This window comes from Harpia harpyja, chromosome 3, assembly GCF_026419915.1.
Source record: "Harpia harpyja isolate bHarHar1 chromosome 3, bHarHar1 primary haplotype, whole genome shotgun sequence".
Taxonomy (NCBI): domain Eukaryota; kingdom Metazoa; phylum Chordata; class Aves; order Accipitriformes; family Accipitridae; genus Harpia; species Harpia harpyja.
In genome coordinates this window covers 70182669-70326847 of record NC_068942.1, presented here as the reverse complement: position 1 = coordinate 70326847, position 144179 = coordinate 70182669, and the positions used below count along the sequence as shown (strand labels likewise).

At 39.4% G+C, this 144179-nt stretch overlaps 2 long non-coding RNA genes across 2 annotated transcripts; both read left to right on the top strand.

Annotated features, from left to right (window-relative positions):
• The first annotated feature begins 35579 nt into the window (after positions 1-35579).
• On the top strand, positions 35580-44770 carry LOC128140243 (uncharacterized). Its single transcript, XR_008234663.1, has 3 exons — positions 35580-35682; positions 35930-35956; positions 44657-44770. It is a non-coding gene; the product is annotated as an uncharacterized LOC128140243 (long non-coding RNA).
• A 9072-nt stretch (positions 44771-53842) lies between these two features.
• LOC128139968 (uncharacterized) lies at positions 53843-133159 on the top strand. The gene is made up of 13 exons (XR_008234565.1): positions 53843-53946; positions 77317-77978; positions 79021-79139; positions 83750-83847; positions 85717-85765; positions 115396-115516; positions 121239-121444; positions 121637-121961; positions 122125-122293; positions 123935-124088; positions 127410-127469; positions 131562-131752; positions 132308-133159. It is a non-coding gene; the product is annotated as an uncharacterized LOC128139968 (long non-coding RNA).
• The last annotated feature ends 11020 nt before the right edge of the window (positions 133160-144179 follow it).

Sequence of the window (144179 nt, the reverse complement as noted above, 5' to 3'; positions counted from 1 at the left end):
GCATCCCCTGTAGTGGTGTTACTGAAAGGGCTAAAAATGATGCTTGGATAAATGTAAAGGGGTTTATCAAGTGAAGTAAGAAGATTATATTACCTTTGGATGTTGCATCAGGGAGACCACTAATGAAACACTGTGTCCAATCCTATAATCATTATTTTCACAGTGAAGTTGGAAAGGGTTGAACTAACATACACAAAGCGATCTTAGAGTTTCTAAAACATAGGTCTCTGACAACTGAGCTTTGTGGATTTACCTGTGTTTATTAAAGGTGTTATTTCCTCTGTTCAGTAGACAAACAGCCTAGAGTGCTAATGTCAATGGTAATTAATAGTGAAGGAGCAATTTACCTAGATTTGTGGTGCATTTTCCATCTTTAAATCAAGAGTGGGTTGCTTTCTAAAAGAAATCGATAGCACAGATGGCAGCAGTGTCCAGGTATGGCAATAACACAGGTATTATGAAATGAACTGCTATAGCTAATGAAATGTAGAAGATCTGATACAACCAGCTCATCATAATTTTGCTCTTACAGACCTATGATGCTGGATAACATGTGTAGTCCAGAGAGGACAAGAATTTGGTACTGGTACAACTGAATACAGTTACTGCTTTATTTCAAATTGCGGAGACTTGTGCTTTTGTTGTTGGAAGATCTGTTTCAGCCTTAATGAAAAGGAAAAAGGGATAGAGGGAGACTTTTGCGGGAAGAAAACAGTGAATTCTTAATGTTTGTACCTTCCCATTGGCAAGACTCAGTTCATGATGTGCAAATAAACTAAAATTCACTAATCAGGTTACTTAAAATATCCAGAGAAGTGCTGTTCTTATGCACTACCAGTGGAAAGATGCTTAAAAATGGTGCATGGAACTAGGAATCAGTAGCAAAAGTATTTAAAAAACTGCACTGAGATTTCAGTTTTGTCTTTGAATTCTGAATGCTGTTATTTTAAATTTTACCTATCCACTTGGGGAACAAAAGTGCCTTGGTAGGGATCCATTCAAACATACAGTTTTATTCTACCCTGTAGTTTCCACAAAATTCTAATTGTTATGGAATATTTATGTTCACATCTTTAGTGCCCCAGACAAGGGCACTTTTGTTTATTGTAGCTGGATTTATAGTAAAAAAATCTAAATTAATCTATATGGTGGCTGGTAGCAAAAATGTAATGAGAAGATTTGGTGACAAAGTCATTGTTCTTTAGCTGATGAGCTATTTACTTCTTCTGCTGTAATGTGGATGGTTTGGAGCGTACCTGAGCAAGCTGGAAAATCCTACAAGGTTTCTGAGTGGAAATGGGCATAATATTAATTGGAGACTGATTAACTTAAAATAATTTTTTGAAACCCATAAGATGAGCAAGTGGCAGGACTAGAGGATTTATAAGGAACCTGACAGAAATCAGACTTGTCTGATTTCATTTGTTCTATGTACTTTTAACAGACTATCAGGTGTTACTTTCAGTACATGACATAATACAAGTGGTTTATTGCCTTCTCTGAACAGCTTTATACATTTCAAAAGAGAAAGGGATTGTATTTTCATCACCCAAATGTCTGAAGACCAGATTAAATCTTCTGTTTCTTCCAGGGAGGCCAAGGTTTTCTAGGGTTTTCACTGCTTACACTGATTTATAGCATGGGCCAAAGGCCACTTGCTGGACAGGAGCAATCCCTGCTCAGAATGTTAGGTATTACACAATTTCTCTCACTGACTTGTTGATTGCATCTCGTTGACATGTGAGAAAGTGGTTAATTCTTTTACTTGAATATCTTCTAGGAATCATTTAACCCATGTGGATGAAGTTAAGCTATGAACTGTAAAGACAGCACTGCTAGATGAAAATGTTAGTGTGACTCTCTGCTCAGGGTAACCTCCATCACACTTTTGCTCCTTCAATAGTAGACCTTGGGCAGCAGAGTCCAGTGGAACTGAGCAACCGATGTAGGTGACAGCCCAGTCAGGTATAGAAAAGGACTTCAGTGTACAGCCTAACAGCATTTGAACAATGGGTCCCAGGGATTTTCTTGTAGGAAATTATTCCAGAGTGGCTTCTCCTGATAGACTGTCCTGGATTAATTTCCTGCACAGATTCTTAGGTAAGACTGTGCAAGACAAATGATACCAGAAGTTGCTATCTCATCAGGGTTTAATCAGGGAGATTTACATTTAAAGTCATACTCTACCTTAATCCAAATTAGCTTCTCTGTATAGGTGAGCCTTCATATCTTTCAAGACCCTTGAATTTCCTTTTCTAGTTTGTCTTCCCTTTAAAAAAAAAAAGGGCATTAGTAAGCATAGTTATTCCCTTGCCCCCATCCAAGGCAATTGGAAATAGTCACTACAGAGGGCAAGTTCTGCTTTTAATACAGATTACATGGTACCCAGGATTTTGATTAAATTACACTGAATGTTAAATTAACTGGCACTAGAAGTTAGTGGCAACATTGTAATAAACTATTACTAGATCATTTACAGTCAAGCAGCAACCATATGGCATTTACATGCATATGCTGGTCCTGCACTGACATGGAAATTGGTCTGACCCATGTGACCTATGTTAGCTGGGGAAATTCTATACTGAAGCCAATCGCCACACTTTCCAGATGCCGAAGGCAAACCTGCTCTAATCCTATAATCCCATTTCATAATATAGACTTCCATGTAGTTTGGAGCACAAAACCAGAATGTATCTTGCTGAGTTAAAATATTTAGCTTGGTCTTCATTCTGGTGGCTTCACTGCATTCCAGCTGCAGGAGACAGGAATTTGAAGATAGTTTACTTGAGCCAAATTTTGCGGTCTTTAATTGAGCAAAATACTCAGAGAGCAATATAGTTCAGTATCTTCTCTCCTTGCTAGTGAATTTGAAGTGCAGTGATAGAGCTCTTCCTCTATGTCATTTTAACCTGGGAAATATAACAAAGCTCTTGCTGTGTAGCTGTATTTTCATAAATGCCCTTCCCAGGTCTCCAAAACATGTATTCTTACACAGGAGTTAGATGCGAGATCCTCTATATGCAAGAGAAGGTTTAAGATTTGGCTCACTGATCTTGTTCTGGAACACTACTGGGAGTCTGTGGATTTCAAGGAAACACTTGAGGACAGCAGCACATACTCATAGATTTCTCCCACCTGCCCTCCCACTCCTTGACAGATACCTAAATCTGTCATAGTAAGTTTTACTCCTCATCTGTAAATGCTTTTAGGCAGCAAAACATGGATGACTTTTACCAAACCCTGAAGATTGGGGTTGGGTTTTTGGGCTCATTTAATGTTCCTTTAAAAAAATTTGCAGAGAAAAGAAAACATTTATTAAACTATCTGCATTAATCACTGTTGATAGTTCAGGAAGGAACTGAGACTAACAGAGGCTAAAATGTTTCATAGAAAATTCTTTATTTACAAAAGTAAGCAGAGGAAACATTGTGATGATACTTCTTACAAGCCGTTGTTCTGAGGATACAATTCCTGGGAATTTCAATGAATTTAAAATCTAGTTTACAGTTATTTTGGGCATGTTTAAATCCCCCCACGCCCCACCCCCCTTTATTCTATTTTCTTCTGACAGCTTAAGAAGCAAGGTGACTATATGGTGGAGTCATTGTTTTATTGATATAAACATAATATCCTCTTACATTACTCTAGCTTGTCCCTTACCACTGAGGATCTTGAAGCATTTTACAAACCATATTGTATTTATAGCAAGTGCTTTGCTTCCTAGTGACAAATATCCACTTCTGAGGCAAATGCAGCAACACATGGCAATGAATTTTAGGGGTCTGTTCTGAGGCCCAAGGGGAGTTTCTTTTGGTAGGAAGGGCAGAATTTCTTATGCCACTGAATCTGAGCATGAACTAAAGAATACAGGAGAGGCAGGGGTCTCATATCCAGCCTCTTTCTGTCGCACGCAATGTAGAATCTCATCAATACTATGACATTTGATCTGTAGATGTAGTTAGCTATGCTGAGTATTCAATGCAGAAGTTGGAAAGTGTCAGGTGTTGTGGTTTTGCTCATGTAAGCCTTCTTAAGAACTAAAACATGAACTCTTCCTTTACTTTGGCTAAAGGTGTAGGCACAGGGTAGAACAGGGTTAAACATTGTATTTCAGCCAGTTTCTGCTCATCAGCTGGACCATGGGAACAGCACATGCACACTGTCTATCTCAGTTGCTGGTTAAAATGTTTTAGATTAAGTCACCTACTTCAGGACATGCAAACCAGTACTGAATGACCTATTCAGTGTGTACAGCACATCAAAGTGATAAGGAGAGAGCATTCTTTAGGATGCAGGTACCATGGTGTTGACACAACACTGCATTGGAATCACTAGTCCACCTGAAAGGTTTGGATGTTAAACCAATCACATATAATGAGATGAGATGTGGTGTGACGAGATTTACAGAAAACTCAAGTTCCTCTGCGGAATGGGCAGGGAGGCTCTGTGCTGGAATAGCCTCATTGGTGTAGAACAGAGAGTTCCATGACTAATTGCAAGGCCTTAGATTCTGTGAATGGGAGGGCTGAAAATTCCCAGGAAGCGATTTGTTTGTATTCAGAAAGAGAACACACGCTAAGCATGGTTTCTGGTTCAATTTGTATTGATTATGTAACAGCAGGTTGTACCATCTGTTCGGCAGTGGTATATCATCCTGCTTGCTTCTATGATATATTTCTCTCGCTAAACTTACTCTTGGGTTTCAGTTTAGATTTGGGGTAATGGGTGCTCCAAGAGAAAAAGGAGCCACGATCTTCTCCTGGACTTGCTTATATTTTCCTTAAGTGTCTCCTTTCTATGTGATGGGTAGACAGCAGCATTTTAACAGATGTTTTTCACAGGCCATTGCATAATTATTTTTCAAGTGGTTTCTAAAAGCAGATGTTTCCATGTCTTTGTTCTTTCCCCTCCTGACACTTTAACACAAACAACAGATTCCGCTGCTGCTGTCCTTTAGATCTAGTGAAGAAAATACCATAGCAGTGATGTTGGGTTTTTTCAGCCTATTTGGCAATAATAAATATGTACAGGCACAATTCTCCTCCCTTTCCCCCTTGTCACTAGCATTGCTTACAGATATTATCTCAGGCTTTCTCTTTCAGAAATGCTGTCTTTCTCCATGACCTTTGTCCACAGTTTAGTGTTTGATCTTTACTTTTTTCGAAGACTTTGTTTCTAGTAGCATCCTGAGTGAGTAACTGTGAATCTTTTACTCCCTGGGACTTCAACATATAATTTTTTACCTCATGCCAGGGTAGATCACAACTGTCACTTGTTGGCATATCCATCACTGTGAAGACCCTTTGGTATGATTTTGGATATTTTTTTGTCAAATAGCCCCATTTTCTTTTCCTCTTTCATGAATAATTCAACAACTGGACTTTCCCATTGTTTACAGAAATAGACCTGCTTTCTTGCAAACCATTTTGTAAAAGGACTTCCTAATTTGACTACTTGTTCCTCAAAGACCAAGGGAATGCAACTAAGAATGAAATAAAGGGCAGGCCCAGACAACTTTCATCCAGCCATAATTTATCATTACAAAAGATGAACTTCAGCTGTTAGTCTAAAATGATGATAAATGCTTGGATCAAGAAAACAAAAGCTTTCTAATAAATCTACTCTGTGTCTTAATTTAAACCTCATAGATTTTACCTCCAGCATGTGGAACATCATCTGATGATGTAGCACTACAGCTACATGACAGACTTTGTCCTGTTCTGATTCTGGGTTATTTACTAATTGGTGTGGGTGTAGTAACAAGAGTTCTGTTTTCTTCATCTTCCTTTTTACTGGATTTTGAGGAAAGCAAAATTTTTTTGAAAGATGTAAGATATTTTAAATTTCATGAGAGCTTTACCTGGAGCACAGAATCACAGAATGGTTGAGGTTAAAAGGGAACTCTGGATATCATGTAGTCCAAGCTCCTTGCTCACAGCAAGTTCAAGTACAGCAGGTTGTTTGGGGCAGTATCCAGTTGCATTGTGAATATCTGCAAAGGTGGAGACTCCTAATCCTCTCTAGACAACCTGTTCCTGTGGTCTACCTCTATCACAGTTAGAAGCTTTTTTCTTATATTTAAATGGATTTTCATGTATTTCAGTTTGTGCCTGTTGCTGCTTGTGCTTTCACTGGACACCAAGAAGAAGAGTCTGGCTCTTCTTTGGGTAAGATTCCCTGAGCTTTCTGCTACGTGGACTAAAGAGTCCCAGCTCATCCCTTAGTCATCTTTGTGGTACTTTACTGGACTCGCTCCAGTATGTCTGTGTCCTTCTTGTCCTGGGGAGCCCAGAACTCCAGATGTGTCTCACCAGTGCTGAGTAGAGGGGAAATATCACCTACTTTGACCTGCTGGTAACACTCTTCCTAATGTAGGCCAGCAGGCTGTTGGTTTTGCCACAAGGACACATTGCTGGATCACGTTCAATTCCTTTTCCCTGAGGACCCCCAGGCCCTTCTCTGCAAAGTTGCTTTCCAGCCAGTCAGCCCCCAATCTCTACTGAGGCATGGGCTTATTCCTCCCCAGGTGCAGGACTTTGCATTCCCTTTTGTTGAACTTCATGTGATTGCTGTCGTTCTCTCAGTTGAGGTCCCTTCAAAGGCAGCACAACCAGCTCCTCCCAATTCTGTATGCTGAGGGTGCACTCTGTCATATCATTCAGGTCATGAATGAAGATGTTAAACAGTGTTGGACCCTGGGGGTGTACTCCTGGTGATTGGCCTCCTCCATCTGGACTTCCTGCCACTGATTGCAACCCTTTGAGCCATTCAGCCAGTTTTCAGTCCACCTCCCTGTCCGTTTATTTAGTCCATATTCATCAGTTCTATGAGAATGTTATGGGAGACAGTGTCAAAAGCCCTTCTAAAGTCAAGATAAATAATATCCACTGCATGTCCACCAGACTAATCCTATCATAGAATGCTGTCAGGTTGGTTGGGCATGATTTCCTCTTCCTAAATCCATACTGACTACTGCCTGTCAATTCCTTGTCCTTAATATGTTTGGAAATGGCTTCCAGGATTATTTGCTTCATCAGCTTCCCAGGGACCAAGGTGAGGCTGACTGGCCTGTAGTTCTCCAAACCCTCATTCTTGCCCTTCTTGAAGACGGGATTTGGAATTTTTCCCACTCAGGAACCTCTCCTGACCACCATAACCTTTCAGAGATAATTGAGAGTAGTCATTGGCCAGCACACATGTGTGCATCTTATTAGGCCCCGTGGACTCATGGGTGTCCAGTTTGTTTAAATGTGCCTTAACGTTTCTCCTCCACCAAGGGTAACTATTCCTTGGTCCAGATTTTCCCATTGGTGTCTGGGGCCTGGGATTCCTGAAGGCAAATATCTTTCCTAGTACAGACTGAGGTAAAGAAGGCATTGAGTATAAAATCATAGAATCACAGAATCATAGAATCATAGAACAGCCCACGTTGGAAGGCACCTTGAAAGAACTTATGGTCCAACATTTTGTGGAAAAGGGAGCCTAGAGGAGATTATCTAGCACCCTGTTCAGTCATGTCTTGAAAACCCCCAGTGATGGGGACTCCACCATGTCCCTTAGGAGGTTGTTCCAGTGATTGATTGTTCTCACTGGGAAAAATTTTTTTCTTATATTAAGATGAGTATGTTGGCCTTTTCCATGAACCTTATCCTGTTCAGCAGCCGGCCCACATTTTCCCTAGTCTTCCTTTTGCTGCTGATGTACTTGCAGGAGTTGTTCTTGTTGCCCTTCCTATCCCTCGCCAGATTCAACTGCTGGTGGGCTTTGGCTATACTAACCCCATCTCTGCATGCTTAGACAGTGTCTGTATTCTTCCTGGGTCCACCTATCCCTCCTTCCACCTCTTGTATACTTTCTTTTTGTGTTTGAGTTTTGTCAGGAGCTTCAAGGCTTCCCCCAACCTTCAGGTTTCTGACCAGTTCTTCCTTGTTTACAAGTGTGAGATCCAGTTGAGTACTGACCCTCATTGACTCCTCAAACACCTAGGTGAGGAATTTACCATCAATGCACTTCAGAAACCACCTGGATTGCTTGTGCCCTGCTCTGTTTTTCCTCCAGCAGATATTGGGGTGGTTAAAGTTCCCAATGAGGACAAAGGCCAAGTTATCTGAAGAAGGCCTCATCTACTTCCTGATCAGGTGGTCAGTAGCAGTTACTGACATTGCCCATGTTGAGCAGCCCTGTTACTTTACCTGTTAGCTCATAGCTATATAATTTCTAGTTGTTCCTAAGTCACAAAAGCATCTTTGAAGGGAGACAGTAGAAACTTGATCCTTTGAGAACTTTAAAAATATACTGGACAGACTATTAAGAGATGTGCCACAGGACACAAGCATACATTGGAAAGGAAAGGGACTGGATGATATCTTTTTTTTCCACTCATTTTCTTTTTGTCTTTCCTGTTGCAACAGCAATGTTCATCATTGCTGCTACTTCTGGTTGTGGCACCAGGCACCAGGATGACAGCTTGGGTGAATGAAGGGACTTTACTGATACCAGCAATATTTGAGCCTTCTTATTTTTGCCAATGAAATATTTGAAGCTTCATGAAACCTCATTTTTTTTTTTCTTTTGCTTCTTTCCTGTGTTCAGTCTTGGTGATTATCTTGGTGTTTTAGTTTCTGGCAAACTGTAGCAATCACTTTTCCTCCAATGAAAACAATTTTTTATCATTTTATTATGACACAAAAGTCTGGTGAAAAATGGATTTGCATTTGACTTTTCATGTTGTTTTCCTTTTCCCTGAACTATTTCTCCTGTATCTGATTGTTTTTCCTGCTGTGTAATAAGTCCTGATGACCACAAAAGGCTTGGACATAACAGAAACATGTAACAGGTGAAGATGCTTTTCATTTCAATTTTCTGTTCTCCAGGTATCTATTGAATTATCTAGTCATCTGTGTACTCGTTAAGATGTCTTATTTTATCTTGTCTTCCTCATCTGTTTTTTGAGGCTTAAATTTCTTTTTAAAGTGCTGCTAGGCATTCTTAAGCCAAAAAAAGAGACATGTTTACTTCAGCAAGTAAAGATATAAATGTAGTCTTGCAAAGGGAACCCAGTGGGCAGTCTGATATAACCATGGAAAACTTTCTTGCAGATTACAGAAAATGAAAGAAGAAAGTCTGCTAATTGTAGTATATTTGTTAACTATGTGAAACAGTCTAACTGTAATTCCAACTCCAAAAAAAAAGAAAGAGAAAAAAAAAGTTAGTGGCTGCTGCACCGTAGTATTTCCTTCTTTTCCAAAGCATAATCCAACTTTTTCTTGAATTAATGTACACAAGTCACTTTAACTGCTGGCTCACAACTTTTGGCAGTTTGTTTGATATTCCAACCAATCTTTGTATAAAGAACTGTCTGATTTGTTTATAGGTTTGTCCTCCTGCCCAGAGTTTATTCCATAATCTCTTATTTTGAAAACAACTGTACTTACAAGGATGCTATTAAGTAGTTTGGGCATTGCATTGAAAGGTTATGGTTAGTGGGCAGAAGATTCATAGAACTTAGAATCATTAGACATGTGTTTATCAACAGTCAAAAAAGAATAAAGCAAATGAGGCAATTCTACCTAAATATTCCCATTCAGTATTCTTACTATGCAGTATGACAATAATTTACATTTTCACAACAAACTCTGTTTTTGTTTCTTAAAATTCTTGGAAATGTAAAGTCAGTAAGAAATAAGAAGTGACCTGTCAAATCACTCTCTCCACATTGAATGTAGGGTGATAAAGGAACTGAGTGCAAGATGAGGATCAGGATGACTATGACTATTTCTGCCGATTCTTTTTCCAGTTTCAATGTATGGGTTGTGTTAACAAGGTAGGTAGCAATTTTGGGACTCCTATAATTGCACAGTTATGGAATTTAGTATTAATCTGGTGTCAAGGCTGTATACAAGTGTCTAAGCAATATTTTAATGTCTTCAAGAATATACTTAGATAAACCTTAGCTTTGTATTATCTTATCTTGGTGGGGAAAGGCAGTAGATGGAAGGAATTGCCATTTTTGAATCTGATCTGGCTCTGGCTAAAAATCAATGATGCAGCACTGTGCAGAAAAAACCCTGAGCTGTCTTTGAAGAACTTTAGTCCCCACCTGCAAGCATTGATGCTTACGACATTGTTTTGTGTCTGGGATAACTAGCTCTGCAGAATAATAGGTTTAATTAGTTTAGATCCAGCATTTCACTGATGCATCTACACTGCTTCCAGAATTCAACAGCTATTTGTGCATAATGCTATACTGTTTGGAAAGTGAAGATACGAACTCATCCCTTTTTAGTCATCAGAGAATACAAACAGGACATTTATTCCTTGTAGCCATAAGACCAAATTTGTGTGTGAATGATCCAGCTTTGTTCCTAGGCAATAACACAAGTTGCTAAAAACAACCAGTCAATTCCCCGAGTTGTTTAAAAAAGGGGAAAAGGTTTTACTGAAGGGGCAATTAACATTGCAAAGTAAAACACTGAAAGAACTCAGGAAATTGCAAATTGAGCCTTCATGCTTCCCTGTGTACTTTCATTAAGGTACAGATTTTAACATGGTATTTAACTAAGTTAATTGTTTCAGATTGTCTGGAATTTATGTACCACCTTTAGAGATATTTAAAAAAAAGTCTCGGAATAATTAGTAATTGATAACTCATTGAAGGTGGGTGAGGAAACAGAAAAAGGTAGTGACTACCTTTAGAAAGGAGGAAAAAGAACAGTTAGAAAGAAAAGACTGATGAATGTAAATACAATTGCCCCCCAAAATTCTGGAAGAAATTACAAACAACCTGATTTTAAACACATTGAAGATAAAGAGTTGAATAACACTCAACATATGAATAACAGTCAGAAACAAATTGTGTCAGTTGTCAGACTGTGTCAAGCCAATCTACAACAGAGCAGGAGGCTCTGGATACAGAAAAATTAGCAAGTCTATCCCGATTTTAGTAAGATCTTTGATACTGCTTTATATGACATTCTAATAAGAAATCAAGGCAAACATTCTCAATTAAACTACCATAGAGTGGGTGCAAAATGGGCTTACTAACTGTATCTAAATAGTACTTTTCAGTAGTTCTTTGATGTATTGAATGAGTATCTGTGGAGGCCTCCCAGTATTCAAGATTTTCAGTAGTCCCCTTCATGATGGTATTGAACAGGCTTATAAAATTTGCAGTTGACACTAACTCTATATACACTAAAGAAAATAATTAGAATTCAAAATTATATTTAGAAATAAAGTTCAAGGGCTGTTTGACAGACAAGTGCAAGTTATTGCACTTACTTAGACAGGAATAATCAACTGCATAAGCACAGGATGGACAACCCAAGCAAGAATACTGTAGAAAAAGCACTAAGGTTACAGTGGATCTCAAGCTGAATGTTAGTCAACAGGATGATTTAAAAGGAGAGATTTGAATGTGTTTGGGTTGATTAGGCTAAAGAAGAGAATACTGAGGAGAGGACATGGTAGGAGAACTAATAGCATAAGCTGCAGCAAGAAAGGTTCTGATTAGAAGAAAGGAAAACAGTTCTAATGGCAAGGGAGGTGAAGTGCTGGAAGAGATTGCCTAATGATAGCTTGGAGCATCCATCAACAGATGAGACAAACATCTGTTAGGAATGACACGGTTATAACTGAGCCTGCTGTAGTGTGGGAGGAGGGGAAATGGGTAACCTCTGGAGTGATTCTCTGTTTCTGTTTATGACATTTTCCTGCAGAACTCTTATTAAAAACAAGAGTTGCAAGTGGAGCCTTCTGCACACAAAGTAGTTTTACTGCAGTGCACGTATTCTGCATGAGGTAGAAACACTGTGACAGCTGTTCATTGTATTTAGCAGGTAGGGTTTTTACTTCATTTGCTCAATTATCATTCATATTGTGCAGTGTGGGTTTGACCCGAAGTCCATCAGCAGGCAGAATAGGTTTAATAGATAGGGCACTGTGTACAGTCAGGCAACCAAAGTCTTTCTTGCTTTGCCACTGACTGTTTTTGTAACACAGCTTAAATCCCTTGGGCTCCCTTTGGATTCCTTCCCATGTTTTGTTTGCCATATTTTTTTTTTTTGACCTGCATGATTCAAGGTCTTGCTTGATGCAAGCTCTGGGAAGAAGGTATTATGACACTGTGAGTGTTTGTATAGGACCTGGTATTACAGTGCTTGAGCTTAATTGAATCTTCAGTGTGCAACTGTAACACAAGTAATGAGCCACAGTAACAGGCACTGAAGACCACAAGTCTTCCTGTTGACTCCAGTGGAAGTAATTGAATCAGGCCTTGAATGAATGAAGAAGGCATCTTAAAAGGATATTCTTGGTCCATAGTCTCTCCGAATGTCTTCATGTCCTTGTGCCATCTTATTCTCCCATTCTCATTTGCTTGTGTGAGCTGTCATCTTACTCTGTTTTGATGTGTCCCTGTTGTAGCATTTTGAAATACAGAATGCATGAAATATGCCTTTCATATGAGCATGCATTCTAGTTTTGCTCAGGCATGTCTGTGGTCATAGAGTTCAGAGGCCACTCTTTTAACTTATCTAGGAAAGCATATTTTCCTAGAGAACTAGCTTGTACATGAAGTATATAGAGAATGGAACATTTTAAAAATTATGTGTAACTCATACATAAATGCTTGGCTAAGAGCAGAAGTCATAGCATGTTACATATAAGAATTTTTGTTTACTTTTACTGTCATTTAAAAACAGTATTTCTTTAAGTTTTACATAATATATTTTTTCATTGGGAAAAAAAAAATCAGTCTAGCTAATGGTGAGACAGCTTAAAAATAATTGTAACTAGGAACTGGGCCATGATTAAAATTGTTCAGCTGTTCATTTTATTGTTTGTTCCCAAAACCTTAAATGCACTCTCTGAGAACAATAACAACAGCTAGCATGTAACTCCGTATGGGCCAATTCATCCAGTCCTCTCTCAGTCCTTTCTTACTGCAGAAAAACTCCTGTTTAGGGGGCTTTGTAAGGAATTCAGGCTTGGAACTGTATGTTCTAACTATTTTGTAATAATAACATGGAAGCTACCATGGAGAGAGAAGGAAAAAGCAGAAAGAAAGAAGAAACAAAATGAAGTCTACCCTACCAGCATATTTGGATTCAAGGAAGTGTATAGAACAGAACAGGCTGTGATGTCCCCTTCGGATAATACCTGTATCTCGGTTAGCCTCAGTGAAATAGGTGGGATATTTGCTATTGGGTTTGCAACGAGAGGGGTGAAACTTCCCAATGATGGTTATAGTGATAGGAACTACAAAGAAAAACAAAACATACAGAAAAAGATGATGGCCACTTGCTACAGTACAGTAAAACATAAACTGGTTTTGTAAGTAAGAAATCATATTTGCTGTTGGTTGACCTTAGCTGATCCATGGAAGGTGTCAGCTTCTTGAGGCTGTGGCTGGTTGACCTTCACGGTTGCTCAGACCTCCAGATTGGTTTAGCCTCTTTGGACCTACAGAAGCTAGGCACTTCTACTATTAAAAATGAACTTTTTTCCTACACATCTTCTGAAATCTTGGTCTGTGTTTCCACCTGCAGAATAAGCTTCTAAGACTGGTGGTGAAATGCAGGGAATTGTAACCTGTTGTGGCTCAGTTCAGAAGTGATAAGCTACAATTAAGGTGGGATTTTCGAAACTCCATTGCTTTACAACAACTACTGGAAGATAAAGTCTTGCAGGCACTTGTGAAAGTCGCACCCAAAGAACCTATTTATAGCTAGCTACAGTGCTTACAAAGACTATGTAGTTCACAATGCCTTTCCACTATAAAACCTCTTATCACATCCTTAATATTTTGATTTCACTGAATTTCAGTTGGTTTACCAAGTGTGCATGGAATGCACAGTTGGGCCCTTTTATTACTTAATTTAGGAAGAGCTACTGTAAGCATAATTTGAACCTTTTCTCTTGGGAGAAGTATTGAAACCTCATACATGTTTTAGGATGAGTAAGGATGTGGTGTCGCTCACAGTAGGAGCCTCATTTAGAGCCTATTGATGTCAATGGAAACACTTCCCTTTGCCTCAGTGGGCTGTGGACCAGGAGTATGCAAGAGTAACTGAACTAAGGATTCTGCTGACTGTATCATATAGTATATGCTGTACAGTTTTACAAAAATAAACACATTTACTTAGCCAAAATACTTAATGTTTAATTTAAAAAACATAATATGAAAAGAATGGATTTTGCTTTACTGATGTTTTAAGCTTTAATTTAATGTAGCATAGTGAAAAGGACACCAAATATTCTAGTTTTGTATCATTAGAACCAGATGGTCCATGAAAGACTTTGGCTAAACTGGAGTTGGGAAAGCTTGTAAAGTCTGGCTAGTCTGAAAATGTGCTCAAAATTGCTATATCAGATGATATGCCCAGTTTTATAATGTGAAATTCTTTGGCTGTTTTCCTGACATCCTGGTAAGGTGTTATACAATTTAGGCAATTATAAAAAACTTTTTTGGATGCTACTGTCATTATTGTTCTGCTTTGGAATTGGAAAAACAACAAAATTGCCCTAATGCAGTGAAGTGGAGTGTCCCGGAAAACATCACAGCGAAGAACTAATGAGGAAAAGAATTGTTATTACTTATTATTGACTTATTGTGTTTATATGATGGGTCAAATTTGTTTGTCTCAAAAAATTAAAAAAAACAAACCAAACCCCCAACCCAAAACCTCATGACCTTCATCCTGGAAGAATGATAAATCTTTTCTCTTTACCATAACAGCAGTGCTGTTAATCGAACATCCCTAGCCCGACAGTGGCGAGACAGAATATTAACTGATTAAATCCAGAATGCAATATTAAAGTAATAATGACCATTAAGAATGATACATGCAACTTAACTGTTAAAATTTACTTCAATAGTAAGTCTGCCACTGCAGTCCTGTGGCAGTCCTTCTGCATCCTGGATGATACCTTGCCTGTAGCCAGCCACTACTTATGCTATTTACTTGTGTAGTCTGAAGAGTGGAAGGAGGAGGCGGTTTCAATGAGGTAGACAGGTAGGAGTTGACAGAAATTGCTCAAGAGAAATAGAGGTAACCTGAAATGTATTTCCTATTGCTAAAAGGGAGAAAAACAACTGTCCATAATACTTCAATAGATTTCAGCTATATTTAAGATCAGAGATAACTTATGGCCTTCTTTCCTGACTTACATAACAGACTGCCAATTGCAACCAGTAATTGCAATTGAATTAGAGCATATCAAGTGTCTTTGATTGCTACTCTTAGTGGTCTTGATGACATTATACAGTAGTCTCATACCTTGGGCATTAGGAATGGATTTTCTAAACTTTTTTTTCCTGTGATTTCCTACTAATCCTTCTCAGGTGAGAACTTCTTTCCTCTGCTGTATTAGTGGTTCATTGTTCCTAACTAAGCTGTTTGCATGCAGGAGGCAAGCAGGATCAGATTCTCTGTGCAGGTATTTCTTAATTTCAACATTGAAACATGGTCTTGCTCTAAGTTTTGCAAATATATGTCAAGCTGATTTCAGTGGGGCTACTCACTGAATAAAGGCAGGAATGGAAAGTCCTTCTAGGAAGTTAAACTACCTTTTAAAGAAAACCACATTTAAAAACATGGTAATAAGAGGGCTACAGTAGGCAGCACAAGTGCTTGATTCAGCAGCATTGTGCCTGTGAACAAGCCAAGGTTCAGTTATAACTCGTATATGATGTTTAGTTTCTTTCTAACTGCATATCCAAATCCCTGGTAGCTCTGCTGATTTTTTTTTTTACCCCCCCCCAAGCAGATGTATGTATAGGTATCTGTGTAAACACTTATTTTCATGCATGTGTCTGCTAGGGGTTGTGAATTTATATCGGTGATTTGCACAACAAAGTCAGGTGGGTACACATAGCCCTGCAAATATTGACAAGGTGATATGTCCTTTGGTCTTCTGTAGGTTCACAGGAGGGTGCTGGTTTAGGATTTTCTTTGCTTTTAATCTTTCTGGGCTCAGGACCTTCCTTTCCTTTGAACATTAAGGTCTAGTGAATCGGGCTCCCAAGACTTCGTCCATGACAATTGACAATTTTCATATGTTAAGGAGTTTAAATGAAAAGTTTTACTGCCCCTACATGCTCAACCAGACCCTTCCAGAGTTAAAGATAATGAAAACCATAAAAAAAGATCATTGTAAAGTCATGACTTCCACAGTTCTCTGTACAAAATCATATATTGTTTTGGCTTTGCCGTATTAGGCATTAGAGTTTATTTGGAAGATCCTTGTATATTTTGAAAAAAGAAGCATTTGAAAAACTTAGTCTGTGTTTCAAGTTTGTAAGGGAACTCGAAGCAAGAAAAACTTCATGTGACTTCGGGTTAACATTTCTCAACAGTGTCCATGTCATAAAACCCAAGACATTCATTTGTATAATTTGGCCTTAGGGTACAGGGGGAAGTGGGGGATAGGCAGTGGAAAATATACTGGAGAAGTAGTAGAGATTTGGATCAGAGAGACTATGGCAGAAGCTTGTGAATTTGCTAAAAGCTGTGTGTCTTTTTAAAAAAAAAAAAAGTGGAAAGAATCTTGCCTCGGATAGCTATAAACCATTTCTTAATCTGTGACCTACAAACTGTCCTTTAAGAAAATACCAACTCTTCAAGCCTCAAGTTGTAAAATAACTCTGGAAATCAGAACTCAGACAAAGAGTTAACTTTGGAACTAGCAGTGAGTTTATATTAAAAGACACCTTATCATTGGTCCACGAGCTGAATGCTGTATCCAGAGAAGACCTGCAAAAAGTAAAATGCTTCCTGTTAGAGCTAGCATGTGTCTTCGCATTGTGCCACAAGTACTTGGTGCCATTGGTGTCAGAATAGGGATCTAGTGGTGATCCTGAGAGTTGTACTTTCCTCCTTGGCTTCTGCTCTTGCTGTAGAGAGGAATGAGGTAAATCCCAGTCAAATGATCTCTTCTCCCAGTGTATCAGCTCAGTGCTGCAGGTCTTCATCGTTCCAACGTAAACCCAGCCTTTGGTCAACCCACTCCAAGCTACCTCTGTGAGCCTAAAGTGTGCTCCCCCTGTGCATGCCCTGTGAAGTAGTAGCCCATGCATGCAGAGCGGCTGTTGGAAGTGTCAGTCATTACCTGCTCTGAGGTAGTGCCTTGTACAAGGTAACTCAGATGCTGCAGAATGCCGAACACCCCGAAGTCTTCTTGATAACAACCTCGGGCAAACACAAATGTCCATATACACTATGCTGAGCAGTGTAATTACTTGTATTTCTTTTAATGGAGGTGCCAGAACATGCAGCATGTGGCTGCATAGTCAGAGTACTTCTGCTGTAAATGTAGAAGACATTTCTGAAAATATCTTAAAAGACATCTTGTAAAGTAGGTAGAGATCATTTTCCTTATTCCCCATTCACTTTATAGCTTCCCTATGAAATGTGAAAAGAATTAGAAATGTTGGTCTTGCAAATTTGTCAATTTTAAGAAGAAACAGTTCTTGCAAGAGAAGAGCAAATAACATAATGATTTACTTGTGGCCCCTGTTCTGCAAATTTACATTTTGCCCTTAGGTCAGGAAATACTTAAAAGCTGGTGCTGCACAAACCTGTGCTTTCGTTCTAGAACTAGCAAATAAGACAGATGGTAAATACTGAAACACCACATGAAAGAAGCTGTTCTGAGTGTATAGGTTGGAGCCTAGAAGTAAGGAAAGGGGAGAAGGAAGGACAGACTTTCTTCATAATGTTTGCTTTAAAGTTACCTTGCACATTAACTCACAGTGAGATTCTGTAGCTCTGCATATGAAGAAACAGTTTATCATAATTTCAAATCAAATCAGAGAAATATCGATTAGTCCCCCAAGCTGTTTGAATCCATTCAATACCAAGAGGTAAAAAAGACACCCAAACCCATGGTAGTGTTTTAGATGATTGGCTGACCTAGTTAAAGGCTGGCTGATAGTGCTTGAGACCCCACATGAAGTAGTAAATGCAACATTCCTGTGAATGGGCAGCCATGCGCACACTTACAGCCAAAAGACAAGTGCAATTTATTTGAAAGTTAGAACGCAGCACGGCCATACTAGCCAGGAATTGCCAGGATAATGTGCTGCAGAAATTCTTTCTCTACTTTGTATTGGGTAACAAGGTGATACCATGCGGTGAGTGCTAACTCAGGTGTTGACTCTGCGCCTTGGGGAAGCTGTTGGAGAAAAGCACAAACAGGAGTTTTTGCACTAGTGCATTCATTTGGCATTGGGCGGCTCAGTTCATGTATTCAAGTCATAACTTCTAAGGGCAGAAGGGACCACAGTGAGTGCTCCCTGGCCCTGGTTTAGCACAAAATTTTGAAGAATCATTACTGCTCCTGACATCTGTTATGTGATCTTGTAATAGCTACTATTCCAATGCATATCCACAGACAGGATGGTTTTAACATGCATCAAGTCAGCCAGCCAGCCAGATGTTTTGAGGGATATAATATAATTATTGATAGAAAATCAAAACAAGGCACTGTATAAGGGCAACCACTGTCAGATCATTATGGATGAGACCATCAGTCTTGTTGCTGTAACAAACCCTGTATTCATTATCGTAGCTCAGGGCATTTTTTTCTTTGCCAGAATTGGCTGTTCTCTTAATGAATATTGCAAATCATAACCCAAATTATATGCCTTAAGCTGTCTTAATTTTTGATTTGCAATGGAGAGTTCAGGAGCTTGATTTGTGTCATGGCAAAGCATTCCCTGATGGAGGAAAGGAAGAGAGACATGCCATGAAGGCATTGCAGTATTCTGTGTGAACAAGCAGTAATTCAGACCTCTGGTACAGAGTAATGTCCATGCTGTATTTGGACTTCACCCTGGACTCTCTCTCCTGTGAGCTCCCTCACAGGAGGTAGTGCTGACTTTGACAGTGTTTTGATAAAGACCCAAAGTCTTTCACCAAAGGGCTTTAAGCTTTACTGCTAGTGCTGTATGTCAGCTCTCTTAGAGTCGTAAATGGAAGGTTTGGGGGGAAGAAGTGAAAACGTATTGAAATTTGGCTCCCAAGCTGATAAAAAATTGGACTTTTTTTACTTCCCATCTCATCTCCAGATAATAATGTCTTTTCCCTTTTGAAAGATTGTGGACTAACTTTTGATTAAAAATCAAAGCAAACCAGAAGAAAAATCACAAGAGAACTGTCAAAAACAGATGTCTGTTAAAAGCTACTGAGAAACGTTGGGTTTTTTCAGTGGAGAGATTTCTATTTTTCAATTAAATTATATGTTTTATGCATATTTGACCTTTTTACAAAAAAGCCATGAAGTTTTATTGACTGCCACCAGTTGCAGTGAAAGTAGAGTTCTAACAGAACAATTCCAAAGAGGAACTATTAAAAACAAATTAATTAGCGCAGAGTCCAATTTTTTCTGCACCGTAACGTGCAGTAAACATGTAAGTCCAGTGGCAACTGGGAGTAGTATGCGGACACCTGTTAACATCTGTTTTCTATGTATCATTTACTGTCCAAGCATGACAACCTCATTGTCATATTGACCGTAAACTAAAGTCACTCATGAAATAAGAACAATGAGTCACAGTAATTGCTTGGATCAAGCAAAGGACCAAGAACTCTTGGAGCTGTTCATCTTCAGGGCATGCTTTATAGCCCAGCTTCTTGAAGAGATATCTAGGGAGAATTGGGAAGGGTTGGCCTCTATGAGATGGGGAGATGTTGTGCAATGGGATGTTCTTGCTGGCTGGTTCTTTCATGTGGGTGGGGTTTTGTTCTTATTTTTATTGTTATGGATTGTGAGATGGGGAATTGTTTTTCCATTAGGAAAGGAAAAACAACTGCTTTCAGTGTAGAATGACCTTTTAGATTATGTGCATGAACCACAAACAAAAAGAACACAATTAAATACTCCATGGGCAAGCATAGTGAGCTTGACTCACCACTGTATTACTCCAGTTCTGCACCAGATTGGTTCAGCTGAACAAAGATGGAGCTTTACCACCCATACTATCTGAAGGGAAGAGGTCTCATTCTGCCCCTCACCAAAATCCTCGTTTGCAGAGAATGAGCACTGCTGATTCACTGTGGAGAGAGAATTACTGTCCATGGGAATCCTTTTTATGGCTGTATTGGCTGAATGTCATGAAGAATCAAGATTATGAAGAAAATCTTGCCCCAGAGTACTGAGACGGAGGATGTATGTCACATGGTATGTGTATCATATACAGGACATGATGTGTCCTGATGTGGCATGACATGTTTCATGAAAAATCAGACTAAACAAAAAGATCTGTGGAAGTTGCATTTCCTAGTTCACAATGACCTCCGTAATATCATAGAAGGTGTCAGCACTTTGACTGTTCTACAGAAAATACTTGCATCTATGTCAGTTCTAGGAAATAGGCCTTCTAATGGGTAGTGGCTGACATAACACATATGTCACACTTATCCTTGTTAGGATGTTTTGAGGCTTTCCTTTGAGTAGCTCCCTACCACAGAAATAAATCATCTCCTCATAGAGAGGAGATGAACAACAACATGTGAAAAGAGGATTTATGGCTGTGGCTGATTTTCGAAATGCCTTAGATGCCCTGGACTGTAGTTCGATAGTGCCTCCTAGAGGCACAGACTATAGGTACGAAGGCAGGAAGCTGCAGTATAGCTGATACGTTGAGGCAGTATGCAATGCCAATTGCATATTTACCAGTGTGTTGGCTGATTTCCTCCGCAGCTGTTGTGACTTGTGAATATTTGATTCATTTAATGCAATGGAAATGCTCAGTACTTGGCCTCTGAACCAGTGTGGACCGTCTGTTAATATGAGATAGTGCTTTATGGTTTCTGGCTTGCCTTTATTCTCCCATTGTGGATGCTACAAGAGCTACGCCTTTCAGGTGAAAAAGGAATCCTTGCTTTCCAGGAGGTGGTGAATCTAGGTGAGAATTATGCAATTCTGTGAAGGTGAATCATAGAGGAGAATATTGATTGGCAGACTTGACTACATTGTAAACACTTTTAATCTTCAGTCAAGATAACGGCTTGCAAAACCCAGACTAATTTGTTTCTGATGACTGATTCCAGTAGGCTGTGCTCCTGAAAGCAAAGCAAATTATACACTGACTATGCAAGCCATAGCTATTCTTGCAATCTCTAGATAGATGGTCGTTCCAAACCTTTTCACCTATAATGACAGTGAGTTGACTTTCTGTTGGCTAGTGGGTAGTATAGAAAAGAATGTTGAATACGGATTTAATATAGGATAGAAAAGGATGAATTTGGACATTCACCCTGTCACTTGTTTTAGCACTTGGCATCCAGAGGGTACCTTTCTGGCATTTGCATCATCCAGGCTTTTTTCTGTAACTTGCCTCATTCAAAATGGATGGGACCGATGACCTGCTATAGCCCCAGGAAGTCTACTGTTTTGTACAGACCATTAGACATTTCTGAGATGGGTTAAATCATTTCAGTGTGCTGCAAGGTTTTCAGATACTTTCTGAGAATGACCCCTTTTGGAACAGAAAAGCTTACTTTTGGACACATCCCTTCTGTTTACAGCTGCTTCCATCATTGCTTCCCATCTGTGGACCCGTTGTCCATTTGCAGTAACATAATTTCCCTGTCCCTGTTCAATGGTGAAGGCAGGATAGACTACTAGGGAAGCAAATATTTAATGTGTCTTCCATCAGTCTTTACTGTGACAAGTGGTTTGTTCTTTCTGAACAGAAGCTAGTAATTCTGAATAATGCTAGAGTTAATTTGGCCGCCTTCTAAGTTCATCATGCTCTTCCTGCTCATGCTTCTCTGGTCCTTGCTTCCTGTATGTCTTGGTTCCTTGCTCCTGCTGATGACTCCAGTTCCTGTGGCAGCTCCTGGTTCTTTTCCAGTTGTGTATTAGGGGAAGGTGGTGTTTTCTTGTCTGTCCAGAATCAGAAGAGGCATCTGGACCTTTATCAGGCAATGAAGGAGAAGTGCATAGCAGAAGCAAAGTCAAGGTAACTGGGTAGCTGAGTGTGTAATGGGAATTCTGTCAGTACAGGACCGTCAGAACCTGATCTGTGATGGGTGGTAGCTGTAGTAATAATAAGGATATACTACTAGGTAGAAGATCAGAAAATATGCATTGAAGGGATTTAGCTTGTTGTTGCCTTGCTTGCCATCCTCTTGGATTGGGGTGAGAAGTGCAGTGTGTTTAACACTGCAAGTTGCTATTAAATGATCTTGAGGCATTATAGCTTGGATTGGATAGGCTTTTTTTAAAAAACATTTTAATATAAATAGAGGTTTGACAGGAGTAGAAGCAGACAGACTAGTTAGAAAAAAGTACATGAGCTCATGAACACATTTCTGTGCCAAGATGGTATCTGATGGCAAAGCTTTGATCCTGATGGAGACTTTGTATTTGTCAGGGAACCAGTTCAGTCTAGGTTCATGTGAACGTACAGGGTTGGTTTTTTTTCAGTGAAGTAATCAGTTATCACTGGGGCTGAAGGGAAGACTAGACTGACCTCTGCATTGGCTCAGAAAAAAACATTTCTATTGACCATATCTGCTTAACATCCAGTTCTTTGTGCAGGCAGACGGGGCTGTCTAGAAGATGGGAAACAAAATGGCAAGCAAGGCTGTATATTGGGAAAAAATAGAGCCCAAATACAGATTCTATTTCATATATATGAGCAAAACCCAACCGATATCGGGAATGTGTAGTGCATGAAAGCTGGCTGTGTGTGAAACCACATGGGTTTGTAGCAGAAACAGTTCTACTTCTGAGGATGTCTAAAATCTGGCCTGACTGGGTACAGCCTACCCCCAAGGGGTGTTCCTCAAGCACTTCTAGGTCTTGGGGCAATCTCAGGATTCCCCTGGAGCAGCTTGTTGTCCAATTTCATTTGGGAAAAAACCCCCACAACCAACTAAACAATGAAATGAACTTATTTTTTTAAAACTGAATGTATTGAAGTTTCCTTCTTGCAAGAAACTTTGAGGTGCCATGTTTTGACTCCTGTTTAGAATGAAGACTTCTTTGGAAATGTGGGAATTTCCTCCCCACAGAACAGAACGTCCAAGTTTTTACCAGCTGTTGCAGAACTGTGGCGTGCTCTGGCAATGGAGACTTTAAGCCAGATCAGTACCTCAAAGGCAAGAGAAAGACATCATCAAGTTACTCAAGCAGACCAGCTCACAGCTTCTGTTGTAGGCTTGGTCTTCTTTGACAAATAATTGCATTTTTAAAATTTTGGTTTTTTTTCCTTTCCTAAGGCAAGTTAATGAGAGTACAATCATTATCTTGCCGTGGTATCTCAAGCAGAAACAAGGTGGCTGAAATATCTGCAAGCAGTCAGGTGAAGTCAGAATTATGCCCTAGTATTGTGTTGACCTCCTCTAATTTACTTCTAAGTGTTCAGCAATAGATTAACTAATGCAAGTCATTTATTCTATAGTAGAAGTGTTCTTCTTATTGTCAGTTAAGACAATCTTAAGAACTATGACTTGTGTCACTCCCCTTAAGCTCAGAGAAGGCTTGAGGTAGTGATCTGAATGCTTTTGGCATTCCAAAATCTTATTTTTTTAATCTCTGAAACTGGATTGAGGATGGCATTTGAATGTGATTTTTTTGTATGCTGAAGTGTGTCTGCAGTTGGTACTGGCAGGTATAAGCTAACACCAATAAGACACCTGTAGCAGCAGCTAAAGGACAGGTGGGATATATTCCTTTAGTGAGTCTGTGCTGAAGCACTTTTGCTGTGAGACTGCAGGTGACATACTTACCCTTTTTAGTTCTCCAGTCATAGAATTTGCCATGGTTTCTCCAAACTTCACAGTGCTGATTTTGAAGAACTGTCCATTAAACCATCTGCAGCCAACTGACTGACTCATCTTGTTTTTATTTCAACAATCCTTATGAACAAATTCCATTGTAAATTTTCCATTTATGAAGTGTTGTCATATATAATTTCAGATATTTCCCTCAAAGATAGTGTAATCACTTTCTTCTTTATATGTCTAATTGCAAATTTATTTGTAAAACAATGATGTTACCAGCATCCAGTATCAGTATCAGGCATGCCTCACATTCCACCATTGAGGCTGTTGGCATTTTTAAAAAGCTGCAGAGTTAAGAAAGAATAAAATAGTCTCAAATAAGATACTGCACGTTTAGTTTATTTATGGTTGCTGTCATGCACCTTTAGAAAGAATTATGGCATCTATTCATCTGTCTGTGTGATTAAGTGATGAAGCATGTCTGTGATCTGCTGGTACAGACTTGTTTTTGTTATCAGAATTTATGCAGGTAAAGCTCTGTGTTTCAAAGGTAAAGCTTTGTGTTTATAAGTAATTTTTCTGTGAACTGGTACTTTCCCATAATGAAACAGCTGGCTGAGAGTGCAGTTTTCCCCGAGTTAAACGAGATCATCGGTATCCAGGATGATTTTCCCTGGAAGTTTTTCAGCACTGCAGGGATGGAGAGGTCCCTTGGAAGCACTTCCTGCTGATACATAAGTGAGGCTGCTGAGAGCTCTTTGCCATATGTTTTTGTAACTCCCATAATCTGTAAACCACACTTGTGTGGTCAAAGTATAGCTGACATGGAAAGGAGTGTTTGTGAGCTTGTGACTGGACTAGTTGCAGTTTCACAGAAGAAAACCAGCTTTATCTCTCTAATCCTTCTACTGGCAGGCAGGACATGAAAAATGAAGGTAGGACACTGTACCTATTTATTGCTTAATTTTTTCCAATAAATTCTAACCTTGTGGTTAAAAAACCTAACAAAATCCAGTAATTCTCAAATGTAAACAAGTAGAAAAATAATACTCCAGAGTGCAAGAGCTTATAAGTATCCAAACCCTAAATATGTTAACACAGCTGCATGTCATGTGACCCACCACAGTTCTGACACAAAAATACGTGAAATGTTTGAAAATGTCCAGAATACTGCAAATTTCTGATGATCCCCTAATTGAACAAGAGCAATGCAACTGTTAAAAATCCAAATGGAATGAATGAAGAGTTGTGCTGAAATGATATAAACAGCCCTTTTCCTCAGCTAATATTGAAAAGCTCCAACTAAAGCCCTCCCACAGTAATGCTGTGCAAGCTCGAGATCTTGCAATGTTTGCTGAATGTATTGCTCTGCCTGTGAGTGATCCAGATGCTTTTTAAGGCATTGTCATGATCTGTTTGGGTTTTTGGGGAGGTCAGTGTGCCAGAGTTCAGTGAGAGGCAATGTCTTCAGATGGCACTGAACAAGGTAGCACAGAACAAGAAATATTATGGCTGTGCCAGTGTGGTATTGTAACTAGCATTATTGCTATTGCTGGTTGCCCTAATAGCTTGTCTGTCTTTATCCAGTATATTCTGAATGTAGCTCAATGAGTGAAGCTGTTTGTGACTCCTGGGCAATGGCTGAAGTTCTGCACACTCCTGGTCTTGTACCGGCTGCTGTAACCTACGCCCTCAGCCATAGCTGGGTTCCTGTGGTAGGTAAAGCAGTGCTGAGAATACCAGCTGCACGTGCAACGTTTGGAAATTAAAATTCATCATCAGTCAGGAAGCTAACCAGTAAATCTTGAATGCCTAAAGTGAAGTGAAAAGCACATTAAAAGTCACAAAAACATGGCAGAAAACAACAACAATTCCTTAGAGAAGTATGAGTGGAATTTACTCAGTCATAAATGTTATCTGCATGCCAGGTCTTCTTTCAAAGCCGTAGGTTTTTTCATTTAGTTACTGTTTAGTAATAAACCTAATAAGCTTCTGCAAAAAGCTACTTGCCCCAGAGCAATAGATGCAGGCTTCAACTATAATGATAACTGCAGGAGATTATCAGTTAAGCTTGCACAAAAAAGAGAACAAAGGAAATTAAAGTGTCTTCAGTAACATTTAAAAAATAATTTTAATTCCATGCAATTTGAAAAGCAATGTTTCCATGTATTAGTAATTTCAAACAGAAAATAACACTACTTTCACTTTTTCCCCCTTATTTTTCTTTTTCATCTTCACTACTTGAGTAAAAATGTCATTTCTTGGTTTACTCCAGTTCCCCATTTTTTAAAAGGTATTTTGTGAAGAAAACTTTTCTACTTTGTAAAATTTCAATCTGCTGTACTTCCAACCTGTGATGCTGAAAGTAGGCTGTCACCTCCTAGTCATTTGTTACATTCAAAGAAAGTGATGCCAAAATAAATGGCTGTTAGTGCTGGCTTTTAACTGGTTCTTCTTTTGCTAAAATTTGCAAATATATTAGAATTGTGACCAGAATCTCAATCAACTAAATATTTTTCAATTTTATTTGCCTCAGTCAGGAAGAAGAAAGATAGGAAAAGGCAGACTCAAGTGTTTTGCAGATGATCAATTTTCCTCTATCTCTTCCAGGACTCAGAATATGTAAAGCATATTTGGAATTGAAATTTCAATGAGCTCAGGTATATATCTACATTGTGCATTTTTTCTTAAGTTAGGATCTGTGTCTTTTGGGGCAGGGACTGCTCTGATTCATCCAGTTATTCAGTAAGTGTGAGTGACTAGTATTACCTGAAAATGTTCAATATTGTTTCTATGTCATATTAGAAATCATTGCTTCTGATAAATATATTTACAATATGTTTTCCTACTGCTTTCACTGCCATTATGGCATCTCTATAGATGTATGATGCTTGCCAAACAGAAGGGCCATTCCTTCACAAATCTTCATGAATCCAGTCCTTTGAAACTACATTTTGGCTTGTCCAGCAGCTCCCTTGTGCAAATAGTGTCAAGATGCAGAAAAGGGCATAAATTGTAGAAATGAATGGGAATGGCATGAAGGCTGCTGTATGCCAGGATTTTCTCCAGGACTTTTCTGTAAATTGGGCAGCTGATCTTCTGAGCTGCAGTGCCTTGAAGCTTCAGGTATATAAGCATTTTCAAATATGTATACTACCATGAGTATATGTTTGATCGACTCTGCTCATAGTATCTAATAATTTTTATCTAGAAGAGCTTGGTATTACATTTACCAGACTTTTTGCTTTGCTAGACAGGGTATTCCTGTTTGAAGAACTGTTCTGTCTCAAAAGTATGTGTACATCTTCTAGGACAATAAGAGAAAAATTTTTAGTGTCAAAGAAAGGTCACTTCTGGCATTAGGCAAATTATTTGGGGTGATTTGATCCTTATCTACCAGAAAATGTAACTTGAGAAGAATACTGGTGGTGATGGGAAGAAGGCAGACCTCACCAGGGGTGTGTTTCTCTTCTGCCTCCTCTCTTGGTGGTTAAGCTGTTCATCTGCAATGGTGGATGCCGCAATTTAATTCTGTCCTCTGCTCTGGTGGTTTAGATCCTGCTCTACTGTCTCTTAGGACAGGACGTGACCAATTAGCAGCAGTGAGGTCTACCGCAATGTGTTCTCAGTTGTTCCTCTTTACACTTTTTTGCTTCAGAGGAGCAGTCTGTGGGGCTGATGCCCTCTCTGCTAGGGCAGTGTGCTAATCACCTGGCTTTAAAGATGTTCTCAGTCTTGATGGTGGCCACTTAAGCACTGCATGAAAAGTGAACCACTTCCAACGCAAGGGGTGAGAACCTAATGCACAATCCTCCAATACCTAGTCACACAAGCAAAGTCAGATCGGATTTCAAACCCATGCTCTGTCTGATCAAGATAGGAGTTTGAATTTGGGTCCCTAACTCCTCATATGAGTATCCTAGCACTTACTCTTTAGATCATTCCAAAATGGAACCGTTCCAATAAGCCACTTCATACAAACTACTTCAATAATAGTTGAGAGTCAATGAGCAGTAGAGTGAGAATGACTCTCCAACCTGATATTAATGGTACTCACTTTGGAAACTGGGGCAAACCCTGTTATAGTCAACACAATGGGAAAGAAACTTTCGCAGTATAGCAAAGGAGTGAATTGTATATAAAAATTCAGAGAGAACAATCCTTCTGCAACAATTTTGTAAATGTCTTGCATTTCCTTGCCTTTTATGTTTGCATTTGCCAAATGTTTGCATTTTCCAAAAATGTTTCCTCTTGAGACATATGGAACATTTCATGTTAAATGAAGTACAGTGGGCTGGGTGGGGATGGTAGTGGTTTTGGTGTGGAAACCTGGAAAAATTGTGAATTCGGTTCAGTTTGAACAAACATTCTTTTTCAACTGTTTGGTTTGGCAGCTGAACTGAAAACCAGTTATTTGCACAGCCTTAAGCCCTCCTTTGCAGTTGGACCCCTGTGTTTTACTAGGAAAATTGTAGCTTAGTCCCTGGAGCTCTTCATCCATGGCACAGAGTCGTGAAATGGAAATCCCACTAAAATTTAGGGTTGTCTGAAGTTTTTGGAAATGGGGGAGCTCTAAGATGGGATTAAATGATGGCATCCACAGTATGTGTACTACTGGACTCTCCAAAGACACATTGTTGTTTTCACAGATTCCCTCTGTCATTTGCTTGTCAAAAAGATACCTCTGATGCACATCCTTATGGGAAATATTAGAAAGAGGAGAGCTCTTGACTTGTGTGCATTATTAGCTGGGAACAGACATGCCTTTTTCTAACTTTTTCATTCCATGATGTAATGAGAACATTTTAAACCAGGACAAGCAAATTGCAAGTGCCAAGCTTTTTCCTAGATGCTGCTTATGATCAAACACACCCATCCATGCTTTTAAATACCTCATAATTAAACATGCAAAAATGGAGACTTAATTTGAACATGTAAATTAATCACATGTTGTAACAATTGAAATTCATAACTGAACATCCATTAGCAGACAACGCTGTTCCTCATTCTTTTGTTTGCATGTTTATAGTAATCACGCAATAGGATTTATGGTGCATGTCACCCTTTGAAAATTAATTCTGCATCAACTTAGAAGATGTGTTCCCATTTCTATTGTATAGCTTTGCTCTATAAATGCAAATAATTGCAAATTATGCCCCAGATGTCTAAAGAGCAGCAGGAGTGACCATTATTTGATGTATGATGCACATCATGTCATTTCTGTGTCACTCCTCTAGGGGTTAAATGAGTTTCATGTTTTGGACATCTTAGGAAAATAATAAACAATGTAGTTCATCCAAAAAACATCTGCTCTTTTTTTTTTGTTAAATAGAAGACAAAGGTATTTAAAATGTGTTTTCAATCGCCTGCTAAGAAAATAAGTTTACATAAAAGAAACCTTTTTTTCATCTTGAAAAATTGTGAATTTACCTTCTGCAGCAATTTAGAAAAAGCCAAAATTTATCCACATTGTGTATTTAGCAAGTAAGAACTCAATTGCTGTGGTGGGCTACATTAAATATAGATGGATGAGAATGAGGTCAGTGGAGTGAACTGCAAGCTCTACCCCTCAGCGCTAATGTGCATGCACATTACCTTAAAGATGTTTACCCAATGGATGTCTGTATTTGCCTGTGTATTTCAATGCATGTGCATGATAGGCCATGAAACTTTCCCTAACAAGCATTTGTGAAAGAAACATCCCTTTCAGATTTGCATTTCCATTGAATGCCAGCAGCACTTCTATTGATAGTAGAGTTTACTTGACTCTGCTGGGGTCAGAATTCACTGTAGGGCTTGGGCTTTTCATCATGTAATGCAGAGCCTGGTCAGTAAAGCCTCTTCATTAACTTGGATCAGGCCTTGGAATTCCTCTTCATCAGCTAGTGCTTACTCAGTTGAAAATATTGCCTTGAGCTTTCTCACCCATGCCAGAGAAGTTCTTCACAACTGAACCTCTTCCCCGGTTTTATTATATAAATCCAGCTTGATCCTCAGCGTCCTGCTTCTTAATGTGCTACACAGCTGTCTCGTGCTCTTGGCTTCATGCCATCTTCATGTTACACCTCCCAGTAGGTCAGCCGCTTTCGCTCTGTCATTTTGTTAATCCCTTTTAAATAACCACTTTTTTATAGTGCTACTTACAGGAAATACCTCTCCAGTAATGCCTCTGAATCACTTACAGCTTAAAATGTTGCCATATGCATCGTAAACTTAAAGAATCCTATCTTGCCCTATGCTGTATAGTAGCATCATGTCTTTAGACACTGCAGTGAATTGTGATGAAAGTAAGGAGGAATTTTTTAAAGAAAAGCCTCTCACCTTCTTGCACACAAAGTACTTAACTCTGATGGGAAGGACTTGGACATACATCAGAACTTGGACTGATTGGTTACCAACCTGGAGCCTAGATAATGAGGGGGAGCTACACTGGGACAAAGTGTACTAAGTGTGAAGATAGGAAAGTATTTATAAAAATGCAGCAAAATAGCTTTGTGATAATTAGTGGAAAGGAGGTCACAGCCTGTCTTTCTGTCCTACACAAGCCTCTTATTTATTATTGTGGCATGACAGCATATGGCTCTGAGTTTTTAGTGGACTAGTACCATTTCTCAGTTGTTTTTGCTTTCTCTTTTCTCACAGTAAGATGCGACTTAAATTCCTAAACTCAAAACCCCCAAAAATTCAACCCACAAGCCCCAGTGGTATTTGAAGTTTATGTATTCTTTAACCAAAGGCCTTTACATAACCAGATACTGGTACATTCTTTAGTGAAATTCTTGAAGCTTTGGGCTTAACCGCTACTTCTTGCAGTGATGTGCTTGAAAAAATGTCAACTATGTAGCTGTATTGGAAGGCTGTGCAGTTGAGGTATGTCCTTTCTCTCGAAGTGACAGACTGGTGTCAAGGTCTAGATTGAGGCAGGGTCCTGGCTCCAGCTTGAACAGTCCCATGGTGACATCAGAATTTTGGCATCTATATCTAAACATTTTTTGTTATTGTCATTATTGCAGAGAAAAGCTGAAGATTTGGCATGAGTGAATCCACTACAGAGATATCTGCTGCAGTAACAGAGAACTATAAAGCTTTGTGAGTTGGGAATTGCCTCATTCATTTTTCATAGGTTATTAATTCTGAAACCTTTGTGCTGCCTGCAGCAGTGGACTTGGGTGTGTACGGGAGAAGTTCTCCAAATTGTAGGCAAAGACACTTGATTTCTGAGAGGACAAAAAGGAACAATACAGCAAAATCCTTGTTGGAAGGAGAGATATAAAAGTGCTTAAAGAGGCTTGGGAGAGAAAGAAACACACAAAGGGTTTACAAGGCTGGAGTTAAACAAAACTAAGTAGGATTTAGAAATGTACTTAGAAAAAATAATCCTGAAAAGGAAGAGAACAACCTCCCTTTCCACCCAAAATCAAAAAGGAACACTATTAAAATGTTCTTAAAGTATTTAGTTTCTTTTAATAACACTCATGATACATTGGGCAGTCCAACATGATTCTGTGTGTATTGGCAACGCATAGTAGCCTTTTGGATACTTAATCTTCATCTAAGTGTGTTTCAGATCTATGTGTGATAAACCTCATTTGCTCAATAGGGGAGGCTGATCTACTCTATAACACAGCGGTTGTATTTCAGGTAATAAACCAAAATGATATAAAGGTGTCAGGCTTCTTTGCTGTTAGTTGACTTGTTGCATTTTTCTCTGAAGTGTGATGTTAATGAGAAATCTCATTGTCAGGACCCTTTTACTGAAATATTTCTAAAACTTTGTGATTTCTTTTCTTCTAAATCCTCTATATAATCTGCATTGCAATTCAGTTTACTGTAGAAAACTACTGGGAGCACCGAGAAATAAAATCCAAGATAGGTCCTTTCTTTCCCATATCTTTGACAATGTTCTTGTTCAGGTATCCTGAATGGGAACATCATCAAGAAGCACAGGGCTCAATAGCCGGAGTCTAGAGCAAACTAATCTGGCACTGTTATTCTGGGCAGGGGATCCTTTGTGGCCTTAGGCAGACAGAGCACATGATCTTTCAATCTCAGTTTCCCTTTTTGTAATATAGAGTGATGAGAATAATTTCATTCCTATCTGACTCAATATTTTTATTTGCTATAGACAGGTGAAATGGTATGGAAATAGCCTTAATGAGGATTGTTCAAAATCAGAGCATATCCATCATTCATAATTTAATTGTTTCAATTTTATTTTTTTTTTAATGAAGGAACTCAGTTTATAATTGAAGAGACCAAAACATTTAAAGGTTGGATTCGTATTCTGGAGAGTATTCTGAATTTCAAGAAAACTACCCCCCCACTGTTTCATTATGAGAAATATTCTAAAGGCTTTCCAAAAGTTTTGTCTTTATGCAGAACCACAGTCTGTTTATTTCTTCATGCCAGAGATGAGGTTTGGCACACGATTGTCCCATACCCTTGCCAAAAGCTCTCCTAAGAGCACACTCAGTTAGTTTATATTACTACTTTTGAAAAAGGAAACATTAAAGAAACCATATTTTTAATACAGTATAAAGGTCCTCTGAAGGCTGAAAATGCCTCCCTCTGGCCCCACCTCACTGCAAAGGGCTAGGGGAAGTGAGGGGGAAAGGAGTCCTACAGTCAAAAGAGCTGCCTCTGTGTGAGGCCTGGGAGCTAGGACAGCTTCGCTCTAACCCTCATTTCCCTGCAGGCTCTGTTTTCAAAAATTTTCAAAAAAAGTCTGGTTGCCCAAGTCGAGACAACCATGGCTTCATTTTCAGCAAGTCTGGGCACTCTTAACACCTGTTGATTTTGCTGTGACTGTTCAAGGGAAGAAGGACCTAGGATGCCTCCTGCCAGTCTCCCAAACTACTGCAAGTGCACAGAGTACGCAGTGCTCTGGTCTGTCCCTCTCCCTCTGTGACCCTATGAGAACTAGTGCATTGCCTCTGCAGCTGCTATGAAAGGCCAGAAGGCCAGAGAAAGGCCATGGTTCTTGTATGTCCATCTTGCATTTTGTTTGCTCTTAAAGTATTATAACCTCTAGCTGGTGTCTGGAACCCCGGGCCCTTCCCTGATACCTAGAATGACACACCAGGCCTATTCTCTAACTTTTGACTTAATATGGCATTGCCTTACATATCGGGGAAAGAGAGACTTGAGGGATCTGCCTAACTATGCTGCAGAGAGACTGCTGTTGACTAAACTGTTTCATTTAAATGCAGAGGCTTAATTATTTTACACTTCTATGAAGTCTTCAAGTCTGAGATAATACATAATTAAAACATAGGAGGCTATTGTCATAGAAATGCCTGATTATGCACAGAGAGAGCATTTCAGGTGATTGTAAAAAGATTTGTGTATTGTAAAAGAAAAATGTGTGTATGTGTGTCTATGTATCCATCCACCCACCCATCAGAATTCAGATTGTACTTTTAGAAACTGAACCCAGATATTAAAGCTGTCATCCAGCTGAATATCTCCCTCCTCCTTGGGACTTGTCCATTCAGCCCATTCATTGTCTACAGGCTGCATGGGCCAGACATAGTCAGCTATCAGAGAGAACTCAGCTAAAGCATGGAAGACACTTTTTTCCATTTGAATTCCCCACACTAAAATGGCAGCCAAAATTTCTGCATTTAATTTTCAAATATGCTTTTCCTTTTCTTTTTTTTTTTTTTATTTTTTTAAAATGAAACTGCCACATCCAGAATTTCTTGTTCAACCACAACGCCTTTTCCTCCTAGGGATCAGTCCAAAGAATTTTCATTAGGTGGCTGAATACCTAAACGTTAGGGATGCATATGCAAAATCTGCAAATTAAATTTGAGTCCCCAGTCTTGCATGGGTGGTGTTGTGGTTTAACCCCAGCCATCAAGTAATGGAGAGGAGAATCGGAAAAAAAAGTAAAACTTGTGGGTTGAGATAAGAACTGGCCATATGGGCCTGTTAAAAGGTGAGCAAGTCCTGCTGATCACTCCTTAGCCGATCACCCAAAACCAGGACAGATGAGATCCTTTTTTCTGTAAGCATATCTGTCTTTGAGATCTGTCAGAGTTGCAGCAATATGGATCAAGCTCCAGGGTCAGGGACTTTAAGACTTTTCAGTGAAAGTTATAACTTGAGTTACAAAGCATTTCTACTGTGATACAAAAATGAAACCATGCTGAAAATTCTCAAAGTACTCAAAGAGGGAGTTATTTTATAATCTGCAATGATTCTCAATACTGGTGGAGAGAATAAATGTGGAAAGCTTCAGCGGGTAGATCCCTCTGTCATAGCTTCACACTGATACTCAGATGGCAGTCCTTGAATAAATTCATCATTTTTTCTGCTGTAAATAGATATTTTGTTTAGTTAACCTGCTGGAGGATTTAAAAGGAAATCAACATGTTCTGTAGACTCGAAGAGTGAGTACTGTTTATTTGTACATTCTGACCTCCTGCATGTTACAGGCCAACAAATACTGCTCCGTCACATCTGCATTGAGCCCAATTCCTTCAATATTTGATTAAAGCGTTACCTGTAAATGTAAACTTGCAAGCACAATTTCTTTTCTACTGTTGTTCATTTTGGAAAACTGTGATTCCCTGAGCTTGGAATTAATAAAGTCTCATTTCCTATGGCACTGGATTCCCTGGTTTTCTAACAAGGCACAAGCTCCAATTGGGGCTTTTCCAGTGGCTAGGAAATTCCTGACAGCTCAATAGTAGTGGACTCTCTGAATCCTGGTAGGTTATGTTCACAGTGAAGCCTTTCATTTACTGGGAGCGCTATTAAGGCCATCCTGTTCACCCATCCAACTATTTTCCTGCATTGTGTTAGGAATTTAATTGTTTTTGAGGTGTCTGCTTTTATCAGCATTGTGTTAGGAATTTAGCTATGTTTGAGGTATCTGCTTTTATCAGATATGGCTGGAATTGGTGACTGTGTCCAAAATATTATTGAAGGGGTAATATGCATGTGACCACTTACGCAGGCGAAGCTTGACTATGTAAGATTTGTTTCCCTAGGAAATCTGGCACCTATACTGCCAGAGATATATGAACCCCTGTGGATTTTTACTGTTCATTAGAGAGGAGAGATAAAAGAGTTTCATCAGATGTAAAACAGCATTCCCAGAGGATATCAGCAATGACCAATGGACTAATTTCTTTCTGACATTCTGCCTGTTTCTGGGGTTGCTTTACATCATGGTGGGTCTTTAAAAAATATGTTTAAAATACACTGCCCTGCTAGACTGGAAATGAGAGTCAGTAAATAGTTTAATTTTTGTCATATTTTCAAAGTACTTTGTCATGTCAACAGCCAATAGGCAGGATGCAAGTGAAATGCTGAGGATCTGTTTGCCTTCACTTCTGTTTGTATTTACTATATCTGAAGATGCTCCTACATTTTCTTACAATAATACTTTTCATTTAGAAATTTGGACCTCCTCTGATGTGAGCTCCGAACATTTCCATTTCTAAGTGCAAAAAGTTGATCCCTATGTAATTATAAAGTGGTGCCAGGTTCTAACCACACTACCTTACCTACCCTAGTCCTTTGGAAATGTATTACTTGCAACTACTTTATATACCAGACATGTTTGTTTAATAAAAATGTTGTTATGATAACTATAAACAACATATTTTTTATATGACTAATGTTTTCATGAAGTTGCTTTCATTTTCACAGGTCACTGCTTCCTTTTCCAGCCTCACAAACAGTTTTCTCAATCATCTTGGGCACTGAGTTGGTGCCTCAGCACTTGGATCTGTGTCCTATGATTTGATCTTCTTTTCAGAGTGTTCTCTCATTTGTCCCTGTCCATGTGCTGTTTTTCTGACAGTTTTTTTAATTCTTGTGCCACTTTATGACAGTTTTTCTCCATGATATGCTGTTAAAAGAGCCGAGATATCCGGAAAAAAATTAGACTTACCATGAAGAAAAAGAAGCAGCTGACCAATAAGCTACCTAGAAAGTAAGCAATTTTTCTTTTTCTAAGTTCTTATGTGTGTGTGTGTGTTGCTATCTTAAAATCTACAGTCATGACTTTATCTACAACATAAGGCATATTTTGTAAATGAGCTTAAACACTCTATCAAATTGTAATTATTCATGAATAGTCTCTCCTTATTGTTAATGATATGCATCACACTAACAGAGTTTGATATACTGATTATAAGAATAAAGTTCATCTGAGGTAGCAGAGTTTATTCCTTTCTCAGGCATCCAGCCTGGATCTCAGCTGCAAAGTAAGTACCTCTCCACATCTCATTACCAAAATAGCAACCTTCTTAATCCTTTGCTGTAAAGAACAAAGGTTTGATTCAGTCTCTGGAGCAGAAGTAGGATCTTACTAATGCACTGGCAACTACAGTGTTGTTATTTTTGTTAGAAAAGGGAGAAACAGGAATTTGCTGATATATGTTAGATTAAGGGCTGTTATTGTTTTGAGATTAATCGGATTGTTAGTTGGGCCTTTCCAATGGCAGTTGAAAATCGACAAAATATCTTGTAATTTAATATTTTGGATGAGTTCAGGAGCTACTTCCTGGAAATTCACTTCTATTCTTTGGCTCTGTTCTGAAAGAATCACTCAGGGTATCAGTTAAATGGTGTATTGCTTACTGTGCAAGTGGTAGAACTAGAAGGAAAGTTCTGTCGCTCTTGCCTGGAGTGCTGGTCTTCCTGGGCTCAATCTACTTGCCATCCAGTGGATCAGAGCTGAGACCCAAGGCACCAGTGAGGTACCAGCTCAGAAGAGGTCTGTGCATTAGCCAAGTGTCCAGGCTTGAACATGTTACAACTGACGTATGAATTCACATTTTGAAGTGTTAGAGCTCTGATGATGTTTTATGGAGTCTTTTCTTTCTTTTGAAAGATTTGCTGTCATGTAGTGTTGGGCTGCAGTGGACTGTGGAATTTGGGATCCCTGTGGAGTAGGCTCTCTAAGCCTCTGGCAGCTCGTCAGGATAAAGTTGAAATTAGGATTGCAGAGAAGAGCCAGAGGAATTCCACTTGGTGAATTAAATGTTATTGAGCTTGAGGACCTGGAAAAGGGCGAGGGAAGGATCTGGGTGAGCTCCCAAATTGGTATGAATGACTGGCATAGAAGGTACTGCTTAGAGCAAAAATAAATGCAGTGTAACTGATCCGTTGAGACCAGCAAACTGTTTCTGGAAATGACTGGTGCTTGATAATTCTTAGCGATAGGCAAATGCCATACTCCAAAATACGTGTGGTCCATTGTGCAATTCTGTGTGGGTGTGGATCTTTGCAGGTTATTGGCCTATGCCCTCTGGCACAAAATGTGTTTGCATAAGTCTTAGCATGTAGAACTTTGGGTGTTTATCTTCATGTGTATGTGAAAGGTTCAGGGTTAAGTGAGGGAGAACTATCCCAGAAACTGAGGTCAGCAGAAGCATTCTGGATAACTGTTCCCAGGCCTGAGTACTGTCACAGAAAATGAAGACCAGTAAGATGGCATTTGCAGTGAACCTCAATTCTCTGCTTCTGTTCCTCATGGTTAGGACAAACCCTGTATTTGGCCTCCAGGAGATATGACAAAGATATGTCTATTGATGGAGTACGTAGACTGAGACTTGTGGCTTGAGTGTGTGGACTTTTATTTGTGAGTTGGAAGAGATTTCTGAGCATAGTCTAAGGCAATTATGTTGTATTAATTGCTATTTTATCCTGATTGTGTGTGTCCCCAGCAGGCTTTAAGTATGAAGTTTTGATAAAACAGGAATGTTTCAAGTGCCAGTAGAATATTTGGGCCCAAGCCTGTTCTCTCTTATACCACTGTAAAACTGGGATAATTGTATAGACTTCAGAGTGACAGTGGTAGAGCTAGAGTAGGACTGGACCTGAGAGAGGAAGCCGTAAGTGTGCGTGTGTGTGCTTTGGGCAGTGAAACAGCTGACTGAAGAAACAGCTCATGTACTGCTCCCATTTCCCCTTGATGGTTTCCAGCTGTCTTATCCCTGGCATATGAAACAACATTAATTAGTTTCAGCTTGTGAAAATAAGTGAGAGGCAGCGTGTGTTACCCACCTTATAGTGCTGTACATAAACAATGTGCTACATACAACAAACTGTGATCACAGATGCTGAGTGACATTGTAGTTATTAAGCCAGGAGCTCAGTAAAGAGAAAGTTCCTTTGGCAAAGTAGTCATAGGCTAGATGGTTTCTCAGACTGTGCAATACAGGAAGACATGCTCACACGCAGATGCAGGAGATCAGTGTGTGTTGCACCTGGACCAGAAATGAGAGTGTCACAGACTTCATGCTTTGATCGTCACAGGTCTTTTAGTATTGACTGAGGCAGGAGAAAGGAAAGACCTAAATAGGACAGTAAAGGAAGAAGGCAGCATTGCTATTTTCCCCAACCAGTAAGCACATATTTGCAGGATATTAACGGTTTTGGGTGTTTTGTTTTTACATTTCTTGAACATTTTTTGGTTAGGGATCCTAGATGGCTTCCTCAGAGAATAGGAAGAATAAGTAGACATAAAACGTATTTGAAGAGTTTGCACACCTAGATTTTCCCACGTCTTAGTATATTGTCACCAAGTGAGACTGAATGAGTGATATTTTTCTGCTGCTGAAGCAAGACCTGATACTACCTTGCTGCCCAGGTTGGTAGAAAAGTATTATGAGAAACTGACTGAAATCAAGAGATGCAGAAGAAAACACATTAAAGAAGGCATGGAAATCACCATGCCTTAACACCATTGCTGGTCCCAAAGGCTAGAAAGATTTTACTGAATTGGATGGGCTGCTACAGGCTCTGTCTAAAGCAAATTGGAAATTACAAACTCAAATTTAAGTGAATATTAAAGACTTAGTGGACAAGGTTACACAGAAGTTGGAATATGTGTGGAGGCTGCAGTCATGATGGAAGAGTTTCTGTGCAAAAGAGAAGAAGGTGTTGACAGGTTGGTGTTGCCCAACTAGAAGTGTTGTATAAGCCTGGAGACATTATCCCTATGATCTAAAAATATGAATAATAAATGAACTACAGACACTAGTGTGGACAATAATGAATCTGGACAAATATACTACTGAAAAACCAATGTTTGATTACTAAGATTATTTGGAAAATGAATGCCTATTGGTGTCATCAAACAACAAAATGAAATGAATTGTGGTTTAAATGTCAAATAGGTTGTTTTCGGTTTAGATCATAGAATGTAACTGTGATGAAGTTCTGTTACAACAGGGGGAACTTTATTCCTGGATGTGTGTGGACAGTGGAGGAGAAAACAGAGAAGAAAGCAGAAAACCTGTTGGAAGGGTAGGGGGAACTCTTGGCTTGTATGAATTTTCTCTGTCTTACACTTAACTCCTGATGCAAGCTGAGATCAGAAGTGCTGCAGATCTTCAAGCGGGTAGTTTCCACTTAATTTAGTGCATTAACCTAGCTATCCACTAGTGGAGATGGCAGACAAACTTCCTATTAGGTGTTTTGCTATAAAAATCATGGGGTGGAAAGTAGACCAAGATCTAGAAAAGTAACTAAGAGACATGGTGGACCTCTACAGGAGGCTGGGGCTGGAGGTGAAAGTGATCAAGATTCTGCAGCAAACCAGTTTTTTGTTCTCTTGTGCTTTTTACGCTAGAAAGATAGACCAATAGGATTTGTGTGCTGTGGTGGGTTGACCCTGGCTGGAGGCCAGGTACTCACCAAAGCTGCTCTATCACTCCCCCCCTCAGCTGGACAGGGGAGAGAAAATAAATATAACAAAGGGCTCGTGGGTTGAGATAAGGACAGGGAGAGATCACTCAACCAATTATCATCACTGGCAAACCAGACTCAACTTAGGGAAAATTAATTTAATTTATTGCCAATCAAACCAGAGTAGGACAATGAGAAATAACACCAAATCTTAAAACACCTTCCCCCACCTCTCCCTTCTTCCTGGGCACAGCTTCACTCCCAGATTCTCTACCTATCCCCTCCAGCAGTGCAGGGAGACGGGAATGGGGGTTGGGGTCAGTTCACCACATGTTATCTCTGCCGCTTCTTCCTCCTCAAGGGCAGGACTCCTCACACTCTTCCCCTGCTCCAGCGTGGGGTCCCTCCCACAGGAGACAGTCCTTCACGAACTTCTCCAGCACGGGTCCCTTCCATGGGCTGCAGTCCTTCAGGCACAGACTGCTCCAACATGGGTCCCCCGTGGGGTCACAAGTCCTGCCAGAAAACCTGCTCCAGCGTGGGCTCCTCTCTCCACGCGGCCACAGGTCCTGCCAGGAGCCTGCTCCAGCACGGGCTTCCCACGGGGTCACAGCCTCCTTCGGGCATCCACCTGCTCTGGCGTGGGGTTCTCCCTGGGCTGCAGGTGGATATCTGCTCCACTGTGGACCTCCACGGGCTGCAGGGGGACAGCCTGCCTCACCATGGTCTTCCCCACGGGCTGCAGGGGAATCTCTGCTCCAGCGCCTGGAGCACCTCCTCCCCCTCCTTCTTCACTGACCTGGGGGTCCACAGGGTTGTTTCTCTCACATGTTCTCACTCCTCTCTCCACCTGCAGTTTCTGTGCCTGCCACAACTTTTTTTCCCTTCTTAAATCTGTTATCCCAGAGGTGCTACCACTGTCACTGATGGGCTCGGCTTTGGCCAGTGGTGGGTCTGTCTTGGAACCGGCTGGCATTGGCTCTGTCGGACATCGGGGAAGCTTCTAGCAGCTTCTGACAGAAGCCATCCCTGTAGCCCCCCTGCTACTAAAACCTTGCCACACAAACCCAATACATGTGCACTGTAGAAAGTTTAATTCTATCAAAGCATTTGATGTTTCTCTCATGTCTAAGACTGATGCAGCTGTAGGAAATCTCATCTGTTGGCTGATTGGCATGACCTTAACCAGAGGGCTTTCAGACTGCAACGCTGAATTTAAATCTATCTGTCTCATCCGCTCAGTAATACTTTGTGAGGTGCTGGTTTTCCCTAGGGACCTGTCACCTCACAGAATCTGGGAAATTAAATTAGTGAAAGGAGTTTGGTAGAGCATATGTTGGTTTCTTATTTTCATGAGGAGGTGAATCCTGAAGGAACACGTGCCTCTAAGCAGGAGAGTGCTCAGCCTTCTTAGTGGAGCAGGAGTCAGTGTGAAGTTGGGAAAGTGTCAGTGAGGAAGAGTTTTGGTACACAAAGTAAGGAATAATCCTATCACAAAGGAAACCACCATCTGCGACAGGCTCTTCAAACTAGTGAGGAAGGCCAGCCTTTACTGGACTGTGGAATATTACACAAGATTCATCATGCATTTCTACTCCTAACTGCTTGAGTCACTGAAGGTATGTCTACTCAGGGTTTGGCAGGCAGATATGAACTCACTCTGTCCATGCTCCAGGCTGGCTGGGTGAAAGCTGGCTCTGAATGGGAAGCTATGTAGCCATCATTAGCATGTGGCTGAGCCTGAACTAATAAGTCCTGCTGGGAAGCAGAATATATTAGCTTGGGATCAGCATAACAGGGCTGCAGTTACATGACTTTAGGATTAGAGGTAGCTTCTATCTGGGCATCTTGGAGCACTTGCAGAGGGAATTGCATCTGTTTGCAAATCTGCCATGGAAGCATACCCTGAATATGTTAGAAGGGTTAGCCAGACATGGTGATCTGGAAAAATGGTGCCCTAAAGGCTGTCCATTCTTTTTAAAAAAACCTTGAGTAAAAATGCAGTGCCAAACTCCAGCTTTAACCAACAATTTGCTTTCAGATGCTTTCCATCAGGTCTGAGGCTTGATGTATGCCAATGTTAGAGGGAAAGACCTAAAACTGTATGTTTGAAGGGAAACCCAACTGGTCAGTGGGAAGGACTGTGCAGCCATGACAAATGAGCACCTTGCAGTAATATCTGCCTGAATTAAATGTCACTCCCTATACAGTCCATTACACAAACCACTTGCTCCCTTGTTTACAATGAATGGAAAGTGCTAATGATAGCTTATTTATCTGGAGTCCCAGACTCCTAGGTCACTTAGGTACTTTTGAAGATGTTCTCTTTCAAATTACTTTCTGTAATTCATTTCCATGCTTCTGATTTTCAGAAGAAAACCTGTTTCTAAATAAAATTCATGGACATTTAAACAATTATTTTGTCCTTAGCCTCAGGAGTCCATTAGTTGCTATGTTCTTGAAGCAAATTAAAACAGTGCATTCTGTAGGATATAAAACTATTCCTAATTGTGGCAGTGGATCACTGCAGTCATTAGATTAATACCAACTATTATCATCCAGGATGCTCATCTGGTTTTACTGAACTTTGTTAATGAAATGGAAATGTATGATTAAAGTCATCCTGTCTGTCCCTCTAAAGCTGTGCCTGTGAATGACTCACTGTTTTACAAATGGGTGTTGCCAGACACTGATATTGAATACGGCTCCAGCCGTCAGAGCTCTGGGTCCAGCACTGCATTTTTGGAGTCCAGGCTGGAACACTGAAATTCCCATTGAAATCTGTGGGAATTCTGCATGGCCAAAGCCCAGCTACCTTCATGGCTGGCTGTGGCAGCTCGGAGAGCGATGTAGCTCTATGCAGTAGGCACATAATAGCTTGGGGACTCAATATGAATTTCATGCATCTCTTTACTTAGTCACTTGAAACCCAAGATGGAATTGAGGATACCACATTCCACTTAAGCTGTGTTTGTTTGAGGTCAGTTGAGTGCCCTCTGCTGTCTCTGGACGTGACACTTTCTGCACCACTGGCAAAGTTGCAGCTGTGGTTTCTGTGCTCACTGGGCACAAGAACTATTTGCACAGAGCAAGCCCCAGTGTGTTGGTCGGCTTGCCTGCCCTGCCTGCTGCAGTGGCCCTGGCTGGCCGCACGAAGGGCGGAATGTGCTTTAACCTTTTGGCAGATATATAGTTGTTTGCATGCCCCAAAGTAAATAGCTCCCAAAGATCTTTGGGTGGAGCTGCTCACAGAAAGCCGTGTCTTATGGGCAAGGTTGACCCAATAGTTAATTTAGCTTGTTTGCTTCACATACGAGATAGAGTTTGAATAGTCCTGGCCTTCGGGAATTTCACATCTGGATTCAAACTCTTTATGGCTACTGTCCCCTAATCTGTGCCATGGGCTGTTCCCAAGTCCTAGTTCTGTACTTTTCCAAGCTTTGTGTTTCATGTTGTCCCCTCAGGGGCTTTTGTAAAAGTGGGAGGGCCAGATTGGTAGTTGTAAGAAAGAGAAGTATCATCACTGACGTCAATGCAGCTCTGCCACTTCACATTTGCAAGGGATCAGGCCCGTCTACCAGTGTCACAGTCTGCTGGGGAGGAGGGGAGGCAGCCTGAGAAGTGTTGGGTTTGCACTTCGCCAAGTGACAGAGAGTCTGAGCGCAGTAGCCAGACACGTTATAAAACAGGCTGTTGGAGAGACAGCTCTGTGTGGAGGCTTGAGCCTTGATTTACTCCTGGTCATTGTCCTGATATTCCATGGCTTTAAGACAATTTAAAAAAAACTTAATATATGGACTGTGAGGGTAATGGGCTGAGACCCCTTGTGTGGTTTCTGGGTGGTCTCATGCGGCATTGGAGGCCAGTTGTGGGCATAGTTGCTTTTGTGCAGTAGGGTAAGGCTGTAGTGGAAAATCCAAGGCTGGTTGCTCTGGGTTACCAAATGTATGGCTACACATAGGTTTGAAGTCATTTAAAGCTTCCAAATCCTTTACCCATCTTAGGATATTTTAGATATTTTTGAAAGCATGAGTTCAACGGAATAATCCTGAACTGAAAGGAAGGGAGACTGAAAGCTCCGAGTAAAGCAGAAGAGAGCCAGGGTTTTCTCGGGTGCAAAGGGTAGTAGAGGAGGGCGAAAAGGCCACTTGGTAATAACATACCCTTTCAGAGATCCACTAGGGCTGTTCCCAGAACTCTGCCTGTTTTGTGCATTTCTTCTTCTGTGCTTTTGCTCATCTGAACAGTCTCTCCAGAAATCAGCAATTGGGAGCACATAAGAAGTAATTCTCTTTGCCAGGTAAACGGGAACAATAGTAGAGTGGGAAAGAATGAATCACTACCATTAACAAGAAAACTAGGGTTGCTCTCATCATCGACACAATGCAGTGTCTATTCTCAAATGTCAGGGCTAATAACTCACCATTTACAAATTAGATTTAACCCCCTCCCACACAAACCCACATAGTCCTTGCTAGCCTTCAAGCTTAGGTCATAGCTGCCTTTCTCTGAGGGCCACCAATAAAACCTTCAAAATATATCTCCTCCAGACAGTCTGGCTGCTTTCAAGATTGAATAGTCCTCCCCTTTTCCCTTTGGATTTTGTTTTAGTTACAGCTACATCACTGAAAAAATGTGGAAATGTCTTTGAAAGCCCCTCTAAGGCCCTAATTATCTTTAATGTAAGAGGACCATTATCGTCTACAGATGAAATGAATAATACAACAAGTAAGAAAGATTCCAAAGTTTTGGTTACCTTAATAAATTCCTAAATGTGAAGGAATTCACAGATCTTTATCCAATGCAACCAGAAATTATTAAGGCAGGTGGGAGTATCAAAAGCTTGAGTGTTTCAGCTGGCATCTTACAACATCTTCTGTTGAGACTGTTTTTCATCCAGTGTACTGATGGATTGTAACTATAGCTGCCCAGAAAAGATGTAAAAAGGATGCCAGTTTCCTAGATAACCATCATGTAGGTGTAGAACATGAGATGCTGCTAATTTCAGATGCTCATCAGGATATTAATAGCCTCCTTACTTTGAAAGTAATGGGCTTGTTTGAATTCCTGGTCCTGAAATATAGGAAACATTCAGGATATGTTTTTCAACCAGGATGGCTTTTAAAGTGAAGTTGAAACAGGTAACTGGAAAAAGGACGCAGAAACAAATTTGGGACTGATTAGTAAAGTCCATTTAACAGATTCTGCTTGCCCAGTCTGACACAAGCAGTTTTTTATTAATTAATAAATCATTCTCTCTTTGTCTGCAGATTGAGAATTCTTCAAAGTGGTTTACATGCAGTTCTTAACACAGCTGCTTGCTGGGGGTGTGTGCTCTGTGTGGGGGATCTATCAGCAGCCTGGCTACCTCTGTGTGATCTTGGTTAAGGCCTGGATACAAATCAAAGGCCAGATTGTTCTGTTTTACCAAATGTGTTGCCTGGGGCCTGCTAATTAATAGAATGTCTAGGAATGTCATCCATCTATTGAAAAAAAAAGCGTCACTTGAAAATTGCTATTGTTTTAATTGAATGTTGTCATTTTCACATAGTGACCGATATCTCAGCCTACCAGTCTTTTTGAAAGAGCAAACTAGAACATGGGAAAACAGGCCACTCATAGGGAAACACTGTCTGTTTTTAAGTTATTTTTTAACTTAGGTCTCACAGAGCCATAAATGCTCCCACATGTTGACTGGGGGCCTTATCCTGAAATCCAAACTTGTGTTTCATTCTTATGAGTTATTCCATCATAAGTCAGTGCCTGAGGCCGACTGTAAACAGGGGTTGCAGAACTGGCCTGATTTTGACCTAGCAATAGAGCATAACTCTGGGAACATTTGCTGGAGATATGGCATTTACTAACATGGGCAGACCAGCTGAAACTCCGAGGTTGTGCATGGCAGTAGGCATGCAGGATTGTCTACCAGTAAGTGTTTGCAGGATTGGGTGGTAGGTGGTCCTACTTTATTTGCTGTTTTAACAGAAGTCTGGTACTTGTTATGGAGTGAGTTAGTTCCTCTGGGAAAGGTGGGTGTAACTTGTCAGGACATGAAGGATAACTAACCTCAGACATTTGGGAAGTTGTGTGTGTGTGTGTGTGTTTTGATGCATATGATTTTGTTATGTAAAATAGTGAGGCTCACCCCCCTCTCTGCCTGATTGTGCCCTCTTGTGGGTTTCTGCACAGTTCTTTTGAAGGAGAAGGGTAGCTCATATGATGAGGTGAGAAAGAAGATGAATGGAAATAGAAACCATGAGGAATCAGATCTTCAGCTGAATAGTTATAAGGGCTTCTAGCATATTTTGTCCTGTGTCACTGTGCCTATAGGGGAAAATGAACATTATCTAAAGGTTACGTCTTGATTTTTACAGAATGATTTGGCCACAATTTAGTTGTGCATGATGAGAGACATTTTGTATGATATCCCACTGTAAGTATTCCTCAAATGCATCCCTGTGTTGTCAGAAGAAGAAGCTAAAATCCTTCTTTTTCTTCTCTGTGTAGCTCTTGGATTGGCAGCTGGTTTTCATATGATTTGTTTCTATCAGTGCATTACAGCAAAGGTGTGTGCTTTGGGCCATGGGTATAATTTTGAAGGTTTCTTATGTTGAAAACTCCCTCAGTTGGCAAATGGATCATTCAGTGCTAGATTTTCTGGGAACCCAGCAAAGATGATGGCATTTTGGAGGTGGAAAGAAGCAATGGGGAATGAGGGGGAGTATCTTTTTATCTGTCAAATACAGTTGTAGTATCTCTGCAACGCTGTGCTTTAAGTACAGTATGCTGGTCTTGGCTTTTATGAGAGTTCTGGAAGAGTTTTGTGCACTGCACAGTCTGATTGACAAAGAGGTTTTCCGTCCTCGCATGACCTTCTTTTAATTTAAAAAAAAATTCAATAAAAGTTCAGCCGCACAGCAAGAGATGAATTTAAAGACTGCACACCATGTGACAATGGTAAAACTTTCATAATAGGCGTCATATTTGTTGGTTTAAAAATCAACTTCATTGTCATAGTTAATAGTTTGCAGCTGCTGTAGAACAGAGGCAAATTGCTATGTATGTGTCAGTCTTAAACGCAAGTAAGATCCACTGACTAGGACGACTTGGTTAGTTTTTCCTATCTATTGGTAGTATTGCTGATCATCATCTCTACGCGATGAGAGGAATTTATTGCCACATTTCAGCACTGCTGAGCTGGCTATGTGATCTTGCAAGTAAAATAAACTTGTTTTCAGTGGCCTGCCAAAGTATACTCCATGACATCCCATTAAAAAGGCTTCCAGGGTCGTGTATAAGTAGGTGCAGTCCCCCTGCAAATCTATGGGATATCATCAGCATTGATTTAACTAATGAAGGTAAGTTAAATGAAAAGTGTTAAAGAATCAGAATTTATCACCTAATATGAAGCTCAGGAGTAAAAGAAGCTGTGTTGGAAGATCACCAGGTAAGTTCTCTGACAACTTATAACTTACGAAAAGTATTTGTAATTTGCACCAAGTTCATATCAGATAGAAATGGAAGGTAGATGGAACAATCCTTCTCCATCATGCTGGTTTGTGCAGAAGGTGTGTAAGGTCAGAATGGTCCAGTGGCCAAAGTGTAGCAGCGGGCTGAGGGCAAGCAGAGGAGTATGTGAAGTGCCTGCTGATTATCCTGGACTGGGGGCCATACAAGAAAGCCTCCCTAAGGTATTGGGAGCCGTGGCAACCACAGGGAATTATGTCTAAAGGGGTTTGTCATGACTTTAGGCTGAGCAAATAGTGTTATTTAGATTTAGGGAGATTCTACTTTACTTTTACTCCTCCTCACTGTATCTGCTGTTAGAACAGAACTGAGCTTAAACTGTGAACCTAAAGCTGCAGACTAAAATGTGAGGGGTATCCCTTTTGAGCTATCTCAGAAGGACTGTGGTTATTTAAAGCAGAGCATCCCTTGGTGTTTTAGGCACCTGTCCCTGTGTGAAGAAGTCAGGGAGTTCAAAGAGTGCAGGTCAGGCTGTCCAGGATGCTGTGTTCTCATGGCCGAATCTCAGTTTTTCCTTCAAGAAAGCAAACAGTAGAGGAGTGAGAAGGTTTAGTGACTGAGCTTGCAAGAAGACAGTGCTTTTAATGCTGAAGTCAAAGACTCGGAGCCCAAAGGGTGGGAAAAATTCTCCAGGGAAGAGACAGCTCACACAGTCCTGCACTGGATTACTGTCAGCACTACTTCACTTATTTGGGTGAAGTTTCTGATGTGTTTCCTGGGACAGAACCTGACCCTCAGGTCTCATTTACAATTCAGAGAACTTCAGTTTGGCATTCCTGTTCACATTGTGTAATTGCAATAATTTCAGCTCTTGTTATCCCTTCAAGCTTGGCTAATTTGTCAATGTGCTAGTTTGTTTTATTCACATAGAGACCATGACTAGCACTGAAGTCTAAAGTAAATACATGGGATCTCTAGTTAATCTGTGCTTTCTTTTTCCCCTGGCCTTTTGTCTTTCCTGGTTTGTGGAAGTTGCTTTGTTTTACAAATGAATGGAAGTGTATACCAGAAGATGAGTGGAACCTTCAAAACACCCTGTTCAGCTTGTAGAGGGCTCTAGAAGAGTGGCTTCATGGGGTCTGAAAATGCTTAAAGAATAGGTACCTCCCCCCATTCCTCAACTGTAGTTGCCATCCTCTTGATGGAGTTTCCTAGCCCTGAGGAGGGAGGGACATCTGGACTGAGCCCAGGTAATTTGTCAGCCAATTCACGATTAGATCAAATGTCCTTTCCTCAGCAAGAGTGAAGAGGGAAGGGAGATATAGTCCTCCTGTTAGAAAAGGCGGGACAGGTGTCTGGAAGATAACAGCTGTAGATACGTTGGAACTACTTTTATATTAGAGCTGCCTGTATTTTTCTGTCTCTTGGGATAGATCATCTTGCAGGTTTTTGACCAATAGTTCTCTGTCTCTGACATCCCTGACTGTTTCCTGAAGATTCTTGACAACCAGCCACGTTGTTTTCCCTTGCTGAAAGTCATTCTTCTATGAAGGAGACTTCTTCATCTGAGCCTACAAGAGCAGTAGGCCTCTGTGATTAGAGAAACAGGCTGGACTTTATCTAACTAAAGGTAAATGCATCTGAAATGTAAAAGTCTGCTGCTATGGTAGTCCCCGAGCATCCTTTTATGATCTGTGGATAGGCAGCCAATATAGTCAATGGACTGTAGGTACAGCTCTACTTATCCTAAAGCAGATGTGTAAAATGTCAGATGGACTCTGTCCATAACAGTGCCTGTATCTATTGACTAGATTGAAGACTGAGGAGAGATGAACGCCCCCAGATTCTTTGTCTTCTCACAGTGGTGAAGCAGTTTACAGAGGTGGTGGTCTATATTTCATCTTCCTTCTAAGGTTGCCTTCCTTCTCTCTAAATATTGACAAGACTTTTCAGGGCAGGCAAGAAGTCTGCTGAATATAAATTTTGATTTTTCTCACTGTAGCTTTGCCTGGGACACCACATAGCCTACTGACATTTTGGAACTCCAGGAGAAAACCAGATGTTTCCACCAGCAAAGGTCTCTTGGAATTGTTGAAAGAAGACTGGAACAGTCCTGGTTCTTGCACTTTCTTTTCTTAAGGTATTTTTCCTCCTATCTGATTTCCAAAGAGGAGTCTGATTTTCATTTCACATTGTCCCACCCTTGTGGCATTTTCAACATTGGCCAGAAATGAAAAGCCTTGAGTTGGAAAGGTGTAATCTAAACAATGACTAGATATACTTGGAAGAAAGGTTTATTATTTGGCTTGCTGCCACTGAGAGCTGCTAATTACCAGACAATTATGACCAGACATAATTTTTCACTGTCTAAAGCTGCCTCTTGGGTTTAATATCTGACTGAAAACAAAAGGCAGAAAATTTTTGAGGAGTTCAAAAAAGGCCAAGAGATGTATAAATATTTCCTGAGGGCATCCATTGCTACCTTGGACTTCAAGGCCAGGAGTTTGGCTGTCATTGCCTCCTTAGAAAGCATTCTTGGCTCCAGTAGTTTGATCCATCTTTTCTCTCCTGGCTTCCCAAATAATCAAATCATAAAAGTAGTTTGGGAAATACATTTTGCATCTGTAACTCCTGTGATCTTTGGATGCTTCAGGAGTCAAAACTCCACATGGATTTGCCACAGCTGAGGGCTGTGTGTTTGACTCAAAAATCCTTTTGCACACAAATTAGAGGGCAACCAGTGCAAAACAATGTGGTTATAATGCATTAACTAAGCAGGAAGCATGGAGATCGGTCTCTGCTGTGTCAGGAAACAATTTGTCTGTGGAAATGGCATGGCACAGTGCTTGGGAAGACAATGCTGCGAGCGATGTTCAGTAGGCTGGCTGCTCAAGAAGGTCCTACAGGGGCACTGTCAGTGAATCAATAGGCCTGATTTATCACTGTATTATATTAATTCTACTCCAGGGTGACTCCATTCAAGTCAGTGAATTTATCCTAGGGTAAAACTGGGGAAGAACAGTGCCTCATCCCTCTTGCTTTCTGCTTGAATTGCTTCCACAGAGCCGCATCAATACTTTCAGTTCTGTCCTCTTCAGGGCCCAGCTGTGACAAGGTGCGAGCTGGAAGCCTCTCAGCATTCCTTAGAGGAGTTGGGGTATAATCCTGGTACTGCCAGAACTTTCTGAACCCCAGGTTTGCCAGCTAATCCTTAAAAATGGTTTCTGATGAAGATACATGAATCGTACACTGTGGTTCTTGAGAAGTAAGGCACTTTGAAAATAGGATTTACTGTTGGGATGGAACACCAGAGGCTGTCACACCGCTAAACTGAGAATAAACAGAGAAGAAAACCTGCATGAGAATGCCGTGGAAGTGGGTATAAATGAGGGACAGAGTAAGCTCTTGCCTCCAAACAAAGAGTTTGGCATTTGCCTGTAACAACATGCAGGTGCTTTGCCAGCATGAAGAATAGGACTGAGAACTGGAAATCTACGTCTCCATGTTTGTCTTTCAGCAGGCTTCCAAGCATACACATTTTCATTCAAAATCACTACCAAGCTGTTTATGATAGATCTGTGCCAACTGCACTGTTTTATGTAGCCATCTAAGCCAAGTCATTGTGACCTGATGTGACTCAGTTTTTTAAAAGGGTGCGCCTTCAGAATTCTCATTTTCTTCAGTTCAAAGTGAAACACTGGGAAGAGTATTGGAATGGATCTGAAAACAGTGCAGCATTCTTATGCAGAGGCAAGAGTGCCATTCAGGCAAACACTAGAAGAAAATCTGTCTCGGGTGTGTTTTTCAAAATGAGTCTGAAATGTTCGTTGGAAAAAGATCAGGAATCTTAGACTTAAGTGAACTAATTCACATGCTCTGATTTTGCCTATATCTGTGGTATTGGAAAGTGAAATAATAGATTCTAAGTGCTCTGTTCCTGAAATTTTAGTTCACTTTTTGTTATCTGCATGTATATTTATTTAAGAGTGTATGTGAAGTCTGTTTTTCCTCTCTGTGGTTTTTTTTTATTCTCTCTTTCTCTTTCTCGTCCATATTTCTCTGAATAGAAGTCTTATACCTCTGTGTGAATTTAAAACCTGTTAGAGATAGGGAGAACAATTACATGAAAAAGATCCTTTTTTTGGTCAAATATGCTACTGTTTTTCTTGGATTATAGAACATCCCTTATTTATATATTCAGCTGTTTAGATATGTTCTCGCATATAGATCATAGGTGATTATGCATTTATTCTTGTTTCCTCAAATACTAGTGAACAAATCAACAGTAAAATTTTCTAAAGTTCTTCAAATTGAGGTCGTATGCTTTCAGGCTCATAAATACTGTTGGTCAGTGTAAGATGTTTTGATACTTAGTTGAAATTTGTCACGGTCTTTCTTTTCAGTGCCTTTACCTGGTTTTAACTTCATCTGAGATTGACTTGAACATTCCAGCATTGTTGGAATTTATAATCAGCAGTTGGTTTTATGTGCAATACCACTTACCAGTCAGTGGTGCTTGGCTGATTTGTTTTTCAGAGGTTCCCACTACAACAGATACAAATAAAAATGGCTTGGTTTTTTCCCATGTTTTTTTTTAAAATACAGTAGTTGATGAGAGACTTCCTTCTGATGAAATTAGATTCAATAGCATAATTGATGAAATGAGGAGGAGGAGATTACCCGAAATAACCTTTCAGCCTGAATCTTTATTTGAATGGGAAAAAATTTTTTTTGAATGTACTTCCAGATAGTATCTACATTTCTTAGAAACTTGCAGGGCTTTTTGTGGGAAACCCCCAAACTATTTTTGTGTGGCTTTGGCCAAAAATATTTGGTTTTCTCTTACCAAATTTCAAAAAGGTTGAATAGTTGGCTTTTCTGAAGGAAAGGCAATACTTTCCATAAAGAAAAATCCCCATTTTCTTTCTAGCACTACTTTTTTTCACATTTCTGACAAGCAAAAGAGTACAAAAGTACCTGGAAGTACAGCTGTTGTGTCATGAAATTTCAAAGTAAAAATAAGATTTACAGTCGAGTTTTTGCCTGCTGCAGCACCAGTCAGTGCCAATATATTGAGCTCACACTTTCACTTAAATGCAAGCGCAGATTAGTGTTTCTGCCACTGCATCACTGCAAATACCATTATGGCTTATTGCCATTGATACCAGTCACTGAGGAATAGAGGCAGTGGTTGCCTAAACAATCTGTACTATTGCCAAAAGGGGTCAGCTGTCCTGTTCATACCGCTCCCTTGTGATTGCTTGAGTGTTCATGTCGGTGCAAAGGATGTCAGATGAGGAAACTTTGCCAACTGAAAACTAGTCATGAGAAAAAAGGGAAGTTAATGTGGGCATGAGGGAGTGGCACGAACAGGTAATAGAGACCACACATTTTGGTTGAAGTATAAATTTATATTGCTTTGAAATTGCAGTGCAGTGGTGTTATGTGCTTGAGATTATGCAGTCTTGGTGCCACAGTGAATTACAGATGTTCAGTTGTATGGGGTGGTTCTGTTTGAAAACATGGTTTGGACTATACCTGCTGGATAGTGTATTTTATAGGATGTTTCAGCAGGTCAGCATACAATGACAACCTTGATCATGAATCTTACTCCTGTGTGAGTGAAGGAGGTTGTGAAGTTGAGGGTACAGATGTGTATCTTCCACCTAGATTTTTGCCTTCTAATATCCTTCAGTTCCTATAGAAGCTGGCTGGACTTTATTTTGCTAGTCTATGTTGCCCTTCCTAGACAGACAGACGGGGTGCTCAGGTGCTTTTTTTCCTATTTTTGTCTCAATAGATTGTGAGAATGCTTTGACAGAGCATGAAACTGTTTTGTAGAAGGTTAGAGTACAATATTGCTGCTATTCTGCCTACTCCTTATTTTAAACCAAGGGATTGAATCCCCTGACTTCCCTACATCAGGGTTGGAGCCTTCAGTTATGACTGAAATGAAGATGAAGGCTTAAATGCAGGGATTAGATAGTTAAGCTGTGGGTTTAGAAAATACCCATTTTTGCCATCAGATAATTTCGTGATATTTCTGTAAAGAAAGCTCTTCAACAAAAACTGGAAGGAATTCAGTTGTGAGGAATTCCAGCAGTGAGAATTTGAGATGTTTGGGAAATCAGGAGCAAACTGAAAGTGAGGTCTTAGAAATGGTGGTATTTTTTTTTCTGGTGCCAAAAAGCAAGCCAAATTATTTTGTCCTGAATAATCTGTAGATTTAATCTCTCTTGAAGTGCCCAAGGGGTTCTCTGACAGAGTTTTGGAATCTGTGGTTCTACTTGGTGCTGTGTTTTACAGCTTCATAACAAAACTCTGAAGCTGATTTCTGCAATGGATAAAGTGGAGTTCAGTATATATTTGATCTCTTTTAAGAAGTAGAAACGTTAACCATTCTGTAAACAAAGACTCAGCGCAGTGTGACTATACCTAAAAAAAAATAATTATTGGATTGTGGAAGTAGTGTATCTTGTATCTTCTTCACTTATTAAAACATAAGGCATTAATTTCAGAGCTAAGAATAAGAAAGATGACAAAGAATAAGACTGGATTGGAAACTATGCAGCCTGTGCCTAACTCCAGTGAACATAGTTATGGTTGAGTCATTTTGATGAAAGCATGTACAGCAAATGATCTAGAATTCAATAAATATGTGTATTTAAACATATGGAGGCAATGATTACCTGAGGAATACTTGAGAACAATATTTTAAGCTGTTATAACTTTATTTCATTTGCCATGAAAATGTATACTATTGTATAGATTTCCTTGCTCTTTCCCACAGTCTAAGAAATGTTGAGGCCAGAAACAGTTTATTCTCTAACTTCCCATTGGAAACTGAACATGGCCTGTCTTTCTTAAAAATCCAGCCATTCTCCAGCACGTCTGCCAGTAGTGGACGTTGACCTTCTCTTTCCTGCTGTGGGCAGACGTCATTCAATTGAGGAAATATCAGGGAGATGACACAGAGCTGGCTTAGCTGAGCAACAGTGACCCTACAAGACATGGCCTTGAAAATCTTCCTGTGCTGTAAAGTCAGGATCTCTGAACATTTCCATTGCATACAGTCTTTGGTGTGGTTAGCAAGGTTAGTGACAATTTAATCTTTCCTTCTCTTTTATCTATACGTGGCACTAACAGTAGGAAAAGCTAATGAGCAGATATATAGCAGATATTTTGAACTTTTGATGTCTCTGAGGTATTTAAGTAAATAAAGGTAGGGCAAAATTTTGTATAGAGAGGTAATGCCTTTTTCTAGGAGAAATGATAGAACTGGAAAGAAACAGAAACTCTCACATGATGAAAGCTTGTCACTTTTTTTCCAACATCTATGTCAGTTGCTCTGGTGATGTCTGCAGCAATGTAAATTCACTATTTTTTTGGTTACTATTAATGATTCATTAAGTTTAAAGACAGAGCACAAAGTAATTTAACTATCTGCATTGCGTCGATGTTGCAATATGAGGCTATCCTGAGGGATATGCTCTTCTGGAATCTGATACTGTGTTTTACTTTAGTGTATGTATCATAAAAAGTATTTGGAATAAACAGCAAGAATTTTGGGACTGTGGTATTTTACTAGGAAGGTATATACTTGAATGTGTATTCAGGTGAGGATGAAACATATGAACAGTGTGACATATGTATTAGGTACCCTTATTTTGGGAACTACCTGAAGTTACGTGTCTGACCCCACCGCTACCATGTGCCATCACAGAAATCCTGGTTCACTGAAGTGTTAAATTCACTGCTATTCAGGAAACTGTTTCTTTGAATTCCATTATCTCTGTTTTTAATAAATCTTGGTTTTGGCTAGGATCACTTTTGCCTAGGTAATTTTACAAAAATGTCTGTAGAATGCTGAGAAGCTCATCAGCTTTATGAAGAAGACCTTAAGAGTTTCCAGTACTTAAAAGTTCCTCTCAGTGCCAATCATTAGACAGGAAAGAGATTATTCTGTTATGTTTTAGTAAAATTTGCCTGCCGTCAGGCTACAGTGAACAAATAAAAAAATGCAGAAGCCCACAGACTTAAGAGAAGGCTGAAAGTTGGTGTTGGTGGGTGGCAGTATAATATAAAACAAGATGAAAAATGTCTAATTTGTGCTTGGCTGAGCACCAATAAATTCTTGCAGCACATGAGGAATGCCATCCCTTAGCCATCATGTCAGATGGAGCATTAGTCACAAAAGGAGCTATGTGACTTGCTGGTAGTATCTGCATAGGGGAAATCCTCAGAGGATTTGTTAGGATGCATCCCTGGCTGGCATGGACATCCAGAGCTGTGTGGACCAACCAGAGCATCTTGGAAGGGCAGCCCTTCATCTGCAGTAAGATAACTCTGGCCTGTGAAAAAGCTATCAGAAATGCTGGACTCCTCCATTGCAGGTGGCATTTCAAATGCTGCAATAGCTGGGTGCCAAAGTGCTTAGAAATGTTTCTATAAGTTTAACTGAGAAATCTGGGTTTGCCAGTTACTGTCACAGATAAGGTCTTCCAGCAGTTGTTCTAAGTACCCTCTTGACAGTGGCTAAGACAGAAACTAATGGCTTCAGAAAATGAATATAAAAGCATTCTTAACTCCTGTTATATAAAAGACAGTATGTCTTATTTCCTATCTGTTAAAAAAAAAATCTCTGAATAAACACAGCTGTTGAATATCTTGAAGTAGAAAACAAATGTCTGCTTCATGTTTTGTGATCTATAGTTTTATTATTTCAGCCTCATTGCATAGTAGCTGATATGCATTTGCCACTAAGCCAGGTTGCATGGTGTGCTTGAAGATGAAGTTTAATGCATAGGAAGTATCTGTTTTAGTGGCTACTTCTAGCCTTTTTGACAGATATTTGTATGGGGTAGAATGCACAGCATAATTTCTGGCAGGTCTTTCAGCAGTAAAACTTAACATAAAATTCATAACTTTATTAACACTTTCATTCCTGTGTGACCTGATCCTGAATAGGACCAGAGAGGGTTCAGGTAGGGTTGTAAGGTGATGTGTAGGTTATAGGACATATAGGCAACCTGATATGCACGTGCAATATGATATGTGATGTATGTGAGCTGGAATATATGTGTGAATGTCACTTATAGGGAGAATCACACTTCCTAAAACATAGAAAGTCAGAAGTTAGTCTCAGTTCTTTTCTTCTATGTATCTACTTGAACTTAGTCACTTACTGAATTTTCATGTGAATTTAAATAAACAAATAAGACTTTATTTGTACTTGGTAGAGAGTTCCAGCCTCTTCTTTCCAGTGAAAACTTTGCCATTAGGTCTTTATGAATAATTAATTGTTCAGTTTACTTGCTGAACTAAAAAATTAAAAAAATATTTCAGATTGACTGAAAGTGAAAATTTTTTGTTTATCCTCTGTAAGGAAAAATTCAAATGTAATGCAAATAAAATTCCTTTAACTGTCCTGGTCATATTCTGATGGCTGCTTATCGTGGTGTCATATGTTTTGCAAAGTTTTCAGAAAATTGTGATGCATACATTTTATGTGCCTGAAAATAAATACATTTGAAGGCCCTTCCTTACTTATCCATGGCTGGTGTAGGCTGTTGGTTAGGGTTGTTTTAATCTTGAAAATCTTTAGTTTCCACAGGGTAAATGAACCTTTAGTCTTGTTCTTCAGCGCTTGGAAGGGTATCAGACCAACACTGTGTTATCTTGTCCTCCATCTCTGCTACATTTCAGGTCTCCATTTACATTAGTTGACTTTGGGAAGCATGAAGTGCTTGAGAGGATTAGAGAAGGCAGAAGAAGGGGAATTTGCATGTATTGAATAAGAGAGGTTGGCTGAGGAGAGAGATTTTGGAGCTGCTTGTGTTTATGGACAACTGCATCGCAGATTTCATTTGAATGGGCTAGGGTTCATAAACCTCTGTAGCCTGGAATGCAGGGCCCACTTGAATGGGTCTGAATTTCCGTGCAAATGTTTTACCCAGCTGTTAAGATAACACTTCAAGAGTTAGTGGTAAAATATTTTTTTATTTTTACTTGTAAAGGTCTAATTTAAATTGACAAGCACACTTAAAAGTGCAGATGGGCTCAAGCTGAAAAGTAGAGTGTGTGAAGCCTTTCCAAGTTCAGGCAGGTTGGGATCCAAAGCTTCTCCTACTGTTCTGGCTTTTGGTTGCTTTTAAATTCCTCTTTGGTTCTTTAGTATGTCTTGTGTAAATCTAAGATGGTGGGAACAGCTGGTCCCAAAGGATTTCCAATTGTTTGGGTGTGCATCTCATGAGAACTCACTCTTTTCTGAACTTGAGCCCTGACTCCTAAGCCAAACCCAGTGTCTATAGATGCCTAAAGGCTTTCTTCTTAGCCCACACCTCCAGCTAGGACAAATTCGATTCTACTAAATTTTCCAGTATCCAACCAAAATATATCTCTTTTCAAACACTTTGCTTGAATCATTTCACAGTGAGCCTGGTCCAATGTGATGACTACCAGTGAAGAGGCCTCAACAGTTGCTCTTTCTATTTTTGGATAAGGTAGAAAGATTATTATTGTTATACACATATAATGCCATTCAAAATGCAACTCTTCATGCTATAGGACTGGCAATCTTCAGAGTGCTGCCTTTCTTATCAAACAGTATTGGAGCAGTAACTAAAATCTGGTCCAGTAGCCAGAAAGACTGTAACTTGTGGAGTGACACACACAAAAGCTTGTTTTGATTTCAGTATTCCTCATTTGACAAGTGTTTACCTAGACAGTATGTAGTCAAAATGCACGTTGTCATTTTCTGCAACCCCAAGTATTTGATGTGTCAAAATTCCTGTGAAAATAGATAAACAAAATCTGAAATTTCCAGATGGACAGCTGTACTGCAAGCAGTCTACCCATGATTCCAGTTTGAAAATGCTTTAAATCACTTGTTACAATACAAGCACGTCTCAAAATATTAGGACTTGTGTCACAGCAGACTTGCTGTAATCATGAAAACAAGCTTAGTGTCTAGTCAGATAGGTTATGTATTTTGATTTTGGTGGGTCTGATTTTATAAAGTCCTCCACATTATCTTAGAAGCCCTGCCAGATGAAAACAGTACAAAATGTTTCCTGATGAGCCCAACACAGGCAGATAGACCAAAACTGTCCTTGGCAGCAGGGGTCTGATATATTCATCTTCTGGCGAAATGGGGAAGAATGCTGTTGAGTACATTTCCTGTGACTTATCTTCTAAACTTCTTATACTTTTCCATGAGCACATTGAGAAGCAGCCTGAATGCCCAAAGCTTGATTTTTCAGGGAAAGTTGTAAGTGCCCTCTAGTTGTTGTCTTTGTGATTTTATGTACTGCAAAGTGCAGTCTGAAGTTAAGTATGATAGTTGTAGCTCTGTATGTGGTTTGAGAGGTGTGGTTTACAGATACTTAAAGTCTCAGGAGTGGACCTTAAAAGTGTAGATACCTGGAAGTGGAAAGTGTAATCAATTTATGCATCTTTTTTCCTTCCTCCTTCATTCCTATCCAACCGTGTATCTCACATGCACCTACTTAGTATAAATGCAGAAATACACATGTAATGTGCAAGTTCCATATTAACTCTTTCTGAATGAGTTACACAAGCTTTGTAACTCCCCTCATTACCTAGAATGCTCAATCTATTTTTTGTGTAGGCTGGAGAGGAAGTTCGTATCAAGATAACAATGTTGAGTTTAACTGAGGTGAGAAGGGCATAGAGGCCAGCATTGAAATTCTGACACTAGTTGTGAAATTTCATTAGCTTATATAATTTTGTATATTACTGATGAAAATATTATACAAATAGCTACTTGAATTTTAGAGAATATCTTTCCTATTTCTCTATGAACTCGAGCCTCAGTTTTCTTATGGTTATGTCAGTTTCACATCATTTTCTTTGCTGATTTTACTCCTCATATATGGAGTATAAAGGAAGACTTATATTCCATGTGGAAGGGAAGAGAACTATATTGCACTGGAGCCTCAATCCATATCTCATCTCTTGTCCTGGTACAGTAACAGCTACTACCCCTAAAGTCAGGGAAAGCTGAAATATCCCCAAGCTCATCTGCCAAAATGAATAGCTGAAATGGAGAATAAATTCCTTTCTGACCCCATGCTCACAAACAGATAACTTATTTCCTGGAAAATGCAATTTTGATGCTGAATTCATTGTTCTATCTTGCATAGCTACAGAAATTATTAGTGGTCATAAAATGATTCATTCATTTTAAAAGTCCACTGACTCAGTGACCACTAGCAGCGGTACATTCCACAGGTCCACAGTAGATAACACAAAGAAGTCTTTAGCGTTTTTAATCTTTGTAACATTTTGTCACAATATGATCTAAAAGAAAACTTTACCCACACACAGAGTTGCATACAGTATTGGACTTGGCTTTGAGACAGAGGAGAAAGAAGCACATATGTAGCTTTCTATTACCTTTTGAACATAGCCTAAACTATATAAGTTAAAGCAAACACCTATTTTCATCTCTACTTTCTAAATGTGACCCTTTTGTTTTATTTAATGTTCATGTTTTAAACAGAGGATGGGAAGAAGAAAGAAAGAATGGACTGAAAAAATGTAATTTGCATTGTGAAAAGCCTGTGCTATTCGATCCTATTTGGTGCTACATAGATTTGGTTCATATTCCCACATTTTCTGTAGTGTAGGTCTTGTGAATCTTATGAAATACAGGGCAAATAATTAAAAGCCCCAACATATTAAACAATGTCTTACACTGATACAAATCAGTAAAGCTTTGTAGAGTGTGCAGAGAACTAAGCATTAGGTATATGCTAAATTTCACTTATATTAATTGTCCTGTGTGAGTAGTTTGGTATCTCTTGATGAAAAGCTGCATCCCAGACATGTTTAATGATTATATGTGGACATTGAAGAAGGGAAGGGTTTTACTGGATCATTATCTCTTGTTGTCTGCACTGAGGATGAACTTCACCATGTAATCCCATTCCTAACTTCACTATCCTTCATCATTAGCCAATGAATTAACTTTTGCTCCTGCACTTCTTTCAGGAAGCTGTTTCAAGACTTTACACAGCTAATTGTAAGGAATCTTGTTCTTTTTTCTTTCCTAAATTAATTCAGGCCACTTTATTCCTCTCCTAACGTGATCCTCTATTTAGTCCTCCAGTTCTTACCTCGTGCTCACACAATTCACAGAGAGCAACCACATTTTGTCGGTGCTCCCACTTTTGTCTCTCCACCCAAAGTAGACTCTTAGTTCCCTACAAGGATGACTAGTCCTTCTTTCTACCTGTTTTGGTCTGAGTTCATCTTTGCGCACAACATAACACAGAGCACTGTCTGCAGTTTATTGTTACCTTATATATTGATATTAATATGTCCCTATTTCTATTGGAAATATTTTGCCTTAGCTGCAGGCTATTATCACATTGCACTTTATCATTGTACTGGTGACTCAGTAATCTTGTGATTAAGTTCTATGCCCAGGTATTTTGCTTGATCTGTCATTTCCAGCTGACCAGAACCTTTTTTATAATGGTACTTATTAGTCACAGTACATTTGGTGAAGAAATATGTTGGCTATCACATTCAGGAATAAATGGGTCCTACCATATTTGGTAGCATGTTTTTTCCAATCTGTGTCTGGGAAATTTATGTGTCCACACAATGATACAATTTCTGATAGCCATTTTCTCTCCAACAAAATATTAATGACATCCTCATCCACATTCAAATTTGACCCATGTGAGGCAATGGCAAACTTCTGACCCTAGTTCATTTTGCAGCCCTTCATTCAAATTGATTTTGACCTTAAAAGCTTCAGTTTTATCCATGTTATTGCAAATTTTTACTTGCAGAAGTCGTCTTTATTAAACTATGGCAGTATTGTACTCCTGATTTTATTTCTAGCTTTTAGAAGAGTATCATGTATTTCAATATCCACGTTCCAATCATGACTGATACTCCACCATGTCTTGTTATGGCTGTACTATCTGATTTCATGCCCCGCTCTATTGGTTCCACTTCCTCTGGTTTGTAACCTTGCCACCTTTCATTGGTTTCCAAACAGCTAAATCGCCTTTCTGTTACCCCACCCGCTTCAACTCGATCATGTGTAATCCCTTCAGTAACTGAACTGTCTCCATGACTACTCCTATATTCTCTGCTTATACTTTTCTCTTTGCTGTTTCTGCTGATTTTTTTTCTTTTTACTGAACCCTTCAAACTGCTTTTCTTTTGCCTGTGTAATAAAATCAGGTTTTGAGAGTTGAACATGGCTCTTTTCCAGTCTTCTTTCCTAGGCCTCTTAGTTTAAAGCTATTCTGAATGGTTATGCCAGTTTGAATCTTACAAAATCAGTCCCTCAGGTACTCAGATAAGGCCATTTTAAGTGGCCATTTTCTCTGAATGCTTTCTTGTATATTTATTTTATTATATTATTTTATTTAGAGTATTTGGCAGGCCTGGATCATAACAATGATTTTTTTTTTCTGTGGCAAGAGGTTAAATTATTTGTAGAAATATTATCATTTACCATAAAAGGATGTAAACAACTGATTCCCTCCAGTTCAAGAAACAGCCCCTGTAGAGAGTGTACAAAGTCAAGAATCTTGATTTGGCAGCAGAGTTATTCAATGTAAATCTCATGCAAGCCACAAAGCCATTTTTGCTGCCACTTCTCAGAAAACTGCTTGTGGATGTAGAGTTTATGCTGACAAATCTTCTCCTTCCCATCATCCTGATTCAAAGAAATACCCCTACGGAAATACTTTTAGAGAGACATACAATCTTCAGCTGGCAATCCTTTTTCTTTGGGTGCCTGGCGTTTTGCCAGGAAAGGCCATTTTCAATTCACCTGAGGGCAATATGTCTTTGTTCTATTTCTGATTTCTTCAGACACCTCTGCCTGCTCATTCCAGATGATTGAACAGCTGGCTTATTCTGAACAGACCTAGGTAATGCTTCTCTGCGGAGCAGATGTCATTGAACACCATCAGTGCATTCCGTTAAGTCTGCCAGATGTCTTCTGACTTAGTCAACAATTTTCCATTTCATTTAAGGGCCTTGGGAAGGTATAGGGAGTCCACCAAACCAGGAATAAATTTGAAATAAAATATTAAAGTCACATTTAGTTTCATCCCCTAAATCCAGGCAAGTCTCCAGAGACTTCTACCATCCCAACTATCTGGAATATTTGGATGGCAGCCCTCCAGTTAAGTAGTTGCAAGAAGGCTTGCTGGCTTCAATAGAAGTTACTTCTCTCCCAATGTTAGCAGTGGGTTATCAACTTTTAGAAGAATTTGGCAACAGAAGATTCTGGCACGTTATGATCACTTTTGACCCTCTGTCTTTAATGATTGGTTTGTTCATACAAAAACTTGTGCTCACATTTGCAACTGCAACTATTACCACTGAACACAGAGATTAGATTTCCTTATGTGCAAATTGCCAGTACAGATCCAAGCTGAGTTCATATCATGGCTGACATTTGCACAGATTTTTACTTCATGTATATTTGGAAGTTTTGACCTCCAGAGCACTGGAGGACATAAAATTCCTTTGTACTTCTTTCCGTGAAAAAAGTGGGGACTGGACATATTCCACTGGTTTGTTTTTTGTTTTTCTTCCCATCCACTTGCCCTCAGACATTTGCAGGTGGCATTTTGGCAAATACAGGTGTATAATTGATGCTGATTCTTTATCTATTAATGGGCACTTTCGACAACTCTACATATTTTTTTGTTGTTGTTCCAATAGCCACTTTGTTGGCCAAAGTGACACTGTGTTGACACTACATTGGCCAAAAGAACTTCTGCAGTTTCAGTTGGCAGGGTTATTTTCCAATTCCTTCCCTTGATTATTGGGACATGTAGCTAACTTTATACAGCTTCTTTGTTTCAGCCAAAAGATGGGAACATTTTGTTGAGAGAGCAAAGTGTGTCCTCTTTACGTACTGTTTATTTTACATTTGAGGAGTTCTTGAGGCAGGATGTCCTACATCACTTCATAGTTTTAATAAGGAAGCTGTCAGATTTTATTTAACTGAACATTATTAAGAGAAAGATACAATACTTCAGTCCAAATGTCTTTATATGTATTTTCCAACAACTTACTTCACCACATCAGTTGTTCAGAATCTGCAAATGTAACACACTTTAATTACACATAATGTGATATAATGAAAAGCTTGTTAGTCTTCAGCACAAGTCAATAAAACAAAGCAACTCAAAAACCCTGAATATAATTTGTGTGTTTTTCACTTGTGTGTTTTTCTTTTCTGTGCATATCTTAACATCTATTACGTGTTCTCCCTCTCTTGCCTCCTCTTATTTTTTTCTGTGCTGCTTTTGCTGATGTGTGCCGAGAGCTTGAAAACAAATAGGTAGAGAGGAGGGGAGGTAAACAGGGAAAAAAGAGTTCCTGTCTTGTATTGTTTTCCATAAAAAGTGGAGACTGGCCCCTTTCAGATACAATCTTTTCATTTATTTTTTAATCTCTTACTAGTCATTTTTCTTAATAGCTAGTTCCCTCCAGCTGTAACACTGAAGGCAACAAATTCCATGCCTAGACAAATTGCTTGGCACTGAGAAATGAGCAATCACTTGTTAAAACAAGGACAGGTAAACCCTACTGGGGCAGATCTGTTGCCATAACAATGATTTTTGGCTGATTACACTTTTGGTTTTTTTCTTGTATATTTATTTTTGCAATGATACCTTACATCTATATTTCATGCAAGGCTCAACTCCCCTGTCCTTGCCTTGTTTGTCTTACCTTATAAAAGCTCTGCTTTCTTCACATTCTGGTCTCTTAATCTTGTAAAAATTGTCTCAGCGTGACACAAATCTCACACATGTAAACTGTTCCTGTTAATGTTCAAAAAATGAAATGCAGCTAAACAAGTCAAAGGTGATTATCTAACTACCTGCAGAGTAATAAATAAACAAACTACAGTACTTTGATATAAGTTTATTTTACCTACAAGAAGGTGAATGTGAATGTTAGCTAAATTCTAGGATTGGAGAAGACCACTCATTCTCATTCATAGAAGAAAATACCTAATTCATTCAATATCAAGCAGCTGGCATTATTGACAGTAGATTCCTTTTAAGGTCAAAATTATGTATCTTTCTCCTCTCCTACTTTTTAATGATGTCTGGGATTTCAAAAGAACCTATGGGATTTAGCAACAATTTCCCTTTAAAGGGCAGTTGGATTTGGGAGTCTAACTCTTCTAGGTTCTTTCAAAAATACAAGCTGTTATTAATAAACTATCATCCGATGCCTGTAACATTACATCAGACTTCAGCTTTTTTAAGTCCAGGAGACCATATGGGTAGTGTATTCTCAACCACTTCTACTAACTTCTAGCTATCTCACCAAATATTTAAGTAAATTTGTTTAGGAGTGAGAGCTCACTGGAAATTTGGCATTCATTCTAGGAATTCAGGCAAAGACGGAGCACTCATTATTTATTGAACTAGTAAGCACTGTAGCGATAATATGATTTAGCGGTAAAGGTGTTCTTAAAGAGAGATTTCATTGATTTTAATGTAGCTAGCTCTTCATATCTAAAGGATTAGGAAGAAAAAACTACATTGTAAGTAAATAGGAGTCATATTATAAAATGTTTTCCATAAGTAATTAGGAAATCATGATAGTTTTGGAGACATTAAAAAATATCTTCATAATTAAAGCTGTGCTAATATGAAAAACTTATGAAACCCTGTTTTAAGCCCCTCATATCACTTTTCTATGTGAAATTGCTTTCACCAGGATGTGGCTAGATTTATTGTGGAGAAAAAGCAGAAAACGTTTCAAGAAAATCTGTTAAATAATTTTGTAGTTAAAACATGCTCAACAGTTTTGGGACTAATACTTCATGTGTATGCTTTAGAGGGATGATTCTTGAAATAATAACCCTTCAATTAAAGAGAAAAAAAAATCCTGACGTTACTAGATTTCTTAGGTTAGATCTCATGGACAACAGTTGTGAATTCAGCGTCTTCTTCTGTATGATATTACTGTGATTGAGGTAATTATTTTGTTGAGATAGGTCCTGCAAATGTTTCCTCACTGTGATTGCTACCAAATCCTAGATGCCTGCTGCCTCCTAGAATAAACATATGGTAGGAAAGCTGCTGGTGGAAATTTTGTTTTATATTCAGTGTAACAGGGTAACAATGGTAACAGTTGCCACTGTTCGAAGGGAAGTGACTGATTCAAAACAAAATCTTAACCTGGCAACCTGTCAGAGCGAGACAAGCAGTGATGCCAGTCAAAACAGCAAAGGCTGTACTGTTCCTCCTCCCTCAGTCTTTCTCCTACTATGAAAGGCTGTATTATGTTTACAGTGTTTATTTTATCTCTGAACCTTTTGCTGATGCAGTGCTTCAGTGCTTTTTTATAGTCATTTCCTGCTCTTAGGTGGAATGCTTTAAGAAATTGTCAGTCTGTTTTGTCTGTTGCTGTTGTGCCTGTGTTGCACTTCGATGCCCAAAGTTTTACTGTCTGTTACTCAAAGCTTCTGCTTCGGCTGGAATTGGAGAAGCTGCTCCAAGAGAGGGCTGGGATGTAGCTGCACCATGTCAGGAACAGGTTACAGAAGGAGCTGTGACAGCCCAGCAGCTGCAGGGTAAACTCTGGCAAGGCATCTGACAACATCTGGCAGCATCTGGTGAGGCATCTGACAAAAACCCTCTCATCCTCTCAAACGTACTAGGTCAAATGGGGACAGATAGAGGTTTTGTGTTGGGGCAGGGTGGGACTGCACACTAGGCAGCTGAGTTTTTGAGTAAGGCTTTTCTAGTCCAGCAGCTTGGGCACTCAGATCCTGTCATGTGTCAGAAGGAGAATGAGCCAGGTGCCACTCTGGAGCACCTCAGGTTTGAGGCTGAGGAGCAGCTGACCAATATCGTACTCTGCAGTCTGAGAGTGGGGCAGCAACATGAAAAGCAATCTCATCAATAGCTCTTGTGTAGAAGGTGAATCACCTCATGATGATACTACTTGCTGTACGTAGACTGGGTAATGCCTTTACTTCCGAGGAGATCCTGGACCAGACCAGTCAGCTGCTGTCACCCAAAGAGCAGCCTGCACTGCAGTGTGCTTGTTATAACACACTTCAGCTGTGACTGTAGCCCAGAGCAGGAGATTAAAGAGAGATGAGCACCGGTCAGATTGTCAGCCATTATCCCTTTAAAAAAATGGTTTTCCTCATTGGTAAGAGCACTAAGCAAACTGATTACCCAAAGAGAATCATAGATAATATCTGCGTTCATTGAAGCCAATAGTTCCCAAATAACCTTCTCAAGCCAGGAAGAAACTTAGCCAAAATGCACGTAAATCCAAAGGCCTGACCTTCCCCCACCACCTCCCATACCTTGGTGAGTGACTTTGGCCGAGAACGAAGCAGAGAAACATTGGCATTTCCTCTGTCAAAATATTATTCTGCCCCCATGGATGTAGACGATCTTTTCAAAATATATTTGATTTTTATCTGCAAAACAACAAGAAAATTTCCTTACAAAAGGAAACTTTAAAATCAGCTACTAAGAAAAACAGCTCATTTTAACCAGACTATTTACAAATCCAAACAGATCTGCTTGGCCAGATTACCAAGATGGAGGCAAATAAATATTTCTCATGCAGCTGCAGGGTTACAGATTTAACATCCTTATCCCTCATTTGGTGAGTTTTGGCATGTCTTTTGCTGCTACTGTTATCTTCCTGTCAGATGCATTTGCTTGCTACAGACTGACCATAAACGTGGATGGTCTGTGTAATGGAAGGACAGGAGGAAGATTGCTAGATGTAACCACTGCTGTAGCAGAGACAGTTAAAAACCTAGTAGGGTACCTCCCTGATGTAGAAGCACAGCCTCTTGTGGAACTTCCTCTGTTAAGAGGGAAGGGAATTGGCCATCGGTGCAAGGCTATCATCCAATGTTGTCCACAGCTGTCTCTTGTTAAAAGCATTTCCCACTTTCCATTTCATAGACAAAGGACAAGGTCTGATGCCACCTGATGGTACAGACCAAGAAAAACTTTAAGCCATTGCAGCTATACCGATTTTAACCAGCGAAAGAATTGGCTACGAGCATTTGACATGGCAGACTGAAGCTGTGAGTGAAAGAGACTATTTGCTGGAGAGCCAGCATCTCCCTCCTCCTATCCCCGTTGCATTCATTTTACTTATTTCATTTTCAGCTGAAAATTTTTGCTTTGTAACACAGTAATGCTGTGGTTACTTCCCCTACCAGCCTTCTTGCACCCACCTTAAAGGGGCCTGTCTCCCTATGCAAGCTTTATTTTAACAGCTAGAAAGGCTTTTGTTAACATCTAATCTAAGTCTTCTGTCACACATGAAGCTGATTACTTCTTGCCATCCTTTGATGGAAACAGGATAAGTGATGACTTTAAAATTTTTAAAGTCAACATTGGCTGATGTTTATCATTCTGTCTTCAGTCTTCTGTTTTTTCCAGATAAGTCACATTTTATAAATTTCCCCTTGTTCTTTGTTCTCCTCAGGACTCTTTCCAGTTTACCACATCTTTCTTAAAAATGAAAGACACAAATAGATATAGCTGAGGCTTTCCCAGTCATTAGTAGAGTGGGATAATTTCCTTCCATGTTTTATATAGAGCTTTCTTTTTAATAAACACAGAATTATATTATTCTGTTTTGAAACCTTCATCTGCAGTTGACTCATATTCAGTCTGTGATCCAATTTACCCAGTCTTTTCTTTTCCAGCCTTCCCTTTTTGATACTGTATACTTGAGTTCCTCCTCTAATGCAGAACTTTGCACTTTATAAAATTTCATCTAAATGATTTCATTCCTCCCTCCCCCCCGCTAATTTATCACACTTACTTTGAATCTTCTCTTTCAAATTGCTTGCAGTCTCTTTCACTTCTGTGCTTTGCCCAGGTTTTAGGACTATTTCCTGTTCCACCGAGTTATTAATAACTTCAACTGTGCTGAGACCTTCTCGAGCATATCCTTCTAGTTTGAAAATGAGGCATTGGCAGTCACTTTTTTCTACACAGTTGTATACCTATCTTATAGCAATAATATCTAGATAATGTTCCACTTTCTTAGTGAAGAAATTGTTTTTGAGAGAATATCAGTAATTTTTATGTTTATTTCCTTACCTTTACCCTTGTTTATTATTTTTTCTTTGAGTATAATTATTCCAAAATATTTAAAAATTGTTCTTCTCATTTGACTCATCTGGTTTCCAAGCATCTTCAGCTTCCTGGATCAAATTCTTCAGTTAGCGGTTAATCCAGTTCAACTATAACACAGTTCCTTATCTGGTGAATAAGACTTCTGGTTGGTGTTTGTTCTTTACACACTGACAAGCCAAGGGAACACTTTGTACAAAATGAAGTGAGTTGCTTCTAATAGTACATGCGTATCTGTCACAATATCTTTCCTGTGATCATTCAATTAGGACTATATAATTTTGGCAGGTTTACAATATTTTTTTAATTGCATTTTCTTCATCTGATGTTTTGTGTTGCCTGTTTTCTGTTCCTTCAAGCCTAGCACTTGAACTACTTATTTTTAAAATGGCCACTGTAGATTGAAATGCTTAGACTTAACATATTTGTCAGAATAGCCTCTGGGCTTTCCTCGGTATGAGCTGGCTTGAAATATTTCAGCATTAATTAATTTATTTATTTATTTATTTATTTGTCTATCTACTTATTTATTTAATTTAGTCACATCAGATAAGTGGAGGCGATACTGTATTTCTTCCGTAGCAACAGCAAAGTTTCAGATTTTAGTAAAGTTCCACAAGAAAAGTGTGATATTAAAATATGTTTAATACAGAGGGATCTATCAATTGCTAAATTTTTGTAAATCTTACTTTCCCTGGTTCCATTTAGGCTTCTGGATCAACAGCCATTGACTTCAATAGTGCAAGAGTATTTTCCAGTTTTGTAGAAATATCTAGTAATTTTTGTGGTAATTTTGTAGAGTAAGGCATTGCTGTGCAAGGGTTTGAATAACAGGATAGGGCTGTTAATATAAATACAATTATGCACCGATGCTGTAATATGTAGTATTTTTTTAAGCTCATTTTAATGAAGCTTTTCTGATGCATCGAAAAATACTTCCACAGTAGTTGCATTAATAACACAGTGCAAATGCACTTGGACTTTAGACAGTTCTCTCTGCTGGGTAATTTTGTTCTATATCATGTCTTCCTCAAATAAAATTTAATGAGAAGAATATTTGTACTATAGTGAAAATAAAGCCACTGTCTAGTATGTGTTCTACTTTCTGTTAAACATTGGCTTTCAAGAAATACTATATTATATTAATGATATAGTATATGAAATGGAAGTTGCTTAGTCACTTGGAAACAACCTGTGTAGCAGACATAAAAAATCATGAATCAAGTTAGTCTCAATATAAATATGAGGGTGTTTCTCCTAACAATATATTATTTTTTAATTTTACTTGCATTCTGGTTTCTAATTCTTTAAAACACATTCTTTTCATGTTGGGAGGTTTGTTTCACAGTTGTGAAAGCTAGAGATTTAGTTATTTTATTTTAAATGAAATTTCCTATTCTTTAGTAACCACAGGACTCTTAAGAGCTGGAGATTGTAGGAAAACATGAAAAGTTTGTGAATCATTCCATGGCCATAATAGTTTCTCCAATTATTATCTCACTGTCAAATCTTCTGGTAGGAAATACTTGCATTTTCTGAAATTAATACCTGTTTGGTCTTTGTGTTTTACTTTTGTGCCTGCAACTCAGTCTTTATATCCCTTGACTATAAAAAGGTCTAGGCAAAATTAAATGAACCACATTTGTGAGTTATATCAGACACCAAATAAGTAAGGGCTCACTCTGGTTTAAAATATCATAAATCTTTAATGTCTTACGGTTTGAAAAAGAATGCTTGTTTCCGTATTCACTGAGTTGGTTGAAATTGCTGTTTTCCAGCAAAAGAGTGTTATATCAGCTCTGTTGCAGGTCATTTGTACTGATGAATCTGATTCACTAGCTGGATTTGGATAGGACAAAGGAATTCAAAGAGTTAATATTACAAGATTCTTTGTCATAGTTTTTAAAGTAACTCAGTCTCAGACTGCAATCCAAATTAGAGACTCCTACTTTCTTGCAACATTTCATATCAGTTTTCAAAAATGTTGTGCCTACAATATTTATACTCTATAATAAATATCTCCTTCTTCAAAAATTTATAATATACTTTTCTGTCCAGAACAGCCTATTATTTCAATGGTGTCATATCACTTGGTTTTTTAAGCTGCCTTAATTGTTTTTATTTTAAGGTGTATTGTTAGGTTAAGTGGTTTCTTCAGACTACATTTATTTTCTTTGATATGTGACATTATCCTAATGATAGTCTCTATGTTGAGGTCCTATGTTTGACTAAGTGATTTTGCTGAAACTGGAAGTTAAGATCAGGCAAGGTTTCTTCTCAAGCCATAATTCTAGTAATTGAGTCTGTTTGTGTGATGTGTATTGGCAGAACAGAATGAGTAATTTTGCAATGAATAATTTATCTGATAAATGTAGATTCTCACTTTACTTCAGTATGTTATAAGAACAAAGCAGTTACTTTGAATTATTCATTATTCAGATTTAACCAATTTTTATAATCAGAAAATTACTCTAAAATTGATTGATATTGATGATTTCCCTGGGAATATTGTCTCAGATAAATTTGAAACTGGAGTTTAACTCTAATTGGTTAATTTCTGGTGCACAGTAAACACAGTTTCTGCTACCAAATTGGATAAACTTTTGAGTGCCTGGCACTGTTATTCATCATGTAGTTTTAAAATATGGTTCCTATGAATATTTGTGCATCAGTTCAGAAGCTCAATTATATATAGTATCTGTACCGTATGATTGCTTGAATGTTCATGGAAAGCACATATAAACAATATTAGAGCATATTCAAGGTGAATTTGTTTAAAAATATGTGTGAAGGGAGAGAGGCTATCAAGTTTACATTATTTGGCTGAGCTTATAAATCATGTAATTTATAGCTTCATCCTGTTCCAATTCAGATCTGCTCACTTCAGTGGAGGAAGGCTTTGTACCAAGTGCAGAACTGGTTGGGAATGTGGAAAGGTCTGACACAGCTTTCTGCTCTCCGAGCAGATGCGATACTGGCTGAACCTCTTGGCTCTGGTTCTTCCCCTCAGTCCCACTGCTTTGTGCTGCATCAGTGGAAAACTGACTGTCTGAGAGTTAGCCCGGGTGAGGGATCCCTGTAGCAGGTCTGTGCTTCTCCTTGCATGGTCTGCAGCTTAAGGAGGTTAATCAAAAATCTGTCTCCCCATAATTGGGCAGCAATTTACTGGAACTGCTACGATTTGTCTCCCATGATGACAAATAAAAATGACATCTGTGCTTCCATCTTTTGCCTGTAGTTTACCAGAAGAAGGTGCAAAGGTTTAAGGTCATGAGAACATCTGCCTGTCCTGCCAGGAAGACAATAGCGGTGTGAATTCTTGGCCTCAGGAATTTGTTTGCTGTAATTAGATTGCTGAGAGGGATTTTTGCTCCTGTTTGCTTTCCAAAGTGAAAGCTGTATATAGCAGATAAAAACAAATGGTCTTAAAATAGGAATTGCTATCTGGAAAAGTTATAAGTGCAATTCAGTCTTCGGCTATTCAGACGCAGGTCAAATGAGAAGCTCTTCAGAACTTAGTAAATAGAAAAGAGTAAGTGCAGGATCTCTAAAATGTTATGCTAGAAATAATATTCCTGAGGAAAAGAAGAATAGATTTCCATTTAAACACATAATGTGATGCTGCATCTTTTCTTAGTATTAATGGGAACATTGGGAGTGCTTCAAACAAACAAACAAAAAGGTAATTTGGGGGGTCATTGTAGGTTTATTTAGGGTGAGACAGACGTACTGAAGTGCAGTGAAAGCTTCAATGTTAATAAGGGAAAATAGTCAAACACATTTTTTGGTGGCTATTTTAAGAATTTCACCTGAGTTCTTCAAACCTCACCACCCCTCTCATTATTGTTAGTATCCTGATGAAAATGTGTTTTCAATCTCCGGCATTCCATGATTGTAAGTAAATAATTCTGTCCTTGAACCATAGTACAGATTAATTACTAGCTGGAAATTGTTCCTCTTGAACAGAGAATATGAAAGTTTTTAACAAAGAGAATATTCATTAATCTTGTGAGATGTTTTTTTTGGAAGACAGACATGTATTTCTGAGGGGAAAAACACTAATAAGCTTTAGATAGAGGGCCAAATTTTCTGTATACTTGTATATCGCATGTGTCCCAAACAAGATGTTATAATAGCTGTGTGTCCTTGTAATGTCAAGTGCAATGTCTGGCTACTATGAAGCAGAATATTTGTTCTGAGATGTTAAAGCATTAAATGTCCATTTTCAGACCGACCTGAACAGTCTTGTTTTAACAAGACACTTGAAAAAATCAATTGCTAACAGTCTGAAGAAAATGATTTAAAAAACCCAATGGAAATATGCAATAAAGTGGACAGACATACATCACTTTAAGGGCTATATAATTAAAATCTGTGTGTTCCCTATCAGGAAGTTTAAACCATATAGGAGGTGGAGGGATAAAAATAGATTTATATATGGGTATCTTTATTATAGTTTCTTACATTTTTTTTTACTCAGTGTGCTTTAGTCATGTCACTTCAACATTAGGTGGAGTGATGTCCTTGCAGCTCTGGCTTGCTTGCAACATGAGGAGCATTGCTCCAGAAGCTTGCCAGCTCTGAGGGTATGCTCTGGGTCCTCCTTAGCTTGCTTTATCCTTCAAACTCATATAAGGCACTATGGCCTGTGTGTATTATATGTGTTCTGCTTTGATTCATAGAGTATCTGAGTCTGTTGTAGCTTGTAGGTGGCAAGCTTGGTTCATAACTTTTAATTTTAGAGCACTGCTTTGGTCTTAGGAATCCTTGGAGCTGTTTCTCATATCAGCAAAAATTGTGAATGTTCCACAAATACTAATGAAGTTTGGAGATGTAGACTAAAGATCTGAATTTTTCCACTGTTCACTTATCCATAGGGTAAAATTAGATAAAGTTTCTCTGTAATGACAAACCCCCACTTTTCACTTGAATTTAAAAGGCAGAAAATCCTTCTGACAAAGAACATTTAGGAACTTGCAAAGTCTTCCTTGAACAGCTCTAAGGTTGGTGCTTTGGACCAGATGAATTCTAGAACATCATAGGTGGGGTAAATTAAAAAAAAAAAGAAAGAAATTTTTGGGACTACTAAAGGCTGTAGATTCTACAGAGTAAAACTATGAGGAAGAAAAAAATACCACATTAGGAAAGAATAGAGGTGCTAGAAAAACCAAAACGAATAGGAAGAAAAGGCTACATAATAAAGCAAGACTTAATGAATGAGTTTTTTACTGATTTATGGCCACTAGAAGGGCATGCTTGGCACATCTTAGATACCTGCATTTTCCATAGATGTATTTTTTGCATGGCTGCGTACCCAGTGCAATAGGTACTTGGTCGTTATGACTAGAGCTAACAGCAGAGTTCAGGGTCATGGGTGATAGGAGAACAGTGTGTGGGTGGTAGTGTTTGTGGACACTACCATCAAATAGTCGCAATAACCGACCCCCCATACTTAACAGTTACTGCCAGGTAACACCGAGTTAATGGGAGCAAATGCTTGAAATGAATTTCTTGCTGCCATCTTGTGTCTAAAGCCAAAATGGCAAGGAAATTTCTAGAGTTCCAAGTACGGATTTTACGTTCAACATCAGGGTATTCCTCTTATTCCTCTTGACACCAAAGTGTAGACAAAGACCAGTCCTAATATGAAAGTTTTCAAGGTTTGCCCTTGAGAAGAATGGGAAAGTGTAGTTTAGCTTGTGCAAGAGATTCTGTGAATTTTCGGTGAGAAGTACTCAGTAGAGTGGCAGCTAAGGTGTTAAAAGTTGCTCTCCCCGAGCCTATTCCCAGCAGAACAGTTTTATGAGGTGCCAGAAGAAATGCTTAATAATATTACTTCCATGGGAGACAGGGTGGAGCCTATGTTTGCAATATTGGTCTCCCTGTTCATTTTCTCCATGAACCCAGACACAGTACACCTTTTAGCAGTGTTGCACCATGCTCCAGAAAGACCCCAAAGGGCTGTTGCCCTGTTATATATATAATTTAACAGGAAAACATTGTAGCCTACAACAGGGTACTTTACAGGGTGATCTGACAAACTTAGATGAAGAGGACATTACCTGTTACATAAGTTTTTAGATTAATTTCCCCCACAGTCCTCTTCTTCATTCCACCTGTTCTTGCTCATGAGACTTTGCTTCCCTGTGCTCCCATTCTTATATCCTGCAAGTACCATACAGTCTTTAACTCTTCCACTTCTCAGCTGAACTGAAGCTTTTGGCTGATGGGAAGGGCTGTTACTCTTGGCTTCTTTACAGGGAAGCAGTGCTATTTCCGTTTGTTTTCAGAAGGCCAGCTGTGAAAGACAAGCAGAAGTTGACTGCCGCTGTAGCAGTTTTTGTGGCAGGAGGTGCTTGCAGTAGCAGTAGCTCTGAGTTGTTGCCTAATGCGTACTGCTGACTGTGATTATGATGAACCCACCCCATACATCCATTTACTGCAACAGCTTTATTGCAAACATCTGAAGAGACTGTGACATCAATATTTACAATGTAATGAATGAAGACAGCGGTAGTAAGAAAATAGTGAAGAAAGACAATGCAAAATCAGTTCACCTAGATAAGTGGGTCGATGGGAAGAGATTTTCAAAGCAGAGGAGGATCTAGATCATCCAGTTCTTTAGCAAATGTTTGACTTTCTTTTCAAGTTGTACCTGACCCATCATGAGTTTGTTTGCCAGTGAGGTATGGCCATGTCTTTTGGGGTCATTTTTTTAAGATCCACATTTACCATGCTGTGTGCACACCCAAACCTCTTCAGTCCTTGTCTAATAGAGTCAGTGTAGTGTGAGAAATTGGTACACACCTTCCTCTTCCCTGTCAAACAAATAAACATCTTGAGGGTTCTTGGCTTGAAAAAAATGTTCTGTGATATTAAAAGTAAAGTCAGTCAATGGAACTTAAAGTTTTTGGCTTAAGTCGGTGATGACTGAGGTCTGTTGACTTCAATGAATTTATGTCTGCAGAGATGAGGGTTGGAATTATATAAGTGCAGAAAACATCTCTTCATTCTGTAGGCTCTGGAAATGTTATTGGCGTAAACCACTGGAACAAACTACCCAGGAGAGAAGTGAATTCTCTCTCTCTTGACATTTCTAAATAAGACTAAATGCCTTTATGGAAGATATATTTTATTCAAACAGAAATGATATGGCTCAGTGCAAAAGTACCTGGATGAAAATCTGTGGCCTGTATTATACAGTCAGATGTCTTTTTGCACCTCAAAATCTAGTGGTCTTCAAAGTTTTCTTTGTCTTACTTTTTGCAATCTCATGTTGTTGGTTATATTTGCTGCTTCTTAACTAAGACTGTAGACTTTTGGAGAGCCAAAACCCTTTCTGGAAAATTGCCTGCAGAAGAACTGTAGAGAAGCTAGTAAGTGTTTGAGGGCTACCTTCCTGCTGACAGTAATGCTGAATAGCTATTGAGATATTGAGGCACTGAAATGAGAAGTCATTCTCAAAAGAATGTGGAAGTCACTGTAACATGCTTAAGACATATTTAATCGTAGGTGAAATAGCAAACAATGTTCATTAAACATGGACCATCATTAGGGTTCAGTACTAACAAGGTTTCAGGTGACTTTCAAGTTCTACTTCTCAAAAGCTATTATTTGAGGGTTTTGGGGTTTTTTTTGCAGTTTCAGTCACGCATTGCAGTGTCAGGTAGTATTTGGTTCTGAATTTATAACTTATCCTTGCAACACTGAACTCAGGACATTCACATATTTTTTGGAGATGAAAGGTTAGCTGCTGGCACAGAAGAAAACAGTTTCCTGAATGAAATGTCTGGACTTAACATCCATCCTCAAACTGGATCAGTTTATCATTGGCAAGAGTCCATTTATAATCAATTTGCTAACAAAGGAGTGATAGAGTGGCTACTTTCCTTGAGTTTGTCCTGGTTTCAGCTGGGATAGAGTTAACTGTCTTCCTAGTAGCTGGTACAGTGCTATGTTTTGAGTTCAGTATGCGAAGAATGTTGATAACACTGATGTTTTCAGTTGTTGCTCAGTAGTGTTTAGACTAAAGTCAAGGATTTTTCAGCTTCTCATGCCCAGCCAGCAAGAAAGCTGGAGGGGCACAAGAAGTTGGCACAGGACACAGCCAGGGCACCTGACCCAAACTGGCCAACGGTGTATTCCATACCATGTGACGTCCCATCTAGTATAGGAACGGGGAAGGGGGGGCAGGGATTCGCTGCTCGGGGGACTAGCTGGGTGTCGGTCGGCGGGTGGTGAGCAATTGCACTGCGCATCATTTGTACATTCCAATCCTTTCATTATTGCTGTTGTCATTTTATTAGTGTTATCATTATCATTATTAGTTTCTTCTTTTCTGTTCTATTAAACCGTTCTTATCTCAACCCACGGGTTTTGCTTCTTTTCCCGATTTTCTCCCCCATCCCACTGGGTGGGGGGGGAGTGAGTGAGCGGCTGCGTGGTGTTTAGTTGCTGGCTGGGGTTAAACCACGACAAGTTAAATAACTGAAACCAAGACTTGGGGTCAGTCTTTGGTTCATATGTATCAATCTTTAAATAGAGTTGGCCACATTTCTACAAGGAGTTATTTCAACAAATATACAGTTGTCTGTGCAGATCTAAATACAGTCTGAGGGGAAGGCAAGGGGAGACTTTACATTTCAACCGACCTTTAGGAAAGAGGTTGTGTCACATGGGATAGGGATAATTTGAATGCTCCAGAAGTGCACTAGCTATGGATAAACTTTCTGATGAAGGATTAGAATTGAGTACAGAGAGAGACAGCTAGATGCCCTAGAGGATGTATTCTTCACTGATACCATTTCAGGATAGTGAGGTACAGGCTTTGCTACTGTAATGATTAGATGTGCCCTCTTTCATAAGAGAGTGCAAAATCCTAAATGTGCTGAACTACAGGAGCTGTTATTACTAGATGTTAATGTATCTCAGAAAAAACCTCAATGACCTAGGAGGAACTGGAATATGCTAAACAATGTTCTTTTAAAAACAGTACTTAATAAAAGTGGTTTCCATAGGAACTCAAATCCATGAGAACTGACAAGGTTTTTTAGGGACATTATGACTGCCATATAATAGCAATAATAATAGTTCTTGTATCGTCCTTATGTACGCTGTGTGTGTTTTGATTTCCTGGTATTATTTTTCAGAATAAAACCTGGACTGTATTTTTTCATTTCAAACATGCCTCTTTGTACCACCTCCTTAAGCTTCTGTGAATTCATATTATTTAGAGAAAATTTACTTAAAAAGAAATTTGGATGGAAAAGTTTGGGATTTGTTTGTGCCATCGAGGAATCTTCTTGTTGCAGATTCCAGCTTGAACCCAGGCCGGGCCAGCTGAGGAAGTCTTTTAGAGCTGGTAAGAAAATATCAGTTGTGCTGATAAGAAGTCAGACACGTGGATGGAACCATGATCACCCTGCAGCACATTTTCTAATTGCCTGTTACTGATCAGAGCCAGGGCCACTTGACATCATCTCAGTATCTGGTTCCTGCTCATGATGGACTGCTCCTGACATCTAGGTTGTACTCAGTAAGCTGGAAATCGCTCTTCCTTCTGCCGGCATCTGCATGATACCACAATTTGCAGCCTTGTTAGCAGTCTCATTTCTAAGCCCATGTACAAGCAGGATCTCAGTCTTTTGCATCTGTATTTCCATTCATCTGGACTCCTTTCATTTGTTTAATTATTCCTCTACTCATTCTTCGATAAGATATAGTATTCTGTAATTTATAATGGTGTTGATTCCTTTGACGAGTCAGACACAGGCAGGAGTGAGAAAGCCCTTACAGGTTGTCTAGCCTGCTGGGAGATGGACTGATCCACCTTTAGTATTGGGAGCTGCTCTAGAATTCAGTTTCTGAGATGTTCTGGCCCAGCCAAGCCTCTGGCAAGGATAAGTGTCCCCATCTTGCCTGCCTACAATTTCTTCTCTCTCTCCCCTTACCTGTGCAGTTGGCTCTATCTGGGGTATGTATATGTATTAGTGTCACATTTACTAATTAGTATATAGCACGGTTTTCCTCAGTGATGTATTTAAGGAATGCATAAGGATCACTTGTATGTCTGCCCTTCCACAGCAGTGCAGAAAGTACTATATTATTCTTCAGATAATGGAGCTGTATGTGCTTACACAACTTTCAAACCAGTTCTTTAACAGAAGCGATTCTCATATGTAATTCCAAAGTCCTTGTCTCCTAATGGTGTAGATTTCCTCTGAGACTTCTCCTTAAAGAGAAATCCTTTGGTTTGTCAGTGTGACAGACCCATTTAATAATAAAAGCCACTGGAAATAAACACCATGTATTTTATTGGCGTTTCTACACATTGAACTGTAGGGGGAGGTAAGGTCAGACGTTGAATGTACAAGGCAACAATTGACAAAGTAATGTACAGCATTTGTTTGGTGTCCAGCCAAGGATCTGCAGTGCTTTTAAAATGGTAAAGTACATAGCAAATATTTGATGTGCCAAACCACAGAAGACGGTTGATGATGGTTATGGAGTGTACGAGACTCTGTAAGTAGTCCCTGTAGTGTATTTACTATACTGTACATTTTGCACATGCTATTTATTATACTGCTAGTAATATGTTTGTAGTCCTTTTTTTCCCATAGTATATTATCATGAACAGAGACCCAGCGGGAGACTTTTACTTATTGTGAAATAAGAGTTGTACTTCTTGCTGTCCCCTTCCTTCTGTAAAAATCAAGTTAGCATTTTCAGGAATGAACAATGCAGAAGTGTTTTATTACCATATAGAAGATTGTTCTGGAAACAAACTTAGATGTAACAACATTTTAAAAAACCCCAAACCCGAACAAAAACTCAACAGTGACACCCCAAACCCAAAGAGAACTGTGCTAATTAAGAAATCGGAGAAATCTGATGTTTTAAACTTCTCGTATTCTCCATTCATTTGCTTCCTTATTTCTCTATTCATTTTCCCACCACCACCATCACCACCATTCATTTCTTTTGTATTGTCTTTTCTCATCCTGACATGTCTACAGTTCAGTCTTCTGCTCCGATGAAGACATGATCTGGCTGGCTGCAAACTTGCCAACTCACTTGCCATGAGCAATGCAGCTGCACCAAGCCAGAGCTCCGTATATGCTGGACACCTCTGCAGGTGGGAACGCAACTTCTGTGCTTCTGCTAATGCCTAAATGGGATGCTATGTCACTGTGGTGTGAAGACATCCAAAGGCTTCCTGGGGGCTGCCAGTGTGCTTTGTTGTCCAACTCTGCCAGATCCTCAGGACAAGAGGTGACTTGGGATTTGTTTTGTGCATGGCCAGGCACCCTGGAGCAGGGCTGAGTGCTTGCCATATAAAGCTGACCCTCCATTTCAAAACTGTCTGTGAGAAGTCCTGAATTTTACATGTTTTCTTCCTGTAACCTAGACTGGATGATCCCTTAGGTTCTGTTCTGTTTTCACTTGCACTGGTAGACTTAAGCAAATCAGCTGAATTCAGTTACAGGGGAGCTTAATGTGTTTTTAATGTTACCCTCAAAAACAATTAAAACAAAAAAAGAAGTCTGTCTGGAAGTGTCTGATTTGAATTATTACAGAGATATCTATGGTCTAAAAGTGGATTAGTTTTCAGTACAAAAAAGAGCTTACAAGACTGAGACTTCTGTCTTTCAAGTGCTTGGGCTGCTACTTAACTTTAAGCTTGTGAGTGTCCTGTCTGAAGGTGGGACTCTGACTTAATGTTAAACATGTTGTTGTGGTTTAACCCCAGCCGGCAACTAAGCACCAAACAGCTGCTCACTCACTCCCCCCCCTCAGTGGGATGGGGGAAGAGAATTGGAAGGGTAAAAGTGAGAAAGCTTGTGGATTGAGATAAGAACAGTTTAATAATTGAGTAATAATAATAATAATAACAACAATAATAATATTGTAATGAAAAGGAAAATAAGAAAGAGAGATAAATAAAACCCAAGAAAGACCAGCGATGCAAATGAAAACAATTGCTCACCACCAACTGACCAATGCCCAGCCAATCCTCGAGCAGCAGCCTCCTGGCCAACCTTCCCCCTAGTTTTGTTGCTGAACATGATGTCACATGGTCTGGAATATCCCTGTGGTCAGTTGGGGTCAGCTGTCCCAGCTGTGTCCTCTCCCAACCTTTTGTGCACCCCCAGCCTACCAGCTAGTGGGGTGGGGTGAGAAGCAGAAAAGGCCTTGACTCTGTGTAAGCACTGCTCAGCAGTAATGAAAACATCTCGGAGTTATCAACACTATTTTGAGCACAAATCCAAAACATAGCCCCATACTAGCTACTATGAAGAAAATTAACTCTACCCCAGCCAAAACCATCTCACATGTGCCTAAGTGTTTGTCAGTCTGAAGTCTGCAACTTTATTCTCAAGGCATCTATGATTTACTGTGTGTGTTTGCTAGGCAACTTTAAACAATGCACCTTTATTCTGTTTACAGCAGCCATGGATCCATTACTCTGTGTTTGTAGAAATCTGCATTTGGCATTTTTAGAGATGCCTGAGCCAAGCTCAAACCTCAGTGTTTGGATATGGGGTGATGGTAGACACATGTCTTGTCAGTTCCACAGTTTTGTTATTTTTTAAATGTATTTGATTATACACTGGGATTATATAATGAAAACAAAGCTTTCATTAGTCTAGTATGGGAGGGGCTGTGGTTGAAGACGGGGGAAAGGAATGACAGAAAAGGATCATGGGGAGTGAGGCAGGGAAGGATGAAGGAAGACAAACAACCAATGGTGCTACAGCAAGTGCAGGCAAAAATTCTGGAGGCAGCATTTCAGAGATGAATGATTAAGAGCTGTCTTCCTCCCAGCTGCTTTGGAGAAGTGAAGAAGTGGACTGGTGATCTAGACCTGTGTTCCTGAGCCTGGTCTGTAGGGACCTTTCTGCCTGTGTATGAGGCTGACTAGCCTGAGCAAGAGGCTTTACGAGCCTGGCAGTCCTGGGGTTTAACCTTGCAAGGGCTCCTTCCCTCTCACACTTGCAGTCTCCCAGGTGGTAGGAAGAGGATACCAGGTCACTGCCACAGGTGGGCTCCTCTGGATTTCAGGGAGAGGAAATAAAGGGGCTAGAAGGATCAAATTGAATGGAAAATGGTAGTCCCTTCAAGACTGCATTTTAAATTAATTAAAATTAATTCATTTTGATAATGTGTATTTTATAGGTTTTGTAGCATCATGGGACCAGATCAACTGACAAGCAATGGTGAACAAAGGCTATCCATGTTCCTCTTTGCTAAGGATGTATTTCACAAATCAGAAACTGAAACACTGAGTAGTTATCATAGAATCATAGAATAGTTTGGGTTGGAAGGGACCTTTAAAGGTCATCTAGTCCAACCCCCCTGCAAGGAGCAGGGACATCTTCAACTAGATCAGGTTGCTCAAAGCCCCATCCAACCTGACCTTGAATGTTTCCAGGGATGGGGCACCTACCACCTCTCTGGGCAACCTGTGCCAGTGTTTCACCACCCTCATCGTAAAAAATTTCTTCCTTATATCTAGTCTAAATCTACCCTCTTTTAGTTTAAAACCACTACCCCCTGTCCTGTTGCAACAGGCCCTACTGAAATGTTTGTCCCCATCTTTCTTATAAGCCCCCATTAAGTATTGAAATAAGGTGTTCCTGGAGCCTTCTCTTCTCCAGGCTGAACAACCCCAACTCTCTCAGCCTTTCCTCATAGGAGAGGTGTTCCATCCCTCTGATCATTTTTGTGTCCCTCCTCTGGACCTGCTCCAGCAGGTCCATGTCTTTCCTGTGCTGAGGACTCCAGAGCTGAATGCAGCACTCCAGGTGGGGTCTCACCAGAGCAGAGTAGATTACAATGCCTGGATCTCTCCCAGACAGAGTCTGGGACAGAGTGGCTGACCAGTCACATCTGTTCTGTGCCTTCTCTACAGGACCTCTTCTCAGGTTAGGAGCAGTAATGAACTTAAGCAAAATGGAGATAATTTATGGTGATACGCAGAGCATGGCAGGAAAGTGGGCTGGAGTTTTCATGAGCCTGGAAAAGCAGAGAACCTAAACTGTAAGGAAAATATCTCTCTCTGAAGATGAAGGGCAAGATTCTCAATTGATGTACATCTCTGCAACTTGGCATCAGTGAAGCTATGCTGATTTACACCAGCTGAAAAATCTGGAAGGGAACAATGCACTTTTTGTTTAATTTTTATGTGCTCCTCAGACTATCCGTCACATTCAGTTGGAGAGGAATAACATTTGGTAGATGTTTAGTCTTGATTTTTTTTTCCTGAAATGGGAAGTGAATTAAATGAAGTGAAGACAGAATAAGGCAGTTTTATTATTAGAGCTAGCTGAACAGTCTGAAAAAAATTAAATTAAAAAAGAGTTTGTCAAATAATGTATTTGACATCAGATCAAAATATGGGCAAATGCATTATTTCTTATAAGAATTGTTAATAGAAATTTAGAGAAGTAGATTGTGCTGGATATGACTAGATTTACAAAGAATTGGATGCATGAAACTGTCTGGCTAATCCATCTCTCTCATAGTATAGGTTACATAGCCTCTGCCTGTTGCACCTTTATCATCCGCTGGCATCACCGAGTGCTGGATGTCATCAGAAGGCCCAATATCCAAGGATTATCAGTTCTGGTTTAGAGACTGAAAGGGAATTTGAACTGGTGTCTGCCTCTACCTGCTGAGCTCATTTTGCTTTCAGTGGTTGAAATCACGTGCCGGTACTGCTGTGTACCCTTTAGAAATGGCTCGTTCTGAAAAGAGAGTGATAGAGTGGTGGCTTACTCAGAGACAGGAGCACTGTGCCAAAGCAATAGAAATTATTTATGGACTGAGGTCTATGCTCACCCAAAGGAACAAGTGATTGAACAGTGATTCTGTTTCTGCCTAAGCCTGTTGACAGAGGTGGAAGGGAAGAACAGGCGCACTGGGTCTCTTGTACAGGCAATGTTAGACTGCAAACAGGGCTGAGGACCTGGCAGACTTTTTGTCCATCACTGCAAAATGCTGGCCCATGCATCAGCATTGGCACCGAGCAGGAAATGACTGATGCCAGCGAAGTTTTGGAGCAGGTCGTTTCCCCAGTGGACCAAGAGATTGGATTGAAACTGTGGGACTTCCCATTTAGGAGTTGTTCTGCTGCTGGAGAATACACATATTAAATGACGCTTATTCCAGCCTGACAGTAGGTCACAGTCCAACCTGTACTGCCTTTAAAAACCCAGTTTTTTAAGGGTGCTGTAGTTTAATGTGGGAAAAATGTTCCTAAAATATTATTCTCAAGGCTACCAGCCTAGCTGTACAAACTGCCCTTGCAGTCGATGGCAAATAGTTGTGTGGGAAATGCACTTCCTCTTTCATAGACAATTTTGCAATTTCTAATTATTATATTTTGTACCCCAAATCAGAAGAGAAAACAGGTATGTGATATTTTCAACAAGACATGTTAAAAATCCCCAAACCTGTTCTGGGAGAGTCTCAGTGAATTTGGAAGCACTGAAGAAGCCAGGTTTACCTCCCAGGCAGCATGGCTAGGACAAATAGCTGGGGAGTCCAGGGAGCAGACCACCTTGCTACTCAGCAAGGCAGGTGGGGCAGGGCTGTGGTGAACCAGCCACCAACCAGCCTCGACATCAGGGAATGCCCAGTTTGAGATAGGTTTACCCAGCACGAACATCACGTTAACCCAATGTGAACTGAAGTGGGAGAGGAAATGCCACTGAGCACAAATTTAAATCCCTTTTCTTCCAGCACAGGGAACTGATGGTAGAAGAACAAGCAGATTTGCTGGCAAATCACTTTGTGAAGAAAATGGAAGAGAAATGATCGGCTTTGGCTGCTGCTGATGGGTGAGCGAGATTTGAGTGTGCGCTTTATTTGACCTACAAACTGCATATGGAATGTGCATTTTCTTGTGCAAGTGTGGTAGGCAATTTAGTGTTATGCTCTTTACCAAGAGAGGTAGTGAGGTTCAGCTGAGTTGAGAGTGGGGAGTTTCTTCACATCACATAGCAGCCCAAGTGAGTAAATATTATGTGGGTTGTGCTGGTACACAGTAGTACACCAAATGTTGCTCACATGGCTTTAGAAGTGTTCAGTCTGATTCAGTGGCTACCCAACACGTTTAGTGCCAGAGACCTATATAACAGTATGCTGCTTTTGGACACATAGTTCCTGAAAACATAAATCCCTGTGTGTGGTTACTGCACAACCAGGATCTGACTCATTGCTTCGCAAAGCACTTTTAGTTGCTTTGGAAACATGATGATATGCACTATACAAACCCAGTAACCATGCTACTCCAGTAACGGTCTACTATCTCAGAGCTGTCAAGAAAACTTTGTTCTCTGTTACCCACGCCATAGCCACTAGGAGCTTCATGTGACAACCCAAACAGGATCCTGTAGCTCCAATGACTCTGAATCCATCCCCTTGTTGTTCCAGCTGATGGGGAGCTCTCAAGAGCTGTTAGCAGCATATAGTCCACAGCAAAGTATTGCACAGTTTTCTTTCCATACAGTAGGGGGTAGTAAAATACTCAGAGACTACATGTGCAAGGAAAGAGCACCAAATAGTAGAGCAACTGAATGGAAAACAAACAAAATGTCTATTTTTAAACTGAGCTAAATCCATATAATTTTAAATGGGGAGCATTTTGAGTCCTTGTAAAACAAGTTCCCTAAGTGTTTGAATGATGCTATTTAAATGTGTAATGACTTGGCCTGTAAAAAAACATCAATTGCCACACTTTCAGGATGAAAGTATTAAACATTTTAATTGTGCTCTGCATGTTTAGGATGCAAACAAAAGTGCTCATTGTGAACCTGCCAATTAAAGTAACTGCCAATAGGGAAAGGAGACATGCTTGTGGCTTTCTTTGGGTTAGCTCAGGTCATGTCTACAACTAATGCACAGGTTCTTAAAGAAGCTTGGCATCTGAATGCGTGAAAATCCAAAGCAATACTCCACTCTTTCTATTAAAAGTTTTGTAGCTGTTTTGCTCTGACAACAATGTTTACAGAACAACATCAAGGCTTTTTTAAAAATTTTTTCTTTTTAAAAAATACATAGTGCTTAAAGAACGCAAGGGGCTGTCTGAGGTGTTAGTGCTAAGAACTCAGTTACAGGACTGCTCTTGAGCTTCAGGGTACTGTATATGACCATAATCTAGTCCAAATGGCAGCTCATAAACCATCGAGGAAACCCAGGGGAAGCTGATGGGAATAGTCACGTGCTTCTAGTCAAGGAATGGTTTAGAACTTGACTGTTTCAGAGCTTAGAGTTTTGAAGTAACAATTTCATTTCTCTCAAGTATTGTCTGCATATTTCTATAGTACCATTTAACAACACACAGAGTATTTCAGTAACATCATGTTTCTCTTCCGAACAGTACAGAAAAAACAGACTTTTCATTTTCTTAAGGATTTCATAGAAATGCATAACCTGTGGAATTGGTTTCTAGTCATGTTCTTCCATCAACAGCCTGATAAGACCTAAATCCCAGCTCATTTATTCCAGTGTATGTTAAGAGCAATCTGAATGACTAACGCGCAAAACACACTGGCGGAGAAAGCTGTGAAGAGCTGAGAATCTGGCTTGGTGTTTCCTATTGCAGGAGGAAAGCTGTATTTAAATCCATATATGAAATGGAAGATATTTATTTTACATTTCTGCAAAGGTTTTAAAAAGTTAGATCTAAATCTGTATTTCTGTTTCAGCTGATGGGGCTTCATAGGAAGATTCTGAAGAAGATATAGAAGCCCTTTGGTGAGTGTATACTGAATTTGTGTTGCATAAGGCTTTGCATTTTATTGGTAACTATTACTAGAGATTCTGAAGTAAATTAAAAAAAACAACCTGTAAGCCAAATCTACTTTATTTTCAAGAATCTCCAGCTATCACTCACATATTCTTGCCAAATGTGTCATTTCTCTTAGCAACGGTATAGATGGCTTTAACAAGTATTTTTAACCTGTGAAAGAAAGTCACAGAGCTCACTTCTGAAATGTGAAGTTATGTTCAGATACCTAAGGGCTGGATTCAGTGATAGATTGCTTCCCCTCCACACAAGACCATGGAAGCTATTCTTGCAGGGCATGCTTAGCGCTTCAGTGCAAGTGGTTTGGGTGGATTTTTGTCTTTCCAGTTGAATCTGGCTTTACTTTTTTCTAGTATTATAAACTATTGTATGTGTGATAAAACACACACACATATCTTGGGCAAAAATGTTAATTCTACAGAGAAAGAGGCTGATGCAAAGATAGCATTAGTTATATACATATTTCTCTGTAATTCATCCACATTTTAAAGTTAAATTGCCACCTGAGTTAGCTTGGAGTAATTGTTAGATGGCATCCTGGTAACCATAGTTTCAACAAGAAATTTCCAAAATTTCGCTTGCAGTTTTGCCTACAGATAATGTGTAGTGCAGTCTTTAGTGCTGTTTAAAATCCCTTTAAAAACAGTTATTTCTGGGGTGGCAGATGCTAGCAGCGGAGATACTTGGTATTATCCAGTCAAATTAAAAGACTGACCAGTCTTTTATAGCCACCCTGTCAGTTGTTTCTGTCATCACTGTGGGATGTGTAAGGCAAATGATGTGGCAACATAGCTGAATCTGGCTGTATATGTGCCAGAACCACAGATCTGTTGCTGAATATAATGTACCTTTTTTCCACCTAATGAGTAAAGGCACGCATAATACATGGAGGTTCTCACATCCTGCTCTATCTCTCCTTCCCATCTTTGGATTGCCTACCAAGTGCTCCAAGTGCAAAATAACCTCTGAATTTGATATACCAGATCCTGCTATCTCATTCAAACCATATCTTTGTAAGGCACATTAGTACTTAGCAATATCAGTCAAGTACTCTCTTTACTCCCAACATTTATTTAATCAAGTGGGTAAGTAAGGCAGACCTGCAATGAAATCACATCTCTAGTGTCCTCTTTTAAGCCTTCTACAGTATCCTGTCTCCTTCAAGACTCTCTTTTAGATAGTGAGTTTCATGGGGCAAGCATTATCTTTATTTATGGCTTGTCCAGTGCTAAACACTATTTCAGTGTTTAAAGGTTAGTCATAAACATTGGCCAATGTGCTAATAATAAGAGCTTTGCCTTACCCAGTGCCTTAATATTGTTCTCTAACTTCTCTTTAATCTTTTAGAAGAGTCATTTTAATAGCCAATACAGTTTAATTCACCAATTCTTGAACTTTATTCTGGAGTACTGATTTTCAAACAGTAGGTTTGGATTAAAATTTGAAAATAAGGTTTGAAAAGCTCATCTTATAGTGAGATACTTGCCTGACCATCAGGAATGGAAAAAGGAATGCTTTTCCTGTAGGGCTCTTGCATATAGGTAACCTTATGGTTAGATTTGAAATTTGGAAAAAAAAAAAAAAGGCTTGAGAACCTGTTTTAATGTCAGATCCACATGACTGGCAGGAATAAGAATGCTGCTATCACTGGGGATAAATATCTTTAATTTTTCTGTAGGAATTGGTGAAAGATGGGGTTAGTGTTTTGGAAAGGAAGGCTGTATCAAATCTGATTTATTGCTGGATTTATAAGGGTTCAGAAGGTGGCTGGTGTAGTCATAAGCAAATATTTTATTTTCAGTATTCCTGGACATATCTTCCATTTAAGGAGGGTTTGGGATAAGGCTAGGAAACTGGGAAAAAACATGTCAGAGAGAGTAGTATGGCGTAGGCAGGAGCATATGCTTCATATTAGGTATTCCAGTACAGATTCATCCTCTCTCTAAAGTACATGTTAATTTTAGAGCTAGGGCTAGAATTGAGTTTTCAGAAAAGGAGGTAGAAAGCCTTTTTATTCTTGCATTCTGCAAGGCTGGCAGAGATGGGATGAGAGTTTGCATAATTGGGAACAAATGCCTTATATTTGGATTTACTAGACAAATTGGTCACTTTGAATTAATAAATTTTAGGCTTAGGTTTAGGGTGTCATTATGAAGTAGAAGAGGGAGGCTTCATCAGCCAAGCTCACTGTTGGATTATTTAGGACCAAAAAAGAGATTAGAAAAAATGTTGTTTGCTAATGGATCTCAATCAATTTTTCTTCATGAAACAGTCAATTGATTAGATTTCAGTTTGTGGTTAAAAACAGGAGTAGAGTTAAGAAGGAAATGCTTGTTGAGCCTAGCTTGTCACTGGGTCTGGAGTGGCTTCAGGGATAGGAAGCAGGTTAGTATCATGAAAGGCAAATGCTGTTATTCAGATTTCTTAGGGAGTTTGTTCACCTGTGTGGGAAGGGTGGAGATTTAGAAAGACTATTGGTGATGATACAGCTAGTGCCTTTAATGTGTTTTAGCTGCAAGAATTAGTTCACTGCCCCCATATTAAGTAGAGTTATGGTTGGGGTTTATCTCAAGTTTGGGGAAGGAAAAGGTTTGACCTGAAAGTTTAGGATGAAGGATGATATCAACCGCTGATGTTTCATGTTCACAGATTCCTGTAGGGGTTAGTTCTACAATTACATTTCAGGTTAGGTTAGAATTGATTTAACTTTTGAGTGTAGAAAATTAGGCTTGAAGAAGTCAATATCCTGTTGGATTCTTCATGATCATCAGGGATAGGAGCACCTGTTTTACCAAATCCCATTAATTTGTGTTAGGTTTCACCCTAGCTATTGGTTTCCTGGCTATAATCATAACCTTGTGACTGTGTAAGGACTTGGGAACTCAAAGCTCATTGTTTCCAAGATGCTATTAGATTCCATGGTGCTGGTTTTGGTAGAAGTGATTACAGAAGAAATTGATAATAATGAACAGCAATATATGATATTCACCCAAGAATTCTAGAGAAACTTGGGAGCTGGGTTACTATTTTGTGTAAAAATTTGTTCTGAAGAACAAGTGGACACAGGAATGAATATTGTATGTTGGCAGAGAATCAACATGGATTTGTAGAGTGGGGTCATGCCTCACAAATCTAGTAACATTCTTTAGAGAAGCCAATAAGCTTGTGGATAAAGGAATTATGGTTGATATAACCTACTTGGTTTATAACTTACCAAAAGCTTTTAAAGAATCTAAGAAGTCAGAGGATAAAAGAAAGTCAGGAATAAATGGTCAGTTTTCACAGAGGAAGGAGGTTACCAGTGAAGTTTCCGTGGGATTTGTCCTGGGGCCTGCTGTGTTCCCAATATTAATAAATGGTCTGGAAATGAGAGGAGGAAAATCTTGAGGTATCTTAGTTTGCTGGTAATACTAAGTTATTCTGAATAGAATAATAGAATCATAGAATAGTTTGGGTTGGAAGGGACCTTTAAAGGTCATCTAGTCCAACCCCCCTGCAAGGAGCAGGGACATCTTCAACTAGATCAGGTTGCTCAAAGCCCCATCCAACCTGACCTTGAATGTTTCCAGGGATGGGGTACCTACCACCTCTCTGGGCAACCTGTGCCAGTGTTTCACCACCCTCATCATAAAAAATTTCTTCCTTATATCTAGTCTAAATCTACCCTCTTTTAGTTTAAAACCACTACCCCTTGTCCTATTGCAATAGGCCCTACTGAAATGTTTGTCCCCATCTTTCTTATAAGCCCCCTTTAAGCATTGAAATAAAGTGTCCCTGGAGCCTTCTCTTCTCCAGGCTGAACAACCCCAACTCTCTCAGCCTTTCCTCATAGGAGAGGTGTTCCATCCCTCTGATCATTTTTGTGTCCCTCCTCTGGACCTGCTCCAGCAGGTCCATGTCTTTCCTGTGCTGAGGACTCCAGAGCTGCACGCAGCACTCCAGGTGGGGTCTCACCAGAGCGGAGTAGAGGGGCAGAATCACCTCTCTCGACCTGCTGGCCACGCTTCTTTTGATGCAGCCCAGGATATGGTTGGCTTTCTGGGCTGCAAGTGCACATTGCTGGCTCATGTCCAGCTTTTCATCCACCAGTACCCCCAAGTCCTTCTCCACAGGGCTGCTCTCAGTTGCTTCATCCTCCAGCCTGTATTGATACCAGGGGTTGCCCTGACCCAGGTGCAGGACCTTGCACTTGGCCTTGTTGAACCTCATGAGGTTCACATGAGCCCATTTCTTGAGCTTGTCCAGGTCCCTCTGGATGGCAACCTGTCCTTCAGGTGTGTCAATCACACCACTCAGCTTGGTGTTATTTGCAAACTTGCTGAGGGTGCACTTGATCCTACTGTTTATGTCACTGATGAAGATATTAAACAGTACTGGTCTCTAATATGGACCCCTGAGGGACATCATTTGTCACTGATCTCCATCTGGACATTGAGCCGTTGACCACTACCCTCTGACTGCGACCATCCAGCCAATTCCTTATCCACCAAACAGTCCACCCATCAAATCCGTGTCTCTCCAATTTAGAGAGAAAGATGTTGTGGGGGACTGTGTCAAAGGCCTTACAGAAGTCCAGATAGATGACATCTGTAGCTCTTCCCTTATCCACAGATGTAGTCACTCCATCACAGAAGGCCACTAGGTTGGTCAGGCAAGACTTGCCCTTGGTGAAGCCATGCTGGCTGTCTCGAATCACCTCCCTGTCCTCCATGTGCCTTAGCATAGCTTCTAAGAGGATCTGTTCCATGATCTTCCCAGGCACAGAGGTGAATACATAAGGTAGGATTTTACTGGGAAGAATTATATAAAGAAGTAGGATATATAAAGTGAAATTAGGAACTGGCAATTTCAAAATAGGCAAGAAATGGTACTTTTGCCTCACATTGTATTGTTAAGCTGTCAAGATCCTTGTCACAAGGTGTTGTGGACAATAAAAACACTCAGATGCAAAAAGTCCTTGGATGAAAAGAAGAAACCATCAAGGGCTACTAAAGATAGAGATGCTGCTTCTGGTTCAGGTATTGCTCGGCTACAAATCCCTGGAGGCTGCAAAAATATTCTGGGGAATTACTGCTCTATATTACACTCTTCTCACACTCTTCCCTGGGAATCCACTTTAGGATGCCATCAGGAACGGCTGCTGGGCAAATTGGATGCTTGATCTGATCAAATATAATATGGGACGGTCTTTATAAACTCATCTTGTGAAAAAAGGACCAAATATTTGGCATATCTGAATAAGCATACATATTGCTGGAATTTTCTGAATACTGCTTTTTTCAGTGCAAAACACTTGCTATCCTTGTCATCTTACTATATGATTAAAAAGACAAGTGCTCTAGTAAGATTAATCTGGTATTTTGCATTCTGAGAACCTTTCCATATCTCTTTATTGAGTTCATGATGGCTTTCCATAGTATCTATAATCAGACAAGATGGGTGTCAAATAAATTGAGTATTTTTTTCCTTTTACACAACTGTCCTCTTTCCCAAAGTCAAAACTGAGAGACAATAAGTTAATTAAAAGCATAATATATGTTATGCATCATGAGCTGTCTTGCAACATAAATGACCAGTTGCTAATAAGCAAGCCCCACATCTACTAAGTACAGACTGCTCAGGTTTAAGGAGCTGCCCTCAAGTGTCTTTTACTGCTTTTGCTGAGAATATAGTGAGTTGGCCACAGTGAGTGTCATCACTCACACTTTAGGACAGGACCCTTATTGGCTGAAATCAGTGATAGTTCTGTTTAGGCATTTAAATTAATATCAGGGAGTCAGGAATAAATGCAAAAAGTTGCATAATGTCAGGTTGCAGACAAACTTGTAGATGCTCAGGACATAGGCTAGTAATTCTGTGTTTACTGGAAAGTCCACATGGATTGCAAGTGTATTTCTCATCAGAGTGAATCTGGAGAAAAACAGGAGGGTATTCAATGTGACAGCACCAGAAAAATCTATCCTGCGCTTCTGTACTGTATTCAAAACTGCTGGCCATTCCTGCGAATCTACCTCCAGTGATATACCTAATAAGACTCTTAACTCTGTTCTTCCCATTTCATGAAAAACATAGGGGTACCCCTTGGTACAGGTGAGAATTTATTCAATGCCTCAGTGTTCCCCTGTCTTCATTATACCATGGCCAATTTAACTCGATCCAGACCTCTGCCTCTACTTGTGGAAAATAGCTTTATCTGTGGGCCAACAATAGTCAGACATGCTTGGTCAGTCTGAATCTGGACAGGCCACAAGACTGAAGTCAAAAGTAGAGAGGAATCTCAGCAGCTTCTTATTCCAATGAATCCCAAGCTATGTTCACTGTCACCTTATTACTTCACTTAAATTTGATTTTGATGTGTCAGTTTGGGTTTTTATTGTCTTGGACCACTGGCGAAGAACAAAGTTGTTGTATCTTCTGCCATGTGCCTTTCTGAGCAAATAAAAAACACCTGTGCTCTAGGATTTCTTTGATGATAATGAGACCTTCAAATTATAATGTCTTTTGGCTTTTCTAATGTCAGAAGTTTGCAGGAGAAAATACTTTGGAGACATGATGATTACTTGGTTTGGGGGAACCAAGGTATGGAAGACAGCAGAGCACAAAACTCTTCTTGAGAATATCTAATGGCTCTTTTTCCTTATGAGATTCAACTTCTTAATTCATACTCCCAGCAACGAGTTCTGGGTCTCCATTCTCTCACAGACGCTTTCTACAGTCTGGATACTTGAAGCTTTGTTGCAGTATTTTGCAAATACAGTAGAAAGTGGCAGTAGTGTTAGATGTGTCCTTGAATGCCCTGTGATTTGCAGCAGCAGCAGGAGTGATGATCTTGTATTTAGTATCAAACAATAGCTCACTATAGAATTTTCTAAACTGGAGTTGGCTTCTCACCATGTCCCAGAACCAACCTGGCATTTCACAATAGAGGAATCAAATGTCTTTTGGCAGCATCTGATGTCATAGTTGCTTAGAGCCTGATCTCAGAATTTGGCTGTCATGAGTCACTCTATCTGTACTCAGCTGTGTAAAACAGACAACAAAAAATGTGGGCATCAGCAGTGCTGTGACCTTTATACAGTGTGCAACAGATTGGGAGAGGGCAGAATTGTTATTACTAACTTTAAACTGCTAATACATGTTGTTGATATTTTTCAATATATGAAGCTAATGAAAGCCTATCACCAGAGTATACAGCATATCACTTCAAAGAGGATCTCATTTTCACCAAAGAACTCACAAGCAAAATGACAGTGGAATGTGCTCGGACAGAAGTGTTCACCTCTCTTTACACCGTCCTGCCATGGGTGATGTGTTTGCTGGCTTGAGGGAAGGGTGACTCCTATCTTCCTTTTGGTATAGTAGCTAGAGTTGCATTGAGAAGCAAAATAATTGATCACTGCTGGGTGCAAATGTCACATTTGATGCTGTAAAGTTTAGTCTGTGCTGAGGAGCTGCTGAAATTCTTTAGAAGAAAATATTCTGTATAATATGCAAGTATTACTAATCTGCCAAACCTCTGAGGCTATTGGGGTAAAACTGGGATTTCTTTAACAGCTTGTGATCTGGCCGATCTGGTCTGCTTGTAATATGCAACATTTATCACTTGTGGGGGCTTGGCCAGTATCATAAATCAATTGAGTGCTACTTAAGTAATATTTGAAAAGCAGTTAAGCCATAAGTGAATTATGGGTTATTTTCACATGGTGGTCATCTGCCACAGATAATTATGTGAGGAAAACAGAGCACAGCTTTGTATCCTGATCCTTTCCTAGATTCTTGCACCTTTAGGAAAGTAAACATTTGTTGCTTCGGCTTCCTGTCTTACCAAGTAGTGATTTAAGACATAAGGGTACCTTCAAGAATAAGATGATTGTATCAGGAAGAGGATTTTTTTTTATGAACAATATATTAATAAGCAGGAAGTGGTGCAAGATTAAAACATTAAATCAGGAACAAGGCAGAACAAGTTTAAGATTTCAGAGCTGCAAACTCATTATCTTTATTGTGAGTTGTGTGATATGTGCTGTTGCCTTTAAAATCCTGTCTTTTAGGGGCATGCATAATATAAGGACCATGCCTTGCTTTTAATGTCATCTTTCTGACTACAGTAGTTGCATAATAAGATTTGAAAATGTGAATTTTAAGGACTACATCATGAAGAGATTTAACAAACTAGCAGTTTGAGCACAGTCTGCTAGTTGTGCCAGACTTTCAGTTTCCAAATCAGACTTCTGGTCTGAGTGTCCCTCAGATGGTCTTTCTCCCAGAAATTGGAGTGGTGTAGTTGGACCATGGAGTCTGCATCAATAAAATCGAGTAGGTCTGTTCCGATCTGTTCCCAGGTGAAGCTGGGATTGAGCAAAGCTGCGGTCTCCCTCTGTTACAAAGATCACTGTAATTTTCTCACACCTCATGCTGCATCATATACACTCAGAACTGGAATTTATCTCTGGCAAGAGCTGTGCTTCCTGAATTTTGTCTGGCATGCCTGTTCTCAGTTGTGAAGTATTTATCCATTTCCTGGTGTCAGCTACTGAATCCAATGGGATTATAGTCCCTTTTAAATAAAATCCAAACTTGTCATCTGCTGCTGAATCCAAGAAGTATTATCACTTGTTTCATGGGCTTCTTATCAACAACTTACTTTGGCCTGTTGGTCTTGAAACAGTTGTATTGCACCTCATCAGCATCTGGTCTTGCTAAACCATGATGTGGCTGAAACTGAAGTGCAGGTGGCTCTGCCATCTAGTTTGATTTGGATTGATTGCTGATTTAATAATGTAACAGCAAATATGGCAGCTGAGTGTCTGTCTGCCTTTTTCTGTAATAAACATACATAAAGAATCTCTGCATCTGCTAACTCGCACTGCACATTGCTTTCCCTTCAGTGGAGGTCTTTCCAAATGGTTTCAGAAACAGCAAGAATAGTTGCTTGTGTTTTTCCTGGCATATCAGTGGTATATGAGGATACATTGGTTCTGCTTCCTCTGTTTCTGTCACTGCAGCTTATAGGCTGGCCATTAATTTTTCTGTCAAGTTGCTGTCTGTAGCACATATGTTAGATGGCATCTACAATACATGGCACCTGCATTCTCCATACTGTTTGCTTAGTTTGGAGTTTGTGCACTTGTTCCATACCAATATATTATCATTATGTTCCTTTCACTGCTTACTTCAGCTGCTCTTTCAATAGAGTGGCATGTTTCTAAGGCTAGGTCTATTGCCTTAAAAATGTAAAAATGAGCTCGCTTTTATTCTTTCTGAGACCACATGTGGCTGCCAAGAATGTGAGCTCTGCAGTATAAACACTTTTTTCTCACTATTCAATACAAATATTTATTCAGGTAAAGGCAAAACAAAACACTTTTGTGTCTACTGTTCTTTCTGGGCTCATTGAATATTTTGATGATCTGTTCCAGCATTTGGGGCATTATTCCAACAGGAGTGTCCTGATTATCTTTGCCCCCACCCCCCAATGTTATAACAATGATTTTTCTCATCTTCCATTATAAATTCTGCATGGAGGCTTAGTTCTTGCTTTCACAGTTTTAATGCCTGCACACAGATTTTGTCTGGAAATCCACCATGCCTGGTAGCTGGCATCACTCCATGCTGATGATTTCCTTTGTTTCTCACCCATATTTTGTCTTTTTGTAAATTGTGTTCTCTATTATTGTGGATCTCACAAGATTAACCTCCGCTGTCATCTTCCATATGCCACATGCTGAGTAGTAACATAAGAAAACACCACATTTCCTAAGTAAAATGGCTTTAGATTGAGAGAACTGTAATAACCGAAACCTTGTGGCAAGCCAGTGTCCCCAGATGGCAAAGACTAACTTTAAGGCCTTTGGTGCTATTAACTTTTAAAGGCTGCAGGGAGTGGAGAAAGTGGGAGTGAGCCCTGATGGCTGACAGGGATGGAGAGGGCATCAAGACCTAAGGCAACCATGCTACACCAGTGCCCCTCTCAGCACCAGTGCCCCTGACTTCTCTCTGGCTTCATTTTGGAGCATAATCTCAACACCAGGTCAGGGAAGCACTTCCCATGGGAATAGACTTGCCAAAATATGCCTTTAGACTCTAGCACTGTGCTGGCAGTAACGTGCTGCTCAGCAGGTGAAGTGGAATTGCTGTTACAAAGGTGTTTGCGCTGGCAGAGGTGGGACGCAGCTGCAAGGGTGCTGAGCAATTTCGAGAGTTTTTCACTCTTTTTAACCCTGGGTGATTAGTTGACATCCGGGGGGAATGCTTTTGCAAATTGATGATGAAATGTAATCATTCTTTGTTGCAATTCTGTCTATATTTATGAACTCCCATTTCCCTGAATGCTGTAAGAAGTAAACATGATAGGCTCATTGCTTTAATACTCTCCTCAGACAATGGTCTACCTGAACCCCCTCTTTCTTGCTTAATTTCTTTATCAAATTCATCCTACATGCTCTCTAGTTATCTCTGGGACTTTCCTGCTGCCTGCTTTATGTGTGCCTGTATTTTTGCCCTTTCTCATTCTTTGTGCATAGCTCCACTGAACAATGATCATTGCCCTGAATTTGCACTTAGTCCCCAAGGAAAATTGCAGCAGTTGGTTCTTTTTCTAGGCCTCTGTTTTGGGTGCTGACCTCCAGTGTTTCTCCTATTCCATGGAAGTGTTGTAATCAGTTTTTTACATTTAGCCTACTACTTTATGCTCAATAAAATGTGACTCCTAAATTCAACTCTACTATCAGATAGCTTTGCTATTCCTGTTTATAGATGGCAGAGTTTTTTGTTGTATGTTATCAAGCTGCAGTTCTCCTTTTCCCCACATAAAGTTTTGCTTGTTTTGTACATAGACTCCATGTTTCAGAATAGAAAATAATTGGCTGTTAAGGTCACACAGGGAAGATACTTAGTTTTCCCAGATTTCTGGGTGCGGCACTTCAGCCAATCACATTTATTAATTTTAAGAAGACCCCTCAGACATTTGAACTTGACCCTTTTTCCTGCCAGTAACACCTGGCAAGAGATCTAAATAAGTTCAATTGCAGATATATTCAAGATTTATTTTAGCTAAAGCCTGTTTGTAAGATGTTTGTGTGCCAAGTTATATCTGGAGTAAACTTTTACAGGCAAACACTAAATCAGGGGCAAGGGGTATGGGAAGAAGTGTAAAGGGGAGTAAAATAGAAAGGTCAACAGACCCTTAACTATAATGAAAGTGGTTACAGAGAACTCTATGGTATTAACTCAGATAATTGCCAGAGTCGTAAAATCCAGATTTTTTTGTCTGCAAGGCTCCTGGGAGCTGCTGGAGACAAAGAAAATTAATGTAATCGTTCATATATGATTCAGAATTTTGTTTCTTTTCTTCATTCTCAAAAGAGTAAAAGTGACCTACTTTCTATATGTTGTAGTTTAGTGGGGAAATTCCCCCAACTCCCAGTGTTAGTATGCTTGTTCTCTTCTTAAGCAGGTGCTAACTCCCATCTCTGCTTTACTACTGCTGGCGTAGTATGTGCTAAATGTGTTGTGACATTCTTTCCTCTCAGTTTATAGTGAAGATGGTTGTGCTTCTTCCCAAATTTCAGTTTTGTTAAGCTTCTGGGATTAATGTAGGATCTAAATTAATTTTCTGCATGTTAGTTGTCAACCACAGTAGAAGTAATTAAATAACAAACTCTCTTCTAAGATTTGTGCTTTTATATTTGATAAGTTACATGTAATGATGGTTTAAAAGAGAGGAAAAAAAGGAAAAAATGCAAAGACACCTGTATAAAAAGTCACCAGTTCTTCTTCTTGTTTATTTGTCACAATGTGTGTTTGGAACAAAATGGGAGAGAATCATTAGAAATTAACCTGAAACTCAGAGGAGAGCCAGTATCAGCTCCATTGTAAGGCTGGATTTGAACTCGAAAGATTTCAATCCAGAAGACTTCTTCCAACCTACCTTTACAAAACCCAAAGAGAACAGCCTAAAAAACCTGAGACAGGAAAATGAGGAAATTGGACTTAAGGTTACAAGTCAAGCCTGTCTCCATTTACTGTACATCACTACAGAAGTATGCTAGAGAGAGTATGGAATGAATCCTAGTTTTGATCCTGCCCTCCAAGAAGAGCCAATGTTTAGTTTCCTGGATCTAGTTCTATATAGAGGAAAAGGAGAGAAATTTAATGAGTTTATATTCTCCCATCACAGTGCTGAACTCATTCATGATTGAGGAGATTCTTCAAATTTTTAAGTTCTTTTCCCACTATATTGTTTCCAACATGGATGAAGAGAGACAGAAACATGTTAATCCTCTTTTGCTCAAATAGAAATTGCAGACCAAAAAGAGATGCTGGGATGTATGATGGACAGTGTTGTAGTTACTTTTCCTAAGAGAAGTTGCTACACAATGTGATCGTCAGATGTACACAACAAGCAAAACAAAATAATATTTCTCACTAAATGAAATGTATCCTTTAAAACTGTTTGCAGGGAAAGATTTGAAAAATAAGCATGGTTCTGTTTAGCCATGTTTTAATTATTTATTTATTTGAAGTAAGCAGTTTCTTCCAGCTATGGACGTTAGACCAGTTAGCAAGAAGACTTCTTCATATATTTTTGTTTTACTTTTGTGATCCAAGTGTTAGGAGTTGGGAGTTTGGATCCAAAGGGAAAGGATTTACGTATGCAGGACACGTTGTTCGAGGAGCTAATACTTACAGTAAACAGAGGTTGCTTAACTGTTGAGTAATGCTACAATAGTTATTTCCAATATTTTGCAAGAAACAATGTTCATGCAATGTTTTACCACTAGCAATTTGTTAGTGGTTTTAATTTAATGCCAAACAAATCTCTAAGGGCTGTAATTTTAAAAACGTGGAGTATCACACGTTGGGAACTATATCCTCTTTCTACTTTTGTAAGGTAAGACATACATGAAAGAGAAACAATTTCTTTTCTCCTGTTAATAGTACTTTAAACCTAAATAGTGTAAAAATACTCTTGTGACATCACAAATAGTAAATTATATCCATTGAAAGGGGATATATGTGCATGCAACTTCCATTACAGGTAGAAAAAAAAGTCTTTAAAAATTGCTTAAGGAAAGTCTTTCTACAACAGATTGCTTCAGGAAGACAGATACAGTCTGAAGGGGCCTTATTTGCCTTCTGTTTTTGGAGCAGTGATGTGTTTACATTATAGTAAGGTCAAACCTGGCAGTACTACATGTCTATACCTAAGCGAGAAGTACTTTTAATCTTAATTCTTTGTACAATATATTTCATTTATTGTGATGAATATATGAATGGAAACAGATTTAAAGTGACTGAAAATAAATTATTTGTAAAGCATCTGTCATGGTTTAACACCAGCCAGCAACTAAGCACCACGCAACCACTCACTCACTCCTCCCCTCCCCGCCTCCGTGGGATGGGGAGGAGAATCAAAACCAAGGAAAACTCATGGGTTGAGAAAAGAACAGTTTAATAATTGAATTAAAAAAAAAAAGTAATAATAATAGTAATGAAAAGGAAGATAACAAAAAGAGTGAAATATAACCCAAGAAAGGCGAGTGATGCACAATGCAATTGCTCACCACCCGCTGACTGATGCTCACCCAGTCCCCGAGTGGCAATCTGCCCCTTCTGGCCAACTTCCCCCAGTTTTGTATGCTGACCATGACGTCATATGGTCTGGAATATCCCTTTGGTCAGTTGGGGTCATCTGTCCTCGCTGTGTCCCCCTCCCAACTTTTTGTGCACCCCCAGCCTACCAACTGGCAGGGTGGTATGAGAAGCAGAAAAGGCCTTAACTCTGTGTAAGCGCTGCTCAGCAATAACTAAAACATCCCTGAATTATCAACACTGTTTCCAGCATAAATCCAAAACGTAGCCCAGTACTACCTGCTATGAAAAAAGTTAACTCTACCCCAGTCAAAACCAGCACAGCATCCCTGGATCTCTCTCACTCCAGATCCTATAAATATTCATAATACTTGTCGACTTAGCATATTTCACTGTAGCTTTGCATTGTTGCTAGTTTTCCTTTGTGCTGGAAATAGGTGGCCATTTCCTAGTGGAGATCAGCTTTAGTAAACACTCCTACTAATGCAATGCTCATCAAGTTCTTCTGTTTGAGATAGACACATGTTCTTATTTTACAGATGGAGAACTAAGGGATAAGGCGGATGGATGGTCTTTGACATGTCTTACTGTGGTTAAGTGGCAGAGAGAAACTAGAGGGTTTTTCTCCTATGCTTTTGCTTTCTCCACTGCTGTGCTATTTATGTCGGTATGCATGCCTATATATATATATGTGTATGCACATATTTAGATGTCTATATTGAAGGGAGACATAGACTTGAGGCAGACTTTATTAAAATCTGCTTTTCTTTAATCAGACTTTTGAGTCCAAAATACTGGAGACTAAGCATGGATGTTTTGAAGGGAAATTAGGACTTTTCCAACTTTTCTGCCACCAGTTTCATAACAGTTTCTTTGCTGGTGCAATCCTATCATTACCACTTTCTTTAAAAACAACATAAGATCATCTTGGCCTGAAGTAAGTAAATTCATGTGTATTTATTTATGTGGTGTAATACTGTGCATACCTAAATACATACATAGGTATCTTCACAAACACATCTACATTGCATTAGCTGTCATCAGTTTTCAGGCAGTTCCAAACTGATTGGTCTTTGGTTGCTTCATTTTGTTAAGGCAGTCTGAATAAAACTTTAGGTGGCCCTTGGGAGAGTTTGCCTCCAGTTTGGACTTCCAATTTAAGATATGAGACATATCAACCTGGTTATTATTTACATTGAACTCACACCCAATTAGCATCCACTTGTGAAAATAACTATAAAAGTAGGTCTCTTCATAATTTCCATTCTCTGTTCTCTAACCCTTAAACTCATTGATAAGTAGGAGCAGAACCTGTATCAGACAGTCTGTGTGGCTACATCTGTGCCTTTTAATGCAGAAACTCAGGAACTATTTAGGTACTTGTGCTATTGTCTCCCTCTAGAGCTTGCTTTGCAGACAATATGTGCCTTTAAAATACTACATATCTGATGTTCCTTTGTGAGACATCCACAGGAGAAGACTGGCTTTCCATTCAGATGTTGAGATACACATGGTGGTACATGGAAAAACACCAAGAATGGTTTGCCAGGCTCCTCATGATATTTTTGATGGGATGCTAGCTTGTTAGCTTAAAGGCAAAGTATGCTGCCTTGTCTTGTCATGCAGAGTAAGAGCACAGTACTAATACAATCACGTGAAGGAAAGAAGCCTGTGTGAGAAACCTGTGCCTTTATCTCTAGCAAGAGAGGCAGGTAAATTGTGATGAAGTTGCTGGCAAAGACTGTGCTTTGGAGTGGAAAAGTGAGCATAGAGTTATCTGGCAAATGATTGTGAGGAGGGGATGAAGACTAGCCAAGCAGGACAGGTTCCATCTACCCAAATGCACATCAGGGGTGTGAGTGCTTGGGAAGATATCTGCAGCAATGCAAAACACGGTATACTCACTGTAGATGCAGAGTGGAGTATCTGTTCTTAGTTGTGAAAAATGGTCCAACATCTTTTCTTTGGTATTGTAAAAAGAGAGGCTAAATGGAAAGTAAAGGAAGATACAAAAGAAAAGAGCAGAAATTAGTGCAAAAAGGAAGATTGATGAAGAGCTAATGAGGTGGATTGAGACAAGGAAGTGGTGATGCGGAAGTGAAAATAATACTTCCGTAGAGATGATATATGAGAATGAAGGGAGTGAATTGAGAAAACTAGAACGTAATTCCATTACTGTGGAACTGAATAGCATGCAAGGAAAAATGAGGGAAAAGCCTGGGGGAGAGCAGATAAAAGAAAGGTTGCATTAGGGTGGTGTGTCACTGGGGAAATGATTTTAAGACTGATTCACACATTTTCTCCAGCGTGTTTCACTGCTTATTGCCCTTCAGAACTGATAACTTTCTGATGATTGGCAGTCAGAATATTTTGTTCCATGAAGGAAAAATTTGCCAATGGGATTTCCTGGACCTGGTTTTTGTGCCGTTATTTGTCATTAACCAGGTCTTCTTCCTACTGCCTTTAAGAACTGATGTAATGCTGGTTTACACAGCACCTCCTAAAGGAACACTCAACATGAGCAAGCTATACAAGTATTCTACAGAGTTTGCCAACACCCGAGGGCAGGAACACTTTGGTGTTTTTGAACACTTTGGTTCTAATTTAGGACTAACTGGAACATACCTCATCTCCACAGTTTAATTTTCTTTAGAAAAGAACGTTGGTTTCATAAATGAAATAGAAGGATAATCATTAAGAGCCATCTGTGGGCCTCTTCAATAAACAGAAGCATGAGATAACCCAAGGAGCTCTCACACAGCATTACATTGAAACTTCGTGTCAGGGGAGTTTGCAATGCTTGGAGATTGTTTAGAAGTAAGAAAGCAGAAACCATTCCAACTAAAAATCATTGTCTTCACTCCAGCAGATATTATGAATAGGTCTGTTGATACTGCATTCCTAGAATCCATGAACAGTAGCAATAAAGTGTCCATATTTGCATTTCTAAGCACGAAGAACTTCCTCTAGAGGAGTAGAGGTACATTCAGTAGTGAAGCTTTTTCAATGTCCACTTGATACACCCATAATTTTTCACCAGTGAACATTGCTTGGGCCAGTACAGCTGTGAAATATACATAGAAAAACTAGTCAGGAAAGAGAAATACTTACTGAGCAGAAATAACAAATTTTGGGGTCCGAATTCTCAAAGATACTTATCTCCCATGTGAAGGGCTGGTAGGAAGTGATATTGTTTTACATTTAATTGCATATGAACTGGTTAAAATTCAAATTTAGATATTGAGGATACATATAAACATTCTACCATATAATGATAAAACAAATTTACTTGGCATGTAGGCAATGATTAGTGGTAAAATTACTTTAAAAAGAGCTGGTCGCCTGGTTTTCCTGCGCTGTATGTAAGGTTAAAAAAACCTCTAAAATGGAACCATTTTGCTGTTGAAAATAGGTGACCTTCCCTTTTCTTTTTCTGAAGGTAAGTGTATACGAATAAGATAAGCTAGAATGTCAACTTGCAATATGTCAGCTATGGCATGATGGTTGTCCATATGTAGGCTGTTACCCAGCAGTAAAAGCAGGCTAAATGAAAAGTAACTTCTCCTTGATGAAAAGTGGAAGAAGCTACCTTATGTTCACAGCAGGAGTAGCTGATGTACTATATAATCACTGCTGTGTTTTACCCCTTGCTCTCTGGAATACTGTAAGAGGGGAGAAAGTATGGAGAGCCTTGAAATTCAGAGACAATTATTCTTCCCAAGTTTTATATGGTTCTCAGGATGGTGAGTAATGGGTTGCTGTTCTGCACAGCAGCACAGCTGTACAGCTACTGGATTTGCTTCAACAAAACATCAACTTTTCAGAGAAAATTGGCTGCAGGAAGATAACAGATGTACAAAAGAAAATAGGGAAAGGATAACTCTTAACATCTTTTTATTTTGTTTACTAGAAATTTTTAAAGGGAGAAGAAGCCCAAGCGTTATGGCAAGTGGCTATTTTTGCCCTTATAAACTAATTTTATCATACCCATTTGTTGATATTATTGCACTACAGATAAGAGTGCTGTTGCATCTTGGCTAGTTCATGTTCAACCTTCCTCTTCCAAGCACTTGTGTCTTCGGTACTATTTAAATGGCAACAGAAGCTGGCAAGAATCTATGGCTACACTGCTTGTTCTTTTAAAGAATGAAAAAACTCTGGTTAACTCTTCTCTTTGTTCTGTCTATTGTTTCAGTTTCTTTGCAGTGACAATTGCAGACATTTTGCTGGAGAGAATTATGGTTTAGTCTCTATGAAGTTTATTTCTGTTTGCTAACAAACTACTCTTTTTGGTTTTTTTGTATTCGTTGTATTATGGTAGCAGTCATGGACACTAATTCCCAAACATGGGCTTGTAATTCCTGCTTGGGGTTTTAATCACAGAAATATAAAAGGCACAGGAACTAGGAATTTTGACACAATCCCAGAAATGTTAGAGAGGTCATGGTGCCCTTTCAAGTGACGCTGTGACTGGAAATGTTTGGGACTTAAAGTCCCAGTAAACCTGTTGTCCTCACCATAGGACCTCTTTGTGGGCACCATACAAACATAACAAAAAGCTGTCTCCTGTCCTGGAAAGCTCTTTTAGCAGCAACTGTCCACAATAAATCTCAAAAGGTTGCTTTCTGTTAACAATCCATTGGAGCTTTTGCTGAAGCAAACGTTGAACACCAGCAGCATTGAATCCCGCCTCCGACCTGCGTGTTCTCTTGAGTGTTTACTGGAGGAGTGGCTGTGTTGCTACCACTACGTCCTGTCTCTGACAGTGTCATAAAGGTCTGTGTCTGCAGAGGCATGTGAGGGCAGAGAAGCAAGCAGTGATACTTGCTGAGAATATTTTCCCAGTCAACAATTTGCAGGTTGGAGACTTCCTGAACCAGAGAGAATGATGCAATATTGAGGTGTCTTTTTCTCAGTGGATTCCTCTTCCATAAACTTGTCTAGTTTTCTGTTGAACCCATGTCAGCTACACCTGGGGCAGAGTGTTCCACTGCATAATTGCGTATTATGGCAAACCTGCCTAATTTTGCTTGTTTTGAGGCTGGCACCGGCTAGTTTCAAGGATAACTCCATTTGTTAGGACAAGCAGTAGTTTCTTGGGATGGCTCCAGGTAAAAGATATAACCAAAGACTCACTTGTACGACAGTAAAAAAGTGCTGAATGTTAAGATAATGTAGGTACCAATGTCTTTTTAATACGTATTTTAATAATGAAGAGCTTCAGTCAGTGATTGATAACCAACATACTGATGGCAGGAAAGTCACTAGTGATGGGGGGAAAAAAAAAAAAGTACTATTGTTCTGCCTAGAAGCCCCAGTGTACATAATGAGATAGTCTTCTTGCTCACAGCCTTAGGAGACAAGACAGACCAGGAGCAGAAAAGTTTGCCTATTTGTTTATGCAACATTGGATTTTTGACATCCAGTGGTTCAGGAATTACATCAGACTAGGTTTTTGCTCTGCATCATTTTTTTTTTTACAATTCACTTTTAGATAGGGTATGTCTGTATGGTTAAAAAAATTATTTTAATTAACCTATCCAGAACTCCATGCTGCTGCAGCTAAACTGCAGAACTGAACTCAGTTTATAGCAAGCAACAGTCTGTCCTCTCTGCCGAGGTCTGCCAAATAAACACACACATTAACTTGCAACAATGACCACAGTAGTCTTCATTTGCTATATCTTTTTTTAAATGTATTTTTGACCACTTGACAATTTGAATGAGCAATCGATCAGAAACAGAATGTGTACTTAAACATGCACGTATCTTGCAAATAAAGTTTTGCATGGTTTACAAACAGAAATGTGCTCTATAATTTCTCATGAATGCTTAAAATAATTATTAAACAAGTCTGTGTTTTCATGCTGGGCTGAGGTTTCCTTCCACATCTGTAGTAAATTGTCCTAAGGAACAGTGACTCAAAAGAACTGGATTGTCTTTTAGTAGCATGGTTAGGGTCGGTTGATGAGTCGTGAAAAAGATTACTGTTACAGTTGATCACAGGAAAAAAATGGTTTTATGTATTATATTTCTGCAAGTAAAATACATAAAAATTAATTTATTTAGCAAGATCTTCTGGTTTCAGTAAATCTTCTCCCATCATTTTAGCCGGCTATCTTCTGTGTCTGAAGGGATCCTATGAATGGATAGAATGCTATGAAATAGAAAAATGGTAGAAGTATATGTGCCAGAGAGTGTCACTCAGATTATATTCCAGCAGGTGATTGATGGTAGAAGTTTCTGTATTATACATATTTACTCTAGGTGACTTTTGCAGCCTGGATTTAACTTTCATGTTATCCGATATAATTTAATGAGCAAATTGGCCTTTATCTGAATACTGGATCATGTAGCACCAGTTCTTGCAGGCTTCTTTCTCCAAGTTGCATAAGTAATTGTTCTTTCTGAATTATTCCTTTAGCTTTCGTTGGGGAGTAGTAGAGGCTAGAGCTATCTTCCTGGGGATGGGGGAGACGTGTTACGCCGATAGAAATCAAGAAAATCTTCATTACAAAAGAATGCTTTTTTTCATCAACTTTCTTACAAAGTATGTATGTGTGGCAGGAGAATAACTTTTATTTCCTTACCTCACGGCAGATTGTGTATAAAATGGAAGTCCAGAGAAAGCCCAATTTGAACAGGCAGATTATACACCAGGATTTGAAGGAAATAGGGCACATTAGTGTAATGGAAGAGGGTAACCCAATATGAACCAGCCTTCTTAAAAAAGGAGAAAAATATATATTAATCTGGGATAATACTTTTTTAGGGAGAGAGAAATGAAACAAAGTAAAACCTATATTAGTCTTGCAACTATTCCAAAGAATAGTGATGGTTATAAGAAAATAGCTAGATAGTTATGGGAGTTACGTTCTGCTGTGGTATTTGTGTCCTTCTCTGGTATTTCTGCACACAGCCCCATGTAACTATGGCCAGTGAAGTCAGCTTTTTGTAAAACACCTCTAAAAAGAAAATGTTCTGGTTCCGGCTGCATATGTCAGTTCTCATCCTAGTGCTGCCTTTCTGATTTCTGACTTGCATAGTAAACAGGCATTGACCAAATAATTGGTCAGAGAGGAATAGTGTAAACCTGAATTTCTATTTTGAGTTAGACACGTAAGGAAGAAATATCTGATCTATAATATAATTTGAAAACTGAAACTATACTTATGCAATAGTTAAGTATTCTATGCATATCTGATTTGCTTTTTATTGATAATCTATATCTGGTGTGGCCATTATTTCTGTGAAAAACTGCTCACTTTTCTTCAAGCATTTCTCCCTGTGCTGTTTTACCATCTGTTGATGAATATAAGTAAATATTGTTATTGTAAAGATACTCTCCAGTCTGGCCTGTAACGTGTGATCCAAATTAAATCTTGGCTCTCTGAGGAACTGGTGATTTTTAGTGGTTCTGAGTATGTGTGACTGAGAGTGTGTATAAAAACCACAAACCACCAAGGTCATTTTTGTTTATTTATTTATTTATTTATTTATTTGCTTTGGAGACCCTGCCTCTACATGGGGAGGGGGTGCTAGGAATCTGGGTGCATGAGGTAAGTGTATGGAAGTTCTGCTTACATATGGAGTGAATTAGGAAAGGCTGAGAGAGAAATATATTACATTTTCCAGTGTCCATCATTATGAAAGTGGATTAAGTGTTAAGCAGCTGCCAACTTTACATGCTGAGCAGAATACTGACAGTAAGCTTGTCATCTTTAAGTTGCTCATTTTACCAATATGTTTCTCTTTGGTCTTGATGGGGGGAAAAACTTAGGCAATCTCAAATATATTAAGTATTGAAGCACACCAAGTTAGAATTGTTTAAATGGAAAATTTAGCCACATTAATAGTGCATCATCTTTTTTCTATTAAGGAAAAAATAATGGCAAAGGTTACAAGACAAAACTTAAATATAACCAAGTTAAATAAAGACAGAGTGGCCCCATGATAGGAAAAGAATTAGCCCAAGACAGCTTGAGAGGAAACAAACCCACGGCAGATCTATTTTCTGTATCTGTAAATAAATACAAAATGAAAAACTGAAAATTGACCTGAGAGGCTCTCCTTGGTTTTGGAGGAGAGAATTCACTGGAAATGTCAGAATAACATCAGGGATATGTCAGGTGTAAGTGAAAAAAGAACCAAGTTCTTAAATAGTAATCAGAAAAATAATTAAAATAACATCAGCAGTGTGTGGAATGATGTTATTTTGTGTTAAAGTTGCCTACATGATATAATTCTCAGTCAGTAAAGGAAAACAGGGGAAGATCTTCTTTCTTTTCTGCATTATTTTACAACATGAAATTAGACAATTTTTCCAGATGTCTCTGTTATGTATCCAGCTGAGCAAGCCAAAAGGGTATTCTGCTGTTTCATTGAATAGAGTTCTTTGTAAATTAAACACAATACTTTTATAAAGCATTTGGCTAAGCAGTTACCTGAACTGATGTAGACAAAGCAGATGAAAAATACTCAAAATTAATATCATGTGTTTTCGCTTGTGCTAAGAAATATTTTCTTCACTGAAATATGAAATGTTAGCGTGAACTGAAATGAAATCTTAAGAATAGGGCAACATCTAGGACTTTATTTCTGAAGTTATAGAAAGCAAAATGAGTGCAAAACATATTCTGTGAATCAATCATATAATTCCAATATGAATAATGAAACAAATTTCAAAGATATTACTAGAGGGCGAACAAAGCAGTTCCCAACTGATGAAAATGAAGTTGCACAATTTGAAGCAACACTGAATAAGGAATCAGATTGGAAACCCTGTGATCAGAGAAATATTCAGAAGTTCTGCTCAAGTGTATCATAAAGACAGGCCTGAATCAATGAAGTTTGTACTCTTATCCAAACTACCCCAAAATTCTGAGGTATGTACCATTCATGTTGTTAGTGTATCATTCCGATAACTTCCGTGATTCAAATTGCTGCATAATGAATACTCCTGGCTTCTACTAGGAATTCTATGTCCCCTCTTCTGGACAGCAGAAACAATTTCAACTGTATACCCTGTACACTGGCATAAAAGAAATACTTTGATTTATTCTCTCAGTTCCAAAATTTAACTCAAAGTGCTAAAATAAAAGTGTTTCCACTAAATATAAACCAGGTTTTCCACTAGCTCTTTTATGCTTTTGATTTCTCAATATTTCTTAGTATTTCTCTTGATTTGGCAGGTACGCCTGTTTATACAGGCGCTGACCATGGTTACCTTCCATTGGTTTTGCTTTTGCAGGAGGTAATCAGAACTTTGTAGAATCAGTTTTTTCAATTCCTAGAGTTCTTTTAATTAAAGGACAGATGAAGAGAGACAGAAAAATTTAATTTTTCTTAAAAATACATTTTTAAAGTGTATCTGCATAACGGCAACATTCTTCATTGAGGCTTTTTTTGAAAAAAAAAACCCCAAAACAAAACCAAACAAACCAAACCCCCAAAATAAAAAAAAACCCTGGTCTTAATCTGCAGAAGTCCTTCTATAAAAAGCATCACTCTAAGATCTAGTAGTCTAAACTTGCTAATATAAGATAGTTCCAGTTTAGAAATACAAAGCTGTGAGGTTCAGCTTTGGATTGTTTCCTGAATCATTGCTGTGAGCTCCAAAATAGCTAGCATTTGATGTTTCTAGTTTTGGCTTTATCTGAAGCATTTTGTTGTAAGAATTACACAGGAAAAGTACAATTCTTCTAATAACACAAAAACTTTCAGAACTGATTTTGCTTAAAAGTAAGTAAAAATTACTGTGGACTGAAATGCAATATGGAAAGTGTTAGCACAAGCACAATTTGTTTTAGTACTACAATTAGAACAAGTCTGCAGCCTTCATATACCCAAATTGACATCAGTCTGGAATGACTTTTCCAGAAAGAATAGTACGGCGCAGAAAAGAGTAATATGTGTAGGCATCCTCACCAGTGGCATGCCCAACAATGAAACGTGTGGTTTGGTTGTTCAGTGGTTAAAAAAGAAACTGCTATAGACATGAGTGTACTTCCCTACATCCATCCAGGAGGCTGGACACTATGCAAAAATGGATAGTTTAAATGTGTGGCTGGGGTCTATCTTTAAGATAGTTCTATCTGACACTATGGTATGAAATGATCTCATGATTTGTAAATAGTTTGCCCAGGTTAGTTATAATCATGAAAGTCAGGAATATTTTAAATCACCCTGATTATACAGAAAGATTCTAGTCTTTGCGTGTATACACATGATATACATAATTAGAGCAATGTGCTTCATTCAAACCAACTGCAATTATGAAATTACTCTTGCCCATTAAACTGTACAGGAGGCTGTGATTACATCCTTTTTATTTTTAATATGAGTTCCCTGCAATTCCCAAGCTCTCAAATGTTTCAAACCAGCTGTAGCAGTAGGACTTTTAATTATACTGTTGTTTAGTGAGTGACATATAGCTTCTCAGTCTGAATTAGCCCTGGACAAACAGATAAGAGTAATGTGAACTAAAAAACTAAATGCAGAACAGCTGTGGACAGAAATGAATGCTTTGATTGAAAACACTCTCCTGGTAATTTTCTTGCATGTTGCTATGGTACAAAAAAATATGATTTTATTACAGGTTTTCTAAAGTGACAGGTGTCCTTTAGAGTAGCTTTCCTGTGCTTTTACCTTTAATTTTGAAAACCAAGTTGTTAATTTGTAATTTACTTCTATATAGTGAAAAAGGCAGCACATTATTGTTCCTGCGGTGACTACTCCCCATTCCCAATAAAAATGCATCTGGACAAAACCTTTTCTGGGGAAGGGTCTAGCCTGCATTGGTTATGATTTGTGGTGATTTAGAGGTCATTAAGCAGCTTCCTGTTGTTGAAAAAATAAACATAAAATTGTTGAACTAGCTGAGACATTCATGAAAGGTGTATATTTGATGAATTGTATTTCTCTTTTCTTTTGAATTTGGAAAATATACACAACTTTAATTTTGAAATAAGCTGTGCCTTTATGAGTATGCAGATTCCCTTAATTGCACATTAAATATTTTATGTACTTTTACTTAGGGTAGAGAATGTTATTGGTTATTAGTATCATACACATAGGTGATCTGAGCCTTATTTCCATCACAGTGTCAGTTCTCAGTGACATGGGAATTTTTAGAAAGTAGACGGGAAAAGTAAACAGGAAAAGTATAACACAGTTGTCAAAGCAAGACCATCTTAAAAATTGGTCTTTGCAAATGACATTTCTAACTGCACAGGTGTATTTGGTTTGTTAACTATGTGTCATCAATAGCTCAGAATTCAACAGATCCTAGTTTTGGTGCTTCTCAGCTCAGTAGCGCTTTATGTAACCATACAGCTTCTTTGAAACAAACAACAACTTGGGGCAAGAATCCAGGACAGTTGCAAAAGCATAGATATTTTTTTTTTGGTCTTGAAGTAGTCATGTCATTGCTGAGCATGACTTTTCATAACTGGCTGAGTTTCTAAATTCACATTCTATCTACTAACTTTGTCTCTCTTTCATACTCAGGATTTAACTAATTGTTCAAATAGACCTCACAAATCTCTGTTGGCCTCCATAGGAAACCACTGAACATGAGCTGAAATTCAAAGATTTATTTTTAATGTCAGCATTTCTCAGGAAATGATCTTCATATCATTTAGCCCAAGCTCCTATACAATAGAGGTTACATTATTTAAACCACTTATTCATGGACCGAGCCAAATAATTAGATTTTATTAGATTTTGTATTTCAGAAAGGCATCCAGTCTTGATTTAAGAATATGAAGAGGTGAGGAATCCATGACAAGGTAGTTTGCTCTCACAGTCAGTGTCCTCTGCATCTCTACAGGCATTGTCTGAACCACCTTCTGCTTGTGCTATGTGTTCCAACACTTGCTCCAGACTTGGTGTGATTAGAGACATGCCTCTGCAGAGCTGGCTGACAGAAACTGTGGCAACATTAGACAGAAAACCTCAAGTTGCTTGGATGAGGTAGGTCACTTGTTTCAACTCAAAGCCTCCTAAGGACTTCCTTTCCTTCAAAAGAGGCCTGGGGGTGTGTACCAAACTCTCCCTGAACAGTGGAGGGTGAGAGGTTCCTCCTGGAGCAGTTCAGTCCAAAAAATCTAACCAAGATGCATTGAGTCTCTCTTGTGCTGTAGGAACCTGTCTCTCTTAACCAGTTACAGAAGGTGACACAAATAGCTAACTCAGATACTTGGGTTGGGAATACTTGTAAAATACCCAGAGCAGTTGGTCAAAGACATTCTGAATGGTGTCTTTTTTGTGCATCTCACAGAGCGTAATACCAGATGTACCTACACCAAGGTAATTTTGAAAGCTCTGACTTTGACTTAATGCTTGAACATGTAACACTGCTAGTGCTGGTTGCATAATGCACTCTTTACAGAATAGATTTCTGTAAATCTGTGTAGTTCACTTGGATCAAATGATATCACTACTCAGAGTTTCAAATCTGGATTCTTTGGCCAAATCTTCTTCAGTCCTATGAAAAGTTAGTTCAGTTTTCTAGCTGGTGTCAATTAGTAAACGTTATGTTTTCCATTAGAAAAAAAAAAAGGCTAATAGTAGTTGTCTGAACATTCCAGTCCATACAGCATGAATTGTTGCTATGGCTGACCTTTCTGTAACCTGCAGCTTCTTAGAGGTTGGTACATTTGGGTTTTTTACATAGCAAGATAAACTTCAGGAGGCTGAACTAGGGAAAGAATGGAGAATGAAGGGAAAAGCAGATTTTGAAATTGCATCTGAGCATAGACTGATTTGCTTCAGATTGCTTTCCAGTTTTCTTCTATCCTCTTTAAGGATAAATTACTTGGGATTAAAACTAGTTTGTGCAATTAAAAAGGAAAAAATATTGTTCTTTGATTTCTGTGCTGCGATAAAAGTGATACAGTTTTCTCAAAAATCAGATGTTCAACCTGAATACTTAGGGCATTTCAAGGGAATGTACAACAACTAATCTCTCACCACCAAAATTTAAACTTTATGTAATACTCATGACCAAGCCATCTGAGTGTGAGTTGAGCATCTTTACAAGCTCCTAAAAGTAGGCTACCTAAATGCTGATTTGCTAGCTCCATCTGATAAAAACTGATTCCTGTGTACTGCTTCCAGTATCCCTCACCAAAGTTAGCTTTGTTCTGGAATCTGACAGCCACTTGCTTTTTCAACTGAAGCAAAACAAAATAAACAGCGCAAAACTGTACTGAAAATGAACACTGACAAAAAAGCTCAGCTGCTGTAAGAGGAAGCAATTAGTATTTGCTGTACCTAATGGTATAGGGGTAAATCAGAAACTCTGAAGGACTTTCTTAGGAGACATCCAGAGAGTAGTGGGAGGACAGTCATCGCCTTCCCATACTTAGCCAGGATGAGGACGGCTCAGCCAGATCTTGGACATGAAATTTCCTCCCACTAATAAGAACCGACCTATTTTTAAAGCACTTAGAATGTTTTGTTAGCTATAGTAGTAATAATAATAATTCAGTTATTAATATAACTTCACTCTGTCTAGACAGATCTATATCTAGCTGAAAATGAAGAGAACAAAAAGAAGAGAAACAGATTTCTTTCTGAATTCAAACATCTCTAAGTTCCCAAAGTTTCATTGAGTTCCCACCACCCACCATGCTGAAATCACACCAGTGTACACGATGTTGACAGAACACGAAGCTTATAGCAGGTGTGCGCTGTTATTTTTTTGGATTGCACCAAGCACTCACTGTCATGTTTAGCAGCCAGGGCTCAAAGGTTGCTGTGGTTGGCTAGAGCTAATATTGAAAGCTATGATGGTTCAGCTACAGAAACTGAACTAAAATTTGGTGTGAACCAAATAGATGTATCTCCAAGTTCCTGCAGATCAGCACAACATGCCTGTCGTGTCCCACATAGAAACCTATGCCCTGGTACCTTTGCACCACAGACTGAGCAGTCACGCACCCTTTTGTCCTTCCAGTGCAAGCAACTGCTCAGTTCCTCCTGCAGCACATTCCCTCAGCTCCTTGAGACAACCAGTACCACCCACTCTTCAGCACAAGCTGCAGGTGCTCTCTCATAAACATGCGCTATATGTGCCCTTCCACCCCCAGAGAAGCTGCCCTCTTCCTTCCCCTGCCTGAGTGGCAGCTCTTCCCCCCTGGGACCAGCTACCCCAAGTCAAGCAGCTGCCCCAAACCCTTCCATAGAGCAAACAACCTTCTTCTTGCTAAGGTGGTACTTTTTCCTCCTACCACCTCAGGGTGGCTGCTCCTCAAGTGGATGAATAGGGAACGGACATTGAAGTGGGCATTCAAGTGTTTAGGTGGTAGCGCTGGTGATCAAACAGTCCCTGCTGAACATGTCTGGGTGGTGGGAGGCAGGCTGCAGGAGGCTTGCTGTGCTGTAATTACACCCATTCCTAAAGTTACGGTTAATCAAAAAAACAAAACTAGACTTTGCTGTTATATGTTACCTATAGTGGCTATGTGCAATGTGCACAATATGTGTGTGCATATGCACTAACATGAACAAGGGTTCCAAAACTGTAGCTTATAAAATGAGACAATGCTCTCATGAAAGACATACCTATGACATACACCATCAGTCTCCAGTCTGGATTGTGAGAGACCTCTGAATTGGGTCTATTGGCAAGTAGTTACAGATTTCTGACATGATGGAGCTTCTTGGTTTAACAGTTATCAAAGATAAATTATAAGTGTCCCAGAAATGTTATTCTGAAATTTTTATCCCAGACATGGACTTGTCTTGCAGTGGGAATTTGATTAGCCCCTGAATGCCAAGTGTGATTCCTCAGACTTCCCTCAAACTCTTCTCTCATTGCGCTTTTATTTCTGTTCTTACTTTTAAAAGGTACATCTCAACTTTGTTTCATGCTGTTTGCAGGTCTTTCATTTTTCTGTTACACTGTGCTGTACTTAGCATCAGGAATATCGAATGCTTCAGCTCCACCGTGAAAGTAAAGAGCATGACTGCTTTGCTGACCATTTTTCTTTTACTGGTTCCTATCCCTCCTCAGGCACAGTGCAGGTCTATGGAAATATTCGGTGGTTTTTCCATGTTTCTGGATGTTTTAAGTCTGCTTAGGACTGTGATTTAGAACTATTGTATTTCCAGCAGTGAAAAAGGAGCTCCAGAAAATGTGCCTACAGACATCCTGGCCAAGGCTGAGCCCATCAGCGATGGTGGTAGTGCCTCTGTGATAACAGATTTAAGAAGGGGAACCTGCAGTGGGGGGAAGAGATAGGAATGTGAGAGAAACTCCTGTGCAGACAGCAAGGTCAGTGAAGAAGGGGAAGAGATGCGCTGGAGGAGAGGATGCCCCTGCAGCTCGTAGTGAGACGGCAGGCTGTCCCCCCCAGCCCATGGAGGGGAGCGGGGGAGCAGATGCCCACCTGCAGCCCGGGGAGGAGCCCACGCTGGAGCAGGGGGATGCCCCCAAAGGTGGCCGTGACTCCATGGGAAAGCCTGCACTGGAGCAGTCTGTGCCTGAAGGACTGCAGCCCGCGGAGAGGACCCACACTGGAGCAGTTCGTGAATAACTGCAGCCCATGGGAAGGACTCACATTGGAGCACTGTCTCCCGTGGGAGGGACTCCACGCTGGAGCAGGGGAAGAGTGTGAAGAGTCCTGCCCCTGAGGAGGAAGGAGTGGCAGACACAATGTGTGACGAAGTGACCCCAACCCCAATTCCCTGTCCCCCTGCGCTGCTGCGGCGGGAGGAGGTGGAGAAAACCAGTAGTGGAGTTGAGCTGGGAAGGAAGGAGGGGTGGTGGGAAGGTGTTTTAAGATCTGGATTTTACTTCTTATTATCCTTGTTTTGATTTGATTTGTAGTAAATTAAATTGATTTTGTTTTTTTCCCAAGTTGAGTCTGTCTTTTGCCCATGACCGTAAGTGGTGAGTGATCCCTCCCTGTCCTTGTCTTGACCCACGAGCTTTTCTTTATATTTTATCTTCCTCATCCCACCGGGACCTGGGGGAAAGGAGTGAGTGAGCGGCTTCGTGGTGCTTTGTTACCAGCTGGGCTTAAACCACGACACCAAGCCACCCCAGACTTGTCAGGTTTGAAGCTTTCTTCTCCACTGTGTTCTGGATACTCATCTGTGTAAGTTCCTCGTTTCTGTCTACGTTCAAATCCTTTCCACCTGCGCATTCATCCCATCAGTCTCCCTCCCCACTCCAAGTCTGCATGTCTGTAGGAACAATTACTGACAAGTCCATTTCTGTTTCTAAAGCTATGGATTTATGAACCCTCCCCATGTCCTCTTTCACTCCCTTGGATGCTAGCGCCTGCTAGCTGGCTGAACTTATCCCCTCTCTTGGATCTGCCCTCAGAAATAAACATGCCCCAGCTCTTGTTTCTGGCAGAACTCTAAAAAACCTGGACACAGGCTGCAGCAATCAAAAATCTGCTCAGATGGCAAAGAAAAACAAGAGAAATTTGGGATAAAAAGTCCATATAGAGCCCTGCTTTAACTGTTGTTCTTCAGTTCTTGATTTATTTTACTCCTGGTACACTTTGCTCTTGGTTCTCTAATCACACAGGGGCAAGAAGGCCAACTCCTGAAGGCCCACTTAATTCAGCATCTGTGGTCTAACTGATCAGCATTACGTAAGATGAACTTCAGCATAACATAACCAGTCCCAACTGAAAGTTACATTGCTGCAGAACATATGCAAAATACATGATCATGTGAAGGATTAACAAATTGCTTGGCCTTGTTCTCCAATTCTATAATCTCTTCCATGTGGGAACGTCCCCGCACCCAGACAGAGCCCCCGTGGCCTCCATGAGGTTCTGTGCTCTCCTGCTGTGGCTCTGTCCATGAAGCGGCAGCATTAGGGACTGTCCTTGACATGAGTTTTTCTAAAGTGTTTGTTTCCCTAGGTAATTTTGTAGGGCTTTAATGAGTTTGAGGGAGAAGAAGACTGAAGAGGAAGAGAACAAACCTGGATTTATGCCAGAACATGTGGTGGATAGTAGTAGTCTGATTTCTACAATGGAGGTGTTGCAGCCAGTGAGCTCAATATTTCCCATATTAATGAATTTTAAGTTTGGCAAGAAGCTGCTTAGACATAAATGAGAAGCGTAACTAGGAAGGCTAAGAAATACTCCATTAATATTATTCTCCTGCCCCCCATTTGTATGTATACAGAAAACGCTCTGTTTCTTTTTAACTCTACTCAGATTAAACAACTTTAAGTGACCAGTTTGGCAACAGTTTGGACATGCTATATCCAGAGACAATTTTATGCTCAAACTGAGTTATGTGTGGCACACTGCAAGTTAATAATTTAGGCCATGAAAGAAAGAACAAGATGAAAAAGGATTTCTTGTTGTCAGTCAGCCACATGTGTTTCAGAACACATTGTGTTTTAGAATCGTTGGATGTGCTTTTTGTTATTGGCACCTGCTGGGAAGACAGAAAAGTGGCAGTGCAAAGAGTAGTATAAAAATTTTAATCCTCTCGATATTGTCCAGAGTGGCAATTTAGTTTTTCCCTGAGGAACTGACGTAAACATCCATTTTGATTTTATTCAAGGACAAGCCTGGAAGGGAAGATGCTTTAGGGTTTGGGGTTTTTTTTAACTAAAAAAAGAGTTGAAACTAGCTTATTTTCCCAGCTATCTTAACTTTGCAAACTCTGCTGAAAGAAGGCAGTATTTGTTTATAATAGACCCTTCTTCAAATTTTTGAAGGCTTCCATTAGAACTACTGAAGAAAGATAAAATGTTTTGCACATTTACCATTGTGTATTCTGTTGTAGCTCTAACTTCAACCCCAATATATTTGCTTTGTATTTGTGCTTTGAGTTGGTTTCACTGACGAAGACATAATAAATTATACATAAAAGAGGGTGATCTTCTAAGACGATGTTCATTAGGCAGTTCTAACTTGTGATGCATCAGAAACCATATGCTTTGTGCATTGGCTTACAGCTGTAAAACAAACTTGAAATTACCAAATGAAGGCTTGGTGCCAGTTTCCAGTGAAGCCAATGGCAAAACTCCATTTATTTCAGTGGTTTGGGGTGAAGTGTGTAATAATCACAGCTACAAATTAAGAGCTTTTTGTTTTGAGCCAAAGCCTCATCTTTCCTTCTGCAGGTTTGCAATGCTGAAAATGCAGATGAACAACCCCACTCCTTTTTTTTAATGTATGAAGGTATAAAAAAAAAGTAGTCTGTTTTTCAGTCATTCTTGTCCCTTCTGTTTCCTCACACTGCAAACCAAAGTTTAGTAAACCTGGGCAGTCAGGTTATAAGGAAAAAGGAGTCTGGAGTGTCTAGCGTTTCTGGTCACCCCGCAAGTGATCTAGAGAGTAGCATGGTTATGTGAGTGCCTTATAGCCTCTTATTGGGTTCGAGGGACAGGCCCTGTCCTTTGGCACCCATGATGTTGCCACAGATACTGTCCTACTGCTGATTCTGTTCATAGCCTGATGCTGAGCTCAGGTAGCAAAAGGATAGACCATTTCTGCTTTATTGGAAGAGGCCTGTCCAAGCTGCGAAGGAGGCATTTGGGGAAAAGTGCCCACCCTTTGTTAAAAATCTAAGTAATTTATTGTTATTTTTGTGCAACATTGAATGGTGCTGTCTATCCTCTGCACAAGAACAAAATTTGTAACATGCCTCCAAATTAATGATGGGAGACTTCCAAACTATTGAAGGGATTTCAGAACATACGTCTCCTTAAAAGAAAAATGGTTGAGTGGGGTCCCTTTCACGCTTCTCTTATTTACTTCCCAAAGTGCTTTTCCGTCTTTTAAAAAATTTCTGCCCCTTTTATCTTCACAAAAGAAACTAGGCTTGTGGCTTGTAGACTGAAAGCGTTCACTGTCTAAGCGAGCTTGAGCCACTTAGCAGGGAGTCCATACTGGACTTAAAGCAAAAACGTATTCCTAATCCTGGAACCGTCATGAAGCAGAGAATGTTAGAGTCATTTACAGCTGCCTGGCATTGTTGCTGAGGGATGAATTGAAACCGCTGGTCTGCCAGGCTTGTCAACACCTTTGAAATCTGCTGCCTAGCCTGGTTCCCCAAAGGACTCCTTGGAGAGAGTGAAGGAGCCAAACTGACAGCCAAAGACAGAGTCCACCTACTTGTCCCTTTTTCTTCCTTTGTCTTTGTTTCTTTTCCGCTTTTATAATTGCCTTTCTTTTTGCTTGTTTTTATCCCAACACTAATGTTGTAATATTGGTAAGTGGTTTAATTAGAAGATTTATTAACTTGTGTTTTCAATCTTTTTACTGAGAAAAAGTACCAAAAACTCAACATCAAAATAAAAGCTATTACACAATCCACTAGTTGGGTGCAGTCCGACCCCTTTGAATTCCATGGCTAAACTCCCGTTGGCTTTCATGGGAGCCTATTAAGGAACAAGCTCTTGTTATTTTGTAATATGCATGCCACATGGGGTCTCAATTTAGTCACTTAACTAAAGGCACCTAAACAAGTGGCCTTTTTTTTAGTGATGTTAATGACTCAATGGCTAAATGGGAATACATGTGCCTAATTTTAGTACACCCACAGTTGAATATGGCAACCACAGTCCAGTATCATAACTTCATCTATATGGGTTGGCATTTATCAATCACTCTGGGAATGGCTTGACAACACGTGCATCAAAAACACTTCTGTTGGGTATATCCCATAGATCTAAAATAAAAGCAGATAATAAAGGAGAGAAGTAAATATGAAACACAAATCTGGGATTAGCTTGACAACAGTAATTAATGCTTTTCTGAGGCTTTGCTTCATGATAGTAATTAATCACCTCTTTTCAGTGTATTTCTAATATTGCAAATTATTAATGCTTTAAAAATATAAAGCAATTTGAGCTGTCATCAGAGCTGGGATAGTGTTTTCCTGGAGCAGCACTCTGCAGAGAGTTTGGTGAAGATCCAAGAACTGGTAAATTTAGAGCAGAAAGTGTTTAATGCACTTGGTTATTAAACACCAAACTATAAACAAGTGCTTCAATATTTGGACGATCATGACATCCAACATAATATCATTTAAAAAAATTAGGTTTCCAAGTTGCAGTAATATAAACTAAGACTCTTAGAATTTACAAAGCCATTGTTTGCTCTTTTCATAGGGTGAATATTAAAATTTGTCTTGTCAGTTTAAGGATTAAGGCCAGATCTGATTTTTTCTTACACCATTGTAAAGAAGAATTCCAAGTTCCACCAGTGAAGATTTTTTATTTTGAAATATATTCAGAAAATATCGTCTATATAAAAATAGATGGATAAGATTGTCTCCTGGCTTTAAGTGATAATCAGTGTATGCATTCACACACGGGTATATATAAACCCTCTCACTTGAGACCATGTATTTTATTCCTTCAGTGCGTTTAGTGTGCGAGCTCTGAGTGTGTGATTTATGCAGGTATGTACAATGAGACATGCTTCATATTGTTTCCCTTCTCAATGACACAATTGTGCTGGAGTTCTTTGCTTTTTGACATCTCTCAACAGTGTGTTACCCTGGGTTAGGCTTTCTTTGGTAAACCCTGAACAGGTCTTTCTTTCATTGTCTTTGGGGATTTGTGTATGGCCTCTGCATGTTTATCTCAGTTCTCCATTTTTTATCTGAGCCTTCCCAAGAAGGTGACTGGATTCCTTCTGGCTTCCACTTACTGGTGGGCAAGACGTCCTTTATTGTTTAGGAGAAAGGCATATTCCAGACTATTCTAAAGTGTCCACCTTTCAAGCCTCAAGCTTACAGGAGGGGACCACCTAACCTTCAGAAATATCTCTGCCAGTGGTCCTGCTTTGACCTCGTGTCTTCAGAAACCACATGTGCTAGGTCAGATTGTGCTCTTCTACTTCAACAATAATGAAGATCTCATGCACCAAAATTTGCAAGTGCTTTAGAGGATGTTCCTATGCCCTGAAAATCTTTCCTACACTCTTCCTTGTTTTTTAGGCCATTAACCCCAGGCTCCAGGTGCCCATTAAATCTGCCAGGAAAAGAATTCCAAGAAAAAACGGTACTTGCCATCTTCTATGGCTTTATTCCAGCAGATCTCTGGGGTCCAAAGAGATTAGCTGTGCCAGTCTTGTTGTAGTACCAAGTCCACTGTGAGTAACATGAGCTTTATCGATACTGCCAAGTGGTTGGAAGCAGTCTGTTGAACATTTTGTTGACCATTCCTCTGGGAATCTCTTGGTTGTCACAATTGCTGGGTCATGACACCAACCCAGGCCCTTCGTCACTGACACTGTGAGTGACCTCAGCCCTTCTGGCATCTATCTCCAGCACCAGCTGTCTGAAGTTGAGGTGTTAGGAGCACATTTCCCTCATTAGCCCTGAGATCCAAACCAAGATTTCAGTACCAGCAGAAGTTTCTTTGTTTCTCTTCTTTGAATAAAATGTGCATTTTATGAGAGGCAATAAATGCAAATAACCATGGGTGGGCAGAAAGTCTGTTGGAAGCTGGAGAGACCTCATTCTTCAGCAGACACAATGCTTTTCTGGGTTGCTGCTGGGTCTTTTGATAGACTTCAGAGAGTTAGAGCACAAGAAAAGGAGTTCTCAGCCTTTAGTGATAACTGCCTAATATTCATTCCTAGAAATGTGTGGAGAGTCTTAGGATGAATACTCATACTTCTTCGAGGCATCAATGTTGGCTTGTTCTGCTTCTGTGGCTGTTTTGTTATCATTCTCCAGGGATAAGGCAAACCCTGGATGTTATTGAAAAGACTAGTGTGCCTTTTAAGATCTGATTAATTGAGTTACTATAATTTTTTTGGATCTGTTAGGCCATAGTAAGGAGGAATCTGCTTACAGATTGAGCGGTATTCTGTCTCTTTCTTTCAGATGGACTTCTGGACCCTGGTCCTCAAATTTCAGAAAGGGTTGATCAAATTGTTTCCTTTTGTTAAGGACTTTTCTCCTCCATGAGATTTGAAACCGGTGCTAATGACCCTCACTTACATCCTTCCTGTGAATGTGCAGCAACTTCCTCACTGAAATATCTGCCAAAGAAGGTGTGTTTATTGTTGAAGATTACCTTCTCCTGGAGGGTAGGAGAGTCTTTTTCTCTGTATCATATCTATTCTTCATGGAATGTTTCATTTGAAAGCCATCCTTATTTCTGGCTCAGAATTCCATCTCAGTCAGAAACTTAAATTTTCTCTGTCTTTCCTCTACACCCTGAATGACGGTAAATCCCTATCTTATTTCTTTTTTCTCTTCTTATTTCTGATTTCTGACAGGATCAGAAATTCCAGATGTTTTCTGAGGCTCTTTATGTCAACAGCTGAGTGATCTGGGGATATTGTCATCTCTGTGTGCAGACTATTCATGTAGATAATGGGCTGTCATGGCCTGTTTTGAGACTGCAGTCAAGGCTGCATCCATGATTGGAGCGAACGCCACTAGCTCTTCAGCTAAGTGGGTGGTAACGCTGAGAAATTTCACCTTTCCTGTCATCTGCCAAGTATTCAGATGGAGCTCCTTTCAATTTTATGAGACCCTGGGCCATCCTGGAAGCATCCGGGAATGATGCTGCACTTGGCAGTGTTCTTACAATCTTTATTGGTATGAAGAACTTTCATTACCTCTTTGTGGTAAATATGCAGCCTTCCTCTGTGCTCACATTGTGTCAATATGCATGTGTGCAATCACTGTAAAATAGAACAGCTTATTTAAAAGTAGGAAAGTTTCTTCAAAATATGCATATAGATTTCTTATCTTCTCGCAGTGGACGTCAAGACAGACAAAGAATCATTTTTTCCTCTAGAGAAGGGAATGGAAGGGAAACTGCTGTAGAAGGAAGAATTACATGGTCAGGAAGCAGGTATTTCCCCTGCCTTCTTCCTTGGCATGAATGTATTTGTGCACTACATATATGAAAAAAGCTCCATTTGCTGGTAAGTTGCCTCTCTTCCTTTCCAAAATCTGCACATGAAAAATGCTAATAAAACTGAGTATTAGCACATTGAATGGGCCATCATATTGCTTTTGGGAAAGCATTAGCCAGGGATGCTAAGCTCCACTTCTTGCTTTGAAAGTCTACCACATGAATAAATATCACCAATCATCACTCTTTGTCATTAGCAAGTAACCAGTTGCAACTACTGGGATCTAGAGGCAATTTTTTTTCTGAACACGTCTTTCATGCTGACATTTGCTTAATTGGTGGCAATAAGGCAGCTATGCTTGCCATCGGGGTGAGAAAAAGCTGACACCTGCTCCATCCTGGTTATAAATATTCCATAAAGATCCTATCTACTCAACTGGTGCCCAGGAGATTAGGATTTGACTCTTAGCATGAGGGGTTTATTGTGGCCTGCTCATGTTAATTGCCCTGCTGCTGCCTTCTTCTAATGCCCTTAGGAGATTTGCTTCACTTTACCCCAGTTTTATGGCTGGCTCCCTTTTTACAGCATGGATAAGAAAGATTTTGTGATACTTTTCTGTGCTATGTTTAGGAGCTTCAGTTCAGGACTTGGAATTTCTCAGCTAAATTCAAAGTTACTCAGGACCTCCCAGGATCTGTCCCCCAGTAAGAACAGAGAAAGGAAGCCATTGCAATGGTTGGAGGGCAGAGTCATACAAAAGGTTACTAAACATTATTGCTTGTGCTTGATGACTTCCAACTGCCCTGCCACCCACCTTCTCACTGAGCCAGAAGCAAATTTGAAAAAGAAATCACTGTGCATCACTTCCCTAGCAGAACATGTTGCAGACAAAAGGAATCGAAACCACAAGTAGAAAATTGGATTTCCCCTGCTTTCTCCAAAATAAATATTTGTTTGCGAGAAAAGCAGCCGGAATAATGAGACATGTACCCCTGACACTAAAGGCTTGTGTGTTTGTGCCGGCTGCCGTAGAGAGATGATAGTCCACTGAGTGCTATCTAAGGTCAGGCTGAGCTCCATCATCCTAACTTTTGAAGTAATGGCTTCAGCTACTTGCACAAAGCGGAGAGAGAAGGAAGACCCAGGGAGTCCGGCAGCGATCCGTAGCGAGTGAAAAGCAAAATGAACGGTGGGGCTGCCCCTTGGAGCTGCTCCCTGCACTTCTCCTTCCAAACAGCAGCATCATTTCCCCTGAAGCCATTGTGGAGAGGAGGAGGACACACCGCATGCCTCTGGGCAGCATCATTTGCTGGTTGTCTGCTGGAATGGGCTCCAAAGGGACGACTTCAGTATAAAAGTATCCGTACCTAAAACAGGTGCCCAAGCCCAGGAAGGAGCTCGCAGCCAGTGTGTGTGGAGGAGATAAGCACCTCCAGGAGATGGCTTGCAAAAAGGGAAGGCAATGAAGGTGAACTTGCATTGATTCCTGGAGTACAGGGACTGTGTCCACTTCTGGATGCTGACCTTGAAACGATCCATGCCTTGCTGAGCACGGCTCGTTCTTTGAAAAACCCCAGTACTACAGATCTGTGCTTTGTGTAGTAGCTTAACAGTTAGAAGCATTGGCTAGAAAGTGGACAATATTGGTTACAGCCCCCTTCCCCTTACAGTTTGACTGGCTTTACATTCCAGTTTTCCATTTTCTTGAAGGTGGCCCAAAAGAGGCACTCCTTCTCTGAGTGGCTGGGAAGGCAACAGATTGGGAGTGAAGGAGACAGCACTGTTGCTAGCTAAGGCAGTCAGCTGGGAAAGCCGCCTCTGATCCCTTTTCTGGACTCCTAAGGGAATGCTGTTGAGCAGGCAGGTGAGCATCCTCATGGTGAGGCTGTGGATGTGGCAGATATGCTTGTTATTTGAAAATCAAGTGTCCTATCACTTGCTTTCTTTTTTTTTCTTCCACCATCTGCTTCACTTAACTGTGTTCCCTTTTCTTGCAGAGGGGCAATAAAGGAAAAGATATGACACAGAGATTGCCATTAAAGAGTCAATTTTTCTAAGCAGTTACCACATGAGATTATCTGGAACACCACAATTATGGCCTTTCGCAAGCTTAGGGAAATGTTGTGGTGTCTCATGTGGCACCATTTGGTAACACTTAGCCAGCAGAGATTTTTATGGTCAGCATGCACTCTAAATTCATAGCCTTTAGCTTCAAATTTTTCTGCTCTTGTCCACTGTTCCAGTCCTCGTTTTCAGCTGTTACCTGGCACAAATTTGCACAGAAGAACCTCCCCTGTCATCAGAAAGCCAGAAAAATCCATTCAGATTAGGAGATGGAAGGAGATTTAGAAAGAGAGTCTCTTTTGGATCATGCCTGTGCCTTCACAAAAGCCATATTTTTATTATGCCCTTACATAACCTGTCCCCTGTTTCAAATACAGCTTGAAAAAAACCTCCTTCGTACAAGAACATGACCAGCTGAGTAAATAGAAAAAACCGTTGAACTTGTGGATAGTACTTACTGAGGCCCTAACTATTTTGATACATGTGCCTGCATAGCAATACATTTTGGAGAGAAATAGTGATATTGAGACACATGAAAACAGTTGGTAAAGGCTACAAGTTAACACAGTTAAAGGGGAGGGAGAGGTGCTCAAAGGTAAATTCAGGTCAGTTGGCATCTTCAAAACCAAGACTTAGACGACTTATAAAATAATGTGATATGCAAAGAGGGAACAAGTCACAGAAACACTGAATTTGCCACAGTGTCATGATAGGGGAAAGGAGGGGGAAAAAAATGACAAAAAGAACCCAGCAGTAAAATGAATATATTCATGCAGTGTCAGTCTCTCCAGACAAGAAATGGTGCCAAGCAGAACCGCATCAGCGTGTGGCCGTTTCTTGCACTGACACTAAAAACATCTGTTGAGGTACAGTGTTTATACCGTCTGCCAAATAAGAGTTTTTTAATCTTAAAACATATGCTGGAAATAGGAAAATTTGGACAACAACAAAAAGAAAAAAGAGGGGTGGGTGGCCAATAAATTAAAAGTGAGAAATGAGGGAGGATGGATTGGAGAGAATGTTTTCCACACAGTGCATCATAGTTAATTCAGGTCATCTCAGGTCACCAAGGGAAGGGAAGCTCCTGGAGGAACTCACAGATCACTCTGAGAAGTTAAAAGAAACGAAGGGATATTCTTCATGTCAGAGACTTCATCATTCAAACATTGGGTTTTGAATAGTTAATAATAAAACTCAGAATTCAGCAACAGTTTGGGGATACATCTAGTTTAAGACAGAAGAACTGATACTGATGCTGACAGCAATACTGTTTTTGCAGGCAGGCATATATCACATTTTTGCAGGAAAGCATATAGTTAAGCACCTGGCTGAGCCAGGGCCTAATATTGGCTCTGCAGAAATGATGCCTCCATGCTACTTGGCTAAACACTTATTCAAACAAATTTTAGATACGTACAATGAGTATATTATTTAAAGATCCCCCACCTTCACATTTAGTTCTCTGGTTAAAGTAACTAGAATACAGTGTTCACAAATATTTCAGTGAGAATAATCGGCAGATCTGAACAAATAAGTTATTCAACTATTTCTAGGATATTTTTCAAATAAAGTACCTAAGTACTCCTTATAATAAAATCCTTTTATAGAGAGTATGTTAGGCTAATTTCATTTCTGAAACAAAATATATGTATGCAAGGACATTATTCGGTGACATTATCTAAGTGATCAGTTTCCTGAATATCATAAACATGTATAAGTAGAAGATTTGAGTTTATATCACTGACTCTTTGAAGTCAAGAAAGTCTTTCATTCAAATCAGTCTCTCTTTGATACCATCTCAGGTCTACAGTATGTGGTGCATGTCTAAAGACAAAACCAGACAACAAACCCACTTTAATATAATTTGTCCATTCAATTAATTCCATGTGAATTGTGCTTTTAGAAGAGAAAATGTGCCTAGGGTAAAATCCAGGCCCCTAGAAATCAAAGAGAAAACTCCCACTCCTTTCAACAGAGTTGAGATTTCACCTCTATTATATTTGACTTTCAAGTACAAAAGATTTATGCTTGGTGAATCACTGGCTGGGATATGGTCAACTGCACATACGTTATCAAAATCTGCATCACATTAATTGTGTTGTATATCCTTCAAGATTTGCTTCAGTTTATTTCTGTTCCATTTATTAAATGCTGTATTTCTGAAACCACAGTAGAAATGAACAGAAGGATGGATTATACACACCATACCTTACAGGAGTTTTTGGTACTTCTCTTGTGTCCAGGGGGGCAATTTTAAACTTTGGATTCTGGTAGAGTACACCAGCTGGAGACAGCTTATTTCTGGGATATGTAAACATGCTGGGCAATATGAAAATCAAATTCTGGAATGAGGCGATGGGATCAAATGGGAGAGGTTTCCCAAGGGTAGCGCTCAGAGCTACATAATTTTTGGCCTTCTCTGATTTTTAATGACTTTGATGGAGTTCTGTAGATTAGGTGAGTATGTAGCTGAGTTTTATTGGACATTTCTATTCCTGTAAAAAACCAGAGATCTTATGTGCCCACATAACAGTATTTCCAAATGTTTTTCTTCCTTCCTGAATCTTAAGAGAACATTTTTGTATCAAAAAGCAAAAGCCAGTCTAAGCCTTTGGATATCTCTCCCTTTGTCTTCAATGCATGACAGCTGGAAGAGGCAGAATTAGCACAGGCACTGCAGAAAAATCTTATTGGCTCTTCTGTTAAAATGCTGGTAACAAATTGCTGTTAATTTTTCATTATTGGAAGACTACAATTTTTTAAAAGATCACTAGGAAAGAAAATATTCTTGGCTGAATTTTCAAATTAGATCATTTCTGTTAAAGTTCAAGATCATTCTGGGGTTCCACAGCTTTTACACTAATACCCAGTGGGAGACTCTCCAGTGATCTGCAAAGAGTGGCAATGTAGATCACGTAGAAATAAACTCGCATCTTGTGGTATCCTTCTTCCAATGAATGTTAAGTTTCATGTGACACCCAAGCTTTGGCTGAATCTTTGGTGATTTTGAACATGTCCTCACTTTCAGGACTGTGAACTAAATTTGCAGATTATTTCCACTTTAATTTGCATTCTTATTTCTCAAAGAAAGCTGACTAACCCTTCCTTCCCTGCTCAACAGATGTTTGTCTTCTTCAGTGAGAATCTACACACTGTTCCTTGCAATACAGAAGCCTGAGCTGTAAGTGAAATTTTGGTGACTAGTCATCTATTTGTTGACCTCCATGTTCAGAACAAGTTCACCCACAGTGAATGCAAAAAAATATATATTAGCGTGGTAGTGTGATTAGGAAATTCATCCACTGTTACTTGTCTGGGCTTAATTGACCATAATCAATGACTGATTTAGGTCTTTGATCCTTTAAAAAATAATAAAAAAACTGGTAGCATTTAGGGTTTTTCAAAACTTTAGACAACATGAAGAAAAACACTTTAAGGTTTCACAAAACTATTGAGTTTTGCAAAACATTTTTCCCCTTAATTTGAACCATCATTTTCTCAAAGAAAATTAAATTAAAAAAACAACAAACATGTTTTTGTAATTAAACAGAATACTGAGCTATGAAAACAATAAAGATCCTTGTTTGAAATTAATTCTTGTCCTGCTTCTGGGATTACCAGGGGAATAAAATTATAGCAAAACAAAACAGAAAAATCTGCTACAGCCTAGAACTTGCATTTTACCAGAAGCAAAAGGAAATTTAGGCTCAATAGTTTTGAGTTCTATTCTGTCTCCTAAAAGCATGATTTTAGAGTTTGTTCTAAATTTGACAAAATGAAAAATCTCATCACTCCTGTCATCGGAAGCCAAAGTTGTACCTCTGGTTTTTTTCTTTATGACTCACTAGTTTACTTTTTCCTCCTCTGTACCTAAGGGATATTTTGAGGTGGTTCTCAGGAATGTGAAAACAAGGACAGTGCATTAAGTCAATAGATATTCATTGTCTAAACTTTAGAGGCAAAGGTCCCTCCTAGGGCAAGAAGCCTGCCTGGAGGTGAGAAAGTCGCACAGAAGGAACTGAACGCTTTTAGGTTGACTGGCTTGACTGGATGCTTCTTTTATATTTATGTGAAAATTAAAAAAAAAAACCAAAAAACAAAAGGCAACATCTGACCTGAGAAACTGTTTTTAGAACCACAGAAAATGTGTTTTTAGAAACAGGTCAGATTCCTTTGAGGGAACACTGCTTGTCCATTTAAATACTCAAACATTCACATTGGCTTCAGAAGTTTCAGTCTCATAGGATAGCATAGTATTAAGCGTATCGGTTTTGGGGTCTCAGCCTTCTGAGGGTGCCTGCTGAGTGTGCCTGTTTGCTTTAACTACCCATCAGTCCTTTGCTCTGTTGAAATTTTACCATCTGTTTTGTGTTGAGCCACTTGAATAAACTATTTCTCCCCTTCTTCTTTGTGTACAGAGCTGCCTTTTGGAACACAATGTTTAGTCAAGCTCCTTGGCCCACAGATTTCTTCTTCTTATCCAGTTGTCCTGCCCCAAGTGCCCCAGTTGTGCTTGGGTTCTTAAGAGTCCAAAGTCAACATTGTAGAGGCACGGGCATGCTGAGTTTGTGGTTGAGGGCACATCCAAATATTGCTACATCCCAGATTTGGTTCAAATACTTAGCGTAGCCCATTTATTCTAATTAAATAAATGACATTTCTGCAAAGGAAAGAAGAATGGGGAGAGAAAAGGAGCAGGGATCAACTGCTGAAGTCTTCCCTGTGTTCAAAAAACATGAGCATTCCTGTAACATTACACTGACTCTGTCACCAGGGACCCAGAGGCCCAGTTTCAAGTTTTTGCACAGTGCTCCAAGAGTCCCAAGCCACAGAGCTATGCCCATGACTTAATAATGCCAGCATTAAGCAGATTTTCCGGGGAAATTTTTTCAAGTACTTCTTTCTTTAAAAAAAAAAAATAAAAAATCTTGTTTTCTTCAAGTTGAACAGTCCTATTACCTCTCTGAGGGCCAGAGACTAACACGTGGAATAGATATCAATGAATTGTTTTCATCCTACAAGCTAACGACCATGTCAAAATTCCTTCAGTCTCTTCCTTCTCCATGTGGGACTTTTAAAAATATCACTTTCTTTGCTATCCAACCTATCAGCTAAATGTTTTGTTGAGCATTTTAGCACAGTTTGTGTAAATAGATTATATGCATTAAAAAAAGTGACCTAAAATATGAAAATTATGAACTTACATGTGTTTCTTATAATGATTTCTTATGACAAATGGACCTATTTTTCAAAATGTGAATTTATCTTGTTACTTTTTTAATAGTTTGTTCCGGCTTCCATTTCTTCAGGCTGGCATTCAATGCTATAAAGCCTCAGTGAATGTGTATGGCTATTTTTTATCCTTTTAAGATAGGGTGTTTTGCTGTATCACTCACTACATAATAAAATAAATGGAGGAAAACTTTGCAGAGCGCGTACTGCCAATTTATCCTAGAATGTCTCAGCTTGTACTGGCGCACGGCCTGACCACTACAGCAACACGGTGTGCTCGCGGCCTCGCGCAGGCCAGCAGCTCCCCAGCTCCTGCGCTGCTCTATCACCAACTTGCTGTGTGGCCGTATGCAAATAAACCAACCGTCCCGCAGCTAGGTTTTCCTTACTCGTAAGGACGGCAGCGCTCATCTCCAATGCTAGAAGACTGAGGCTTGTGAAGACTGAATCCAACGGCAGCGATCTACCAAAGCTTTGATCTTGCAGCTGGGTACGGGGCAGGGTGCTGGCAGCCCAGTCAGGGTGTCTGTGCGAGCAGGATCCAAGGCAGGACGGGCGCCGCAGGATTTACTCCGGGAAATCTGCTGCTGAAGCCAGGACTGGGTTCCCTGACTCCATTGAGCTGTTCCTGAGTGCTTCATAAGCTAAATGAGCCCCAGTAAAATAACTTTTCCTAATCCTGAGGATATATAACAGGGTCTAAAAATGCCATAGAATTGCGCACTCTGTGATTATTGTTGATGATTTAGCTAGCATCGAGAGAGAGTTTCCACAGATTCTAGCGTTTAACACTACTTTCAAATAGATACATAGAATATCCAAATCATTCATTTCTGTGTTACAATATTAAAAATATTAGGATCCCAAACTTAATCCAATCCCTTTTTTTGCTTTTGCAAAATGCAAACATTCATTTGCCTCATGTTGTATATGACTTGGACCTGAATGTAACAATAAATCAGTTTTCCTAGACGTCTAAGTGACAGCAAATGAAGAACAGAAATAATACGGTCAATTTGACAGAACATATTTCAGCAAGAATATAATTTTTGAAGAGTGTTATGAGCCTGAGCTCATTTGTGCCTAGATTTTTTTTTTTTTGAAAGATAACCAGAATTTTGCCCATACACTTAAGATCTAAGGCATCATTCTAGTTAATGGAGGAGAGTCTATTTCTCTTTCTCCTTTTCTCCTTTTTATTTTTCTTTTTCTTATCTTTTTCTTCTTTTTCTTTTTTTCTTCTTCTTTTCCTTTTTTTTCCTTTTTTTCCCAGGAATTATTGTTTTCTGAACAGAAAGAAGTAAATTTCTAAAATTTAGTGTTTACTTGCTCATTAACAAAGATAAACTAATAATGCTTTTGCCTTTTTCCACCCCATCAAAAATAACGTTGCAGCTGAGCATCTGCTACAATAAGTTTTATGTTTTAGAAGATTTAATCTGTAGGGATGAGTTAATATTTCCAGGGAGTGGCATTGCAATACTAGTTAAAATGTCTCTCTCGTATAAATATGAGCTCAGATTGTTGAAAACGAAGTTTGAATACTAAGGCAGTTAATTAGTTTGGCTCCCAAAGGCACCAAATAATAGCTCCTTCAAAACAGTCTCCTTTAAGTGGATGAGATTCTTGGAAATACTATGACATACATCATAATAGTTCACTGCAAACATAGATCTGGAGACTTGCTCCTGCCAATAACTGAAGATGCTAGAACACTGCAAATTACTCCTTGTACATACCCTTGTTGGTTCCTGGAAGGATCATTTCTTCTTGTTTTACTATTGATATTCACCATAGATAGCCATAGAAAAAGTGTGTGGAAACACTGTTTCTGGAATACACTTAGGCTGTAGGTATGAAACCAAAGCAGGACTAGAATCTGAATTTGAATTGAGCACTACAAAAATCTAACATAATGTCATCATTTCAGAATTTAAACAGCCAACTAGCAGAACACTTTCTCTATGACCAGGCATAAGTAACACCTGTTTCCTTAAATGCAATGGTCTTTTTTTTGTGTCTTGTTTTTAATGTATTGTAGAAGGAGCCAGAACCTCAAGAATATATTAATTTATGGAGCCTTGCTTAGAGGATAAAGAAAACTTGTATCTGGGCGTGTTGGCAAAATTAACTCTTCACTGATGCTTGACTTCAATGCCAGAGTAAAGGGACTTCAGTATCACTAATGGGCAGGGAAGCAGAAAAGAGAAGGAGCCATCGGAAAGACCTGAGGTACGGCCAAGTTCTAGAGAAAATATGTACTATTACGGTTCATTGTAATTTAAGTTAATACAAGAGAAACCCAAGAGAGAGGTATATTTGGAATCACATCCAGGGCATTCGTTCTTTTTGGAGCGGGATGAGAACTTATGTACTAGTATCGTCCTGTTCTTACAATTATTAACTTGAATAGCTGTAGCATGAATACCAAAATTTCTGAAAAAAAAACCCCTGCTGCATGTATGTGTTCTGTGGAGGACTGTCAAATATCAGTAACGTCTGTTAAAGATATTAAGTATCATTGCAGATTATTCTATTTTTTAATGTGGGACCTGGGAAAATTCAAAGGGAAATCTTATATTGTATGTGCAAAGGACACACACAAAGTCCTAGCCTTGTTTTCAGGCAGATCTGCAACTTTAAATGTCTAATGCAGTGTTTGGAATGTTTTTATGAAAATATATAAAATGTGTATTCTTAAATGTCAAGGAACCTATAAGCTAATTTGTAAAGTCACATGGGTTTCATTTTGCGCTCAAATACAATCTTCAATTCCTTTGTGTTTAGGAGAAGAATTGGACCTATCTGTTTTTACCAGTAGAAGGAAGACAAATGGAGCAGTTTTTCAACAACTGAAAACCATCTCAAGATACACAGATCAACTTAGACTATAACTAAAACAACAGCAGCAATATCAACACCACCACCACAGTCTTCCAGTCCTTTGACTGGTACTTATCTGACCAATAATGGCCAAAAGCCATCTATCATTGCTTAAACTACATGATGATAAAACCAGAGTCTGGAAAATGTCATTACTCGATCTATTTGGTAAACTTTCAAATATTTCTTTCAGAAGATTTGCCAGGCAAACAGCATAGTATAAAATTTAGGTTTATTTAATTTGTGTTTTATTGCTTTTGAAATTAACTTTCAAAAAAAGTCGTGATTAAAAAGCTACAGCTGAGCAAAGGTACAAAGCTTCTGTTGTAGAGAGCTGAGTGAGTCTGAGTCGGTAGATCATGGATTTGTAGGTGCATTTTAGTCCAGAAAATTGTGCTGCAGGGGTGTTTAGTGGGTTTAGACCTGTGTCTGAAACGAGCTGGACAGGGTGAATGCAATATCTTACTTGACCTTTTTCTCTGTTATGGCTGCTGTTTGTTGTGTCAAGGTCAAAATATTGGTACATCCAGACAGGGAGACCATTCATTCCTTATTTCAAAGGGATATCACATTATTCATCCTTTAGTTGCCAGAATAAAAGAAAGGCTGAGTCAACAAACCAGTGCTTTGCAGAGACACTAAATAACAAAACTTTTAGTTAGGCTTTGTTTTCACTGTAGAATTCAACCAAAAGGAATCTAATTTTCAAGTAAAACTATCCACAAAGCTCCTTCCCTCAAAAAATGGCATCTTCTTTTGCATCGTCTGAAGATTAGGACAAGAGGAAATGGCCTTAGGACAAGAGGAAATGGCCTCAAGTTGAGGAAAGGGAGATTTAGGTTAGATATTAGGAAAAATTTTTTTACTGAGAGGGTTGTCAAACATTGGAATGGGCTGCCCAGGGGAGTGGTTGATTCACCATCCCTGGAGGTATTAAAAAAGTGAGTGGACAGGGTACTCCAGGGCATGGTTTAGGGGGCATGGTTAATGGTTGGACTCGATGATCTTGAAGGTCTTTTCCAACCAAAATGATTCTATGATTCTGTGATTCTATGATTTCACTGTCTTGCAAACCTGAAATAGGAAGTCATCCATTTGGCTTCATTTTAGATTTCTCCTGTTAAAAAAAAAAAAAAGTTTATTAACCCAGATCTTTAATTTTATATGTATGACTCGGGTAAAGAGCATGAAAGAATATTTCTGGACACATTTCATTAATGGCTCTGTAAACAGCAAATGTTTACTACGTGTGAATGCTGCTATGTTTATTGCAGAGTTTTGATGAGTAGCATGCAGGATTGAGATGTGCAACATGCCAGCGCATTCTGAGCTGCTGGTGGGGCTGCAGAAGAGGATGGTTCCCAGCTGAGTGGGAGGTACTGCAAAGAGGTTTTCTTTGGCTTTAGGCAGGATGGGGTGAGGGTTTGAAGCAGAAGGAAATGAAAGGTCTGTCTCAAAAAATTGGAGTGGAAACCCGTCCCCTCCAACATGGAGACCACTGCTTGAACACTATGTTTCTTTTGCATTTGGTAAAAGCAAGGAAAAGAACCGAGGACTGGTAGTGATTAATGCAAATATGACAGCATTGGCTTCTCAGCGGGAGATTTGATGAGTGACTGAATCGAAAGCCTCTTTGCTAAAGGTGTCTTCATTTCCCCAAGTCCTGTCTGAAAAGAAAGGCATGTGTGTTGTGGTTTAACCCCAGCTGGCAACTAAGCACTACACAGCCACTTGCTCACTTCCCCTCCGCAGTGGGATGGGGGAGAGAATAGAAAAAAAGTAAAACTCATGGGTTGAGAAAAAGACAGTTTAATAGGACAGAAAGGAAGAAAATAATAATAATGATAATAATGATGATCATATTCTTCTTATTATTATTAATAATAATAAAATGACAATAATAATAAAAAAAGAATTGGAATATACAAAACAAGTGATACACAATGCAACTGCTCACCACTCACTGACTGATGCCCAGTTAGTTCCCGAGCAGTGATCTGCTCCCCCACCCCGGCCAACTCCCCCCAGTTTATATACTGGACGTGACATCACATGGTATGGAATACCCCTTTGGCCAGTTTGGGTCAGCTGTCCTGGCTGTGTCCCCTCCCAACTCCTTGTGCCCCTCCAGCCTTCTTGCTGGCTGGGCATGAGAAGCTGAAAAATCCTTGACTTGGTATAAACACTACCTAGCAACAACTGAAAACATCAGTGTGTTATCAACATTATTCTTATACTAAATCCAAAACTTAACACTATACCAACTACTAGAAAAAAAATTAACTCTATCCCAGCCAAAACCAGGACAATGTGTAAGTGAACTCAAGCAATACCAATTTGCATTTATGCAACACCTTTAAAACCAGAGGTTCCAAGACTCTTTAGCAATTTGTGTGGCAAAGATTTCAAACACTGTTAAAATGCAAAAGGATAAGTGGGAAATGCATTTGCAAAATAGCTGCAGTCTTTCTAAAGGAACTGCAGCTAGGATATAGCCAGGCTTCAGTTGTTCAAAGATTGTTTACTTTCTCTCTTCTTTTTTTTTTTTTTTTTAACTGGATAAACACTATGTGTGTATCAGCAAATATCTTGGATTATAATCCCAACACACATGGCATATAGAGTACATAAATTATTTAGAATAAGTAAAAGCTGACTCATTAATATGAATTTCTGTATTTTATTTGCTCAAGAAATTATTTTTTATGTACCAGGAAAGAGGAGAATAATTGTCACAAGATTTACTGTAGCTAAAGCAAAACAGTTTTTTAATCACTCATGAGGAAATTATAATAGGAGTTCCAGCATAGCTGCTAAGAAATAAACAGTTAGAATTTTTTTTTAAGAAATGTAAGAGTATAGGAAAATATATGATGACTGTTTTAAAAGAAAAAACTGTACATGTTATCATTTCATGACAGCAACTTAGTTCTGTTTTCTGAATTTCTTTCACAGAAGAATAATACATCTTTGTAAGAGAAAAGCTGTGTGTAGTCAACAATGTAATAACTTTTTTCAAATGTAAAGACAATGACTAAGTGAAAAAGGCATGTTTTTCTCTGTGCTCACTAATGCCTCAACCCACATAAATATAAAAATATGCCAGTGATTGTTTGTTATTACACAGTTGAAAGAGGAAGAATCAGTTGTCTGGATAATAATTTTCAAGATGGGAAAGAAACTGCAACAGGAATACAGTAACATAAAAAGTGTGCTGCCGTCAATGGTTAAAACTTTGACAATGCACCAGCTTTTGCATAAACGTAGAATAACGGTCTTGGATATGATAAAGAGGAAGACAGTGCAATAACTGAAGGTTAAGTTAATGACAAATTCTTTGCTCATAAATATAAAGTACAGGAGCATGATGGTAAACTGGAAAGGGATTTCACCCAGTAGTGTATCCAAGCTCACAAGTATCTGACTTCATGTTTTGATTCTCACCACTCTTTCTGAAAGGAAAAAAAAGACCCTTCTGGAAATCATAAACATCACTGAGAGACTGAAACGTCAAAAAAGTTTGAGTACAGTTTATCTGTATGAGGGACTATGCACATTTGGTAACACATTTGGATGTTTCTAGAGTATTATACCATAAATATTTAAATGTTCTACCTTTCAGTTGTAGTGCTTTCAATTACTAAAACCTTTTGGAGTTCTTCATCTCCTTTCTTACCTCAATGATGTAATCAAAAGAATGTTCTCCTTCCATAGAAGCAGAACTTATTGATTCTGATGTGGCTGAGCTACAGATTAAAATTAATTTAAGCCATGCACAACAAAGATTTTAATGAATTGATTTAAAACAATTATGTATGGAAATTATACAGACCAATAAGCATAATTTCAGAAGTAAATTCAAGTTTCTAAATTTAATTTCATGCTTGAGGGTTTAATTGCATGCTTGAGGGTGTTTGAAACAAATTATAGAAAAAAAGTTAGGTGCTAACAAAACCAGTGCATCCTCTAAAGCACTGCCTTCTATTTCTTACATGGTTGTTGCATACTCCCATTCTAGGAAGACAGCCATACTGTTTCAGTGACACTCTGTAGTCAGAAAGGACTTCAATCCATACAGATTCTTCCCAAGATGGGGCCTTTATTTCATAATTGTAACAAAAGAATAAAGACATGAAACAGGCACTGTTGGTGAAACAACAGCGTTGAGAATACACAGAAGTGATTAAAGCCTCTGCAGATGCATTTAGAGACTGATAAACAGCTCAGAAAGCAAAGATATTTAGTGCAGAACAATGGGTAGTAAACCACTGTGGACATTAGAAATATCAAATCAACTCACAGGGCAGCAGGCAGAGCACCATGAGCTTGTATAACTATCACCAATGTGTCTTCCAGCAAGTTGATTCAGAAACAACTTCTGAACTGTCAAACAACATGAAAATGGACCAAAGGGATTTGCAGAATAAAAAAGTAATAGAGGTAGCTCCCAAGTAGTAGTAGAGATGAATCATCTTTGATTGACACCATTGCCTCTAGCAAGGAATTTTAGATTCTGTTAATTTCTTTTAATGAGCTAAAGTATTTGAAAATATGCTTTGTGAAACCACGAGGGTACTGTAACTAATTCTGGGGAATAGTACACTGACTCATCTCCCACTGAAGTCAATGGAAAAAATCTGATTGATTTCAACAGGTTAGACAACTTCATGCCTAAACCAAACAGAATCTTTGACAGATTTTCAGGGATCATGAGATAAAAATATCCCAAGTGTACCTGATTGGGTCTTTGGACTTCTCTGTATGTGACAGAAGTTTTTTTGGCTTTAAAATACCAGGGCTAGACCCTTATATTTAACCTGGAGCAGCTCATACTAGTTGCTGTAAATGTCCCTCTTCCCTCCCCTGCATGTTGGCCAACATTTGGTGACACTGAAAATTATTTGTGGAGAAGAGCGGCATGCCCTGACAGTCTCCCACGCTCACCGAGAACACAAAGCTCCACTGAAACCTTCTTTTGTGTTTGTTCTCAGAATTTAAAAAATATTAATCAACATTATCTTCTCTAATAATAAAAAGGGCCATCATCTGGCTAAAAATAAACACTGGAAACAAAACATAAAAACTGCAAGCTTTAATTAGAAACACAGAACATTGAACATGTCTGATTCAAACCTTTGGCTTGGGTTCCTGCCTTGAAAATAGCATAGCAAATCTTGGCTAAACGCTGGATTTGTTCCGGGCAGGCATCAGGAGCACCCGGACTCCTCAGCGCTGCTCAGCCCCCAGCCCGGGGCAGCCCGGGAGACCCCTTTGCCCAGGCTCCTTTCACCCACGCACAGGAGGGAGAAGCTCCTTGCTTTGGTCCATCCACCACACCGAGCTTCCCACCTCCTCCATCAGCTAGAAGGGCAGCCTAGAAGATTTGCCTAGTCTTGAGTTGGCTCTTTTAGATGCTTTTGAAGTGAGGAAAGTGGCTCTCATCCTTTCTTTAGCCAGTTTTTCGTGTGGTCAATGACAGCAAGTGAGGCAAAAAGCTGCTATAGTTAGTAGGAAGCTACTGTCCTTTTTAATCAGAATTGCAGGAATTTTGACTGTCTCAGCAGTTGTTGCAGGGCAATTTCTAAAACACTTCTGTTGTGACAGAATTCAGGACCTCCTGTTCTAGGAGGCAAAACTTAATAAATCTTTTCCTCCAACTTTACCTTGCTGAAGATTGGACCAGTTGATATATCTTACTAAGACAGCTGGTATTTCTATGCATGTCATTGCACTAGAGTATAAGTAACAGAGAAACAATGCTTCCAAGATGGGAATTTTCTGGGGCTGGGGCTGTCTTGTGCTTCTCTGTTTGTGTAGTGCCAAACACGATGAGATACGGATCACTGAACAGAGGGGCTACTAAAGCACTACCATAGTACGAATAACTAATAATTTAAAAAAAATCCTTTCCTTAGTGTATCTTTTTTTTTGCTTTTTCAAGGGCATCTAGTTACTTTGCAAGAGAAAGAAATGCAGGCAGTAAAATATGGCAACTTAATAAAATTCTGTATTAGATTTTTTTCTAAGATCTTTAGGTGTCTCAAGAATGAATTTGATTTTTTTTTCATTATGGCCTTGATGTGCCAAGCATTTTAGAGGCAGTACTCTCATGTTTAATTGTTGTTAGGATTGGAATCTAAATCACTTCTTCTTTGAAGTATCTTGCTTCTCATACATACATACGAGTACAGTACATGGAATTGATAAGAGTGCACCTTTTATGTAACCTTTGCAAACGCTAATCCTTTCATAATATGCCATTGAACTGGTAAAAAAGAATACAGTTATCTTCCAAAGTACTTACGAACAATTGTGTGTTATAAACTTTGATGTAGCCACACTATAGTCAACATCTGCTGACACTCAAACTATTATGTTATAAAATTCTATTTTAAATTTATTTGGGACTTCTTTTCACCTTTCTGATTAACTGTTGTATCTGTCAGGTATGTTTTGTACTGCAATATGGTGGTGTAGAGAAGAAAGTTTTTAAAATAAACATAGGACCCAGCTATTTGCTGGTGACCTAGTACAACACTGCTGAAACCTAAGGCTGCTGTAAGGCAGCGTGTGAACAAAAATCTTTTGAGATGTTGGCAGGTAGATGGTTCTGGCAGCGGCTATGGTAGTCTGGGTTAGCCAAGGCTGTGTGCCAGCCGTGATCCCTGGACACAAAGGTCTGCTCTTCCCCCAGAGTGAGCTCAGGTTCTGTGGGCGTGCACACATACTACATACATGTGTAAGGAGAAAGGACAAATCTCTCCTCCTGCTCTCTGAAATCAATGAGAAAAACTCCAATTAATCTAAAAGGCAGTAAAAATTGTTCCGTGGTTTCAAAGAAAAATAAAATAGGAAATAATTTCCAAAACTGAGCTAAGAAATACATGAAGAGACAAAACTGAATGCATTAAGAGCACTTTGAGGACCAGACAGTCAGAAAGGAATTGGTTGTAAAGTAGAAATAAAAAATATAAATAAGGATGAATGTAGAAAATGGTATAAATCTGTAGAAATAAAAGGAGCAATAACTAAGGTGAAATATGAATTTTAAAATGGAGGACATAAAAAGTATCAAGAAAAGCTAAATAAGTAAATTAAAAGAAGATGATAAAGGAAATTTTGATGACAGGATAAGAAAACAGACCAAAATAAAGATCAGGCTAAGGAAAATACATGTGATATGTGTGTTGAAATCAGCAGAGACCAATAAACTTGATCTCAAAGTATTCAAAACTCTGGCAAAAGCAATCTGTGAAAGAACAGGGATTATTCTGAGAATTCTGAGAAACTGGAAAAGGGCAAAGGCATTGTCCATCTTACAGGCTGCTTAGCTTAAATTTACCTCCCAGAAAATATTAGGACATATTATTAAATAACCAATACATATGACAGGACTGGCCTTTTCAGAGTTAGACCAAAGGTCTGTTGAGCTCTCTATCTTTTCCCCTGCAATGGCTGATAATGGGTACCTCAGGAAGAGAATAAAAATAGAGAATATATATACAATAATAGTTTTCCAGCATACTTTTCCAATCTTCAGCAATCTATGGCTCAGGTATTCCTTTGGGTTTAGTAGCCTTCAGTGGATTTCTCTCTCATTATGGTGTCTGGTTTCCTCTTGGATGCCTGTAGGCTTTTAGCATGCACACAATCCTGCAGCAAGGAGTTCCACATCTGATGTACAGGTTCTGTCAGGAACCATGTAAGATAAGGGGAAAAAACCAAACCAAAATGCCTTGCACGGACGGATAAGAAAAGAATGTCGGAAAGCCAGTCCTCTTTCCTTTGCTGACAGAACTGTTCCAGTGACTGAGGAAAAAGTAGATGAGATGATATACTGTGATTTTAGGAAGTGCTGGATGTTGCCCATGTGACTTTTCCATAAGCAAAGTAAGGAAATAAACTATGTATACACAGAGCTGAAAAAATAACTGTACGTTGCTTGCTAAAAAATAGGGAGGCAGTTCTGATAGGAGCCTGTAAGGCTACTGGGTCTATAGGACATCTTTGTTAAGACGAATGATACTACACGTATTGGAGGATTGAATAGCACTCTTGCAAAAGTTGTTTGTGATGTGAAGGGAGAGGGAATTGCAAGTGTCAGTGGGTGTGTTGGTATCAAAAGAAAAAATGTGAAAAATAGTTTCATAAAGCTCCAATGGAAATGAAGAGCTGAGTAAGGACTTTGGGACAGAATTTTCAAGATATTGCAAATAGTCTTAATACTCAGATCAGTTTCTGATGCAGCAACCCACTTAGAAAAGAACGTGTAATTGTGTGTTGAATGGTTTTAATCCTGAAGTGGTGCATAACAGTGTAACTACACTGTTGTCAATGGAATAAGGCCAAAGTCCACGACCAGTTAAAGATCTTGTGCCTGTGTTTGTTTTGTTTTGCAAAAGAAAAAATGTAGACCATAAGAGAAAGTTTAAGAAAAGGAATTCTGTGATAAGGTTGTTGGGTGAAATATTTTAAAGAGTGTCTTGGGATATGAGAAGTTCTGAAATACAGTGAATGTAAAACTAATGGTCAGTTTTGTGAGTGTTAAGATGTTAATTATACATGAAACAAATGAATGCGTCAGTGTAATAAAGCCAGAGCTAGCTGAACGCCAAGTGATTCCAGAAACCATTTGGGCTGAAAGTTCAGGGTGCTTGTTGGCCAGTGAGCAGCGATATGAAACCTAATTCCCTTCCCCTCCCAACATTCAAATTTGATCCTGCAGGCCAGATCTACAAAGGTATTTAGGTCCTCCACTCTTTTTTAGGAACCCAAAGTTAGATGCTTAAATAGGGATTGGAAACCTGAAAGTCTTTGTATATCTTGGCTCATATATACAGCATTTTCTATAGGCTTGTGCACGAATCACAACCATGAAGGAACACCTGGAGAGGGAGAAAGGGGAACTGATCTCAGAGCATCATATGTTTTTTATTACTAGGTAACTCTTTCCATGCAGTCTATGTGTACAGAATGGTTGCCGCACTTGGAGTCTGGCTTCCAGGGAGGCCAGCTTACATCACAGAGTTAGGAATAAACAGCCAAAAGTTCAGTACTATTTAGTAAAATCCAGACCAAGCTACATGATCTTCAGGCATAGAAAATACATCTTTTGCACTGCTGTGGAGTACTTTATGAGCTGTCAGTAGATATGGCATGACTTGCATTCCAATTTCCCATGGCTGCAGTGTGTCGCCAGAAGTATCTTTGTTACTCTTGAATATGTTCTGCGTTGGTGGATGGGGTGCAGGACGAGGTTGAAATGTCAAGAAATTAATCTGAAACGATGTTCTGGATTTCTTCCACATCGTGGGACCCAGCCCATACTGCAGGTGGTGGTCCTATAAAACAGTTGTTTTTCACAAATCATTCTGCCTGTTCATTAATTTCATGAACCAGAAGGCCATTTCCCTGGAGTCTTTTATAAGAAAAGGGTCATCCAGACCTATATGTCTGCTCTCCACAGTCTGCAAAGTGTTACACCTCTCTTGTCAACATATATGGGAAGGCACAGAGAAGTCATTGGGCGTTTTGGAGCTGCAAGCTGAAAAGGGAAACGAGATCTGTAAGAAGCATGAAGAATCTAAGCCATTTTTCATGTGAAAGTTAAGATTATTCACTTTAAATTACTGAAAGTGCAAAATTATCTCATTTTTAAAGCTTTATTAAACAAGCTAGAAAAAAAACAGATTGGCAATAATTGACGTTGTCTACAGAGCTTACCTGTTGGGCAGACCTTGTCTCATTCATGAAACAGACACAATTTCACAGCTCAGCATTTTCAAACAAGGTTCCCAACTGAGGGCTCCAGGCTGGGCTTGCTAAAACACAATTAGTCCCTTTTTTGTGAAAGAATTAGCGGTTCCAACATTTATTTTTGTCTGAACTCAGAGAAAAAAATGATGTCGTCCCATTTTTGTTTTCTGAGAAAATGATTTAGAGAAAAGGTGCTATCCAAGAAGGCCCATCAGAAAAATGGTTAGATCTTGGACCTAGGAGGTCTGGGTAAGTACCTTTGTCCACTGAATTACGAAACAAGTCTTTCTCACAATCTCTCCTCTGCAGCCATTAGTGTTCATGTAAACAATTCAGTGTTGGTTGAAGGAGGAAAATAAAAGGAGAGACATTCAATCTAGATACATCTAGGAAGTGTGAGAGCCAATTTGAGCCCTTGTTCAAACCATTCAGACCACTCATCCTGGATACCGCAGGGCTGTTCTTTCCCCCCCTCTTCAAATTGCACCCTGGCTCTAGGATGGTTTCAAATTCAAAACAGTATTTCTGCAGGTCACACTGCACAGAATTTGCTGCATTAGCAGATTCAGCACTCCTCCAAAGGAGTCTCTATCAGAGCACATTTCAGCTGATGCTCTCCAGCGGTGCAGACTGTGTGCGTGCTAACAGTTCCCACTGCCTGTTCTCACTGGCAGGGAGTTTGAGCAACTTTTGACCCCAAGCCTGCTGGAAGGCATGAGTTAAACGATCATTTTTGATTCCTACTTTCCCTATAAAACAAGGGCTAACCAATAGCTTATAAATTCAGATAATTCAGCAGGGAGCAGATACTTGGAAAGAAGAAATGATAGATGAGATGGGATATAGAGGAGCTTATGTACAGCAAGCTAGATAAAACTGTGTATGCTCCTGAGTGCCTTTGTGTTATAAGGTCACCATTTCAGTGGAGAGAAACAGTACTGGCACTTAGACAAGACTAAGAGCATGGGGGCATGGCTGCAATCTAAAAGTTGGAAGGGGTGGACAGAACATTGAGGAAGGAGAGGAATTACTTGAGGACACATGAGAAAGAACACCGTAAGCAAGCTAAGGAAATGAAGGACAATTTAAAAAAAATATTTGGCTGACTATGAGTATAAGCTGGCTATTTAAGAAGCCTGGGTTCACTTTAACTTGTGCCAGGCATAAACTGTCTCCTCTGATGCAGGGAATAAGTCTAAGATGTCACACAATGAGAGCCCAGTGTAGCTTGGAGAAGTTGGAAGACTTACGTACAACATAATTTTACTCATTTAAGACTGGACTAGAATCAGTTAGTTATTCAGCCCCTCTCTGCAAGGTAGTTTTGTCCTCAGGGAAAGACAAAAAAAGCCAAGACTACCCTAAAAGAAGACTATCCCCTCTTTTCCCTTCTGCCACCATCCCATCCATCCCGTTTCCTCTGCAAGTGCAAGCCTTTGTGCAGCTAGTCAGTGAAGATGATTGGGAAATGAATCAGTTTAAAAATAAACCTTCTGCTGGGTTAGTTTTAGCCTGGATTGGTTTCCTGATCTGGTTCATAATGCAGCCAACATGGCTAATGGTGTCTGTATCTCGCTTTACGGTCGTGGTCTCTGCCTTCTGTGATTTGCATTAGCCTTGCAGCTGCTGCACGTGTGCACTGTAGGACTCTCAGACCTAAGGAACACTGTGCTATGGAAAGAGAGGGCTGGGTCTTACATATGGGGAAATATCACTGTATTCAACTGGAAATATTTTACTGGAAATGTCTCTATTGCCTTCGTTCAGACTAAGCTTACACAAAATAACTCCATGACTAAAATATGCATGTCATAAAAATATATGTGCTAATTTCAGGCTTTTCTGTGATTTCCTGACTACTATAAATCTGCTTATTCTCATATAGCATTGCCTTTTAACAAGGTTTATAATGCTGTTCTGAAACTATCATGAAGCATCCATTCTGTCCTGAAGGATGCCCCTTCCAATATGGGCCTTTCTAACTCTAGGAGGAGAGGTTTGAAATTAAGGAGTGTGAAGA